At 42.3% G+C, this 144,179-nt stretch overlaps 2 protein-coding genes and 1 long non-coding RNA gene across 6 annotated transcripts; 1 reads left to right on the top strand and 2 right to left on the bottom strand.

The window, feature by feature from the left end:
* Positions 1-9,290: 9,290 nt before the first annotated feature.
* On the bottom strand, positions 9,291-13,658 carry LOC139556389 (uncharacterized). The gene is made up of 5 exons (XR_011671114.1): positions 13,537-13,658; positions 10,266-10,369; positions 9,873-9,927; positions 9,575-9,727; positions 9,291-9,455 (listed from the first exon to the last, which is right to left on the bottom strand). It is a non-coding gene; the product is annotated as an uncharacterized lncRNA (long non-coding RNA).
* A 10,883-nt stretch (positions 13,659-24,541) lies between these two features.
* On the bottom strand, positions 24,542-54,934 carry tnfrsf21 (tumor necrosis factor receptor superfamily, member 21). The gene is made up of 6 exons (XM_071370296.1): positions 54,728-54,934; positions 45,650-46,307; positions 41,482-42,027; positions 31,531-31,796; positions 26,675-26,888; positions 24,542-26,248 (listed from the first exon to the last, which is right to left on the bottom strand). The coding sequence occupies exons 1-6, from the start codon at positions 54,788-54,790 to the stop codon at positions 26,019-26,021; spliced, it is 1,977 nt and encodes a 658-aa protein (XP_071226397.1). The 5' UTR covers positions 54,791-54,934; the 3' UTR covers positions 24,542-26,018.
* Positions 54,935-61,071: 6,137 nt separating this feature from the next.
* On the top strand, positions 61,072-137,164 carry cd2ap (CD2-associated protein). 4 transcript variants are annotated; one of them, XM_071370293.1, is made up of 19 exons: positions 61,072-61,460; positions 80,135-80,289; positions 91,804-91,984; positions 94,104-94,204; positions 94,640-94,760; positions 97,279-97,457; positions 100,475-100,562; positions 101,218-101,312; positions 104,353-104,451; positions 104,605-104,661; positions 107,157-107,193; positions 112,278-112,340; positions 121,467-121,611; positions 122,635-122,744; positions 126,825-126,940; positions 127,435-127,518; positions 129,017-129,252; positions 129,635-129,698; positions 132,376-137,164. In XM_071370293.1, the coding sequence occupies exons 1-19, from the start codon at positions 61,457-61,459 to the stop codon at positions 132,415-132,417; spliced, it is 1,977 nt and encodes a 658-aa protein (XP_071226394.1). In that variant the 5' UTR covers positions 61,072-61,456; the 3' UTR covers positions 132,418-137,164. The 4 variants fall into 4 exon arrangements, with proteins under 4 accessions (XP_071226394.1, XP_071226392.1, XP_071226396.1 ...); XM_071370291.1 differs by having other exon boundaries at positions 61,073-61,460; positions 80,132-80,289; XM_071370295.1 differs by having other exon boundaries at positions 61,076-61,460; positions 91,804-91,975.
* Positions 137,165-144,179: the final 7,015 nt, after the last annotated feature.

Genomic DNA, 144,179 nt, shown 5'->3' with positions numbered 1-144,179 from the left:
ATTCTGACAGGGAAAATAGCATTTCTCAGAATGGCTCTCAGTTGATCTATCACTGTAACGTCTGTGGTGTTCAGCTCAATTTCAATCATGTACTCATAGAGAGTTGCTGGTACTGTTGGACCTGAAAATGAACAATGTCAGTCATTCATTTGCTAAAATTAAATAGATTTAGATTTATCAATATCCCAAAACAATTGTCAAGCTATTGTTTTTCAGGCAATTCATCAGGTATATTTTGGTCCTACGTTACCTGTTGAAGGAGAGGCTGTTGTTGTTGGACATGCTGTAAAGTCTTTGAGTTGAAGAAAATAGGATATTGGTTAGTTAAACATATTAGAAAATGTTAACAAATGTCAAATGTGTGAGGATGTTGGTTCTTACTTTGGTAGTGAACCGACTGGCAGTACTGTCCATCTGGAGGAATGGCATTGATACATCCACACGTGTCAGATGTGATGTCATCACATTTCCCATAAGAGACACACTGGTCACATGACCAACGATACTGGTCCTCACATCTGCACTGGAATCCAGTACCATTTGGGTAGCAAACTGAGGACATGAGAGTGGATTAAGATATCAAAATGACACTTAATCGGTGTGTAAGCAGTTAAAAATAATAACTTGCACATTGAAGTCTTACCTGTAGACATGTTAACACCAGTGATTTGTGTCAGATTATTGATTCTGACAGGGAAAATAGCATTTCTCAGAATGGCTCTCAGTTGATCTATCACTGTAACGTCTGTGGTGTTCAGCTCAATTTCAATCATGTACTCATAGAGAGTTGCTGGTACTGTTGGAACTGAAAATGAACAATGTCAGTCATTCATTTGCTAAAATTAAATAGATTTAGATTCATCAATATCCCAAAACAATTGTCATGCTATTATTTTTCAGGCAATTCATCAGATATATTTTGGTCGTTCATTACCTGTTGTAGGAGAGGTTGTTGTTGTTGGACATGCTGTAAAATCTTTGAGGTGAAGAAAATAGGATATTGGTTAGTTAAACATATTAGAAAATGTTAACAAAAGTCAAATCTGTGAGGATGTTGGTTCTTACTTTGGTAGTGAACCGACTGGCAGTACTGTCCATCTGGAGGAATGGCATTGATACATCCACACGTGTCAGATACAATGTCATCACATTTCCCATAAGAGACACACTGGTCACATGACCAACGATACTGGTCCTCACATCTGCACTGGAATCCATAACCATTTGGGTAGCAAACTGAGGACATGAGAGTGGATTAAGATATCAAAATGACACTTAATCGGTGTGTAAGCAGTTAAAAATAATAACTTGCACATTGAAGTCTTACCTGTAGACATGTTAACACCGGTGATTTGTATCAGATTATTGATTCTGACAGGGAAAATAGCATTTCTCAGAATGGCTCTCAGTTGATCTATCACTGTAACGTCTGTGGTGTTCAGCTCAATTTCAATCATGTACTCATAGAGAGTTGCTGGTACTGTTGGAACTGAAAATGAACAATGTCAGTCATTCATTTGCTAAAATTAAATAGATTTAGATTCATCAATATCCCAAAACAATTGTCATGCTATTGTTTTTCAGGCAATTCATCAGATATATTTTGGTCCTACGTTACCTGTTGAAGGAGAGGCTGTTGTTGTTGGACATGCTGTAAAATCTTTGAGGTGAAGAAAATAGGATATTGGTTAGTTAAACATATTAGAAAATGTTAACAAAAGTCAAATCTGTGAGGATGTTGGTTCTTACTTTGGTAGTGAACCGACTGGCAGTACTGTCCATCTGGAGGAATGGCATTGATACATGCACACGTGTCAGATATGATGTCATCACATTTCCCATAAGAGACACACTGGTCACATGACCAACGATACTGGTCCTCACATCTGCACTGGAATCCATAACCATTTGGGTAGCAAACTGAGGACATGAGAGTGGATTAAGATATCAAAATGACACTTAATCGGTGTGTAAGCAGTTAAAAATAATAACTTGCACATTGAAGTCTTACCTGTAGACATGTTAACACCAGTGATTTGTGTCAGATTATTGATTCTGACAGGGAAAATAGCATTTCTCAGAATGGCTCTCAGTTGATCTATCACTGTAACGTCTGTGGTGTTCAGCTCAATTTCAATCATGTACTCATAGAGAGTTGCTGGTACTGTTGGAACTGAAAATGAACAATGTCAGTCATTCATTTGCTAAAATTAAATAGATTTAGATTCATCAATATCCCAAAACAATTGTCATGCTATTATTTTTCAGGCAATTCATCAGATATATTTTGGTCGTTCGTTACCTGTTGTAGGAGAGGTTGTTGTTGTTGGACATGCTGTAAAATCTTTGAGGTGAAGAAAATAGGATATTGGTTAGTTAAACATATTAGAAAATGTTTACAAAAGTCAAATATGTGAGGATGTTGGTTCTTACTTTGGTAGTGTACCGACTGGCAGTACTGTCCATCTGGAGGAATGGCATTGATACATGCACACGTGTCAGATGTGATGTCATCACATTTCCCATAAGAGACACACTGGTCACATGACCAACGATACTGGTCCTCACATCTGCACTGGAATCCATAACCATTTGGGTAGCAAACTGAGGACATGAGAGTGGATTAAGATATCAAAATGACACTTAATCGGTGTGTAAGCAGTTAAAAATAATAACTTGCACATTGAAGTCTTACCTGTAGACATGTTAACACCAGTGATTTGTGTCAGATTATTGATTCTGACAGGGAAAATAGCATTTCTCAGAATGGCTCTCAGTTGATCTATCACTGTAACGTCTGTGGTGTTCAGCTCAATTTCAATCATGTACTCATAGAGAGTTGCTGGTACTGTTGGACCTGAAAATGAACAATGTCAGTCATTCATTTGCTAAAATTAAATAGATTTAGATTTATCAATATCCCAAAACAATTGTCAAGCTATTGTTTTTCAGGCAATTCATCAGGTATATTTTGGTCCTACGTTACCTGTTGAAGGAGAGGCTGTTGTTGTTGGACATGCTGTAAAGTCTTTGAGTTGAAGAAAATAGGATATTGGTTAGTTAAACATATTAGAAAATGTTAACAAAAGTCAAATCTGTGAGGATGTTGGTTCTTACTTTGGTAGTGAACCGACTGGCAGTACTGTCCATCTGGAGGAATGGCATTGATACATGCACACGTGTCAGATGTGATGTCATCACATTTCCCATAAGAGACACACTGGTCACATGACCAACGATACTGGTCCTCACATCTGCACTGGAATCCATAACCATTTGGGTAGCAAACTGAGGGCATGAGAGTGGATTAAGATATCAAAATGACACTTAATCGGTGTGTAAGCAGTTAAAAATAATAACTTGCACATTGAAGTCTTACCTGTAGACATGTTAACACCAGTGATTTGTGTCAGATTATTGATTCTGACAGGGAAAATAGCATTTCTCAGAATGGCTCTCAGTTGATCTATCACTGTAACGTCTGTGGTGTTCAGCTCAATTTCAATCATGTACTCATAGAGAGTTGCTGGTACTGTTGGACCTGAAAATGAACAATGTCAGTCATTCATTTGCTAAAATTAAATAGATTTAGATTTATCAATATCCCAAAACAATTGTCAAGCTATTGTTTTTCAGGCAATTCATCAGGTATATTTTGGTCCTACGTTACCTGTTGAAGGAGAGGCTGTTGTTGTTGGACATGCTGTAAAGTCTTTGAGTTGAAGAAAATAGGATATTGGTTAGTTAAACATATTAGAAAATGTTAACAAATGTCAAATGTGTGAGGATGTTGGTTCTTACTTTGGTAGTGAACCGACTGGCAGTACTGTCCATCTGGAGGAATGGCATTGATACATCCACACGTGTCAGATGTGATGTCATCACATTTCCCATAAGAGACACACTGGTCACATGACCAACGATACTGGTCCTCACATCTGCACTGGAATCCAGTACCATTTGGGTAGCAAACTGAGGACATGAGAGTGGATTAAGATATCAAAATGACACTTAATCGGTGTGTAAGCAGTTAAAAATAATAACTTGCACATTGAAGTCTTACCTGTAGACATGTTAACACCAGTGATTTGTGTCAGATTATTGATTCTGACAGGGAAAATAGCATTTCTCAGAATGGCTCTCAGTTGATCTATCACTGTAACGTCTGTGGTGTTCAGCTCAATTTCAATCATGTACTCATAGAGAGTTGCTGGTACTGTTGGAACTGAAAATGAACAATGTCAGTCATTCATTTGCTAAAATTAAATAGATTTAGATTCATCAATATCCCAAAACAATTGTCATGCTATTATTTTTCAGGCAATTCATCAGATATATTTTGGTCGTTCATTACCTGTTGTAGGAGAGGTTGTTGTTGTTGGACATGCTGTAAAATCTTTGAGGTGAAGAAAATAGGATATTGGTTAGTTAAACATATTAGAAAATGTTAACAAAAGTCAAATCTGTGAGGATGTTGGTTCTTACTTTGGTAGTGAACCGACTGGCAGTACTGTCCATCTGGAGGAATGGCATTGATACATCCACACGTGTCAGATACAATGTCATCACATTTCCCATAAGAGACACACTGGTCACATGACCAACGATACTGGTCCTCACATCTGCACTGGAATCCATAACCATTTGGGTAGCAAACTGAGGACATGAGAGTGGATTAAGATATCAAAATGACACTTAATCGGTGTGTAAGCAGTTAAAAATAATAACTTGCACATTGAAGTCTTACCTGTAGACATGTTAACACCGGTGATTTGTATCAGATTATTGATTCTGACAGGGAAAATAGCATTTCTCAGAATGGCTCTCAGTTGATCTATCACTGTAACGTCTGTGGTGTTCAGCTCAATTTCAATCATGTACTCATAGAGAGTTGCTGGTACTGTTGGAACTGAAAATGAACAATGTCAGTCATTCATTTGCTAAAATTAAATAGATTTAGATTCATCAATATCCCAAAACAATTGTCATGCTATTGTTTTTCAGGCAATTCATCAGATATATTTTGGTCCTACGTTACCTGTTGAAGGAGAGGCTGTTGTTGTTGGACATGCTGTAAAATCTTTGAGGTGAAGAAAATAGGATATTGGTTAGTTAAACATATTAGAAAATGTTAACAAAAGTCAAATCTGTGAGGATGTTGGTTCTTACTTTGGTAGTGAACCGACTGGCAGTACTGTCCATCTGGAGGAATGGCATTGATACATGCACACGTGTCAGATATGATGTCATCACATTTCCCATAAGAGACACACTGGTCACATGACCAACGATACTGGTCCTCACATCTGCACTGGAATCCATAACCATTTGGGTAGCAAACTGAGGACATGAGAGTGGATTAAGATATCAAAATGACACTTAATCGGTGTGTAAGCAGTTAAAAATAATAACTTGCACATTGAAGTCTTACCTGTAGACATGTTAACACCAGTGATTTGTGTCAGATTATTGATTCTGACAGGGAAAATAGCATTTCTCAGAATGGCTCTCAGTTGATCTATCACTGTAACGTCTGTGGTGTTCAGCTCAATTTCAATCATGTACTCATAGAGAGTTGCTGGTACTGTTGGACCTGAAAATGAACAATGTCAGTCATTCATTTGCTAAAATTAAATAGATTTAGATTTATCAATATCCCAAAACAATTGTCAAGCTATTGTTTTTCAGGCAATTCATCAGGTATATTTTGGTCCTACGTTACCTGTTGAAGGAGAGGCTGTTGTTGTTGGACATGCTGTAAAGTCTTTGAGTTGAAGAAAATAGGATATTGGTTAGTTAAACATATTAGAAAATGTTAACAAATGTCAAATGTGTGAGGATGTTGGTTCTTACTTTGGTAGTGAACCGACTGGCAGTACTGTCCATCTGGAGGAATGGCATTGATACATCCACACGTGTCAGATGTGATGTCATCACATTTCCCATAAGAGACACACTGGTCACATGACCAACGATACTGGTCCTCACATCTGCACTGGAATCCATAACCATTTGGGTAGCAAACTGAGGACATGAGAGTGGATTAAGATATCAAAATGACACTTAATCGGTATGTAAGCAGTTAAAATTAATAACTTGCACATTGAAGTCTTACCTGTAGACATGTTAACACCAGTGATTTGTATCAGATTATTGATTCTGACAGGGAAAATAGCATTTCTCAGAATGGCTCTCAGTTGATCTATCACTGTAACGTCTGTGGTGTTCAGCTCAATTTCAATCATGTACTCATAGAGAGTTGCTGGTACTGTTGGACCTGAAAATTAACAATGTCAGTCATTCATTTGCTAAAATTAAATAGATTTAGATTCATCAATATCCCAAAACAATTGTCATGCTATTGTTTTTCAGGCAATTCATCAGATATATTTTGGTCCTACGTTACCTGTTGAAGGAGAGGCTGTTGTTGTTGGACATGCTGTAAAATCTTTGAGGTGAAGAAAATAGGATATTGGTTAGTTAAACATATTAGAAAATGTTAACAAAAGTCAAATCTGTGAGGATGTTGGTTCTTACTTTGGTAGTGAACCGACTGGCAGTACTGTCCATCTGGAGGAATGGCATTGATACATGCACACGTGTCAGATGTGATGTCATCACATTTCCCATAAGAGACACACTGGTCACATGACCAACGATACTGGTCCTCACATCTGCACTGGAATCCATAACCATTTGGGTAGCAAACTGAGGACATGAGAGTGGATTAAGATATCAAAATGACACTTAATCGGTGTGTAAGCAGTTAAAAATAATAACTTGCACATTGAAGTCTTACCTGTAGACATGTTAACACCAGTGATTTGTGTCAGATTATTGATTCTGACAGGGAAAATAGCATTTCTCAGAATGGCTCTCAGTTGATCTATCACTGTAACGTCTGTGGTGTTCAGCTCAATTTCAATCATGTACTCATAGAGAGTTGCTGGTACTGCTGGACCTGAAAATGAACAATGTCAGTCATTCATTTGCTAAAATTAAATAGATTTAGATTTATCAATATCCCAAAACAATTGTCAAGCTATTGTTTTTCAGGCAATTCATCAGGTATATTTTGGTCCTACGTTACCTGTTGAAGGAGAGGCTGTTGTTGTTGGACATGCTGTAAAGTCTTTGAGTTTAAGAAAATAGGATATTGGTTAGTTAAACATATTAGAAAATGTTAACAAATGTCAAATGTGTGAGGATGTTGGTTCTTACTTTGGTAGTGAACCGACTGGCAGTACTGTCCATCTGGAGGAATGGCATTGATACATCCACACGTGTCAGATGTGATGTCATCACATTTCCCATAAGAGACACACTGGTCACATGACCAACGATACTGGTCCTCACATCTGCACTGGAATCCAGTACCATTTGGGTAGCAAACTGAGGACATGAGAGTGGATTAAGATATCAAAATGACACTTAATCGGTGTGTAAGCAGTTAAAAATAATAACTTGCACATTGAAGTCTTACCTGTAGACATGTTAACACCGGTGATTTGTATCAGATTATTGATTCTGACAGGGAAAATAGCATTTCTCAGAATGGCTCTCAGTTGATCTATCACTGTAACGTCTGTGGTGTTCAGCTCAATTTCAATCATGTACTCATAGAGAGTTGCTGGTACTGTTGGAACTGAAAATGAACAATGTCAGTCATTCATTTGCTAAAATTAAATAGATTTAGATTCATCAATATCCCAAAACAATTGTCATGCTATTGTTTTTCAGAGAATTCATCAGATATATTTTGGTCCTACGTTACCTGTTGAAGGAGAGGCTGTTGTTGTTGGACATGCTGTAAAATCTTTGAGGTGAAGAAAATAGGATATTGGTTAGTTAAACATATTAGAAAATGTTAACAAAAGTCAAATCTGTGAGGATGTTGGTTCTTACTTTGGTAGTGAACCGACTGGCAGTACTGTCCATCTGGAGGAATGGCATTGATACATGCACACGTGTCAGATGTGATGTCATCACATTTCCCATAAGAGACACACTGGTCACATGACCAACGATACTGGTCCTCACATCTGCACTGGAATCCATAACCATTTGGGTAGCAAACTGAGGACATGAGAGTGGATTAAGATATCAAAATGACACTTAATCGGTGTGTAAGCAGTTAAAAATAATAACTTGCACATTGAAGTCTTACCTGTAGACATGTTAACACCAGTGATTTGTGTCAGATTATTGATTCTGACAGGGAAAATAGCATTTCTCAGAATGGCTCTCAGTTGATCTATCACTGTAACGTCTGTGGTGTTCAGCTCAATTTCAATCATGTACTCATAGAGAGTTGCTGGTACTGTTGGACCTGAAAATGAACAATGTCAGTCATTCATTTGCTAAAATTAAATAGATTTAGATTTATCAATATCCCAAAACAATTGTCATGCTATTATTTTTCAGGCAATTCATCAGATATATTTTGGTCATTCATTACCTGTTTTAGGAGAGGTTGTTGTTGTTGGACATGCTGTAAAATCTTTGAGGTGAAGAAAATAGGATATTGGTTAGTTAAACATATTAGAAAATGTTTACAAAAGTCAAATATGTGAGGATGTTGGTTCTTACTTTGGTAGTGTACCGACTGGCAGTACTGTCCATCTGGAGGAATGGCATTGATACATGCACACGTGTCAGATGTGATGTCATCACATTTCCCATAAGAGACACACTGGTCACATGACCAACGATACTGGTCCTCACATCTGCACTGGAATCCATAACCATTTGGGTAGCAAACTGAGGACATGAGAGTGGATTAAGATATCAAAATGACACTTAATCGGTATGTAAGCAGTTAAAATTAATAACTTGCACATTGAAGTCTTACCTGTAGACATGTTAACACCAGTGATTTGTATCAGATTATTGATTCTGACAGGGAAAATAGCATTTCTCAGAATGGCTCTCAGTTGATCTATCACTGTAACGTCTGTGGTGTTCAGCTCAATTTCAATCATGTACTCATAGAGAGTTGCTGGTACTGTTGGACCTGAAAATGAACAATGTCAGTCATTCATTTGCTAAAATTAAATAGATTTAGATCCATCAATATCCCAAAACAATTGTCATGCTATTGTTTTTCAGGCAATTCATCAGATATATTTTGGTCGTACGTTACCTGTTGAAGGAGAGGCTGTTGTTGTTGGACATGCTGTAAAGTCTGTAAGGTGACGAAAATATAAAAATTTTGAACTGGTTATCAGAAATAGGAAAAATATGTTGACAATAAAATCTATAAAAAACAGGACTTTGGCGTTTACTTGGGTTTTGAACCGACTGGCAGTACTCTCCATCGGAAGGAATTGCATTAATACATCCACAGGGTTTATCTGTATTTTCTTCACATGCCCCATAGATAGCGCAATTGTTACACGACCAACGATACTGATCCTCACATCTGCACTGGAATCCAGTACCACTTGGGTAGCAAACTGAAATGGAAATGAGTTTCAGGACATGTGCATGTAAAAAATGTATTCAATCAATTATTTTTCTCCTACATAATTAGAAAAGCAATGCCTAGCACTAGCTAGCCCAACAGTATAACTACCAGAAGTGATGTCAACATCAGTGATTTCAGTGGAGTTGTTGATAGTGAGGGGAAGACTTGTTGAATTCACAGCTGACTTAATTTGCTCTATTGTTTTGATGTCTGACACGTTCACTTCAACATCAATTATGTAGTTCCATCGATTGGATAATACTGTAAGGATTGAAATAGAAGCAAGGGTGACGTTCAGGAGAAGAGTCCGTATGCTCTTTTTAAATACATGGTTTGAATTGTCATTCAAGAGGATGATGTTTGACTTTGCAAGATCATTTAAAGGTGATCTGTTGACTAAACTCACCTGCTCTTTTTTCCCTAACATGTGACAGATGTGGGTTGTACTCTGTGTTGAATGCCTTTACCAAGAGAATGAAAGTCAGTATCCACATTTACATTTGCTTCAGAGAGTTTATATCATCTTAGAATATTTTCCACATTTAGAATATCCTGTTTGATAGGTTTTGGGGGTTTCAAGGGGGGTTCAATACTGTACGATCATCTAATCACGAGACTCCACACTAACCCGTTCAATCATAAAGATGTCAAAAAAACATGGTGCAAGAACTAAACAGTAGACCGCCTAACTCTTACTAAGATCATCAAGTTGCTAAGTTTCTCATATTTTGTTACGTGTGTTTCTAAATATTGTCTGAAGGTTTCTATTGGACAGCATGAGTTACTGTTAACATAATACCTGTGAAACAAGGCTTGAAATATCAATGAATTCCCGTGTTTCCAAAATAGAGCATGTCATCAGGAGGACAAGGACACTCAGCCCATTATTTGTTATTGCCATTCCTGTTATGGGGAAACAAGGTAAAGGAGTTGAGAAAAAAACAGGAAGAACTGTAAAAAACTACATTCACTATAATGTTTAAAGTACACAATAAAACCACACAGGTAACTTTTCTGAGGCACTTACAGTGGGGAGAACAAGTATTTGATACACTGCCGATTTTGCAGGTTTTCCTACTTACAAAGCATGTAGAGGTCTGTCATTTTTATCATAGGTACACTTCAACTGTGAGAGACGGAATCTAAAACAAAAATCCAGAAAATCACATTGTATGATTTTTAAGTAATTAATTTGCATTTTATTGCATGACATAAGTATTTGATCACCTACCAACCAGTAAGAATTCCGGCTCTCACAGACCTGTTAGTTTTTCTTTAAGAAGCCCTCCTGTTCTCCACTCATTACCTGTATTAACTGCACCTGTTTGAACTCGTTACCTGTATAAAAGACACCTGTCCACACACTCAATCAAACAGACTCCAACCTCTCCACAATGGCCAAGACCAGAGAGCTGTGTAAGGACATCAGGGATAAATTGTAGACCTGTACAAGGCTGGGATGGGCTACAGGACAATAGCCAAGCAGCTTGGTGAGAAGGCAACAACTGTTGGCACAATTATTAGAAAATGGAAGAAGTTCAAGATGACGGTCAATCACCCTCGGTCTGGGGCTCCATGCAAGATCTCACCTCGTGGGGCATCAATGATCATGAGGAATGTGAGGGATCAGCCCAGAACTACACGGCAGGACCTGGTCAATGACCTGAAGAGAGCTGGGACCACAGTCTCAAAGAAAACCATTAGTAACACACTACGCCGTCATGGATTAAAATCCTGCAGCGCACGCAAGGTCCCCCTGCTCAAGCCAGCGCATGTCCAGGCCCGTCTGAAGTTTGCCAATGACCATCTGGATGATCCAGAGGAGGAATGGGAGAAGGTCATGTGGTCTGATGAGACAAAAATAGAGCTTTTTGCTCTAAACTCCACTCGCCGTGTTTGGAGGAATAGAAGGATGAGTACAACCCCAAGAACACCATCCCAACCGTGAAGCATGGAGGTGGAAACATCATTCTTTGGGGATGCTTTTCTGCAAAGGGGACAGGACGACTGCACCGTATTGAGGGGAGGATGGATGGGGCCATGTATCGCGAGATCTTGACCAACAACCTCCTTCCCTCAGTAAGAGCATTGAAGATGGGTCGTGGCTGGGTCTTCCAGCATGACAACGACCCGAAACACACAGCCAGGGCAACTAAGGAGTGGCTCCGTAAGAAGCATCTCAAGGTCCTGGAGTGGCCTAGCCAGTCTCCAGACCTGAACCCAATAGAAAATCTTTGGAGGGAGCCGAAAGTCCGTATTGCCCAGCGACAGCCCCGAAACCTGAAGGATCTGGAGAAGGTCTGTATGGAGGAGTGGGCCAAAATCCCTGCTGCAGTGTGTGCAAACCTGGTCAAGAACTACAGGAAACGTATGATCTCTGTAATTGCAAACTAAGGTTTCTGTACCAAATATTCAGTTCTGCTTTTCTGATGTATCAAATACTTATGTCATGCAATAAAATGCAAATTAATTACTTAAAAATCATACAATGTGATTTTCTGGATTTTTGTTTTAGATTCCTTCTCTCACAGTTGAAGTGTACTTATGATAAAAATTACAGACCTCTACATGCTTTGTAAGTAGGAAAACCTGCAAAATTGTCAGTGTATCAAATACTTGTTCTCCCCACTGTATATCATGCACGTGTCATTTAAAAATGTCCATAGAAGTATCTATTGTTTCATTTCATGATTTGTAATTCTGAGATTTAAAAACAAATCTGATTAAGCGTAATCAAGGGATTTGTGATATCATCTTAATTATAACCTTATGTAATGTGCTAACTGAAATAATTAATCTCATCTGGACTTATTGTACAAACACACTTAGTGTGCAGCCATTTATTTGTAAGTAGGAAAGACACTGTTTGAAATGTGATCTGCTATTGTTACAAAACATTTATGTTATGTTATGTATAATAGCTGAAGTTCTTTCCTCATTCCTAGAATGCCATTGCCTAGAATGTCCCTGTCCCTGGTGAGTGGACAATTCCCCATATGTTCCAATGTCATGTCGAAATACATTATCTAAGACAATTAATTGTAAATAACATATAATAAAGGGAAAGGGAAAGGAGGGTAACCTAGTCAGTTGTACAAGTGAATGCCTTCAACTGAAATGTGTCTTCCGCATTTAACCCAACCCCTCTGAGAGGTGCAGGGGCTGCATTAATCAACATCCACGTCTTCGGCGCCCAGGGAACAGTGGGTTAACTGCCGTGCTCAGGGGCAGAACGACAGATTTTTACAGCTCAGGGATTTTTTTGTCAGCTCGGGGATTCGATCCAGCAACCTTTCGGTTACTGGCCCAATGCTCTAACCACTACAGAGTATTCCTCCAAAAAAGTGTCAAAATACATTTCTGAATGATGTGCGGACTTACTGTAGGAAATTAATATAACATAAATATTATTTCAAAGTTAAAATATTACTGGATCTCTGAAAAATATAAATAAATTCTGCTGCATATGGTAGTCAACATTCACTGAATGAAAAACCGATTCTGTATATCTCATCTAACATTATTGATACCCATATTATGCCAAAAGTACAATCATAAACATGGAAATCGGTTACAAATAGCATGGTAGGTCTTTAGTCAAAGAAATGTAATTGACAACCACTGTACCATGCCAAACAGATTAATCTTATATGTAATGACAACATGCTTTACTGGCATAATCTCAGTTATTGTATGGCCATATTGGTCACATCTACCTCGTGGGCCGGGCCCCAAGCCCTGGTGTAACAGACTAGGGCTCTGTTGTCCTTTTGTAGGCCTGCTCTTCTGATTTAGATTAGGAGCCTTCTCTGCGTGAAGGTAGTTGACATTTGATTTAGAAATTTCCAGTCCCTTTGTCTGTGCCAGTCTGATGACTTCTTAGCCAGCTTCACTGTCAGTTCTGAATGGGGAATCCTACTGAACTCTCTAAATCAAGTGTCAACTTCATCCTTAGACATGTTGCTATGCAAATCAAACACACTTCTGAAAGTGCAGTGTGGGAAAAATGTATTTTATGTGCCATATTATTGTTCAGGTACAATTACATTTTCATAAATATTTAACTTTACCTTTATTGGCCACACTGCTCTTCCTATGAGCATTAACACATTGATCACTGAAGTGCTGATGTCCAAATTGTTGCAGATTTGTTTAAAAGCAGTTGACATCAATCATCAATCATGTCATGTCTACCACACAAATAACAAAAAGAACACAAGAAAAACAAGCTTGATGTTTAAAAAACTTAAATCTAATTATTTAGCTTTTCAGACAGAAAAGGATCTAATAGGCACCAACAACAGGCACCAGAAAAATATAGGCACCAGCATGCAACAGAAAAGGGAATTGAAAGACACCAGAAAAATATAGGCACCAACAGGCTACAGAATATTTATATAGACACCAATAGGTAGCTGAGAAAATTTAATGGAGCTACTGCTACCACTACCAGAAAGTCTTACGTATAAAACTTGACAGCACAAAATATCTTTAACTAATAAACCAACTAAGGAAATCAATGTGACTACAGATAGCGTATTGTTGGGCCAGTCAGGGCAAATTAATCAGTTGAAAACATGGAAAATAAGATATTCAATCGGTGCTATTGATATGCACTGTTATTTGATGTTGCTTATATCATGTTAGACCCTAAGTAATAATGAGTTACAGATACAACAGAAACATTTAGATGTGTATTTAAGCCTCAACTCAGAAAGGAAGTCAGTCTCATTACCATCCAAGTGAAGACTCCCATCCATGTAGGCCAATTTCTGTCTCTTTCTCCCCCTCCTTTTAACATTGACCTAAATTATTATTCAGTTCTTCACTATCATCCTCATGTATCATTTCACTGAAAAACAAACTAACAAAAATGCCTTACCTTGCTTCTCCTTACTGTTCTGGTTGACAAGTGTATTATTGTACGTTGCAGGGAGACTCAAAACCCACATCCAATACCGTTTACTGACTGTCACGCCCTTAATACCGTGAACTACGGTAAGAATTCCTGAAATATGGTAAGGAACTGAATGACTGTGACAGAGAACCTGCTCAACAGGTTTCATTATTTATTCTGTTTCCTTGTGTCACATACTGAAACTGAGTTAGTATTGAAGAGCAGAGCACAGACACACTTGAGCCATCAGCACAACCATCGTTATAAATTAGAAGTAAAAGGTCATCATGTAAAAACACCAGTGCAGTGGGTCAGTGACTATGCATTGTCTGAACTGTCATGAACATTGTGTCTCAACAAAACTAAAATATACTTGATCGCTCTGGTCAAAGGACCGTCCGTTTTACAATAGAATACAAAGCAGTGAATACACACAATTTGAATTGAACAGTGACAGATGAATACACAGTGAAAAGGTAACTTATTAAATTTAATTAACTAAATTGAAGTTGTTTGGTTATCAATATACTTCATGAAGATGATCCTACAGATGATTTTACTATTATCCATTAGCCTTTACATATGCTTAAATCAGTGATTCTGACTGTAAAACGTATAATTTTGTTATTTCAGGGGAGATTGGCGATGTAACAATTAGTGTGTTAATATAACAAATATATCATGTTAATAGTTTTGTTCAGTGTCTCTTTCACACGGGTATACTGGTGTATGTGAGTTTTGGTAAATAGGGTAGACCTGTTTAATCAAATTATTGAACATAGCAACAGGTGTAAATCTGGTTTGTATGGATATATAAGGGCTGCATTGCAGGTGTAAATCTGTTTTTCTATGAATGTTGAGGCTTGGGCACTGGGGTAGACCTGTTTTATGTTTTATGTTTTAGACCTTTATGCCCATGAATTGACCTGGTTTACGAGTATATGAGTAATGTGGTGTAGAGATGTACTAGGCTCCTACAGGTAATGAGTCTGAATGGAAGTCTACTGCCCTTTAACATCCTTTTTGGTAACAAATTCGTGGTAGACAAAAAGTGAATGAGGCTAATGTAATGTACTTTGAGTTTATATATGAAATGGTTAGGGTATAACAGGTAACAGGTCAGTGGTCACAATACTAAGATATGCAAATAACAGGGATGGGGTGTGCAGCGGATAGCTGCATATACTGGAGGTAAATGTTGCTGACTTGGGGGAATACAGGCCTTGGCAAAGTGGGTAACAGGGCTAGACTTTTTCAAAAAGCAATATGGATTACATGTAAGGGTTACTAATAGTATAAGACTTTCATAGTGGTATGTCGGCAAAAAAATTGGGAACAAATGGGTTAAGTAGGTTGCTTGTGACATCACAACCAGGGCAGACAGCTTTTCATGAAACCCAATCATCAGGATGGGTAGAGAAGTCACATGGTATTTAATCAAGAATCTAAAGAATGCAGTATGTTTCTCTCAGAGGTGTAGCGATTGCTGTGCTGTGCTCTGCTAATATTGGTATTGTTGAAATGCAACACATACAGTATTTCTGATTTAGATCGTTATTGAAACTGAACATTTTATATGTTTTACTTAGTTGTCTTTTACCTACGGTTACAAGGAGAGGGTATATTACTGGAATGTTGGTTTTAAAAACAATGTGGGTACAGTACTTCAGAATATCACAGGTGTCTGTAATTATCTCTGGCCCTCAGTGTGGCATTATCACATGTAAAATATATACCATCATCAAGTAAGAAGATTTTAAAATAAAAAAACAGACCAACAAAGCTGTAAAACATTATCCTAAATAAAACCATACATTTAGTGAATGCCATTGAAGTTCAGCATGGAATCCATGATAATTATTTTTTACACACTTTTATTTATTTTACTATGTCAGTATGTATTTTTTGTAAATGATTTGGCACCAAACCCATGGCAGTTGTGAAAAAAGTTAAATGTTGCATACAATCAAATCACATTTTATTTGTCATGTGCTTTGTAAACCACAGTTGTAGATTAACACTGAATGGGTCATTTTCCAGCAATACAGAGTTAAAGATACATCTAGAAATAGTGACAAAAGGAATAAATACACAGTGAATAACGAATAGCAATAACAAGTAAAAATAACATGGCTAGATACAGGGAGTACCAGTACTGAGTCAATGTGCAGGGGTGCAAGGTAATTGAGGTAGCTATGTACATATACAGTTCCTTCAGGAAGTATTCACACCCCTTGACTTTTCACCCATGTTGTTTTGTAACAACTGTCACACCCTGATCTGTTTCACCTGTCTTTGTGCTTGTCTCCACCCCCCACCAGGTGTCTCCCATCTCCCTCCATTATCCCCTATGTATTTATACCTGCGTTTTCTGTTTATCTGATGCGAGTTCGTCTTGTCCCGTCAAGTCATTCCAACGTGTTCCCATATTTCCTGTGCTCTAGTTTTAGTTCTTCCAGTCTTCCCAGTTCTGACCTTTCTGCCTATCTTGACCTTGATCCTGCCTGCCTTCCTGTACCTGCCTGACTCTGATTTGGATTACGACTCTTTGCCTGCCTTGACCTACCTTTTTCTTGACCCTTGTACTATAATAAACTCTGAGACTCGTACTATCAAATCCAAATAAAATAAAATAAAATGTTATTAGTGACATGCGCCGAATACAACAGGTGTAGACCTTACATTGAAATGCTTACTTACCCCTAACCAACAATGCAGTTAAAAAAAAAGAATGTTTTAAACATACGAATAAGAATAGGAAATAAAAGTAACAAGTAATTAAAGAGCAGCAGTAAAATAACAATAGTGAGACTATATACAGGGGGTACCGGTAAAGAGTCAATGTGCGGGGGCACTGGTTAGTCGAGGTAATTGAGGTAATATGTACATGTAGGTAGAGTTATTAAAGTGACTATGCATAGATGATAACAACAGAGAGTAGCAGTGGTGTAAAAGGGGGGGAAATGCAAATAGTCCAGGTAGCCATTTGATTAGATGTTCAGGAGTCTTATGGCTTGGGGGTAGAAGCTGTTTAAAAGACTCTTGGACCTAGACTTGGCGCTCCGGTATCGCTTGCAGTGCGGTAGAAGGGAGAACAGTCTATGACTAGGGTGGCTGGAGTCTTTGACAATTTTTAGGGCCTTCCTCTGATACCGCTTGCTTTAGAGATCCTGGATGGCAGGAAGCTTTGCCCCATTGATGTACTGGGCTGTACGCTCTACCCTCTGTAATGCCTTGCGGTCGGAGGCCGAGCAGTTGCCATATCAGGCATTGATGCAACCAGTCAGGATGCTCTCAGTGGTGCAGCTGTAGAACCTTTTGAGGATCTGAGGACCCATGCCAAATCTTTTCAGTCCCCTGAGGGGGAATAGGCTTTGTCGTGCCCTCTTCACGATTGTCTTGGTGTGCTTGGACCATGTTAGTTTCTTGGTGATGTGGACACCAAGGAACTTGAAGCTCTCACCCTGCTCCACTACAGCCCCGTCGATGTGAATGGGGGCATGCTCTGTCCTCTTTTTCCTGTAGTCCACAATCATCTCCTTTGTCTTGATCACGTTGAGGGAGAGGTTGTTGTCCTGGCATCACATGGCCAGGTCTCTGACCTCCTCCCTATAGGCTGTCTCGTCGTTCGGTGACCACTGTTGTGTCATCGGCAAACTTAATGATGGTGTTGGAGTCGTGCCTGGCCGTGCAGTCATGAGTGAACAGGGAGTACAGGAGGGGACTGAGCATGCACCCCTGAGGGGCCCCTGTGTTGCGGATCAGCGTGGCAGATGTGTTGTTACCTACCCTTACCACCTGGGGGTGGCCCGTCAGGAAGTCCAGGATCCAGTTGCAGAGGGAGGTGTTTAGTCCCACGGTCCTTAGCTTATTGGTGAGCTTGATAAGCTTTGAGGGCACTATGGTGTTAAACACTGAGCTGTAGTCAATGAATAGCATTCTCACATAGGTGATCCTTTTGTCCAGGTGGGAAAGAGCAGTGTGGAGTGCAATAGAGATTGCATCATCTGTGGATCTGTTTGGGCAGTACGCAAATTGGAGTGGGTCTGGGGTTTCTGGGATATTGGTGTTGATGTGAGCCATGACCAGCCTTTCAAAGCACTTCATGGCTACAGACGTGAGTTCTATGGGTCGGTAGTCATTTAGGCAGGTTACCTTAGTGTTCTTGGGCACAGGGACTATGGTGGTCTGCTTAAAACATGTTGGTATTACACATTCGGGGAGAGGGAGAGGTTGAAAATGTCAGTGAAGTCACTTGCCTGTTGGTCAGCACATGTTCGCATTACACTACCTGGTAATCCGTCTGGCCCTGCGGCCTTGTAAATGTTGACCTGTTGAAAGGTCTTACTCACATCGGCTGCGGAGAGCGTGATCACACAGTCTTCCGGAACAGCTGGTGCTCTCATACATGTTTCAGTGTTATTTGCCTCGAAGCAAGCATAGAAGTAGTTTAGCTTGTCTGGTAGGCTCATGTCACTGGGCAGCTCTCGGCTGTGCTTCCCTATCCGCCTCCTGTGTCTGCATCTGGGTCTTAGCCTGAGCCTTGATAGTACGACCTGGCCATGATTGACCCAGCAGACCAGCTCTGCAACGCTGTCTCCTCCCAAGGAGCCACTATTGGAAGACACGAGGAGTTACTTCATAACCTTATGGAAGGACTCCAGAACTTGGCAGAACGCGCCATAACCGTGCTTTCAATGTAAGGCTGGAGGAATTCGAAGGAAACTCTACTAGGCAGCAAGCCTCTACGGTAACCCCCCAGACTCTCAGTAACACAGCTACCAGCGGCGCTTCTCCCCAGCCTATCCTGGCTTCCTGAGAACACCGCTACGCCGGAGATTCAAGAACCTGCCAAGCATTTCTCTCCCAGTGCTCCCTCATCTTCAAGCTGCAGCCCTCTTTGTTTCCCTCTGATCGCTCGAAGGGCTCTCGCCTGGGTGACAGCGGTGAGGAAGCAACAATCAACCATTTTCCTCAGTCTGGAGGAGTTCATGGAGGAGGTAAAGAAGGTGTTAGATTCTCCGTTGTCCAGGAGAGAGGCTGCTCGGAAGCTACTCAATCTGCGTCAAAACTCCCGTAGTGAGAGGCCTCCCGAAGGGCGCAGTGATCTAAGGCACTGCATCACAGTGCTAGCTGAGCCACTAGAGATCCTGGTTCGAGTCCAGGCTCTGTCGCCGCCAGCCACGACCGGGAGACCCATGGGGCGGCGCACAATTGGCTCAGTGTTGTTTGGGTTAGGGGAGGGTTTGGCCGGCAGGGATGTTCTTGTCCCATCGCGGTCTAGCGACTCCTGTGGCGGGCCGGGCGCAATGCGCACTGATGCGGTCACCAGGTGTATGGTGTTTCCTCCGACACATTGGTGTGGCTGGCTTTCAGGTTAAGCGGGCATTGTGTCAAGAAGCAGTGCTGCTTGGCTGGGTTGTGTTTCGGGGGAGCACGGCTCTCGACCTTTGCCTCTCCCGAGTCCGTACGAGAGTTGCAGCGATGAGACAAGACTGTAATTACCAATTGGATATCACAAAATTGGGGAGAAAAAGGGATAAAAGTTTAAAAACTCCTGTAGTTTGGCAGACTTTGCTGTAGACTTTCACACGTTTGCCGCTGATAGTGCCTGGAACCCGGAATCTCTTTTCGACACGTTCCTTCACTGATTATCGGAGGAGGTTAAAGACGAGCTCGCAGCCCGAGAGCTTCTCATGGACCTCGACTCCCTCATCACCTTGACCTTATGGATCGATGGGTGGCTATGGGAACGTAGGAGGGAGAGGAGGTCTGTTCCCTGGTCATACTCGCTCGCCCACTGCTCCCACCTCGTCTCCGAGGAATCCCAGAAGTTCCCGACGTCCACCTTACATAGAGAATCCGAGGTCACCCGAGTGTCCACGGGAATCACAGAGGGCGGTCGACTCGCCTCCTCCAGAGCCCAAGCTACTGAGAAGGGCTAGATTGTCTCCGGATGAATGTTTACGCAGGTTGAGGTTGAATGTTTACGCAGGTTGAGTACCAGGAGCTGTCTATTTCCACCTGTCCATTAAAAAGACCAGGCTCATTAGTAGGTATGAGTACTCTGGTGAACGGTACAGAGATTTTCCAATCTTCCATTATTCATACCCCTCTCCATGCCACCCTGTTGTGGGGTGACCAGGCCAAATCTCTACGGATGCTCCTTGACTCTGGGGTCGATGAGAGATTTATCAACGCTACCTTGGTGTTGGAGCTGGGAATCTTCACTTAACCCCTCTCCATTCACATGGACTTCAGAGTGCTGGATGGGCGCTCTATTGGCAGAGTCACCCGCAATACGTTTCCTATCAAACTACGAGTATCAGGAAATCATAGTGAGTGTATGCAGATCCTGCGCATAGAATCTCCCCATGTCCCCATGGTTTTGGGGTATTCATGGCTCTAGAAGCACAACTGGGCTACTGGTTCTATTGTGGGTTGGAGCCTGTTCTGCCATGCACGGTGTCTTAAGTCAGCACAGCCTGCCCCGGGACATTTTCCTGCAGGCTTGGGAGAAGCCTCGGATCTCTCCGCCATTCCTGCGGAGTACCTAGACCTCCGGGAGGTCTTCATCAAGGCCCGCACTACGTCTCTCCCTCCTCATCGACCCTACGACTGCGCCATTGAACTTCTCCCGGGCACAACACCACCTCAGGGGCGGCTTTACTTCCTTTCGGGTCCGGAGACCAAGGCTATGGAGGAGTACATTGAGGACTCTCTCGCTGCAGGGAGTATTCATCCATCTGCCTCTCCCGATGGCGCACTGATCTTCTTTGTGGAGAAGAAGGACAAAACCCTGCGTCCGTGTTCTGACTACCGGGGCCTTAATGACATCACGGTGGTGGATTGGCCTCAACCACCACGGTGGTGGATTGGCTTCCCCCTCTCAGCACTCACCTCTCCTAAGGTTCCATTCACGTGGTCTCCAGCAGCTGACTGGGTGTTCTCGTACCTCATACATCGATTCATTACAGCCCCCATCTTAATCCATCCGTACCCGTCCCATTAGTGCGTGGTGGATGTCGATGCCTCGGATCTCAGAGTGGGGCCCGTTCTGTCTCAGCGTTCTGCCCAGGACCAAAAGCTGCACCCCTGCGCTTTTCTCTCCCATCGTCTTACCCCTGATGAGAGGAACTATGATGTGGAAAATCGAGAACTCCTCGCCTTCAAGATGGTGTTGGAGGAGTGGAGGCACTGGTTGGAGGGGGCGGAACACCTATTCTTACTGTGGACTGACCATAAGAACCTGGAAAATCTCCGCACCACCCGTGGGGGGGTCCGGCTAACCAGATGTTTGTCCCGGACCCTGCCCATTCCCCGGTCCTGGAATGGGCACATTTCTCGAGATTGACCTGCCAATCAGGCTCCCGTTGGACCCTGGCTTTCCTCTGTTAATACTTTTGGTGGCCTTCCATGGTTCCTGATGTCTCCACATTCATCGCCGCCTGCATTGTGTGTGCACAAAACAAGACTGCGCGGCAAGCTCCGGCTGGCCTTCTTCAACCACTCCCTGTTCCTCACTGCCCCTGTTCCCATATATCCCTGGACTTTGTTACTGGTCTTCCTCCGTCAGATGGCAACAGCACGATCCTGACGGTGGTGGATAGGTTTTATAAAGCTGCCCATTTTATTCCCCTTCTCAAGTTACCCTCAGCCAAGGAGACGGCTCAGCTCATGGTGCAACACGTCTTCCGGCTCCATGGACTTCCGGTCGACATGGTCTCTGATCGGGGTCCTCAGTTCTCGTCCCGGTTCTAGAAGGCGTTCTCCACTCTCATTGGATCGTCGGCCAGCCTGTCCTCTGGTTTTCACCCCCAATCTAACGGCCAGATGGAGCGAGCCAATCAGGACCTGGAGACTCTTCGTTGCCTCGTCTCCGCCAACCTCACCACCTGGAGTCAGCAACTCGTGTGGGTGGAATATGCCCGTTTCATCGGCCCTTTCCCCATCTCTTTTCATGTGTCTAGGATTACCTTGATAACAACTTGAACTTAAAATGGATTAAATTGGTATTTTGTGTCAGAGGCTGAGGTTTAATATGGGAGATCCCTCCCCTTTCCCCCTATGAGAGCCTTTCTTCACATACAGTGCCCTGAGTGCATGACACTTCACACCTCTGCACATACAGTCCCCAGGCTGTTCAACCATTTACAGTGGAAGAGCAGCCAGGAGACCCTCTTAAGATCATTAGCCTAGCATCTACAGTATCTGAGTCAAGACTTTTTACAGTGGCTCTCCCAGCAACGCAATGTTGAACAAAGTTCCATTTTGACTTGCTGGTAAAGCTGGTTCATTGGGGGGTTGTTTCCTGGACCATGTCAAATGTCAGATAGCAGCTAGGCTATCGATGTAGGAGGGATGGTCTCCCAGCTACAGAGTATTTGATGTTCGGAATTAAGATGTTTATCCCTGACATCAGGAGACTGTCACCCTGTAACCAACATTGGTCGTTATTAGTAAGTACTAGTTTTGCTCACTTTATGACCACATTTAAAAGTAAACCACATAAACTTCAACTGGTTTTGTTACTGGTGTTCGGTAGGTTCTGCTGTATGCATGAATGCACAACCGTTGACTGCTAAATAAGTAGGAGAATTTGAGTATTGAGTTAAAGTGTACAAGTTAATTGTGCCCAATTGTTTGTGATGGCATTTGCTGAGACAACAGTGATGTGACTTGATGAACGACATTCCTTTGGCAGACATTGACATCGCTTCAACATAAAAAATGTACTGAAAAACCAGATCAGCCAGGCTGCCAAGGAGTCACCAGAAATCAGTGTTATCTAATCCTCTGCCATCAGCATCAGGCTCTGTCTGGCAAGAACAATCCTGCTTAAATGTGCCGACTATTATTGAATAAATACAAAGACATTATTAGATATAGCAATATTGTGTGTAAGAATAAGTAAGAATAAGTGTTCTTGTTATGTGAAGTGTGATGCCACAGATGCATAACATAATCTATGGCAGTGGTGGAAAAAGTACTCAATTGTCATACTTGAGTAAAAGTAAAGATAACTTAATAGAAAATGACTCAAGTAAAAGTAAAAGTCACCCAGTATAATACTACTTGAGTAAAAGTCTAAAAGTATTTGGTTTTGAATATACCTAAGTATCAAAAGTAAATGTGGATTGCTAAAATGTACTTAAGTATCAAAAGTAAAAGTATAAATCATTTCAAATTCCTTATAAGCAAACCAGACAGAATCATTATTTTTTTTATTTGACAGATAGCCAGGGGCACACTCCAACACTCAGACATAATTTACAAACAACGCATTTGTGTTTAGTGAGTTCGCCAGATCAGAGGCAGTAGGGATGACAGGTGATGTTGTCTTGATAAGTGTGTGAATTGGACCATTTTCCTGTCAAAATGTAAGAAGTACTTTTGGGTGTCAGTGAAAATGTATAGAGTAAAAAGTACATTCTTTTCTTTAGGAATGTAGTGAAGTAAAAGTTGGCAAAAATATAAACAGTAAATTACAGATACCCAAAAAAACTACTTAAGTAGTACTTTAAAGTATTTTTACTTAAGTAATTTACACCACTGATCTATGGAGATATTGTCCAAGACCGATATGTAGTGGTTATGACTGAACATTAAACCAGTATGTTGTTACTGAATCTTCTTTCCCTTTTCTGCTGTCATACTGTGCACATTTTGAAGCAGAGACACCTACAGGATCAAATAGAGCAGGGATGTTTTGTCCTCTCTCCAATACGCTAGTGACTGGGTGGAGATGAAAGAAGCCTACCCCTCCCCAGCCCCAGTTCCATCTCCCTTACCTATTATCATACACACAGACAACACCAGACACTCTTTTATGGAGACTAAATACATGTATTAACAGCCTTTGCAGTAAAACGCCACCCCATTATATCCGTGTCACATTACAGGAAAGACTGTGCAGCTACAATATCAACATTTAGCTCCTCACCTCCTTGAACCAGCCCCACAATAACACAATTTCAGAACAGAAGGAGTATCTTCTTATCAGGCAGAGAAATTGTAACCAACACTACCTTCAGAAAACTGACATAATGAATATCAAAATCACACACTAGGGTTTGTGCTATATCATGAGCAACAGTATAAAACAAGTTACTGTAAAAAAATATTGCTGAAAGAGAAATGCAGTAAATATGTCATAGAAGTAAGACACACACTCCACCTTATGACAAATTCTGGAACTTTAATTGGTTTGATTTAAGAGGTGACATAATAGTAAACATACTGGTTACACGTGTTAAGTTTTAAAACAGCCACCAGAGTACATGTATTCAAACCTCAGCTTCAACGTTTCAGACTCGTACTATACGCTAACAGTCGCACTCTTACATTTGACTCAACAGAGAAGTGGATAGCTCAAACAGCACTTTTCAATTCAGTCCAGCAAAGTCCACAGCAGCTGCATCTTCTTTACACTCCGCAATGTCCAGAATACTTCAGTAGCCATTGTCCAGCAAGCCCCCCCAATATCATCCTAGTATTATGCACAACCAGATAATTTCAAGTCTAGCACCAGAGTAGCTTGATATGACTGGCTTGGCAAAAAGACAGTCTGTGTTCCTTTCGTAGCATTTGTGAGTTGAATACTGACCCTTTTACAGCAACATGTTTTTTGGTGGTGCTTTTTTAAGATCTGGAAGGAACTATAGTACATTATCTTCTGTTTTAATCAAGTACCACAATCCAGGTGAGAGTCAGATTCAAGTAGAATAACTATGCATGTCTTACATCCAGTAAGATGGTCTCATTACACAAAGCTGGGAAACATCAGAATGCTCGTATATTCATGACAAACATAGTTGCTAAGAAATCTAAAATCTAAAAATGATAATACATTGTGAAATGTTAGTAAACAGCATTTCAAAGAGACATTGAAGCACATGTGGCAGAATGCATACCAATTAAATGGTTATGTTACTCAAAGAACAAGAATTAGTGCATCAATCATATTACATACTATTAGTGTTAGACATTGCGCACCATGAGTGTGCGTCATAGTATGTTTTACATTGTTAGACATTGTGCATGAGTGTGTGTTGTTGAAGTTTGCTTGCATGAATGAGTGAATATTGGTTTATAGCACTGGCTGATACACCCACAATAAGCTCCAAAATGTCAAGAGAACACTGTTTTAACGTTACATTGACACGAGTGCAATAGCAGTGGTTTAATGAGCATAGTGGTGATGGTGGTGGTGGTATCGAGCCGTCTCTCTGTCCAGAACTCCAGGCTGGGGTACAGAGCCTGGCCCCTCTGTCCTGCCCTTCCTCCAGGCAGGCAGGCTTGCCACCTGGTGAGAGATGGGGACAGCCTGGTTCCCTTCCCTCAACATGGGGGGAGTGATGGAAGGAGACTTCCAGAGAGGGGAGGGAGGCTCCCTGATTATTGTAGGAGTGGGGGACTCAGTCAGGCTACTAGGAATGGAGGATAGCCAAGGGGAACCCATCGGAGGTCTCGAAGGCAAGTAGGTAACTGTAGCCAGAATCAAGTAGTCTCTCACTACTTGGGGGGGGTGGGGGAGTGTGAGGCAAGAGAGGAAGCCACACCCAGGTAGCCACACCCGGGAAGGAAGGGTTTGCAGTAGAAGGAAGTGGGGTGTCCCCTGACCACAGTAGAGGTCTATAGCACCACAGCAGCAGTCTATAGGAGGTCAGGCAAGTGGCTGTAGACCGAGTCTAGCAGGGTCTGGCTGGCCTCCTGGCTCTTGACCCCGGCAATCTCAAAGAGGCGGTCCAGTTTGTCCTCGGCCATGGGGATCTCCTCGATGACGTGCAGCTCGTCAGGGTTTAGGATGTGCAGCATGTCGTCGAAGATGGGTTGCAGGTCGCACCGGTCCAGCCGGACCTGACGTAGCACCGTGTCTTTCTTCTCTGGAAGTCACAGAGGAAGAGAGGAGGGGAAAGAAAACAATATCAGAATGAGGAGGAGGACAGACTACAACATAGTGTTGATGTTAGCTACAGCTTGTTGTTGTCCATATAATAGGAAATTGTGAATGACTAACTGGGAATAAAAGCCCAGTCATCCTTATGATGACTAAGATGCATCTGATTCAGAAGGGTTTGGTTAACTGTGGAAGACACATTTCGGTTGAATACATTCAGTTGCGCAACTGACTAGGTTTCCCCCTTTCCCTTTATTTCTCAAAGTTTTCATAGTTGATGACTTCCTATAATGGAGTATAGAATCAGGTGCAATTGGTAACCAGAAGGGAGCAGTAAATGCAAGTACATCACCTCTGTAAGAGACGTTGTCTAGCATAGTTACTGAAACAGGACTGCGTCATATGTGCTCACCTTTGGTAATGAACGAGCCGGTCCTGCTGAGGGCGGAGTCTTTGCTGGAGGTGGAGTCACAGCGGAGAAGGGGCTCTGATTCATCAGGGAAGAAACCCTTGGTCCGGTGCACAGGAGACTGCTCCACCAGCACCCTAGGAGAATCCAAAGGCTTGTGGACAGGACTGTGGCTCGGGGTTACATTCACAGCGGTCATCAGCTGGTTCAGATCAAACTGCAGAGAGAGAGACAGGAGGAAGAGAGATATATAGAGAGAGGGGGGGAGCGAGAGAGAGACAGAGAGAAAGAGCGGGTCAGAGTCAGTGTCGGGAAACAATGGCTGAGAAAGCAGTGTCCTGAGTCACGCTGGTGTCCGGACAGAGCACAGGGACAGGACAGGGAGCTCCTGTGTGTGAAGCCCCAGCCCCATGCAGCCCGGGTCGGGTGACACAGCGGGGCCAACCTCCCAGCCCCAGACCACCCACACTCGCACCCGCGCCTCTCTCTTCCTTGCCTCAGGGCGCGTACACAACCGACCAGCCATGAAAGGGATTCTGTGGACTTGCACAGACCGGAATGTACTGCCCACGGACCACATGTGCCCAGTCACACACTAACAGGCATAGTACACCACCACTGTGTCTGCCCTGGGGCCCAGGGAAGACATAAATAACAGTCTTATTTGGTATGGTAATGGTGTGAACTGGTCGTGACCGGACCGGATGAGCTCATGGTAGAATAATATTTGTCTTCGGGACTGTAGAAAAAAAGGCTCTGCTCTGTGATGTGATGCACAAAGGACATGGTAGAGGGCATTTCATACAGGTGATGGAAATGCAATGGAAAACCATCAGTGCTAAAAATCCAATAAAACACAGTTCAATATAGCTTCACAGGAACGCAGTGGAAAACTTCTGATGCTAACATAAAATCTGATATAAAACAGCTCGATGTGGCATCAGACAGACTTCACTTACATTACATCTGTGTGCATGTATGACCCATATGCAGCCCCTGCTATCTCCCCTATTCAATAACAAGTTAGTCGGTGCACTAGGTCAGTTTAGTGGGGGATGACACACATCTACTGTGATAAGAGCACTGCTCCCTCCCGCCTCCCACAGAGAACAGATGTAGCCACATTATGTTACAAACAAATGTTACAAAACCTACCAACTAACCCTCAAGAGAAACCCCTAGAGGCTACAAAGAAAAGACTCACCATGGAGAGTTAGGAGAGAACAGGGGAAATGGTGTCACTGTTCCAGAAGCTTCTCTGAGTTGTCAGTTAGTAGCCAGTGACTGAGTCATTAGATGAGAGAGTGTGATCTGGCCGAGTCACTGACATAGCATGTAACACAGAACCACTAAGCCCTGATAAAATCCCAGGTTAGGGACAGTGACATTCATCACACCAACATACAGGTGCATGCACGCACACACATACACACACATAAACACACAATAAACACGCTAGAGGGTCAGCCCCTGTGTAGGGAGGAACTACTGAGGCATCAGAGACACAGAGAACATCTACGTTTTAATTAGATCAAAAACAACACTTTAGTGAATCTGCTTAATAATCATTCCCTGCAGAGTGGCTGTGAATAATTCAAGTGAGTAATTACTAACTGTGGAGAGATGTGTTGCATGTCTATTCATAAACCCTATTCAGCAGAAAAATACAGTAGGCTCTGAAAAAACTGCAATGTCATAAGACATTGTGGGTAAAGAGAGCCTTTACCATTGAAGTGAATCTTCATATGTTGCGGTTTCAAGACATAGGTGCTATGTTGCAACCCCTATTACCAGCCTGTTCAACCTCTCTTTCGTATCGTCTGAGATCCCCAAAGACTGGAAAGCTGCCGTGGTCATCCCCCTCTTCAAAGGGTAGACACTCTTGACCCAAACTGTTATAGACCTATATCCATCCTGCCCTGCCTTTCTAAAATCTTTGAAAACCAAGTTTAACAAACAGATCACCGACCATTTCGAATCCCACCGTACCTTCTCCGCTATGCAATCTGGTTTCCGAGCTGGTCATGGGTGTACCTCAGCCACGCTCAAGGTCCTAAGCGATATCACAGCCGCCATCGATAAAAGACAGTACTGTGCAGCCGTCCCTCATCGACCTGGCCAAGGCTTTCGACTCTGTCAATCACTGCATTCTTATCGGCAGACTCAATAGCCTTGGTTTCTCAAATGACTGCCTCGCCTGGTTCACCAACTACTTCTCAGACAGAGTTCAGTGTGTCAAATCGGAGGACCTGTTGTCCGGACCTCTGGCAGTCTCTATGGGGGTGCCACAGGGTTCAATTCTCGGGCCGACTCTTTTCAATGTATATATCAATGTTGTCGTTCTTGCTGCTGGTGATTCTCTGATCCACCTCTATGCAGACAACACCATTCTGTATACATCTGGCCCTTCTTTGGACACTGTGTTAACAAACCCCCAAACGAGCTTCAATGCCATAAAACACTCCTTCCGTAGCCTCCAACTGCTTTTAAATGCTAGTAAAACTATATGCATGCTCTTCAACCGATTGCTGCCCGCACCCGCCCGCCTGCCCGACTAGCATCATTACTCTGGACGGTTCTGACCTAGAATACGTGGACAACTACAAATACCTAGGTGTCTGGCTAGACTGTAAACTCTCCTTCCAGACTCATATCAAACACCTCCAATCAAAAATCAAATCTAGAATCGGCTTTCTATTTCGCAACAAAGCCTCCTTCACTCACGCCGCCAAACTTACCCTAGTAAAACTGACTATCCTACCGATCCTCGACTTTGGCGATGTCATCTACAAAATAGCTTCCAACACTCTACTCAGCAAATTGGATGTAGTCTATCACAGTGCCATCCGTTTTGTTACCAAAGCGCCTTAACCACCCACCACTGCGACCTGTAGGCTCTAGTCGGGTGGCCCTTGCTACATATTTGTCGCCAGACCCACTGGCTCCAGGTCATCTAAGTCTATGCTAGGTAAAGCTCTGCCTTATCTCAGCTCACTGGTCACGATAACAACACCCACCCGTAGCACGCACTCCAGCAGGTATATCTCACTGGTCATCCCCAAAGCCAACACCTCCTTTGGCCGCCTTTCCTTCCAGTTCGCTGTTGCCAGTGACTGGAACGAATTGCAAAAATCCCTGAAGCTGGAGACTTACCTTTCCCTCACTAACTTTAAACATCAGATATCTGAACAGCTAACCAATCGCTGCAGCTGTACATATTCCATCTGTAAATAGCCAACCCAATCTACCTACCTCATCCCCATATTGTCTTTATTTACTTTGCTGCTCTTTTGCACACCAGTATCACTACTTACACACCATCATCTGCTCATCATCATCTGCTCATCTATCACTCCAGTGTTAATCTGCTAAATTGTAATTACTTTGATATTATGGCCTATTTATTGCATTACCTCCTCCTGCCATTTGCTCACACTGTATATTGACTTTTTTTCCTTTCTATTGTGTTATTGACTGTACACTTGTTTATTCCATGTTTAACTCTGTGTTGTTTCTGTCGCACTGCTTTGCTTTATCTTGGCCAGGTCGCAGTTGTAAATGACAACTTGTTCTCAACTAGCTTACCTGGTGAAATAAATGCAGTATTACATGTACATGCAGACACACACACAACCTGGATCAGCCTCTGTCCTTTCTTCTTCAGGCTCCTTGCCTTACAGCTATGATGAAATCACTCTATTGGAATGAGAGACTATCAACTGGGGAGGCAGTGAGATTAGCAATGTTTGGGGCTCACCACCTGTGGTTTGTGTAAAAATAACCCAGTCACGGAGCTTAGCTCCAAACTGTGTCTGGGAGCTAAAAGACTGGGGTGGCAGCAGAAAATGCATCCTCTCCCTCCCTCCCTCCTTCCTTGGCTCCATTCCTCCCACACATAAGACAGCCAGCCCACTTTGGTGGAATCACCACACACAGACCTCCTTCATGACTCACACGGCTGGGGAAGTCTTATGTCAATGGAACCACACGGTTGTACTTTATAGCTCTCTAAGGAGGAATACCATACGTGTAGACCTACAGTACACTCTGTCTGGTACCAATGAGGCACATGACGGATGTATGATCATTTCCTGGTGGTTTTTTACTCTCACGTCACTTACACCACATGACCCAGTGCTAATTTAATGGAATGAGGAGAAAACCTGTAGAAACGGACAAGAGTTTACTGAGGGAACATGGGAGACGAGGGAGGGAGGAGCCTCCAGCACACTATGCTCCCTACTCGTACTGTGTTTCTGCTTCCCTATTCCCTCCTATTACCTGCTATATCATCCACCATGGATTGAGATAAACCACACCATATATTACCAACATTATTAAGTGGTGATGACAGGCAGAATTACAAAAGATAAGATATCTACGGGTCTCAATATATTTCCTAAGAGGACTATGACAAGCCCTTAACTGTAAGAATCTAACCTTGAGCAGACAAGGACACTGGACATGAGGATAATATGAAATGTATCTGACAGAGTGGAGAAAGAGAAGAAGAAAAGTGGACGGCGATGAACGATCCACTGTTCCCTCTGACCTCTATAGCGCTAGGAGGCCAAGCCAGGACAGTCAAAAGGGCACTTAAGGCAGGAGGGTTGGCCATCCCGCTTGTGACTTCTTTAAAACTAATGTTGGCATCCCATATGTGATTTCTATGTTTGTGTGCATGTGAAGTGACTTGGTACACTGGAGATTTAATGAGATAATATGAGAGCCTGAAGACTCATAAGTGAGGAGTGTCATTTAGTCCAAAGAGCCCACCTGTGATTCAAGATGGGTGAGTACACTGGGAGACATAACATATTCTTTATGCCAGTGATTCAAGGTACTGTAGTAGAGCATACCTGAGGATTGTCTTCCATGACGCCCCGTATCTTCTCCACCACGTCGATGCGGTGGTGGCGGTGCAGGGCGTTGATGAGCTTGGCCAGGTTAGCGTCCCCGTCGCGGATGGTCCAGTGTTGCAGGGCAGCGTATGCCCGGTCGTGGTCCGACTGGTAGCCATTGGAGAAGGCTGCCACCTCGCGCTCTGTGGCATTGGCCAGGGACTGGTACATGTCGATCCACTGGCTGCCAATCTGAGCTGCCACCAACTTCAGGATGTCCACACCTGGGTAAAGAGAGGAGACGACAGGTTATTGTTATGCAATGTGTGGAATGGACTTGAGCCATGGATGGACAATGGAAGTCCCTCAACTATTAAGTCACATGTATCCTTTGTTGATCATGAGACATCATATGATCATTTACCCATTTTGCCTTTGCAACCCTTTTTTATTTATTTACAGTAATTATGCCCAAACTACTTAGAAGTCACGTTAAAAGAGCATGCAATTAGATTACTTGATTTCTACTTAATTGTAAGGTCAGAACAGTTCAACGCAACACCCAACTAAACAACTTACATTGCTAATAAGATACAACAACAAAATAATTGGGTCATCTTCAACCACACTAAGCCTTTGTTCCTTTCTAATAAAATGAAAAAAAAAAAATGTATCTAACATTTGAGTTGTAGAGATGTAGAGAGTGAGTGAGTGTGTTTGTGAGTGTGCACATGCGTGTGCGTGCTTGCACTTGTGTTCACATGCGAGTGTGTTACATAAGGGGTTATGACCTCTTGAGCCTGAGGTCTCAGAAGGTAAACAGAACTGTTTTAGCTGGTTAGCGCTCATGAGGAATGCAACATCATGAGCTAGTGGAATCCAGGAATTCACGCTCTGAAAGTGATCTGTCACAGAGCGTTACCTCAGCAGATGCATCTGAAGTTCACCACCCTCCACCTCTTCACAACCCAGATCAAATGGTATTGGTCACATACACATGGTTAGCAGATGTTAATGTGTGTAGCGAAATGCTTGTGCTTCTAGTTCCAACAGTGCAGCAATATCTAACATGCAATCTAACAATTCCACAACTACCTAATACACACAAATATAAGTAAGGAATGGAATATATACATATCAATATACGGATGAGCAATGACAGAGTGGCATAGGCAAGATGCAATAGATGGTATAAAATACAGTATATACAGTACATATGAGATGAGTAATGCAAGATATGTAGATCTGGACACCCTGTCCAGACAGACCAAGCGTGACTCCGTCCTAAGACATTGGCAGCTCAGAAAGCTGAATTGGTCTCAATCACATGGAGGAAGTGTTATTTTCAGTATGTGAAGACAACCTCCTGCTGGGTTCAATGACCCTTGAGAAATCGCCCGCCTGTCCTCCTGTCCAGCCTTTTGTGCTTTAAATTGAAGAACCCTTTTTGGTTCCAGGTAGAACCTTTTTGGGATCCATGTAGAACCCTTTCCACAGAGCATTCTACATGGAACCAAAAAGGGTTCTACCTGGAACCAAAAAGGCCTCTCCTATTGGGACAGCTGAAGAACCCTTTTTTTATACGAGGGTAGGCATGTGTGAGTGGCTGGTGCTGACACAAAGGCCTCTCTCTGCTGTTCATGGCAGCTAGATGACATACAATGCATTTTTACTGATTATTGTGTTATGTAGGCTATGTGACAGGTTTGAGAAAATGCTGACTCGCTGGTTTTCATGTAAAAATAGTACTAAGCGACCTCAACTTGTTTACTGTGAAACGATGCGAGCGGAAAAAGAGAACATGGGGTTCTCCTCCTCACCACAGCCTTGCTGAAGCTGATGGATCTTATCTGAAAGATATCATACACTGCACCCTGCCTAGCTGTCTCACTTCTGAGGGACGCAGCAGAACATGTTGACTTGCATATACAATAATAGAAATATGTCTGGGGGAAAAATTGTCACTACAGGAAATTTACCAGGCGTGAATACTCTAATTTATATTCAGACTGCCAGGCAGACATATAACATCACTAGGTGTTATAACTTCACTCAGTCAAAACAGAACATGATCGCTTCAAAACAGGCGTAGAAAAAACCCATGTCTGTGCCATCCCTGCAGGCATAACCATATTCAATTGAAAGACAACTCTGTGCATCATAATTCAACTTGAATGAATTGAAATCAAAAACAAAAGCTTAATTAAAAAAGTGTCACACCCTGATCTGTTTCACCTGTCTTTGTGATTGTCTCCAACCCCTCCAGGTGTCGCCCATCTTCACCATTATCCACTGTGTATTTATACCTGTGTTCTCTGTCTGTTGCAAGTTCATTTTGTTTGTTCAAACCTACCACCGTTTTCTCCCTTGCTCCTGTCTTTGCTATAGTTCTTGCTTCCTAGTTTCCCGGTTTTGACCATTCCTGCGTGCCCTGACCCTGCCTGCCGTCCTGTACCTTTGCCCTACCTATCTGGATTACTGACCTCTACCTGACCTGACCCTGAGCCGGCCTGCCGTCCTGTACCTTCGCCCTACTTATCTGGATTACTGACCTCTACCTGACCTGACCCTGAGTCGGCCTGCCGTCCTGTACCTTTGCCCCACCTTTCTGGATTCTGACCTCTGCCTGCCCTTGACCTGTCCTTTTGCCTGCCCCTGTTTGAGTTATAAACGTACTTCGACACTGTCTACGCCTGGGTCTTACCTTAAACCTGATACACAGGGGAATTTCCAATGTATTAACTGAATATAACATTTATTCAAATTCATTATTGAATTGAGAGAGGTGAAATTGAATTGGTCTAAACTTCGCTCCACATACAAAAGGCCACATTATGCAGAAATAACTATAAAGTGTAAAGAAACATAATACATTTTTCAATTTAGATAAGGATCACAGTGATGTCTGATTAATGTCTACTATCAAAGCCCAAATATGCAAAGTGCATAATACGAGGTCGGGTTTGGAGCAGTTGTAGCTGGGAGATTGACTGTAAGCCAGCGGTGGTTGGCTTATGATCTGGAAGAGGCCAAGGCTCCACTACAGTTGTCCTGCCCGGAGGGTCAGAGTCATGCCACGAAATGACGTTGTGTTGAACGACCCTATATACAGTTGAAGTCAGAGGTTTACATACACTTAGGTTTGAGTCATTGAAACTCGTTTTTCAACCACTCCACAAACTTCATGTTAACAAACTATAGTTTTGGCAAGTCGGTTAGGACATCTACTTTGTGCATGACACAAGTCCTTTTTCCAACAATTGTTTACAAACAGATTATTTCACTGTATCACAATTCCAGTGAGTCAGAAGTTTACATGCACTAAGTTGACTGTGCCTTTAAAACAGCTTGGAAAATTCCAGGTAAGGATGTCATGGCTTCAGAAGCTTCTGACAGGCTAATTGACATAATTTGAGTCAATTGGAGGTGTACCTGTAGATGTATTTCAAGGCCTACCTTCAAACTCAGTGCCGCTTTGCTTGACATCATGGGAAAATCAAAATAAATCAGCCAAGACCTCAGAAAATCTTTTGTAGACCTCCACAAGTCAGGTTCATCATTGGGTGCAATTTCCAAACGCCTGAAGGTACCACGTTCATCTGTACAAACAATAGTACGCAAGTATAAACACCATGGGACCACGCAGCCGTCATACGGCTCAGGAAGGAGACGCGTTCTGTCTCCTAGAGATGAACGTACTTGGTGCGAAAAGTGCAAATAAATCCCGGAACAGCAGCAAAGGACCTTGAAGATGCTGGAGGAAACAGGTACAAAAGTATCTATATCCACAGTAAAACGAGTCCTATATCGACATAACCTGAAAGGCCGCTCAGTAAGGAAGAAGCCACTGCTCCAAAACCGCTATAAAAAAAGCCAGACTACAGTTTGCAACTGCACATGGGGACAAAGATCGCACTTTTTGGAGAAATGTCCTCTGGTCTGATGAAACAAAAATAGAACTGTTTGGCCATAATGACCATCGCCGAAGAACACCATCCCAACCATGAAGCACGAGGGTGGCAGCATCATGTTGTGGGGGTGCTTTGCTGCAGGAGGGACTGGTGCACTTCACAAAATAGATGGCTTCATGAGGAAGGAAAATGATGTGGATATATTGAAGCAACATCAAGACATCAGTCAGGAAGTTAAAGCTTGGTCGCAAATGGGTCTTCCAAATGAACAATGACCCCAAGCATACTTCCAAAGTTGTGGCAAAATGGCTTAAGGACAACAAAGTCAAGTATTGGAGTGGCCATCAAAGCCCTGACCTCAATCCCATCGAAAATGTGTGGGCAGAACTGAAAAAGCGTGTGCGAGCAAGGAGGCCTACAAACCTGACTCAGTTACACCAGCTCTGTCAGGAGGAATGGGCCAAAATTCACCCAACTTATTGTGGGAAGCTTGTGGAAGGCTACCCAAAACGTTTGACCCAAGTTCAACAATTTAAAGGCAATGCTACCAAATACTAATTGAGTGTATGTAAACTTCTGACCCACTGGGAATGTGATGAAAGTAATAAAAGCTGAAATAAATCATTCTCTCTACTATTATTCTAACATTTCACATTCTTAAAATAAAGTGGTGATCCTAACTGACCTAAAACAGGGAATTTTTACTTGGATTAAAAGTCAGGAATTGTGAAAAACTGAGTTTAAATGTATTTGGCTAAGGTGTATGTAAACTTCCGACTTCAACTGTATCTAGAAGCCTCGCGTGACAGTCACTTTCAGTTCCTACCAAGCCTGCCTACTGTCATCTTCTTTAGGGGATTTTTTTTTTTTAAGTGACAGAGCTTGGTTAGGGAGAAATTCCCTTTCTGTTTTAGTGGGTTATAAAAGATGACCTACATAAATCTAATCCTGATGATTCAGTATGTTAGTGGATGTGTTCAGCAGTGCTATGTCAGCTTCCTAAACCTCCAGGCATATGAACGCAGCGGTGGCAGATTGTTTATATTCAAACTACAGAATGGCTGACCTAAAATGGCTGCTAATAAATAAATAGAGGGGCAGGGTTGATTTATTTTAAACGCTTTGAAGACTCCAAATGTAATCTGTTAGTTAGATGTAAAACAGTTAGAGTTATCACAGTGATTATGGTACATAGATATGAAGCAACAATATAACGTTGCCTGCAGGGCAGAGAAAGTTAGCTACTGCATGTCAGATGTGTCTTCAATAAAGTCTTTGTTGTCATTCAACGAGAGATGACTCGTTTTCATGCACATTTATTAATTGAGAAATAATGCACCAAACATCTTAGTTAGATGTAAAATTGAATGACAGATTTCTTGAGTTATCAAAATCTGACTATTTTGAGGATACTGGCTATGGAGTCTCAAAATAGAAAAACAGTACTATTGCTAATTTTTCAAGCAAAGGTTTTTTGAAGGGAGTATGCGACCACACTCGTTCGGTTCGGCTAGGCGCCAGCCAAACTGAAGCACGCTGACGCCTTTATTCAACGGGTTATTCAGAGTCACACAATACCAGTGTTGTGTATTCATGGATGCCAAGGGAAGCCAGGCTTCCCCAAAATAACAATAAAAACATAAAATAATTTATCTTTCGTCTCTCTGTGTTTCATAATATTCCTTCAATTCACAAGAGGCTGAATGTATCTCACAGGAGAAAGCAACTGAGCGAGTGAAACACCACCCCTCTGCCTCTCTACGTGTAAGCCATCTATCTGATACTGTCCGGTCCAAACGAGTATGACATTGTTGCCGCCTGTGTCGTGGAAATACTTCTTAAAAATATCTCTTAGACACAAAATATCTCTTAGACACCGGAGCTTGGGATTTCAATATAGACTATATTACAAAGTAACAAGCCGAGCCTGTCCATGGAGCAAACTGCCGGTCCCAGAGTCAGAGATCTCTTTATATACAGTTTCAGTCTGACAACATACATAGTCACTCATCTTTATGTATATGATCCACATCTTTTGGTATTCTGACACTATTGTTCCCTATTCTTACTTCTAGTCTGTCTACGTCCATCTTTCCTTGGTTTCTCCTCCCCTTCTTGGCACATACTCCAGGGAATAGATTATATTGGTGGCATAACCACAGCAATGATACAAAATATTATACAGAAATACAAATATTGCAGGTGCATGTCTAAGGACACCCACAGGACTATGCAACTGCCTCCCTCAATCCCACACTGACCCAGACACACACACACACACTGGCCTTCCCCCAAGCCCACATTGATTGTGCTCACCACTCTGAGACACACAACACATGCACCGGAAAATCCCCCATACCTGTAACATTGAATGCAAGTGAAGCCAGCGAGCATTTGGCCTCCCTTGACAAAAAAAACGATAAAACATTTGACAATCAGCTTTGAGCTAAACTGAGTGAGCTCAACTGTGAATGGTCCTGGCAACATCAACAAAAAATGGGAAGCCAGCTTGGATTTGGCATCTCTCCTATCAAATCGCTTTGAGAGCATTAACAGAAATCGGCCCATTCCTAAATTAGCTATGGATGGAGATAGGGATTTGGACTTGTGGTTTTACTTAATTCTCCATACTGGCCAATGATTATAACGGCAATTTTGATCCAACCACATTGTTATGCCTGTGGCCTGAGAGGATGGAAGTTCAATATTTACAGTAGCTAGATGTAGAAGGCTAATGTTAACTAGCTAACGTTGCCCATGAATGGAAGTTAGGCTAGCGAGCAAGCATTTTAGCCAGCCTAGGACAACAAAAAATAAAAGCGTGTACTGTATGACAGTGTGATAGACTATTTTATCAACATGAGAGGATGGTATTGGCGTTTCTCTACAAGTAGGGTGAGTCAGCATGTTTTTCTACTTGCACGAAGGCGCGCGCACGCACACACACACGTGCGCAACCAGAGATCAGAACCATGGACAGCCAAGTCATATCTAGCTGATGGTGATTGGACTAAACAGTTTTTGGTATCTTTTAGTAGTCACTGTATTAGACTAAGCAGAGGAGATTTGATGATGTTGAAATGTTGAAGTTGAAATGGTGCTGTAATAGTGGAGGCAGCTCCTGTTTTCTTTGCGACTTGCAGTAAATCTCTGTGGTTCTAAATCAATAGTTGTTTAGTGGTCCGAAAATGTCGGAAACATTAACTTGCTTAATCATGTTGATGGTCATGTAACTGTTTGTTACATGCAACATGCGTTGTGGACAGAGGTTGCTATCCAGTTTTGTAATTGAATTTATTCTGCCACTGTCTTCTTATTGCCTTGGCCTATCACGGTCGCAAGGCATATCAATTAACAGCAAACAATGCAATTATTACAACACATACAGTGTAGGTTGTAATATGGCGTGCCTTCCCCACTGATTTTACCCAAGCATCGCTACTGCACAATACAAACATATTGTCACATAGTCTCCATCCATTTCAAGTAGAGGAACTGACGATTATCCAGTACCACAGACTATTATGGGAAGTGGTGGTGCTGTAATATTTCCATTAGAAAACTCCATTGAGACAGCAAACCAGCCAGAGCAGGTCTGAGCTGAGTGGGCTGCATGACAACGAGGCCACAAACAGCCCACAATGGCAGCCATGCAGTTTTTCTCCTCCAGTCCCGTTTGCTCTGAGCCTCTCTGGGGATTGTCGCTGGTGACAAAGTAAGCTTGTCATTGTAATAGAAGAGACAAAGTGGTCACATAAGACCAGCTTGCTGCTTAGTCACGTTTATTGTCTCAATCTCTTGATTGCCTAGTGCTCTGGTGTCTTGCTCAGTTTTGATCATTTTGTAGAAAATGTTGCTGTCATTCAAATAACACTAAACAACACAAAATGAATGTAAGGTATCATATTCAAATCAATCTGCATTAAAAAAAAAGTTATAATATGAAAGCCTGTCCAAATCGAGGAAGGAAATTACTTTGTCAGATCACAGAGTACACAATGATAGCGAAATCTGTAAAATGTCCCTATCAAATTGCCCTGATTTCCGAGGCACGTGAAAGCAACAGAGCCCACACAGCAGGCCCAACCGACCCAGTCATAGCCACAGCCCAGGTCCTATCCCTGCTGCCTGTCCATGTGGCCCACCCTGGAGCTGAGCAGCACGGCCACCTGGGTACTTCCCCGCCTGTTTGGCGTTGGTAAACAGCAGGCCCACAGGGGGGATTCTTTTCACCCTGCTTGCCCTTCAAGCCACTTTCTGGACTCCTATGAAATAATGAGCTATTTGTATGATCTTGCCTTTTTCTTTATATATATATATATATATATATGTTTCCCATTCCACTGTTTAGTGCGCCTTTTTAACTACTCCAGTAAATAGACATTAAAGCCTTCAGGGTAGTCAATTACACACCTTGGAAGAATTAAGAAACTGTTTTGTTTTGTGCTCGAGAGAGTAAATAGCTGTGTAATCACACACACACACACACTGAATGTTAAACTCTGCATCTACTTGATAAACATTCTGTAATACTTTTTAAAGAACATGCCCTAAATTCTCTTAAGTTTTTTGAAGTTTCAAATACATTTAAATTCTCTTTTTTGGAACTGAATGTAGATAAACAACGCAGTAAAAGTGAAGATCATTTGTATATCTGATCTGGACATGTATATCAAAATATTACTACTCTACTATTTATAACAGTAAAGAAAAGTATGGGAAACATTTGTAAATGCTGAAAATACTAACATAGCAGCCTGAATCCATGTGAATGCAAAAGCAGTTTATCATTGAGGACTTTCCTTGAGGAGTCAATTGTTAAAAGAAAAAAGAACAGTCAGATTGCTAACTGAAATACTTTCAAAGGGTATTTCCATGAGTAACAAAAAAGGGAAGTTTAATGTAGTAAGACAATGTGAAGATTAGACTATTGATCATGTTTCAGTTGTACTTTTCTATCTTCGCAATGTCTACATCCCTACTATACATTCCTAGAACATTCTCACGTGGTGTGAGCAGACCGGTACAATGTGCTAAGATCTTCATTTCACACGGTGGGAGCCCTGACCACCGACACTTTCAGTGACACATAACTTTGAAAGCCGCGGCCCACCCAGCGTTCCCCAGCCCTCACTCCACCCTTTCCCGGGGGGGGGGGGGGGGGGCATGTGTCTGTGCAATGATAAAGTTGAGCTTCTCTCCAACCACAGAGAACTGGAATAATCTGGTTTGAACTGAACTGCACTGGGTTAGAGCTCTCCCTCTCTCTCGCTTACAAGCGGATGGATATCTGAGGCTGACATCAGGCTGCGGCTGGAGGTATCTTCCTCCTGCCTGCCTGCTGCGGTACTGGGGTTTCACTACTGTAACCTAGCAGCCCCATGTGGCCTCCTCGGCTCCCATGGTTACAGACAACCAGACACATCAGAGAGACAGTTAGAGAGAGAGATACAGACACAGAGCGAGAGAGATATGCAGACAGAGAGAGAGAGAGAGACACAGAGAGATACAGATAGAGAGAGATACAGACAGAGAGCGAGATAGAGACAGCGAGATACAGACAGAGAGAGAGAGAGAGATACAGACAGAGAGTGAGAAGGAAAAGAGGAAGAGAAGGAGGAGGACTGAGGGGTGGGGGGGGGGGTGTAAAGATAGAGGGAGTAAGGCAGGAGGGGAGAGGGTAAAGAGAGAAGTAGAGAAAGAAAGCGAGACAACAGAGGAAGGGAGAGGTAGAGAAAGATAAAGGGAGATGCGTGTGGGGAGGTGGCAGTTACAGTCTGTTGCAGGCCATGCCCTTGCTTGTGTAACAGCTATACTGTTCTGCTATGTGTCATGTTCTCTTGGGCAGAATGGATTGGATTTAGATTTCCCCACTGATGCTATAACAGATGGTCGGTCGGTCTTCTCGGCAATATATCTTTGTAATAAAAATGTATTTGTTTGTATGTTTTCTGTTATCTGTCTTTATAAAGTATGCGGCTATATATAAAAAAGACTAATTAACAAAGTTGCATTTCTTTCTATAAACCTTGAGAGGTAAAATAAAGCGTCCACTCACCCTGTCCATTGGAGTAGTAGATCCACTTCTCCTTGGTCTGTGTCGGGGGGCAGGTCTTCTTCTGGATTGCTTTCTCAATGATGCTGCTGGGGTCCTGAACTGGTCCCTTCTTCAGCACTCTGGAGCTCCTCTTCACGCTGCACACCACGATCACCACCAGCACCAGCAGCAGCAGCAGCACGATCATCCAGGGCAAGTGCTCGTTGATGTCAAAGTGTGTATGAGTGCTGGGCCTGGGGGAGCCCCTTCGTGTGGGCCTGTACCCTGATCTTTGCACACCCTGACCTACCCCTACCTCCGATCCGTCCTCTACGCCGTCCATGGCCCGCTTGTTGGCTGCCGGGTGGGTGCGGCGGTGCTCAGTCTGTGTGGGGTCCTGGGCTCCGGCCGTAGCGGCCAGGTTCAGCACCTCTACATCATCTTCGGGGCTGGCCTCATAGGAGCCTGATGGGGTGGAGTCCTGGCTGTTGCTGGAGCTGGGTAGAGTCCCCGTGGTACTCAGTAAGAGCTCTAAGACCTCAGAACCTGCTGTCAGGCTGAAGGCATCTAACCCACAGAGAAACACAACCACAAATAGAAAGGGAAAGAGAGAAAGGGAGAGGAGAAAGAGCGAGATAAAGGGGGAGGGAGATGCGGAGAAAGATAATAAAATTTAGTCAAAATTGTAAAACTTTAATCCCACAGGCAATCTGCTGGACAGCCGAGGAAGGGAAGGGCCCCGCCCTGGCCAGACCCCAGCAGTGCTCTCCAATCTAATCTGACACAAGAAGAGCACTAGATTGCTCCTTCTACAGCCACCGCATTTATACAGTACTCTACTAAAGATCGAGTGAATTCCATTACAGCTCCAGTCTCAGCAGGGGATGAATGGGGAAAAGATTTTGAGTTGAAAAGAGGTCAACAAAATATGCCTGAACACATTCATGTAACTGTTAGTCAATTGAGATTGAACTAGATTGACCCTGATAAATTACTATTGCAGGTACAAACGTTGAAGCTACACTGCCTCTATAGGCTAGTGTTAAAACCAAAACAACCAATAAATAGGGGAGTTGTGTTAACCGCCACTGAACCAGAATCAATATACTGTAAAAATTCCCTTACCCTGAGCTGGAATACCCCTGTCTACCACTACAGTATTAAACAGATTAGCATTTCATTATGGCATCCTATAGGGGGATGCTTTTGGGATTGGCACCTGGATCATTGGTTATCCCTGTGCACAGGTAATTCAGAAGCAAGCTGTGTTACCAGCATCACCATCTCAACTACACTGATTTCAGTTCCTCACTGCATGGGGACACACTGTCCTGTCTTTGCAGATTTTGTGCAACAGCCTCCTTCCCCTCCCCTCTCATTGATACAGACACAGTTGAGACTGAGGCATGGCGATCTCTGTAATACATGTGGAAGTGGAACACCCCCTTCAGCTATTCTCACTGAACTAGGGTGCAACTTAGGTGAGAGGCTATTTATCTACACACAAGACAAACAGCAGTGGCATTAATGGTCTGTTACGGTAGGTTGACATTGTGAAATACTACTGACTAAACTGTGGACTAAAGCACCAGCAGAAGAAAACATGTAAGAGAGACTTGTACAGTCCTGTGGCTGGAAATACTGTAGCTGCTTCCTTAAGGTCTAGAAGCCATATGTTTATTTTAACAGTGTCACGCCCTGACATTAGAGAGCCTTTTTATGTCTCTATTTGGTTTGGTCAGGGTGTGATTTGGGGTGGGCATTCCATGTTTTTGTTTTCTATGATTTTGTATTTCTATGTTTTGGCCGGGTATGGTTCTCAATCAGGGACAGCTGTCTATCGTTGTCTCTGATTGGGAACCATACTTAGGTAGCCCTTTCCCTCCTTTCAGTGTGGGAAGTTGTCTTTGTTTGTGGCACTATAGCCTTAAGCTTCACGGTCGTATTGGTATTGTTTATTGTTTTTGTCGGCGTCATCCTAATAAAAAGCAATATGTACGCTCACAACGCTACGCTTCGGTCCAGTTCTTTCGACGGCCGTAACAAACAGTCTCAAATGTCCATCAACTTGTAAACAATCAGCAACAACAACTAAATAGTTAGTTAGTCTCTGAGAACTATACCACTGTTCAAAAGTTTGGGGTCACAGAAATGTCCTTGTTTTCAAAGAAAACATACATGACATGAGTTGCAAAATGAATAGTAAATATAGTCAAGACGTTTACAGGTTATAAATAATGATTTTTAATTGAAATAATAATTGTGTCCTTCCAACTTTGCTTTCGTCAAAGAATCCTCCATTTGCAGCAATTACAGTTTCTTGGCAGTTTCTCGCATGGAATAGCCTTCATTTCTCAGAACAAGAATAGATTGACGAGTTTCAGAAGAAAGTCTTTGTTTCTGGCAATTTTCAGCCTGTAATCAAACACACAAATGCTGATGCTCCAGATACTCAACTAGTCTAAAGAAGGCCAGTTTTATTGCTTCTTTAATCATTACAACAGTTTTCAGCTGTGCTAACATAACTGCAAAAGGCTTTTCTAATGATCAATTAGCCTTTTAAAATGATAAACTTGGATTTGCTAGCACAACGTGCCATTGGAACACAGGAATGATGGTTTCTGATAAATGGGGCTCTGTACGCATATGTAGATATTCCATTACAAATCAGCCGTTTCCAGCTACAATAGTCATTTACAACATTAATAATGTCTACACTGTATTTCTGATCAATTTGATGTTATTTTAATGGACAAAAAATTAGCTTTTCTTTCAAAAACAAGGACATTTCTAAGTGACCCCAAACTTTTGAACGGTAGTGTATGTTGCCATAGTAACATTTTCAATGAGTAACTACTTTTGGGAATGAGTAGTGTCTTCTCTGACCCCAAAAAAACTGTTTAACATTTTTCACATATGTGACACACCACCTGGATTCGGTCTTACAGTGTGTAGCAAAATCCGAAATTGTGTTTTTTTACATTGGATAAAAGTAGAGACTCAGAGCTACAAAGGGACAATGGGAAAGTAATTCTGCATTGAAAGGTGATCAACTTGTAAACTCACTTTTGAGAAAATGGCCATTGAATGTTTTGGTATCTAGTGAAGAGCTCTTCTTTGTCTACACCCATTCAGCATCGTTCACACCTTCTTAAGCCCAACCCATCTCGCGTCGCTCTCGGAGCGCACACTTGACTATCTGGCCGATGATTTGTTTACCTCTGGATAACATGAAAACAGCCTAACCAGCTCTACTGGCAACAATTTCATTACACTTTTTTGCAGACTTTTACTTACACCGGCTATATTCAACGGGTGTTGTACACACGTCACGTAAAGTTAGCTAACGAGCCAGCCATCTAACGTTAGCTAGTTAAACAACAATTAACAGTTCCAACAATGCCACAGTGCTGGGAGCTAACCAACAAGGTTCAATGTTAGCTAGCTAACAATAGGCTCTAACTAGAAAAGCAAACGGCTCTGGAATACAAATAATAACGTCAGCTAGGGAGCCAGCCAGCTAACGTTAGCTAGCTAGCTAAGACATATAGTATATATTATAGACAGCCTAATATTTGGTTAGTAGAAAAAAAATAGTAACGTTTCACTTCAACGCTTATATGTGTTTCCGATGAGAAAACTTTGTGATATTTTTCAATATGACCTGTTAGGCTACATAACACTTGGCTGTTGGGAGGAAAAAACTACAGCCACTACAAAGGAACCGATCTCTCTGTTGAATGTATAGCCTTAATGGCTTCCCCCTGTCTTCCTAAGCGTGTGATGTGTCGAAGTAAAAGGGCAGCCGTTTACCCAGTTTATTCCACTTTCCCCTCTATAAGCAATTACAGAACAAATGTACAGACATGACCTTTGTGGACAAGAGTGAGAACAAGCAAGTGAGGAGTTTGGGATTGAATGGAAACAACATGTTTTCCACCAAAGCAGTGTTGTCTGTGACAAGATCAAACATGTCACTTTATCACTGTACAGTACCTGATGGCCAGGTCAATGTTTGATATGACGGACTACATAGGGAGAATAACAGCCATGTGGAGACATTTTGTTGAGGAACACAAGCCTGTTCTACAGTCTGGTCTTCCCCTTGAGTTTCTACATGAAGATACTCAAATGAAACACATAGCAAAATAGCCTGGGTCGGGTCCACTGTCCCAGGGCACTGCCTTACCTTTGTGTACTGGGCCAGCTGAGGAAGAGGAGGGCTCCTGGATGAAGGCAGACTGTGCAGGTCCCAGGAGGGTGGGGGAGGTGGGAGAAGCAGATCCACAGATGTTGTCTGTCTCTCTGGTGCCTGCTGCCAGTAGGGGCAGACCCTGGGCCAGACAGTCTGTGTGTGTCCTGCACCTCAATACACTGGAAACCACGTCCGAGAAGCTCCCTCGCGCGCACACCTTACAGCTCACATCCTCCACCTCGCTGCCCCTTTTCTTCACCCCTGAGCCCACAGGGCACAGGAAGTGGGGAGTACAGGTGTCCCCCTTGGCGAAGGTGTCCGGGGGGCAGGTGCAGACCCGGTCCAAGGTGGCCGTGCAGGGGAACTTCTCAACGAGGGGGGCGCTGCAGGGCCTCCTGCAGCGGTGGCATTGCTGAACCCCGTTCTCTCCGCGCGTGAATGTGCCCTCGCCACAGCGGCTGCACTCCCTCACGTTGGTCTGGTTGCAGTGCCTGGACACGAAGGTTCCTGCGGGGCACTTGTCACAAACCAGTTGACTGCCCGTGCTTTGGTCTGTGTGGTAGTAGTGGCGGGCAGACAGGGCCACTATCTCAGTGCCAGGGCTGGGTGTCAGAGGCTGGCTAGAGGCCTCACCAACCACACTGTACAGTAGCTGAGAACAGAAAGAAATGACAACAGAGACAGTGTTGAGCTTCGACAATGTACTGCCGAAAAGATGGCAACACATAGAGTCGCAGGTAGAGACCCAGGCCGCAGCTCATTTACCAAATAAATGGATGTGTGAAAACAACCACAGCTAAGGCAAAGTCACCCCTAGAAACCCCCAAACTCTCTGTAGTTAAAGGACAGTGAGTCAGAAACATTTGCAGTGAGTCAACATTATAGGACACATTCTCAACCCTAACATGCTGACCAGACCAGACACGTCGCGTGCGCGAGCGTCGTAAAATAAATTTACAAATCCATGTTATTCAATTATTGCGCGTGCCAACGAGCGTCTGTGTTACCAAGGGCTAAAATAGAAGTAATTCCTATTTCTGACGCAGATCGCACTGAAAGTCCTGCCTCTCCCATCTCCTCATTGGTTTATAGAAGCAGGTACCCACGTGCCATCTCCTCATTGGTTATACCCACGTGGGTGATTGAAAGACGAACTGTTTTGCCGGTAGTCGTGGTAATACTATGAAAGTTTAGATGCGATCACCATATAAGTTCAACGATGAAAAAGTCTGCAAGGAGGAGAGATGACTAAAAACGACTCGGTTGGCCGTTTTATGTGTGGATTAATTGTCGGAGTAGAGGACCTTGTGTAGTTCAGGTAAAATAACAACTCAATGTTTATATCCCAGGACAAATTAGCTAGCAACAGCAAGTTAGCTAAATAGGACAAATTAGCTAGCAAGTGCAAGCTAACTAGCTAAATTACCATACATGTTTAATGCTTTTCGACCTGTCCCCAAATTAATGTCATTGGTTCAGAGTTTGTTTTGATATTTTAACCTGCGTGTCGTGATCGCGTTTGGTGAAGGGGGACAAAATGAATGTATGCACGATAGCGCACGATGGCACACGCGCGCAGCCGGTTTGGGTTCCGTGTAACATGCTGAACAGACCGGACACGAGCGTCGCAAAATAAATATAGAAATCCATGTTATTCAATTATTGCACCCACACTGCTTGTGCGCGCGCGCCAATGGGCGTCTGCAATGCCAATGGCTAAAATAGAACTCCTTTCTATTTCTGACGCAGATCGCGCTGAAAGTCCTGCCTCTCCCATCTCCTCATTGGTTTTTAGAAGCAGGTACCCACGTGTCATCTCCTCATTGGTTATACCCACATGGGTGATTGAAACACGAACTGTTGCCGGTCATGGTGGTAATACTATGAACGTTTATATGCTGATCACCGTATAAGTTCAACGATGAAAAAGCCTGGAAGGAGGAGAGATGCCTAGAAACGATTAGTTTGGCCATTTTATGTGTGGATTAATTGTCGGAGTAGAGGACCTTGTGCATTTCAGGTAAAATAACAACTCAATGTTTATATCCCAGGACAAATTAGCTAGCAACAGCAAGCTAGCTAAATAGGACAAATTAGCTAGCAAGTGCAAGCTAACTAGCTAAATTACCATACATGTTTAATGCTTTTCGACCTGTCCCAAAATTCATGTCATTGGTTCAGAGTTTGTTTTGATATTTTAACCTGCGTGTCGTGATCGCGTTTGGTGTAGGGGGACAAAATGAATGTATGCACGATAGCGCACGCGCGCAGCCGGTTTGGGTTCCGTGTAATGCTAAGCCACCTACTGGGCTTTCTCACTTACTGTAATGTGACAGAAGCTTGGTCATGCTCTAACGATGCCACCACTATGGAGTACTCCGAGTCAATATTCACGTAATAATAAGAAATTCTCCTACGACTACGCCCACAACTTCATTGTCGATTTTTTGTTATACAGAAATAACAAAAAATGCCGAAAAGCTGCTGTTGTGTTCAATGTACATGTAACCAGGTCAAAAATCCCAACCATACGGTTTGCAAGTCTCCCATGTAGGGAAATACATACTGCAAGAAGAGCCCTGTACCTTTAGGCTATTTGACGTGGGAAATGTGGGGACCTGGTGTCGAAGTAGGCTACACATAGCTATGTGTTTGGAAAACATTTCGTCACAGGTAAGACATTTAACTTGTTTAGTATAGTCCATTTGTACCACCACTCACCACTTGTAGCTGTATAGTCCGTTTGTTTGTGGTTGTTGATCTTGACTAGCTTAATGTTCCGGTCGGTAGCTTAGCTAGCACTCACGTGACTGCTAGCACCGTCATAAAAAGGGGCATGAGTGATGGAAGCCCTACAATATTATGTTTTGTATGCAGTGAGAATGCTCTGGAGCAGGCAATGTTGAAAAGTAATCTTTAAACATCTTGTACTTTTCTTAAATGTAGTTTTGTAATACACTAAAGCAAGTAGAAAACAAGAAAATTGGGTTTGAAAAATGGGGTTAACCTATGTAACCACAGGTTGTTTTCCCCAGAGGCGGGCAGGGACGCGATGTTCGATCTAATACCGACTGGGACTATGGATAAGTATATTATGTCTACAATCAATATAATTCCATTAGTACTAATAGAATGTTGAGTTTTTCTGTTGTCATCAGTCTTTTGGTGTTGTTGCTACAACCTATAATAGATCCAAAAAATGAATTGAAATAACTTTGTAAATAGACCGTCTATTTTTAATCAAGGCGAGCTCAACATGGTTGTATTTAGTTATTTTAATATTTACAGTGCATTCGTAAAGTATTCAGACACCTCGACTTTTTCCACATTTTGTTACGTTACAGCATTATTCGAACATGGATTAAATTATGTTTTTTCCTCAACAATCTACACACAATACCACATTATTACAAAGGGAAAACATGTTCTTAGAAATGTTTCCAAATGTATTAAAAATAAAAACAAGAAATACCTTATTTACATAAGTATTCAGACCCTTTGCTCTGAGACACGAAATTGAGTTCAGGTGCATCCTGTTTCCATTGATCATCCTTGAGATGTTTCTTTAACTTGATTGTAATCCACCTGTGTTAAATTCAATTGATTGGACATGATTTGGAAAGGCACACACCTGTCTATAAAAGGTCCCACAGTTGACAGTGCATGTCAGAGCAAAAACCAAGCCATGGGGTCAAAGGAATTGTCCGTAGAGCTCAGAGACAAGATTGTCGAGGCACAGATCTGGGGAAGGGTACCAAAAAATGTCTGCATCATTGAAGGTCCCCAAGAACACATTGGCCTCCATCATTCTTAAATAGAAAAAGTTGAGAAACACCAATACTCCTCCTAGAGCAGGCCGCCCGGCCAAACTGAGCAATCGGGGGAGAAGGACCTTGATCAGTGAGGTGACCAAGAACCCGACGGTCACTCTGACAGAGCTCTAGAGTTCCTCTGTGGAGATGGGAGAACCTTCTAGAAGGACAACCATCTCTGCAGCACTCCATCAATCAGGCCTTTTATGGTAGTTGCCAGATGGAAGCCACTCCTCGGTAAAAGGTACATGACAGCCCACTTAGTTTGCCAAAAGGCACCTAAAGACTCTCAGACCATGAGTAACAATATTCTCTGGTCTGATGAAACCAATATTGAACTCTTTGGCCTGAATGCCAAGCATCACGTCTGGAGGAAACCCGGCACCAGCCCTATGGTGAAGTATGGTGGTGGCAGCATCATGCGGTGGGGATGTTTTTCATTGGCAGGGACTGAGAGACTAGTCAGGATCGAGGGAAAGATGAACGGAGCAAAGTACAGAGAGATCCTTGATGAAAACCTTCTGCAGAGCGCTCAGGACCTCAGACTGGGGTGAAGTTTGACCTTCCAACGGGACAACCACCCTAAGCACACAGCCAAGACAACGCAGGAGTGGCTTTGGGACAAGTCTCTGAATGTCCTTGAGTGGCCCAGCCAGAGCCCGGATTTGAACCCGATCTAACGTCTATGGAGAGACCTGAAAATAGCTGTGCAGTGACGCTTCCCATCCAACCTGACAGAGCTTGAGAGGATCTGCAGAGAAGAATGGGAGAAACTCCTCAAATACAGGTGTTCCAAGCTTGTAGCGCCATGCCCAAGAAGACTCAAGGTTGTAATCGCTGCCAAAGGTGCTTCAACAAAGTACTGAGTAAAGGGTCTGAATACTTATGTAAATGTGATATTTCCGTTTTTTGGCAAACATTTTGAAAAAACAGTTTTTGCTTTGTCATTATGGGGCATTGTGTGTAGATTGATGAGGGGAAAAAATGATATAATCAATTTTAGAATAAGGCTGTAACATAACAAAATGTGGAAAAAGTCAAGGAGTCTGAATACTTTCTGAATTCACCGTATGGTTAGCACATCCAGGCAAGGGACATGAAAATATGTTAGATTCTCAATAGTAAGCACTTAAAATCCATTCAAATTACAGGTACCACAACTTGGCTGATGTTCTAAACAGCACATTGAGGAACTTCATCAACATGTTATCTGGTGAAAAAACAGAGTAGCCAATGTTCTGTTGATGTGTGATGACCTTCTGTTTGACTTTCGCTGAAGGGAATTCTTTCAGGACCAGTAAACGCTGCCATTCTGAAGTGATTATGGGCTTGAATGTGTTCCATGGCATTGAAATGCCATCCGCATCCACAACAGCCCTCCTACAATCCTTTCACTGCATTTACAGTACATCCAGTCTAGCCCTAATGCATGTTTTATTTCCTCTCTTAAATGTGGAGCTGGCTGGGATGTGACTCTTTTTTTCTAAATTCTTTGGCCAGGGTGTCAATTTATCACAGAAATATGATGTTGGAGGTAATAACTGCTGATAGGCAGGGAGAGCAAGGGAAGCTGCATCATCACTTTCTGTACATGCAGGACCCTGTTAAAAGTTAGGAGCCAAATCCAGAGTGCTTTTAATGGTTTACACACTTTTCAAAGTCTGGGCCTCCCTTCAGAAACAACAATTTGTTGCGCAATTGCGCCTAACCATGGGCACATTCCTTTGCCCAGGCGTTGCTGGGATCTTACAATGCCTGGATAGGTCATTTATGTATCAGCTAACCACATCAAGGTTGCGTTCCCTTGCTCAGACGTCGCATGAATTGACCAATGGTTGCATGCCACACCATCTACTGTAATATTTGATGTGGTTAGCAGCTATCTGATAAGTAAAATACCTATCCAGGCATTTTAAGATCTGGCCTGCGTCAGCAATGCCTGGGCAGAGCAACACGCCCCATGTGTTATAGCAATCTGGTGCCTGATGGCACAGTCAATGATGTGGCATGCAACCATTGGTTGATGCATGCAACGTCTGTGCTGGGGAATGTAACCACCTCTACAAACCCTAGTCTTAATTACCTTTTTAAAACAATGCCATGCATATTTGAAGTCAGGCACTGGAGGAGACAGTCATCAAATTCTGCTGATGACTGGACAAATTCCCCTCTACAGACCAGGGGCCCTAAGGGGTCTGTCCACTTCCCAGGACTCATTACTAAACAATAACAGTGGTCCCAGGACTACATTTTTTGTAGAATCTTCTGAGTTTCATTCGGTTATGTAAAATCATCATGTGAAAATCGACCCCTTGAGAAGGAAAGCACATTTGAAGATTAGGGGTAATTAAGGGCAACATCATTACTCAAACCATCTCATTTTTAGCCGACACACTCTGCCTGTTGATGATGATCATGAGGAACAAAATGTTCCAGCTCCAGCCACATCACATATTTACCCAATAAAAAGCAAGTGTGCAACTGGTAATATTCAACGTGACACACTGCAGGTACAATGGTTTGGTGGCCTGAAAAGCGGTGTGTGTGAGTGTGTGTGTGTGTGTGTGAGAGAGAGAGCGAGTGAATGTCCCTCCCTTCTAGCTCAGATAAGAGAGCAGGTTCATGTCCCTGCATCTCCTGTTTGAAAAAACGCACTGCTGGCATCCTGTCAGGAGACTGCCCATCAACACCACACCTCACCGTCTGTGAGTGGCCATGAATCACTGATAACTACCTCTATTACTCTGAATCTACCTCAAGCCTCTTCAGCATTTCATACCTGCCATGCAGGATACAAAGAGAAGGGGATACATACTGTAGTATAATCTTGTTTGTAGATATCTATTCAGTAGTATCCTCTAAATCTAATACATTTGATACATGATGGATGTGTATAGGCTACACATCTGTTGATAGGACATTATTAATACTGAAGGGAAACGCTAAAACCATAGCATCACTAGTTCTATGACTCATATGTTTCGAGCTGAACCCCAGGAGGTTAGTGATAGTGATATCAGTATGCTACCTCCCTGGCTGGAGGACAGAGGGAAGAGAGGAGAGGAGAGGAAAGGATGGGCCAGCCCGTTTATGCCGTGTCACTGCAGTGCTGCTGCTGGTTGCAGGGCTGGTTCCTGGAGACAGCCAGACTCAGCAAAATCTGCACTGCCTGCCTGAACACTCTGTAATTCAACCTCCAACAACACGCCTGCCCCAAGACGCACACAACCCCTTTGTACAGGGCCTCTTTGCACATCATGCACCCAACAGTAACACAAAGAAAATGCTTAGGCGTTTGGGAAATGGTTTTCAATCAACATGGTTCAGTGACATGTTGAACCAGAACCATCTTTCGGTTTCAACAATTTGTCATCCTTACTGTGAGAGGATGATGTGATCCATCTTCACATGTTCTGCATGAGACATCTGTGACAAGAGGGCACACCCAGTTCCCTAAGTATACTGTCAGTTATGTACCTAAGGTCTAGGGGTCGAGTGCACATGATGACAACCCCTGTGATTGTGAGTTTGTGTGTGTGTGCATGTGAGTGTGCATGTGCCTGTCCATGGGTTAGGTAACGCCTCAAAATTTTGCCAACTGCATAGGCAAGCATATCTCTGAGCACACACAAAGGGAAAGTATTCATCAGAAATCTGATACGGAAATGGACAGACACACTGCCTTTAGGCAGGTGTATTTTTTAAAATATATTTTTTTACATTTCCTGACATTATCTTAAAAATAACCGCATATACAGTATATACATGTGCCGCAACATGCTGCATTCCATTGTTGTTGTCAGAGCCTCTGGTATCATCCACAACATTTAGCTCACATCCTATCTGTGCTGTTGTACATGGAAGATATGGATGTTTGCCACAACAGTGCAAAAGTAACTCTGTGTGTATCTTGAACATCATGGAGATTTCCATAAGCCATTACAGTACCAGATAACACACAACCAAACCAGCACCTGTTGCAACATCATCATGCAACTAAACGGAGAGAAAAAGTGAGTCTGTTAGGATGCAGTCATGCCTCATTTATCACTGACAAAAGCCAGTGGAGCCTCCTCCTTCATGGGCCAGTGAAGAATATTCTTGCTAATGTCACAATGTACTGCCAACAACGCATCACAAACAACCAGTGGACTTCGCCTGAGAGAAGATGCACAGAGGGGGCCAAACACAGAACTGACTGACATGCATTGTAATATTTGAATGGAAAATATAATTTTGTTAAAATATCTGTTCTATGGTGATGCTAGGAGATAAGGACACCCCATATACTGCTTAAATGTTAATCATTGATTGTAGTGGATGATGGACTACATTATCTGTAAAGAAGGTTAGATACCACCCTACTATCAGGATTTGGCCAGATAATACAAATAAATAACAAATAAATAAAAAATTGTATAAATTGGTAAATAAACATGCATAGATTTCTATTTGGTATGTTCTCTCTGGCTGATATGTTGGTATAGCGCTCATATATACATTGCCCTGCACTGTAAGTTCTGAGTTCATTCCCGAAATATTAATAAGGCCAAAATACATGGATCTATGTATAAATGAAAACATTACTTAAATATACGTGTTAAATTGGATGGAGGCAGGGTGGGTCAACATCCACTACAGCATTTCAAATGTAGTCAATGTTTTCCCTATGTTTTTCTCCAGCATGGAGAAACAAAGCCTCAAGTCCTTGTATGTGAACCTGACGTCTTTGTATGGGATGTTTTCAGTACATATATGATCTCATAGGGGTAGAGTCCCATGAAAGCTGTTTGAATACAGTGCTTCTTAAGATGATATTATATATCATAAATATTTTACAGTAAATTAGTGTACAATGAATTCATGCTAGATAATAACAATAAATTATTCCCATTTACAGGTAACCTGCAATATGATTAATATTTGTGCCATTCTCATTGGGCAAACAATAGTCATATTTGTGCTATTGTTCTCCATCCTTCCATTCTGTTCTGACAATAGATGTGTTTTATATATATATATATATATATATATATTAATAGATGTAGTAGCCTATTATACTATATTACCTGTACAATACATGAATTATAGAATAATCAAAGTTAACAATATATTCACTTGACTAATTGCACATACCGGCAAGTTTAAATCGGGACATACGCAAAAATAGACGATGTCTCTTTAAATCGAGAACCTGCCGGGGAGTAACGTTACTCCTATAATAAGAATAAAATAATAGACAAAGGTGTCTTGTACTTACCGCCACAGACACACAGAGCACTGACATTTTCCAGTTCTGAGCAAATGTTTGGCTACTTCTCATCGCACAGGGTGGTACATCATTCCTGCATGAGCAGGACACATTCTAGAAACACTACTGGCTATGAAGCAATACCAACAATCTACTGCTGGTGTTCCTTCAACCGGCAGTTTTTTATAGTCTGTGTGGCGAGGGTGGACTAGCTTCAGATAGTATGAGATGAGAGATTGGTTCTGAAAGAATTGTATAATTCCCATAGCGATAATGGATAAGAAACTGAAATTCTGCCTCCTTTGGTCCAGGTTCCTGTGCGGTCTATGCAGCAAAGCCAGGGCGATGACTGAATAGGGCGGGTACTGACGACAGACGTCACCAACGAAACTCGGTACTGGCGCTCCGCTCGCCCAAACCAAACGCAGTTGACTCAGTTTCCAGGAAGAAATTGCATTTACAGTGGGAGACAAATGAAAATACAGTATGTCGGCTTTATATGTCTGGTGTCCTTTACTTTCAAATACACCAGCATGGAAAATAACTCTTAGGCTCAAACTGAGGTTACATTTCATGTTGATGAAGCTATGTAGATTATAGATAATACAATAGACAAATATTGACTGATCTAACGTTAGCACAATGACTGGATGTCAATGGTAACAGCTGTTATAGCATAGAGTTAGCAAGTCATTATGCTAACGATAGTTAGCAATTGAGCTAACACTAGTTAGCAACTTCAAACTGCATGAAGAGACATAACAATGGTATCCACAAGTTCATCTGACTCTGGGGAAGTAAATTGCCAAAATCCCGAAGTATACCTTTAAATATGTCCAGTGGGCTTTAAAGGCCCAGTGCAGTCAAAAACGTGATATTTATCTGTGTTTTATATATATTTCCACCCTGTGAGGTTGGAATAATGCTGTGAATTTGTGAAAATTATGCTAATGCCCTTTTAGTGTAAGAGCTGTTTGAAAAGACCGCCTGAAATTTCAGCCTGTTTTGATGAGATGGAGTTTTGACCTGCCTGATGACATCACCAGGCGGAAAATTAGTTAATAGACCAATAAGAAAGAGTTCCAAACCTCTCTGCCAATAACAGCTAGTTTTCACCTCCCTACACAGACCACTTTGTTGCTTGAGAAATTGCTCTTTGCTAATATGTTATGTTATCAGTTTAATTGAAAACACAGTAAGGTGCTTAATTGTTACCCATACATTATTTGAAAAAACAGCTGCATTGGACCTTTAACTCTGCCACCCCAAGGCATATTTAAACTAGGGCAAATCACATACAATTTCCCTATGTTTTACTCCTCGCTCACAATGTCAATTAATGGACAATTAGTCCATTGTCGAGCACAGGGATGGGATGTCACCCTATTTTAGCATGCTGTTCTGTGATTTAAAAAAAGATCCACTACCAAATGGTAGCCTTCACCCATACTTTCTGTTTTGTGATAGGGGATTTGCACATATTTTTGCATGTCACACAAACAGTGGGATTGGGTTCATATTGGCACAGTCATGCGGACTCTGCACATTTTAAGAATGGGAATTCTCTGTTTAATCCCCAAACCATTATTACCATGAGACTGCCATGTCTACTACACAGCTGAATGAGCCGTTCAATTCATGTGTGTCAGTGGAAAAGCAATGGCCCAGGTCCAGCATCAGTGATGCAGGATATTGTGCTTTGCCTTCAGACAGTGACTCCAAATAGAGCCAGCGGATCGAGGAGCACAACACTATATCTGACGTGCACGTGGAGGGGGAGATAAAGGGATGAAATGGGAAAAAGCCCTCACATGCCACTATGTAAGTTGGATAGTGACTCAGTAGATGGATAGAAAATGCAGATATAGTGCCAGAGACTGTCTGGGGATTCGCCTGCCTGGCCAACATTCCTGTGCACTCAAGCTGTGACGTGACATTCAACATGGATTTCCTTCCCTTCGCCTTAGGGGCATCTCTGTTGCCCTCAGATTAAATGTCACTAGATTGCTTTAAATATAACCAGATATAGGAAGGTGAGAAGTGTCTCCAAGTTCTGCGCTCAAATCAAATGTTTTAATCAAGTATAAAATAATGTTATGGGGACTGCTGGGTGCTCAGTATCTGTTGAAATGTGACCAGGAAGTAGGGCAAATATCTAGTGAAAAATGCTAGTTGGCAGGTTTTAAGAGTCTGCTTAATTCACTCATCTGGTACATGTGGGATAAAAATATGTTTGACATTCCCTGGGGATTTAGGCTACACCAGAAGGGCATGGGATGTGGTTGAATCAACGTTGTTTCACATCATTTCAATGAAATTACATTGAATGTGGAATAGACTTTGAATTGACGTCTGTGCCCAGTGGGTACTTTATATTAATAATATATTTCAGTCCGAGCCTTTTATATATATCGTTTTTATATTTGTTACTAATGCTTTAGAATTAAATGAACGTGTGGCCTTGAGATGTTTTGGGAGAGAATGCATGCCACTTTTAGGAATTGAAATGATAGGCTGATCTTCATCAACCTTCTTGATATTGATAACATAATATATTAAAATATTTTACCAGTTGTCCACTAGCTACAAAACAATTAGACATTTTGAAATGCCTTATAGATATCTAATATAAATTGCCTACTAATCTTAGAGGCAGTTCTATTCAGCATAGGTCTACTCCGCTGTTTGTGTCTATCTTTCTCAGACTCTGTTCCACAAGCCAACTGCTGCAATAGGAACATTAAGTTGGACCTCTGCTGGTCATTTTGGTCTGTTACAACCTGACGAGTGGATGTGTCTTGACTGTCTTCTGAAGTTTAAAAAAAACTTTATTTAGCCTACTGTAACTGCTCTATCATCTATAATCAAACTCTGTATTCTGTGTTTATTTAAGTAGCCTATTGTTGGCTATTGTATTATCTTGTGTGATATGTTTCTAAAATAAATTGAGTATAGGCCTTTATGAATTTGTGATAAATAGGCCTACTAAAGGCAAGTGAAAGTAGCCTAAGCTACGTCTAACATTAGTGTGACATTTGCCTCACTTGGCACCAAACTCCACACTCTAGACTCCGCATTCACGTGCTAATCGGGACCTAGTAAACTCTGCAATATCTGACTTTCTAACTGGTTGTAGTTTCACAGTTCCGATTTGGCATTTTACATTATTGTTTGTTATTTTGTAAGTCTACCTCTGTCAAGGTTCGGCAACGTCCAATAGTCTATACATTTTTAAAATCCAGTTTTATTCACCTTCTCAGTTTTGCACCGGAATCATGCCTGACTTCTGATGCTTTGCACCCCCCCCCCCCCCCCCCCTGACAAGACAGTAGGGTTCACTATTTTACAATTAGCTTAAATACACTGAACAAAAATATAAACACAACATGTAACAATTTCAAAGATTTTACTGAGTTACAGTTCATATAAAGAAATCAGTCATTTGAAATAAATGCATTAATTCCACTAGCCTCTGCGTAAAAACAAAAATCTATGGATTTCACATGATTAGGAATACAGATATGCATCTGTTGGTCACAGATACCTTAAAAAATAAGGTAGGGACGTGGATCAGAAAACCAGTCAGTATCTGGTGTGACCACCATTTTCCTCATGCAGTGTAACACATCTCCTTTGCATAGAGTTGATCAGGCTGTTGGTTGTGGCCTGTGGAGTGTTGTCCCACTCCTCTCCAATGGCTGTGCGAAGTTGCTGGATATTGAAGGGAACTGGAACACGCTGTCATACACGTCGATCTAGAGTATCCCAAACATGTTCAATGGGTGACATGAGTATGCAGGCCATGGAAGAACTGGGACATTTTCAGCATCCGGGAATTGTGTACAGATACTTGAGACATGCATTATCATGCTGAAACATGAGGTCATGGCGGCGGATGAAGGGCACGACAATGGGCCTCAGGATCTCATCACGGTATCTCTGCATTCAAATTGCCATCGATAAAATGCAATTTTGTTCGTTGTCTGTAGCTTATGCCTGCCCATACCATAACCCCACTACCACCATGCGGCACGCTGTTCACAATGTTGACATCAGCAAACCGCTCGCTGACACAACGCCATGCACACTGTCTGCCAACTGCCCGGTACAGTTGAAACCGGGATTCATCCGTGAAGAGCACACTTCTCCAGATGTGGAGGTCCTGGGCTGGCGTGGTTACACGTGGTCTCCGGTTGTGAGGCCGGTTGGACATACTGCAAAATTATGTAAAACAACGGAGGCGGCTTATGGTAGAGAAATTAACATTACATTCTCTGGCAACAACTCTGGTGGACATTCCTGCAGTCAGCATGCCAATTGCATGCTCCCTCAACTTGAGACATCTGTGGCATTGTGTTGTGTGACAAAATTGCACATTTTATGGTGGCCTTTTAGTGTACCCAGCACAAGGTACACCTGTGTAATGATCATGCTGTTTAATCAGCTTCTTGATATGCCACACCTGTCAGGTGGATTGATTATCTTGGCAAAGGATATATGCTCACTAACAGGGATGTAAACAAATGTGTGTACAACATTTGAGAGAAATAAGCTTTTTATTCATATGGAACCTTTCTGGAATCTTTTATTTCAGCTCATGAAACATTGGACCAACACTTTACATGTTGCATTTATACTGTATTTTAGTTCAGTATACATACCATAGTTTTCAAAAAGGATTTCAGATTACACTCTGTGTCAATGTTAGGATTTTCAACACAAGGTGGCAGCACATCGCTCTAAGTGTCAATGTTCACTGATCAGAGACATAGGCTATAGTATAAAAGCCAGCAACCAGCAAATTAAAGTCCATTGTTTTCTGACAGTGATTGCATTAATAATATAACATATATTCCCAGTATACAGTTTCAATATACAGTAACTGAAAATAGTTGGTACTTTGCTTGCCATTGCAGTATTACTGTAAAAGTTTAGTGTGTGTATTTATTTGACTGAATGAACCATAAAACATACCAATAAGAGATCAAAGTGATGGTACTGAATCTTCATTCTCTACTCCACTATAAACTAGATCTCTATTCCCCAGTCTGAGCCGGCCCTGGTGTCCCTCCATGTTTAGCATTTCTGTGGTTAGATTCATTTGAATATAATTTGTGTTTACGCTGCTTTCTATAGGATGTTGATACTCTTCTCAAATGGACCCACTCAAGCGAATTTGCACTCTGTACTTCCTTTTAAAGTGACACTGCATGTAGTACAGATAGGCCAAACATGGATTTCTCTGTTAAGAGGGGACAGGGGAGACAGATGGGACTCACTGGACCAACTCTTCATCGGAATTTAGGACCAGCGATTTTTCCTGAGCATATGAACTGACAAGGAGAAACTTGGGCCCTAGTCATAGCCTAGGTATATAATTGATATCGTTATTTTAACAATTTGCTATACTATAGGTCCCCAACTTTTTCCTCGTCAGGTAATGTGGTCAGGAAAAAACCCAAGCCCTAATCATAATGCAGTCTACATAGGAAAACTGTGAGCTTTAGCAGTTCAAATAATAGCAACAAAATAGATGTTTGAAAAGCATAAACTCTGCATGTCTCAGTACATTGACAGTAGGCTGATAAATCTGCTCCCCTGCACAGTATACGATGCAAAGATATTGTGCATTTAATGTGAAAATGTAATTTTGTCAGAACAGCTGGGGAGAACCCTACTGAGTTTGACGTAGAACAAACACACGCTAACAATGATTCATGGCATGTAGGATGCACATACACACAGAGAGAGAGACTGTCTAGCTCTCCCTGTATTTATCCCTAATCTCAGTCTGCGAATTGGCCACTAAAATAACTCTCAGCATAAACCTCACATGCCATTATTTGGTCAATTAAACAGGGGAATTATGAAATGTGACAGATTGGCTTTTGGGCCAGAGCACCAAGGTGTGTACCCCCCACCACATACACACCTCTCTCTCTCTCTCTCACTCTTTTCTCTCTCTCTCTCTCTCTCTCTCTCTCTCTCTCTCTCTCTCTCTCTCGAAGTGGTATGGGACACTACGTGAATATGTAGTTTCATCACACAGTGCCATTCACAAGCTCAAATATTTATTTATAAGAAACAAATATAAAATAAAATATCTTAGTTACCTATTTAATACAATGAAAGCGTGGAATGACCATTATATTCGCTGGACTCGGATCCGGTCAGGGCTACCCCCGAATTCACTACAATATGGTCAAGATAGGCTCCATGGTCCCATGTCGCCCCCATGGGCCGATTGTCGTCTGATGATGCAAATGTCAAAACGAATGTTCACCAAGAAACTAATGGCCACCGTTGACGCTCAACACTGATTCAAGTGATGGACTTCTTTGATCCCCAAACCATTACACTGTTCATGCTCTCGGCTAATGAACGAATGGCAGTCCAACTTCCTCTCGCGGGACTCTCCTTTCTAAATATCGCGGAGTTTCCTTCTGTTTTGTATGTGTGTGGCAGGCGTAGTTTCAGGCAAGTCTAAGAAAGGTGGAGACTTTCGGGATAACTTCCTGTACAATAATCTTGATATCATTAGCTACAAAGATAGGTTTGTTTGGCTGTTCAAGCAAAGACGAATGGCTTAAGTAACGGAGTGCTAAACTTGATTATCGGTATTGAATTAAATACACATACAGTAGCTAGCATTCAAGCTGCTATATAACTCAAGCAACCGGATAGCAGATTCCAAACATCTCATATATCGAGACGGTCCTAGCCACATTGAAGGACAGTATGGGTGAGTATTTTCGTTGTGTGGTTTTTGTTTATCGTTATGCTTATCCGATGTTCCCCGCTTCAAATTGCCTTGCTTTAACCAATAAGAGGGATACATTGACATCATCAATCGTGACTGGATTTTGAGTAAAGTTATGCTCCTTGTGAGATGGATCAATCCACAAACGTTAAGTTAGCTAGCTAGTTACAATAAGTTAGCTACCATCAAGACGTGATAATGTCAGATAGCTAGCTAAATCCATAGCTTCCATGCTGTCATTAGCTGCATCTTGTCAGCAAGTTAACTCAATTATCTAACTACATAGCTGGCGCTAACCAGGCAATTCAATGGCCATGTTTTTGCGTCAGGAGTAATGGCTGCTGTATGCATGTACAGTAGTTAGCACCAACTAATAATTTCAATGTTTTAATAGCTCCAGTGGAAAAGCAAATGGGATGCCATCTTCTCCACCTTCGCCTTTGTACTTGTTTGTTTACTTAGCTACAAGGGTTGTGCGTTGAGACTTAAGTAACGTTAGCTAAGAAGCAACATTTCCCTCCTACTGCTTGTTATTTTTGTACAGCATTCCAAGCTAGGTTTGCCCTTGGATAGCTTTCTTGCAAATATTGTGTCAAATAGGTTTGACACATTTCATTGACTTTCGACAGTCTCAGTTCCACACCCAAAGTATGGAGGGGATGATCTTGACACATTGAAAATGTGAATCAGCATTTCATGAAGCCAGTTAGCTGAACGCGTAATGTTGGATGTGTAATATTCAGAGTGAAGTTGTTCAACACTTCGCTATGTTGTGAAACTGGTTCAGGTTAAGACTTATTTTTAAACATACTGTTCACACGACAAGATGGTGTCTTCGGTTTATTACTGGGTTGTCTTTTCGTATAGAGGTTCAGTAACTAACTTGCTTTGCAGTAGCTGATATGTTTAAACATGTCAGAGACAGTTGTGAGCCCCTCACATTCTCTCTCTGTGGCATGCTCTCAATCTTTCCATCTCATACTTTGCACATCTGCAGTGTGGTTTGTCTTAAAGGGCAGATAGCATAAACATAACATGTGGATTTTCATTACAATACGTATCAAAGTCCCAATGTGAAGTTACACCTCAATTTCTTTTTTCGAGTTATTACATAAAACTGATCAGAATACCAAAGAATGCTGACGTCATGCCTGAAATAACATTTGCAGGGTGTGATGCAATATGGAGGACCCTGCAAGCCAGCCTATTCCCCACAATGTAAACTCTAACAGAAATAACGTAAAATGTATAACTTTAAATTAAACCAAATCGTAGGTACTCATAACTATTGGTTTCAATACAATGTTCAGCCAACTACCAAGCAAATACTTTATGAATTTATATTTACAAATCAGCTTGCAAGGTTGCTAGCCTGCTAAAGTTAGCCCTACTATCATGTTAATGTTACATTAACCAATTGCTATCAACACCTAGCTTACAGCTACGTTAAAGTAAACCAACATTTTGGAAATACATAACGCCATTTAACAAATTTTCAAATAATGTGGCCGATAAATTTGTTCATATGGCTGAAGGCTAAAAACAGCCAATATCTTGTTTCTACAATGTGTTTTAGTTTAAAAGAATGTATTTTCCGTTTTTATCTAATGTTTACACCACCCATTAACACCAACCATTCACTATAAAACCTTTATCAACAAAAAAGCTTAGCAAAACACCAAAAATTATGGGGGGAAAATAATTATGCCTAAAACATTTATTTAAAATAACCAAAAAATACGAACAAGTAAGAGTAGGCTACATGACAATGCAGCGCCATATAAACAAATTCAGAACAAATCGTCCAAGAATATGCTTAATGTTCTGGTCTTATAAGGATTTTGGAGTTATTGAAAGGGTTGAAATTGAAGAAGTGTCCAAGTTGGCTTGGTGCAAAGATTTCTCAGATGCAGTTGTGAATATTCCAAAATGTAACATGAAAGTGTAGGCAACGCTCTTCAGGTAAGACTCCAGCTGTTTAGTCGTGGTGTACTTCTGAACCAGTGACTTCAGATCCTTCCATTGCTTGCGGTGGAATGTCAGCAAGTTGCTGCTCCATTCTCATTTCACCTCTGATGCTGTCGTTGCAATGCCTCAATGAACTTTCAATTGGTGGGGTGGATAGCACCAAGTAAATGTTGTCAGCCCTCCACTCCGTTGTTGGTCTTTACCAAGTCTTGCAGCCAGCATCATAGCAGTTCTATAATTCAGAAAATATAGAAAAGAGAAGCAGATTAGTATTATTGGCCTTGGGCATGCTGTCATTAAGAATGATAAAGCCATTGTTATGGTAAACAAGACATACCTTTTGGTAACATTGGCTTTCTTCCAATGCATCCGACCTTCTCTTCTACCCATGTTGCCTGAAAGTATGTTAGGTGCTCCTCCAGTTGATGTTCCGGACGCTGAAAGAACCAGGCATCCAGCATAACTTGGAGATAAAACTCATTGGCCTATGCTGTTGATTTTGTTTAAGACATGGGTCTTTAGTTTTATCTTGTCATTTTTGGTATTAAAAAATATGAATGTAATTTTACATAAAAAAAAAACAATTATTTCACCTTTATTTAACCAGGTACGCTAGTTGAGAACAAGTTCTCATTTGCAACTGCGACCTGGCCAAGATAAAGCAAAGCAGACACACAACAGCACAGAGTTACACATGGAATAAACAAACATACAATCAATAATACATAGAAAAATCTATATACAGTATGTGCAAATGAGGTAGGATAAGACAGGAAAGGCAATAATGAAGACATTATGTAGAATTGCAGGAAATTATTTTAGGAAACTTAAAAAATTCACACCTGCAAATAGGATCCCTGTCAGCCCATGGTCTTCAGGGAGGATTTTGTGATGTCTTATATTAAATGGACTTATTAGACTGTTAAAATGTTGGCGGAAAGGCAGGTATTTTATATTAACATTGGATTTCTGTAGCTCTAATTTCATAATTTTCATTAGTAGGCCTACCCATGTCTCTCCTCACTCAGAAAGCCTGCTCACTGATGTCAGTACCAAAGCTGATAATTGTGACTTGATTAAATTCTAATGATTAGAATAATAATAATGATGGTGAGAGCCCAGTATAGCTCTTTAATCATAGGCTATTGTTACTTTGTGTCTCAAATCACAATGGTTCCATTTCTATAGTCATACAACAGATAATTGTTTTAATTGAAACTTTCAAATGTTGACCTTTTAGCAGAATTTTTTTTTTTCTCTCATGAAATGTTCTATTTTTATAACTGATCAAATTCAGTACGCTATAGCCTATAGATAATATTTTGCCCATATGAACACATTTTATTTTAGGCCATATTAAGGACAGCTATGCATTATTTTAATGAAAAGAATCAAACAGGTGCAACATTGTTTCACATTCTTTAATAAAAGACTCATAAACAGAAACAGCCAATAAGCTATACAGCTGGCTTCAGTTTCTCCGCCAAATAGACCTACAAGGAAACTCGACATAACTTGACGACGTTGAGTGCGCAAGGGGGGTCTGTATGCTGCGTAGTACCTTCCACAATAAGTTTTGCTCTACAAAGACACATAAGCGGAACACAACAAAAAAAATCCAGCTAATATAAAGTAGAGAGAGCGGAGACTTACTGATTTGATGGCTGAGTTTAGCTACCAAAGTCAAAGAAGAGCCAATGAGAGGCATTCGGAGGGAGAGTCAGCTAGCTAATCCACTATATTGCTATTGAAGTAAATCCACATTGAATTTACACTCGTGTTGTACTGGTAGATCGGTAGGAAATATAGGTTGCAGGGTTCACATTCACGCTTGGCACAGCACCTGGTTTCAGTCAGTCTCATTCCGAATCCTGCCTTCCACTGGTTATACTAAGCCATCGGAGTCCTCCGGGGTGAAATGAGCACCTTGTACAGTAGACGTGCGCACGGTTCCCATACTCCAATCTGCTCACTTCAACCGGACAAACCGTTCCAATTTCAAAGCTTGCTTATTGTTTTTGGGCCACAAATGAGTTGTCCTTGTGGGTATTACCTCACTAGCTACAAATGACAAACTACTACAACACGCTCGTTCGACTACCACTACCAAACGTAGGAAAATTTTTGCAGTTTTTTGCACAAATGTATATGGTTTCTTCGTGGATGTACAGTTGAAGTCAGAAGTTGACAAACGCTTAGGTTGGAGTCATTAAAACTTGTTTTTCAACCACTCCACAAATTTATTGTTAACAAACTATAGTTTTGGCAAGTTGGTTAGGACATCTACTTTGTGCATGACACAAGTCATTTTTCCAACAATTGTTTACAGACAGATTATTTAACTTATAATTTACTGTATTACAATTCCAGTGGGCCAGAAGTTTACATACACTAAGTTGACTGTGCCTTTTAAACAGCTTGGAAAATTCCAGAAAAGGATGTCATGGCTTTAGAAGCTTCTGATACGCTAATTGACATAATTTGAGACAATTGGAGGTGTACCTGTTGATGTATTTCAAGGCCTACCTTCAAACTCAGTGCCTCTTTGCTTGACATCATGGGAAGGAGACATGTTCTGTCTCCTAGAGATGAACGTACTTTGGTGCAAATCAATCCCAGAACAACAGCAAAGGACCTTGTGAAGATGCTGGAGGAAACGGGTACAAAAGTCTTTATATCCACAGTAAAACAAGTCCTATATCGACATAACCTGAAAGGCCACTCAGCAAGGCAGAGGCCACTGCTCCAAAACCGCCATAAAAAAGCCAGACTACATTTTGCAACTGCACATGGGGACAAAGATCGTACTTTTTGGAGAAATTTCATCTGGTCTGATGAAACAAAAATGGAACTGTTTGGCCAAAACGACCATCGTTATGTTTGGAGGATAAAGGGGGATGCTTGCAAGCCGAAGAACACCACCCCAACTATAAATCACGTGGGTGGCAGCATCATGTTGTGGGGGTGCTTTGCTTCAGGAGGGACTGGTGCACTTCACAAAATAAATGGCATTATGAGGATGGAAATTGATTTGGATATATTGAAGCAACATCTCAAGACATTAGACAGAAAGTTAAAGCTTGGTTGCAAATGGGTCTTCCAAATGGACAATGACCCCAAGCATACTTCCAAAGTTGTGGCAAAATGGCTTAAGGAACAAAGTCAAGGTATTGAAGTGGCCATCACAAAGCCCTGGCCTCAATCCTATAGAAAATTTGTGGGCAGAACTGAAAAAGCGTGTGCGAGCAAGGAGGCGTACAAACCTGACTCAGTCACACCAGCTCTGTCAGGAGGAATAGGCCAAAATTCACCCAATTTATTGTGGGGAGCTTGTGGAAGGCTACCCGCAACATTTGACCCAAGTTAAACAATTTAAAGGCAATGCTACCAAATACTAATTGCATGTATGTAAACTTCTGACCCACTGGGAATGTGATGAAAGAAATAAAAGCTGAAATAAATCGTTCTCTCTGCTATTATTCTGACATTTCACATTCTTAAAATAAAGTGGTGATCCTAACTGACCGAAGACGGGGAATTTTTTACTAGGATTACATGTCAGGAATTGTGAGAAACGCAGTTTTTAAATGTATTTGTCTAAGGTGTATGTAAACTTCTGACTTCAACTGTACATAGTAGCTCAGTAGCACCAACATTTGGTTTGGAACAAAAATATAAACGCAATATGTAAAGTGTTGGTCCCATTTTTCATGAGCTGAAATAAAAGATCCCAGAAATTTTCCATTTGCACAAATAGCTTTTTGATCTGTAATTTGTGTACATCCCTGTTAATGAGGATTTCTCATTTGCCAAGATAATCCATCCACCTGACAGGTGTAGCATATCAAGAAGCTGATTAAGCGGCATGATCATTACACAGGTGTGCCTTGTGCTGGGGACAACAAAAGGCCACTCTAAAATGTGCAGTTTTATCACACAACCTATGTCTTCCCAGTCATGTGATATCCATAGATTAGGGCCTAATTAATTAATTTCAATTGATTGACTTCCTGATGAACTGTAACTCAGAAAAATCTTTGAAATTGTTGCATTTTATATTTTTGTTCAGTATAGTTTGGTAGCATTGGTTCTCCATATGACGTTGAGAAATAGCGACATTGTACGTGTGGGTGCCCCCGAGAATCGAACCCACGACCCTGGTGGTGCAAGCACCATGCTCTACCTACTGAGCCTTCCAGGCATTGTTGGTAGTTCCCGAAGATATCCGGAAATCAATGAATAAGTATTTAAAAACACTAAAATATAACTGTTTGTAGTTCGTGACTACAACTAATTCTTTGATCACACTGTGTTTTTACTTTGAGTAAAAACTCATCTCTTCCTACCCTTTAAGCCTTTAGGTGTAGTTAACCTCATACCTAGTGCAAAGTCAAAGTATCAGGCCTCCCACTTTAACTTTGCTATTTAACTACCACACGCACACATCAGAAGCTTTTCCGATCAGTGGGAAAGTATGAAGTTATGACTTTCCTCTCTGCTGATATGGTGGATAGCAGTTAGTCAGTCAATGTGTGTGTGCATACTGTGTACTACATTCTAGAGGAGCCTGGGTAGAGCTGCTCAGAATGCGGCTGGCAGGCAGGTCGCCTTCGTGGCCTTGACTGTTTCTCCCTCTCCGATTTAATACATCACACTGTCACTGGGTTACGTAAGCCACACATTGAAACAGAGCTCGACCAGGAAGTACTGTAGTGAGGGAAACAATCATCTGGATCTGGAGGTCTTTTCTATCCAGCTGTCTCTGGCTCAGCCTTGAGAAAATGTCTTTCTTGAGTAATTTCACTTCTACACTAGGCTAGGGTAGGCCTTGTGGCAGTTGTACATTCTGTCTCAAGCAGCATGTAAATTCTAAATTGAAACTAAAGGAAAAATATATATATAGGAAGGATACAGTGTGTCAGACTAGCTAGACTGGACGTGGAAGTATGTGCGCACACCCACCTATTTGTGTAAACACAATGGTCCAACTCAGACTGGGCTGGATGTAACAACTTCTAATAAGAGGCTAAAGTAGGTAAAGGTGCCAATGTTTAGGCCTAGGTATTGGCTAGATAGTAATGAGACTAGATCATTGTCTGGCTCTCTACACTTCTCTTTTATAAGATGTTAAAATCAGTAATCCCAGTCACAGAAGCTTTATGATCAACTAGGCTACATGTTTAAAACTTCTTATGGCTGCAATCCCGTTAACGGGATGATATGACAACAGCCAGTGAAAGTGCAGGGCGCCAAATTCAAACAGAAATATCATAATTAAAATTCCTCAAACATACATGTATCTTATACCATTTTTAAAGGTAATCTTGTTGTTAATCCCACCAAAGTGTCCGATTTCAAATAGGCTTTACAGCGAAAGCACCACAAACTATTATGTTATGTCACTGCAAAATCACAGAAGAACAGTCATTTTTCCAGCCAGACAGGAGTCACAAAAAGCAGAAATAAAGATAAAATTAATCACTAACCTTTGATCTTCATCAGATGACATTCATAGGACATCATGTTACACAATACATATGTTTTGTTCGATGAAGCTCATATTTATATCCAAAAACCTCAGTTTACATTGGCGTCATGTTCAGAAATGCCTCCAAAATATCCGGAGAAATTGCAGAGAGCCACGTCAAATAACATAAATACTCATCATAAACTTTGATGAAAGATACATGTTTTACATAGAATTGAAGATACACTTGTTCTTAATGCAACCGCTGTGTCAGATTTCAAAAAGCTTTACGGCAAATGCACAATATTCAATAATCTGAGAACAGCGTTCTGCCACAAAAGGAAGCCATACAGTTACCCGCCAAATTGTGCAGTCAACAAAATTCATAAAAAGCATTATAAATCTTCACTTTGCTGATCTTCGTCGGAATGCACTCCCAGGACTCCCACTTCCACAAGAAATGTTTGTTTTGTTCGGTAATGTCCATCATTTATGTCCAAATAGCTGTTTTTGTTAGCGTGTTTGGTAAACAAATTCAAAGTCAAGAAGCGCATTCACTACAAGCAGACGAAAGTTCCGTAACAGTCAGTAGAAACATGTCAAACGATGTATTGAATCAAACTTTAGAATGTTTTTAACATAAATCTTCAATAAAGTTCCAACCGGAGAATTACATTGACTTCAGATGTGCGATGGAACAGAGCTCCCTCTCATGTGAACGCGCATGGTCAGAGCATGGCCAGGTCATGGTAGACCTGACTATTTCATGTCTCCTTCGGCCCCACTTCACAGTAGAGGCATCAGACAAGTTAGGAACTCATCCATATCCCACTGTGTGTTCAATAGGGGCTGTGTTGAAAATCAACCAACCTCAGAATTCCCACTTCCTGTTTTTGATTTTTTTCTCAGGTTTTTGAAATTCTCAGGCCATATGAGTTCTGTTATACTCACAGACATCATTCAAACAGTTTTAGAAACTTCAGAGTGTTTTCTATCCAATACGAATAATAATATGCATATATTAGCAACTGGGACTGAGGAGCAGGCAGTTTACTATGGGCACCTCTGTGCACCTTTCATCCAAGCTACTCAATACTGCCCCTGCAGCCATAAGAAGTTAAAGCACAACTTATGACAAGCTTAGTTGAGCTTGACCTTACGACCCCCTCCCGGATATTGACTAGTTCATCCCTAATGTGTTCTATAACTGCACCCACTGGTCTTTGATTGAGCAGCAGTCTCAGATGGGATAACTACAGCTTTTACGTCAATATAGGACTAAGATTGTTTTCTACTACACCGGCTCTGACGCTCTTCAGATGTGGCAGGGCTTGCAAACGACCTAAATGCTTTCTATGCTTGCTTCGAGGCAAGCAAGACCGAACCATGTGTGAGAGCACCAGCTTATCCGGATGACTGTGATCACGTGGTCTGTAGCCGATGTAAGACATTTAAACAGGTTAACATTCACAAGGCCGCAGGGCCAGACGGATTACCAGGACATGTACTCGGAACATGCACTGACCAGCTGGCAAGTAGAATCTCCCTGACACAGTCTGTAATACCTACATGTTTCAAGCAGGACACCATAGTCCAAGTACCCAAGAACGCCAAGGTAACCTGTCTAAATGACTATCGCCCTGTAGCACTCTGGGCTGTAGCCATGAAATGCTGTGAAAGGCTAGTCATGGCTAACATCAACAACACCATCCCAGATGTTCGATCGGGTTCAAGTCCGGGCTCTGGCTGGGCCACTCAAGGACATTGAGACTCCTGCGGTGTCTTGGCTGTGTGTTTAGGGTCATTGTCCTGTTGGAAGGTGAACCTTTGCCCCCAGTCTGAGGTCCTGAGAACTCTGGAGCAGGTTTTCATCAAGGATCTCTCTGTACTTTGCTCTGATATTCTTTCCCTCCATCCTGACTAGTCTTCCAGTACCTGCTGCTGAAAAACATCCACACAGCATGATGCTGCCACCACCATGCTTCACCATAGGGAATGTATTTGCCAGGTGATGAACGGTGCCTGATTTCCTCCAAATGTGACGCTTGGCATTCAGGCCAGAGTTCAATCTTGGTTTCATCAGACCAGAGAATCTTGTTTCTCATGGTCAGAGTCCTTTAGGTGCCTTTTGGAAAACTCCAAGCGGGCTGTCATGTGCCTTTTTACTGAGGAGTGGCTTCCGTCTGGTCACTCTACCATAAAGACCTGATTGGTGCATCGCTACAGAGATGGTTGTCCTTCTGGAAGGTTCTCCCATCTCCACAGAGGAACTCTGGAGCTCTGTCAGAGTGACCGTAACAAAATGTGGAAAAGCCTAGGGGTCTGAATACTATCCGAATGCACTGTATACAGCCATTTTATTTTCTACTCCCTATATATAGCCATGTTATTTTTACTCTTTACTTTTGTTATTCACAGTGTCACTTTCATTTCATGTTTTTTCATTTTTTACTCTGCATTGTTGAAGGACCCATAAGCAAGCCCGTAAGCACTGTTAGTCTACACCTGTTGTATACAAAGCATGTGACAGTTAAAATTGTATTTGATTGTACCTACTTTTTCCATTACAATGATTTCAGCCCCCTTGGTAATGCGTTGCTTTGTGTTTCAAAAACATCCCTCTTGAAAGCAAACGCGGTCTTCATGAACTGGGCCCCATTCTGCTGTGTCGGACACTGGCAGACGCATCATAAAAGAAGCTTCTCAATCAGTATTACTGGACAGCAGCTCAACATTGGGATTGGTCCAGGGGGGAAAAACTCTTGTCACTAGCAATCAATTGAATCTGAAATTGCAGGTCATGGCATTTGCCTACCCTACAGCATCCACCAATGACCCAGCCTGCATGGCTGGCTGTTTTGGATTATATTTCTTCCCCCATTGTCTGATAAACATCTCCTTTCTCAAATAGCACTTTTTTAAAAGCATTTTCACAGGCTAGTTCCCAAGACATACACAGAGAGAACTGGAGGATATTGAGCAATGGGAGAGAGAGAATCTCTAAGTGCCTCCCTTATGAAACTCTGCTGTGGAAGGAATCCCAAAGCTTTTGATCATCTCTATTGCTGACTCTCCCCTAAGTGTTGTTGTGACACAGTGTGTTTCTATTGCCAAAGGGCCTGAGTGAGTTACTGAGCCCAGTCTCTCCCCCTAGTCTCCACTTCATTTAGCATTAGCATATAGCCTAGCCCTACCCTCCCTATTATGTTAGTTAGAGCTAGTCCTAAGCTTGCCATTAATGGTGACTCACAAGAATGTGTACACTTACTTGGGGTTATTAATAGTGTTGTATGTAGAGTTGTCTTGGAATGTGCTCTGAGTTTAAGACTTTCCCCCACCCTCTTCTACTTACAGAGAAACAAACCTGTGTTTATTTGGTGACCTTGTATGGAACAGAAAGCTTCAGGCTTGACTTTCAGAATGTGTTGTTTTGGTTTTATAGTGGGGCCCTTGGAATCAACACCCAGTTGTTGCAAATGGTGTAGACTACATTCAGCCTAACTGAAGCAAATCAATGCTTTACATGGCATGTCTTATTATTGTGCTAATGTGTGTGAAAGCAACTGAAATGTTTAATCAAAAAACGTTTCAGTCATCTTTGTAGCCAAAGATTGGCTTATATGATGCTAGTAGTATTCAAGATTGTTCCTCTTTCACTTCAAGTAGGGCTATCACTTCACTTTCAACTGGTGTGCTCTTAGGTCAGTTTGTTACAAGGCCACCACCTGTGGGGTGCTGAGTTTGTGTCGCCTGCCTGTCTCCCCCTGAGCGGGAGAGGAAGCTGATTAGAGAGTGGAAGCCATAGTCCTGTTCTAATGACACAGTAATCTAGCAGCAGAGATATGGCTCTCATAAACTCAACCCAACATGAAAGCTTTCTCTGCTTTAAGTCTGTCAGGCCCTCTTTGTTAGACATTTTAACTAGCCTTCTGCAGGACTGACTTTCCATCAAAAACACAAGTACCATACACTGTAGGATAAAGAACATTTTAAGACATGTTTGTGTTGACGACCGTTGGTTAGCGAGGCAAGCCAGGCTATGTGACCACAGTCTGTCATCTGAATCATGGCAGCTCATCATCTAGTTGACTAAACACTATTTATGTAAAGCCATGCTTTCAGCCATTTGTCTCAATATAATTTATGTCTATAATTTATTTTATTGGATTTTTTATTTCACCTTTATTTAACCAGGTAGGCTAATTGAGAACAAGTTCTCATTTACAACTGCGACCTGGCCAAGATAAAGCATAGCAGTGTGAACAGACAACAACACAGAGTTACACATGGAGTAAACAATAAACAAGTCAATAAAACAGTAGGAAAAAAATAAAAATGAGTCTATATACATTTTGTGCAAAAGGCATGAGGAGGTAGGCAATAAATAGGCCATAGGAGCGAATAATTACAATTTAGCAGATTAACACTGGAGTGATAAATCATCAGATGATCATGTGCAAGTAGAGATACTGTTGTGCAAAAGGGCAGAAAAGTAAATAAATAAAAACAGTAAGGGGATGAGGTAGGTAAATTGGGTGGGCTGTTTACAGGTGGACTATGTACAGCTGCAGCGATCGGTTAGCTGCTCAGATAGCAGATGTTTAAAGTTGGTGAAGGAAATAAAAGTCTCCAACTTCAGCTATTTTTTAATTTATTTTTTTATATTTTATTTTTGCAATTCGTTCCAGTCACAGGCAGCAGAGAACTGGAAGGAAAGGCGGCCAAATGAGGTGTTGGCTTTTGGGATGATCAGTGAGATATACCTGCTGGAGCGCGTGCTACGGGTGGGTGTTGTTATCGTGACCAGTGAACTGAGATAAGGCAGAGCTTTACCTAGCATGGACTTATAGATGACCTGGAGCCAGGGCGGGCGGGTGCAGGCAGCGAACGGTTGAAAAGCATGCATTTTGTTTTACTAGCGTTTAAGAGCAGTTGGAGGCCACGGAAGGAGTGTTATATGGCATTGAAGCTCGTTTGGAGGTTAGATGGCACAGTATCCAAGGAAGGGCCAGAAGTATACAGAATGGTGTCGTCTGCGTAGAGGTGGATCAGGGAATCGCCCGCAGCAAGAGCAACATCATTGATATATACAGAGAAAAGAGCCGGCCCGAGAATTGAACCCTGTGGTACCCCCATAGAGACTGCCAGAGGACCGGACAACATGCCCTCCGATTTGACACACTGAACTCTGTCTGAGATTCCAGGTGATTTTCATACTTTTAAAGAATGACCAGGCATCCTCAACTGACGGGATGAGGTCAATATCCTTCCAGGATACCCGGGCCAGGTCAATTAGAAAGGCCTGCTCGCAGAAGTGTTTTAGGGAGCGTTTGACAGTGATGAGGGGTGGTCGTTTGACCGTGGACCCGTAGCGGATACAGGCAATGAGGCAGTGATCGCTGAGATCCTGATTGAAGACAGCAGAGGTGTATTTGGAGGGCAAGTTGGTCAGGATAATGTCTATGAGGGTGCCCATGTTTACGGATTTAGGGTTGTACCTGGTGGGTTCCTTGATGATTTGTGTGAGATTGAGGGCATCTAGCTTAGATTGTAGGACTGCCGGGGTGTTAAGCATATTCCAGTTTAGGACACCTAACAGAACAAACTCTGAAGCTAGATGGGGGGCGATCAATTCACAAATGGTGTCCAGGGCACAGCTGGGAGCTGAGGGGGGTCGGTAGCAGGCGCCAACAGTGAGAGACTTATTTCTGGAAAGATAAATTTTTTTAAATTAGAAGTTCGAACTGTTTGGGAATGGACCTGGAAAGTATGACATTACTTTGCAGGCTATCTCTGCAGTAGATTGCAACTCCTCCCCCTTTGGCAGTTCTATCTTGACGGAAAATGTTATAGTTGGGTATGGAAATCTCAGAATTTTTGGTGGCCTTCCTAAGCCAGGATTCAGACACGACAAGGACATCAGGGTTGGCAGAGTGTGCTAAAGCAGTGTGTAAAACAAACTTAGGGAGGAGGCAGAATAAGTCACAGATCACAGAAGTCAACTAATGAGGGTGCCTGGGGACATGCAGGGCCTGGGTTTACCTCCACATCACCTGAGGAACAGAGGAGGAGTAGGATGAGGGTGCGGCTAAAGGCTATCAAAACTGGTCGCCTAGAGCGTTGGGGACAAAGAATAAAAGGAGCAGATTTCTGGGCGTGGTAGAATAGATTTCAGGGCATAATGTGCAGACGGGTATGGTGGGGTGCGGGTACAGCGGAGGTAAGCCCAGGCACCGGGTGATGATAAGAGAGATTGTATCTCTGGACATGCTGGTTATAATGGGTGAGGTCACCGCATGTGTGGGAGGTGGGACAAAGGAGGTGTCAGGGGTATGAAGAGTGGAACTAGGGACTCCATTGTAAACTAAAACAATGATAACTAACCTGAACAACAGTATACAGGGCATATTGACATTTGAGAGAGACATACAGCGAGGCATAAAGTAATCGCAGGTATTGATTGGGAGAGCTAGCTAAGACAACAGGTGAGACAACAACAGCTAATCAGCTAACACAACAACCGCAGGTAAAATGGCGACGACTACGCAGAGAGGGTCGGATTAACTACACCCAGAGCCTGAGTTCGCGGCTGGGGCCGACAGAAAAAAATAAATAAACAGAATGGAGTACCGTGATTAATGGACAGTCCAGCAGGCATCAGCTATGTATCCAAGTGATCATAGTGTCCAGGGGGCAGCAGTAGATGGAACAGGGAAGCGCTAGCACGCGGGCGACACGGCGTTTAAAGTTAGTAGCCCAGGGCTAGTGGGAGCGTCTGCTCCGACGGAGGCCGGTTGAAGGCGCAGCGGATGGAGTATTCGTCGGCAGACCAGTCGTGGTGGTGCGGCGGGGCCCCGTGTCGACAGAGGATCCAAGCCAGATGGCGAAAGAGGAATTGTAGAATTTAGTTTGCTAGCCGGGAGACGCACCTGGCTCACGGCTAACTGGTGCTAGCTTCGTGGCAGGGAAGTTTGCCACTAGCTAGCTGTGAAGATCAGAAGTAGTGGTCCAGGGATTACGGCAGGAAACCGGAGTTGTAGTGGAGAGACAGTTCAGTACTGGTAGATTGGCGAGTATTATCCAGGCTAAAAACAGGTTATTATCCAGGCTAAAAACAGGGCTGGTATCATGCAGAAGGTAAAAGCCGCTAGCAGTGGCTAACAATGACTAAATAGCTTGTAGCTTGTTAGCTTCTGGTGATTCTTGAATGTGTTCTAAAATTAAAAATAATAGCGATTCCGTATCACATTGGGTGAGGCAGGTTACCGGAAGGTATAATCGAATTCAAATGGAAAAGAATGAAAATAAAATTGAAATATATACAAAAAAGAAGAAAAATACAAAAGTACACGAGAGGACGAACAAAAACACGTCTTCACTGCTACGCCATCTTGGATCTGTATGGCCACTTCAGCAGAAAAGCCAATTGGTAATTTGAAGCACAGTCAGTCGAAGCCTTTCCCCTGCTGATACTCAATGAGCTCTGACCAATGGCCATCCCATGGTACTGTATGTGTTCTGACTAAGGCATTGTCAGCCTGGCAGCCCCGCTGACCTAAATCCTCAATAGTATGCCATTTAATGCACAGGCATGTCAGACAGGCCAGCAACGGGAAAGCATAGCACGACACTGAATGGATATCTGAATCACAAATGAATCTAAGGGTTGTCATGTGTAGCCTGTGTGTCTGTGAGGGATGCTGGCATGCTCACACGACTTGCGAGTGTTCCATGAAAAAAATATCACTTTCCAATGTTGCGGTTGGTTTGGTACTTGGCCTGGCTGTTGGCGGTTCATTGGTTTTGTGCTTTGGTAGATCCAGGCTTGGAGCAGTGGGAGTAGTCGACAGGACATTGGTTGCATGGCCTCAGGCTACATTGGGACTCTACTGTACTGAAGCCCCCCCATCGTCTGTTCAACAACATGGGCTGCTCTCACTACTATTGTGTCTTGGTGTCATAGTATTGATTGGTGTGATCTCTCCCTGTATGTATTTGTCTACAGTGTTTCTTCCTGTCTTGGACGTGCCAGTGGTATTATTTAATTAATCAGCGGACCCACTTTGTTCCAGTAGCACGCAGGGCACAGCTAGTCTGGACCTCTCTCTCACTCTGAGCATATGCTTTAAATCCAGATGTGTGTGTGCAGTCCGTGCCCTAGGCCTACAGCAACTAAGATGTTTTGAGCAGGTTGAAATATTCCATATTGTTTTTAAAGTAGAATTAGCGACTATGCTCCTGGACCCGTTTTTTCAGCCCAGTTTTTCTTCAAATCTCATAAAAGAGAACTGGAAGGAAGTTTCACCCACTGGTCAACATGGCGCCTGAATGGAAGTATTCAGAAAGCCCCCAGCCTACTGTACTGGAATAGATGGCCTAGCTGTTGTACTAACAACCAATGTGCTGTGATGTGTTTAGGAAGGGATTTCATCCTGAGGAAAAACCAAGAGGGCTTTCTTTGTCTCATTACTCTGGTAGAAAAAGAACAAGAGTCAACCCAGGACGATCTAAGACAAAACAGAGATTTAGCCTAGACCCTTTTATAGGTCAACGAGGACGCCTTTGGTAAAGGACACTTGGAGGCTAAACACGGTGGTATGAAAGCAGCTTGTGTCCCCATTCGGTGAATCTCCATCTACCCACCATTACCCACCACTTATCTATATTAGCAGTGGTGTAGCCTACATTGAGAAGGCTCAGCAGGCCATGAAGCTGGGTCCAGACCAGCAGTCTGTCTGCAGGGCATTGTTTACCACTGGCCACAGTCAGACGGTATCTCATCCTGTTGTTACACGGACAGAAATTAGGGGGGCCTCCATAAATGTGTTGTGGTGAAGCGCAGTGCTTACAGAGATTATCGTAAGAAGTAAATAGCCTTATCTGTCGTGCCTGGGCAAATGATGGATGCTGGGGGAATTGATGGCTGCTCGCCCGTGGCAAGGATCATTTAAGGAGTGAGAGCTCTCTGTCAGTGAAGTAGCAGAGTGTCCTTGCCAGGCCTGAGTGAGGATCTGAGTGTCTGGTGGCAGCCTAAGGAAAAGAGGCTGTTGCCTGGCTACCCAAACTCCTTGCTCCGGCCAAACGCTACGCCACGCCCACAGACGTTAGTTTCTTCTCCGCAAGGAGTCTGGATCTGAGTACCACCCCTACGATATCTAAAACGAATTGGTTAGAGATGATCCAATCGCTGAGTACCAACTCTACGATTTCTAGAACGAATTGGTTAGAGATGATCCAATCGCTGAGTACCAACCCTACGATTTCTAGAACGGATTGGTTAGAGATGATCCAATCGCTGAGTAACACCCTTCCATTTTGACGTCACCACAAACTACTTCAACAATGGCAGTCTCAGACTGAACTATGTAGCAAACAGAGCAACGAAAGAATTCAGTTTGAGTCGTCAGGCAAAAGAGGCTGAGGGATCTTTCTGGCAGTCTTTCCCACAGACTGGTCTCAGTCCAGCCTGGCGTATTTCAAGTCGTAATGGTTGAAGGTTTGGATCCGGGTAGGGAAATCTTGGATCTGCGATTAGGGTTAATTTCTCCCTGGCGCAGGCCCATGCTGCTGGGCCAACACTGAGGATCATAGAGGAGCAGAGCCACAGAGCAAGCCTCTGCAACAGTAAGCTTGGTTGGTGTGTGTGTGCTGCTGCCCAGTGTGTGTGGTTTAGTGCTAAACTACGCCTCAGCTGGCACCAAGGCTCAGCAAAGACGTTGCCAGCTACACTGCTGTGTGTGCGCGTGCATATTCGCACAGCCTATCGCGACTGTGTGCACCATTGACTCATTGATGTGCGTGTGTGCTGGAATGGTGTTTCTTTGTTCTTCTGGTTCTGCTTGTCTGTGTTGTCTAATGGTCCCATGTGTGTTGACTAGGTTAGCACAACACCGCTCCTCCTGACTGACTAACATGGCACGCTGGATGCTCATTGGGCTACAAACTGTTGCGTAGTCCTATATTTATAGAAGCGGCCTGCCCTGACTAGCCAGCTGTTCCTCCTCCTCCACATCATCATGGCCTCCGACACTGAGAGGGCAGGACACATCAGACAGAACAGCAGTGGCTGACTGGGCTAACACACTAGCTATCATTCTAATGCTAACAACAGTGGGCCAGATGACAGAATAGGGTCACAGGAGAGGATTTCACTGAGTTAACAGCTCTTGTTTATGATGGAGAACAGATAGTTTGGTCCCGTTGATCCAGATATGGTGTCCTCTGAGAGGAAGCAATAGTAGGCTGTTATGAGATTCTCATCGGTCTCTTATACAATTCCATTTGTACGTTTTTCATCTGTAGCACTACTTCTTTATATTTTCTCAACTTTTAGTCAGAGTTTAAACATATCTTTCAATTGGCTCTTCTCCGATAGTTTTAGACTAAGTCTAACAATCTCTCTATCTGACTGTAACCTTATTTCCTTTGTTTCCACAAGGAGACTGGCTAGTACACTGTACTGTACTGTATCGCTGTGGCTTGCTTATCTCCCACATCGCTATGTAAATAACCATGGTCAACAGAGATTGCGTCTGTGTGTGAGCGAACAACCAATCAGATTGGTTTCAGGCGTGTGAATGACTGAGTCGCTAGATATAGCCTATTCCCAGGGCACTGTAGACAAAATGACATGGCTAGGATCTACAAGTCTGTCATCTAGCAGATGACTGTCTTCTCTTTCCCAAGGCTTGTTTTGGTGTGCTGTGGTCGGCTAACGATGATAACTGGATGGAGAAGTGTCAGACAGTCTAAAAGCCGGTTACTCGTTTTGAGAGCGTGGTCAATGTATTGACTGAGCCTCACTGAGTCACATGGTGGTCTTGTCTAGACTGGATTGGTTTCGCAGAAAGTAGCAGATACCTAAAGAGTTCATATCATAGTAGGCTATGTGGTTTGATGCATCCCTGTTTTCCCCAAAATGTGCTTTGCTTTGTTGACCCTCCTAAATGCAAAAACATTCTTCATCCGCAACATGTTCAAGCATGCAGGGATGATCGGCGTCAATATTGAGTGAAGAGCTAGGATGATCAATTGCAATCATGAGTTGTGTGCAGTGATGTAGGCTAGCTGTTGCAAGGCTTAAATCTTAAAAAACAGACTTCTATTGACATCAGGACTGTATGGCCTCTACATGTCAAAACAATGTGTCTCGCAATCTCTATTGTTCTAATGGTAAGTCTTTCCATCGCTCTCTCTCCCCCTCCCTCCATCTCTCCAGTAGAGGTTGTGGTGGAGTATGAGTACGAAGCCCTCCATGAAGATGAGCTGACCCTGAGGCTGGGAGAAGTGATCAGGAATGTCCGCAGGATCGAGGAGGGATGGATGGAGGGAGACCTCAACGGGAAGAGAGGACTCTTCCCTGACAACTTCGTCAAGGTGAGTAGAGCCTCTCCCTATTTAGACAATATTATGAGAATTCCGGTTGACAGGTACAGTAACGAAAAGGCCCATATAGGAATCAAGCAGACAACTCTGGCGTTGCAACATGAACCATGTTCCCGGTTTTAACAAACAATCATGTCTGCTGGTTGCAGACTTGGGACTCGTAAACCCTGGTGCACCAGGAAATCTCGCATTTCAGTTGAAGACATGCACACAATTCTCTTTCTAATGTACTGTGAAATGGAGTTGTCATGGTACTCATTGCAACTTTTACATCAAGCTAGTTTTTACCATCGAGGACCACTTTGGAAACAAGTGTTTTAATGAATACCTTTCACCCTTTGCTCTCGTGGGATTTGGCCGATATGGATAGGGCTAAATTGAAATGTTTCTTACAGAATAAATATGTAAAGCCTATTCATAACCATGGTAGCAATTGAAAAGGGAACAGGCGATTATGGGAACATTATTAGACCAAAGGTGAGGGCACAACAGTTCACTTGACACCACTGAATTCAAACGTTACTGTTGATTTGATGTACATTTTACATTTACTGTACTTTTTTGCCGCATTTGTTGATAACGAAATCTGAAAATAATCTCTACATTCAGTACCATGATGAGAGTATTCCTGAACAAGGTGGGGTAGGTGCAACATAAGACAAAACAATGACAAGGGTTTGAGTGAGAGGACTAATTAGTGTCTTCAACTGGCTACACACCTCTCCAAAGTGTGCACAGTTCCTAAGTAATTTCAATGCACTTTTATGACTGAAAGAAGAGTCTCCGACCAAAAGGTGTTTTTTGTTTTTTTGCTCCTAGCTGTGCCGTTGAGGAATTCGAGCAAGCACTCTTGTAGTTGTTTTGTTTGGAACACAACCCTGCATCCCGGGCATCACACAATTACCGTTTACACAATCCCAAAAATTTCAATTTTGTAAAACGCTGTCTGGGTCAGGTGGGCATCATTTGAAAGCCTGTTCTATTGCCAACATGACTAGCTAAGTTACAAAATACAATATTACAGTGTTAGGCTTTCACAATGCAATTCAGGGAAACAGATCATCTTTTGGTGCGCATAGAAAGGAGTGAGTGCATTCAGGTCTGTGACAAACAGGCTCATTCTGTTCAGAACCACCCCGTTCTGTTCAGAACCACCCCGTTCTGTTCAGAACCACCCCGTTCTGTTCAGAACCACCCCATTCTGTTCAGAACCACCCCATGTCATCTTGTAACTGTACATCAAACATAGTGATTATAAACATTGACACTGTATATGACGTGAGTTTTATGATATGGAAATTTGAAGTGCACATTTGGTGTTTTGGCTTGCTTGTATGACATCAAAGCAGTATTTATAATCCTCAATGCCTCATCTTTCAAAATAGATTGAGTCCTCTTAATTTTCTGCATTTGTCTCACTCAGACAACAAAACATTTGCAAAAATTGCCCAATTACTGTGAGGGCTGGGGGCAACTTCTTGTTGCACGCGGTGCTCAAGTTCAGAATGGCTGTCAGTCAAAACCCATACAGCGCTGTGAAGCGGAGACCCAGAGCTCTGACGTCATTTATAGCATGTTACTGTACAGCCACTGTGTTCCAACTTGGGTGTTTATCAGTGCCTTAATCTGCCATTTTCAACCCATATACGGGTATGAGTGTAAATGGCTACGTATGTGCTCTGTGCGATCCTCTGGGAATACATTGTACATCTTTTATATATATATTTTTTAATAATCAATTCTATTAAAGTTTTACTGAACTTTTCTCCCGGACGCTGTTAGAAAATGTTTCGTCACAGAAGCACTTATAAAGGAATTAGTCTTTTCTCAACGCCAATATGACAGGGTTCTTTGAGGTGTTTCTGAAGTGCATTATAATCAACAACTCTGCTCTGTGGAGGTGTTACTGTTTTAGGTGTTGGCAGTGCTGTCACACGTTTTCACCTTGTTTGCAATTTTGTCACCTCAGAGTCTTACTGAAATCAGTTTGTTTGGCCCTCCAAGGAGAAAAGGGATGAAACTCCTTTCCTCAATATGTGGTTGTTCTCAGTTTGTTGGAAATAGTGGCCAATTATGCAATAAAAGTTAGGTGTTTTCTGTATCTGCTACATTTGCTGTTTGTTCTGCTTCAACACAGTGAGCTATGCAAGTCAGCAGTAAACTCTATAAGGTGTTATTGTTCTAAGAATGGCCGTCAGTTTCCCTTGGGACAGAGCTTCGAGTCGGCCATAGGAGGATGTCTCTCTTTCTCTCTCCCCTTTCAGCAGTCTGGCTTCTCCCAAGGTCTCTCAACTCCTTGCCCCCGGCCGTCTCTCTTGGCTTGCTTTCCTTTAAAAAAATGTAATGGATTGAATGAATGCATTGAAATAGTTTCATAATTTATAATTCAGGAGTTGCTTGAGTCAGGACACTGGTTGAGTCGGGAAGCTGGTCTCCAGTTGGCACAGGAATATAGACTCGCTGACCTGTGTGAGAGAATCAACACACAAACACACAGTGTTGCTGTCTGTCTCCTCTGCTGTGGAAATGCCCAGTCAGCATGTGTAAACCAGGAAGCGGATGGAGTGGGGTCAGTCTCAGGCTAGCCCTCTCACCCATACTGGTTTATCCCTTCACTGACAGGGGCAGAGCCAGGGAGTGTGAGGAGTGGACAGCGCCAGCGGCCTAGCCCTGTAATACTTCACATACCCCAATCATATGTGAGTGGGACTTTGCTGACGTTGGCTGCTTCCCCCTCTAGACACACAGTTAAACTCTTGATATGGATAGACTTTGTAGGGCCCTCCCTGTCAAATCTGCAATGCGGAGAACGTGAATGGAATCAGAGTCCAGACATTAAAACGGAATTCAACAATTATTTAAAAAATGTATCGCACTCAGTAGGGAATCAACTAAATGTATTGAACATGTTTTAATTTGCCCAAGTTTATCATAAGACATGAACAGAATGCATCAGTGATTCGTGTTTCCTGCAACTTTCTGAAGAGGCAACAACAATTCCCCAGTCTGTGTCTGTATGTGTGGTGCGCGCTCCCACTTTGTGTAGCCGTTAGCGATGATGCTTATGAAAAATCTTCTGGTGACATTCTCAGTTAACTACAAAGTAGCCTATTCATACCTGGCAGAATGATATGATTATTTGCATCAATCCAGTAGGTATTTGTTTAGCATACTCTATCATCACATGTGCGCCACAAAAGCAGCACTAAATAACAGCCTTTTGCTAGGTGCACATTGGAATTAAAGGATAACTACACACACAATCTAAATTTCGAAAACATTTCCCAGACCTCAAGTGGTCTCCTGATGTGGTTTAAGCATTGTTGTGGACTTAGAACATCCAATTGAATTGTTTTTCTATTTAAAATTAAAAAAAATATTTTGAGAGCGAATACCTGAAAGAACTGTGGAAAATGGAGAAAAAAATAAATAAAGGAGAAAATGGGGGGGGGGGGGGCAAACTATCGGGCAAATAATAGTCTATAGGGCCTTAACTTTTTGCCTCTTGATCTCAGGATCTATTCAGGAAATGAATCTAATAGTCAGGGTGCGATACTGCGAACACAACAGTCACATTTGCGACCATTTGACAACGCAGTGCGACACACAAGTTTTAATTGGTCGCAACACTGCCAGTGATTCATTTTTTTTCTTCCCCTGGTCACGTTAGTTTCACATTTAGTTATGATTGTGAATTTGCATATTCAAAAAGTAAGGTGCAATTGACCAAAAATAAACCAACTTTCTCAAGAGGCAACAACGGCACGGGAATGCCCGTCTGCGATAAAGGGCGGCAGGTAGCCTAGCAGTTAAGAGGATTGGACCAGTAACCGAAAGGTTGCTGGTTCGAATCCCTGAGCCGACTAGGTGAAAAATCGGTCGACGTGCCCTTATTGCTCCTGTAAGTCGCTCTGGATAAGCACTTCTGATAAATGTCTAAAATGTAAACGTGATCAGGGCTAGACATACAGGGCTGTCTGCTGGCCCGGGAGGTTTTGGAAACACTCCAGGCCAGTTGATCATCCCCAAGTAGTCCGCTTGGGCCAGTGAAAAGAATATTGGGATAATGCTGTTTTTTAAATTTTTTATATTTTTTTAATCCGATGGATTCCCGAAGCTGTTCGTAAAGTTTTTTTTCAATGTTTTTTTTTCCATGCACACGTACAGTGTAGCCTATAGAAACTCTGTCGGGCAGAAAGACTGTGCAGCTCTCAAACAGCTGGTTGTTGCTCAGATTATTATTTGAGCCAGTAGATTTTTTTTGCACTGGCCCAGTGTGCCACTGGCAAATTTACCTGAATGTCGAGCCCTGTGTGTGCAGTGCACGTAGTGCTTATACAGTGGGGAGAACAAGTATTTGATACACTGCCGATTTTGCAGGTTTTCCTACTTACAAAGCATGTAGAGGTCTGTCATTTTTATCATAGGTACACTTCAACTGTGAGAGACGGAATCTAAAACAAAAATCCAGAAAATCACATTGTAGGATTTTTAAGTAATTAATTTGCATTTTATTGCATGACATAAGTATTTGATCACCTACCAACCAGTAAGAATTCCGGCTCTCACAGACCTGTTAGTTTTTCTTTAAGAAGCCCTCCTGTTCTCCACTCATTACCTGTATTAACTGCACCTGTTTGAACTCGTTACCTGTATAAAAGACACCTGTCCACACACTCAATCAAACAGACTCCAACCTCTCCACAATGGCCAAGACCAGAGAGCTGTGTAAGGACATCAGGGATAAATTGTAGACCTGTACAAGGCTGGGATGGGATACAGGACAATAGCCAAGCAGCTTGGTGAGAAGGCAACAACTGTTGGCACAATTATTAGAAAATGGAAGAAGTTCAAGATGACGGTCAATCACCCTCGGTCTGGGGCTCCATGCAAGATCTCACCTCGTGGGGCATCAATGATCATGAGGAAGGTGAGGGATCAGCCCAGAACTACACGGCAGGACCTGGTCAATGACCTGAAGAGAGCTGGGACCACAGTCTCAAAGAAAACCATTAGTAACACACTACGCCGTCATGGATTAAAATCCTGCAGCGCACGCAAGGTCCCCCTGCTCAAGCCAGCGCATGTCCAGGCCCGTCTGAAGTTTGCCAATGACCATCTGGATGATCCAGAGGAGGAATGGGAGAAGGTCATGTGGTCTGATGAGACAAAAATAGAGCTTTTTGCTCTAAACTCCACTCGCCGTGTTTGGAGGAATAGAAGGATGAGTACAACCCCAAGAACACCATCCCAACCGTGAAGCATGGAGGTGGAAACATCATTCTTTGGGGATGCTTTTCTGCAAAGGGGACAGGACGACTGCACCGTATTGAGGGGAGGATGGATGGGGCCATGTATCGCGAGATCTTGACCAACAACCTCCTTCCCTCAGTAAGAGCATTGAAGATGGGTCGTGGCTGGGTCTTCCAGCATGACAACGACCCGAAACACACAGCCAGGGCAACTAAGGAGTGGCTCCGTAAGAAGCATCTCAAGGTCCTGGAGTGGCCTAGCCAGTCTCCAGACCTGAACCCAATAGAAAATCTTTGGAGGGAGCCGAAAGTCCGTATTGCCCAGCGACAGCCCCGAAACCTGAAGGATCTGGAGAAGGTCTGTATGGAGGAGTGGGCCAAAATCCCTGCTGCAGTGTGTGCAAACCTGGTCAAGAACTACAGGAAACGTATGATCTCTGTAATTGCAAACTAAGGTTTCTGTACCAAATATTCAGTTCTGCTTTTCTGATGTATCAAATACTTATGTCATGCAATAAAATGCAAATTAATTACTTAAAAATCATACAATGTGATTTTCTGGATTTTTGTTTTAGATTCCTTCTCTCACAGTTGAAGTGTACCTATGATAAAAATTACAGACCTCTACATGCTTTGAAAGTAGGAAAACCTGCAAAATTGTCAGTGTATCAAATACTTGTTCTCCCCACTGTATGTAGCCCTTAGCGACGCTAATGATGGCCTACCTGTCTTTAGGTAGATTTTAAGGCAATTAATTAAAAGGTAGTGCAGGCACATTGAGACACGGACCAGGTCATTATAAATTGTGACCCGATTCAGGAAACTAGGTGTATGTCGCAAATCACAACTTCACAGGAGAGCCGTTTGAATGTAAAACATTTTTTTAATCAAAATGCGTTTTTTTGGCAGAAATGCCTTCTCGAACATGTGAACTTTCATGTGCCTTAAATACCAAACTTGTATGCCATCTGTAAATACGAATACAATTGTTAAATTACGAGCCTTGTTGGTTAAGCCACAGAACAAGTGAGCAACCTTCCCACTAGCCATGATTGGCTGAGTTAATGAGTGGGATGGACATACCTATAGAGGAGTTCGGATTGGTCTGCTATATCCAAGGCTTCTGTCTATTTGAGCTCGTCAGTCTGTGTTGGTAATCCTGTCGAACACGGCTTTTTTTAAACATGTATTGTGGAGCTGCATAAGTGTTGCTCTCCACTTTCTGGAGGATCAAGTTTTGAAATCAGTGGAATTAGTGTATGATAACTAAAGAGATGGAGAAAACACCTGTCTCCGGATAACATCTTCAAACTAAGGGCAACAGTGGTATGGCATTCCTGACAGGGAGACGCGTCCATCATGCTTGATGATGTGTACAGTTAAGAAAGTCTAGTGTTAGCTAGCTACATTTTCAGATATTACACGTTTCTAATTTTGACAAAGTGGTTTCATTTCAAGCTAAAGTGTACTGTTAGCTAGCTAGCTAACGTTAGCTGGCTGGCTCCCTAGCTGACATTATTTGTTTTCCAGAGCCGTTTGCTTTTCTAGTTATAGCCTAATGCCAGCTAACATTGGACCTGGTTGGTTAGCTCCCGGCACTGTGGCATTGTTGGCACGTTGTTCATTGTTGCTTACCTAGCTAGCTATATGTCTTATGCTAAAGTGTACTGTTAGATAGCTAGCTAACGTTAGCTGGCTGTCTCCCTAGTGGATGTTATTATTTGTTTCCCAAAGTGGTTTGCTTTTTTAGTTAGAGCCTAATGTTAGGCATTGATGGCTCTTTGTTCATTTTTGTGTAACTAGCTAACGTTAGCTGGCTGGCTCGTTAGCTAATGTGACGTGTGTGCAACACCTGTTGAATATGGCCGGAGTCAGTAAATATCTGCAAAAAAGTGTAATGAAATTGTTGCCAGCAGAGCTGGTTAGACTGTTTTCATGTTATCCAGAGGTAAACAAATCATCGGCCAGAGCGTCAAGTGTGCGCTCCAAGAGCGAAGCGAGCTGGGTGAGGCTAAAGCTTAAGATGGCGTGAACAATGTGGAATGGTTGTAGACAAAGAAGAGCTCTTCACTAGATACCAAAACATTCAAAGGTTTTCTCAAAAGTGAATTTACAAGTTCATCAACTTTCAAAGCAGAATTACTTTCCCATTGTTCCTTAAATGAAATACCATGTTGTAGCTCTTTTTTTACCATTTTGATTCTCGACTTTTATCCAATGTCTTTTATCAAAAGACACCATTTCACATTTTGCTACATAAGACCGAATCCAGGTGGTGAGTCACAATTATATATATAAAAAAATAAAAAATATATATAAACAAACAAATGTGTGCTGGTGCCACCAACTGAAAAAGTTAGTAGCATCAGTGCCACCAGTGGAAAAAGTTAGTGTCGAACCCTAATATTAGTTGTTTTTTTACAACCTTGCAAGTGGAACTGTTGTAGTCTATAATAGGATCGTTTTCTGTAGAATCAGCATGTGAAGGCTCTGCAAAGCAGGTTCGAAAGCAGGTTGCCATTAGCTCTTACTTGTTTAGCGAGGCGGACTCCACTGGAGACAGAGAGATTTCAGAGTGCTTTTTCGAGCATTCCTGAGAGATTCCGGCAGAGTGAGTGGAGCGGGCTGTGGCTGGCTGGCTGCTGTCCTAGCCTTTTTCTATGGTCTGAGCTGGAGAAGGGGCAGGTCTCAACATGAGCAGACACAGGCCCACAGGCCCATAGAGTAGTAAAGTAAACGTTTACATATTCACTCAGAGCGAACTGTATTCTATCAGTTATTAGTGGTTAATTTTGAGGAAGCGTTCAAGCACACAAGGTGAGAAACCTGTGTCAGAGGAGAACTTTGAGTACAGTTGCTCAATAGTGTGTGTTTATGAGGAGTCTGTAAGAGCCTGTTAAAGCACTCTGAGGAGGAATGTCCCTGTGTAGTTGCTGCAGCACAGCTCAGTGAATAATGGAATTTCTGAGGAGGGTGTGGACATAGGTCTACAAAATGGTTGATTCCACTTCCACAGTTAAAGGGACAGCCTTGTCCTACATGAGCTTAAATGTTAGCGCTAGATAAAGTGAGTGACTACACATGACATGATAGAGGTTTGGCCTGTGAAAGTTACCATGGAAGTTCAATATGAAGGCATCATATCTGTATGCTATCAGTTCATGATTTGTAGGTTTTGTGTTCCCTTTTACCATTCAAATTAGGGATACACGATATATCGGTGAACATATCGGAACCTGACGATATTAGCGAAAAATGCCAACGTCGGTATCGGCTGTCTAATTTAATGCCGACGTTAAAAACTGATGTCAAAGGTAACATGCATACCTATAAAATGTAGGCATATGACGTAATAACGCCACTTAAAATGTTGCGCTACACATACAACACAGCATTCCTAACCTAGCTCACACAATGTTTGCTGTGTAGATCGAGCAGTCATTTGAAAGAGTAAGAAAATGCCAGCAAGACAACTCTTAAGGCGAAATCCATTAAAGCCAAGATAATGGATTTCATTGTCCTTGACAATCAACTGTTCTGTCGTGGGTGATGTTGGCTTTCGCCGACTGGTCGAGCACCGGTGCACACTACCAAGTGCGCTATTTTTCAAATATTGCCCTTCCGGAGTTACACAGTAATTGCGTCACTGCTACTAGCTTCACAACATACATACTATGGAACGCCGTTTGGGTCTTTGCGTGTCAAAAAAGATACAGTAGCACTGTCAAAGCTGTACAAAAAGTCTGCAAACACCAGCCACGAACGATGTGTTTACAGTACCGCGTTGGTAATAAAGCATAATTTGTTCGACCGCAACTTCTGGGGTAACTAGCTTTAGCTTGGTAACGTAAACTCACTCACTTTTGTACATCGCCTTGGTCCGTACAATTGACCTTTATTTTAGCGCCATAAAAACGTAATACTTCCAGATCAACTGTAATGTCAATACCATTGTAAAGCACTATTTCTCCCCTTTCCAACAGAATCAATTACATGACCCCCACGCTGCCCGTTTCTGCATGATTCAAGAAGACAATGAGCCCCATCGGGTCTTTTTAAAAATGGCGGGTGGGGAAGCGAAACTAATGCGTGATAGTGGAAGGGGAGATGTTGTATGCGAAAATTGCTTTTTTTCACTCGATCTATCTAACTTATCACCTTATCGCCTCTAAAATGTAAATAAAACACTATAAAGAGTTTATATAATGTGTCATTACAAACCTATTTGAAGGTTTGTGTCGAATTTGAATCGGGTTTTTAGTGCGGTGCTAAAGTGATCTTAGAAGTAAACAGCAGATTTGAATGATGATCGCATGCAATGATGATGCAAAAAATGACTAGGTATCCCCCCTTACCCCTGTCACTGTCCATTTCTTGTTTTTAAAGGATGAGAGAAGTGCGACACCTGGTGGAGATAGACTGTAAGACAGAAATAGTTGCTTTATGCGTGCTGTACGTTATGGCATGACACGTCACGTTTCAACTTTTCTCCAATACTATAGAGCCATTACCATGTCGATCAACGCTTGAATAGAAACGTAGTTCACACCCCCGATCCTGAGTTCAAGAGGCATTTTGAAGTCAACACAGTCGCTACAGTCCCATTAGTTTTCTTTGTAGCCTCGTTTGAATGTTGCGGTTGCTCACATTTGTACGGAATGGGGTGAGTTTACGTTACCTAGCTATTACCAGTACAACCAGCCTGAAAACAATGCCCAGTAGAAATTGCAGTCATTTCATTATTCTAAGCAATTATTTAGGAATCTTTGTGATTAAGTATTAGCTAGGTTGCCACTTGTTGTTCGCCTATTGAAATTGAACTTCAGTTCATGAAAATAGCTAGCTAGCTACTTAACCCTGTTGCCCAAAGCTAAAGTAATAAGCAGCCAGCTAGCCTCATCTGGCTAGTGAGGCTCTACCGTACCAGGTTATATGTTGTGAGACTAGCTACAATAAGGATTAGGCACAATAGTGGAATTTGCGGTTTTGTCTTCAAAATAAAAGTATGTCATTGACAGTGATGCAAATTAATTCAAATAGTATAATTATTCCATACTTTTATTTTGAATGCTAACCACAAAGTCCACTATTGTGGGTAATCCTTATTGTGGCTAACTTCACATAGATAAGTCAAATAAGTTAATACATTTGGGTTATTTTAGATGACACCTAGCTATATAGTTAGCTAGCTAACTATAGCTACTGAAACAGATTATGTCGTGTTATTTGACACGTCAAACGGCGTTCCATAGAAATCCTGGTTGAGAATGGAACATATGAACAACGAAACAGCACAGCAAGTAAGTGAAAGAAATAGGTTTTGATTATGTTTTACTAGTAATGGGGACATGCGTAAATGTCAACAAAATAACCTTTATTTAACTAGCCAAGTCAGTTAAGAACAAATTCTTATTTACAATGACGGCCCGGGTGACGCTGGGCCAATTGTGCACCGCACTATGGGACTCCCAATTACGGCCGGATGTGATACAGCCTGGATTCGAACCAAGGACTGTAGTGACGCCTCTTGCACTGAGATGCAGTGCCTTAGACCGCTGCGTCCGTGTGTGTGTGTTAACTATTTAACTGTACTAGAATGCTTAAAAGGCCGCTAAAATTTTAAATATCGGTTATCAGTATCGTTTTTTTTTGCAAAGAAAATATCGGATATCGGTATTGGCCAAAAATGTCATATCGGTGTATCACTAATTCAAATAGTGCCCTGCAGTTTCTATTCCCATATGAAACCATGGACGTATTGAACATCTCAAGAGAATATCTTGAGAATACACACCGAGTCAAATAGAATCTCCTGAACTGAACTCAATACAGTAGGCCTACCTCTCGTGCCCACCTCTTGTGCCCACAGCCTCACAATCTCATTGAGCCAGCTAAGTTAAGTCTACGCTGAAACTGCAGCCTCGCGAACCTTATCTAAATGGTTGTACTTATCTAAATGCAGCCCCAGGAGGAGTTGGCTAGCTAGCTCACAGCACACAGCAAATCAGCAGACATCATCATGATTGGGGAATTTCATTATGTGATTGATACTACATTCACATTTTAGTCAATTAAACTACAATACGTGCATTTTACTAAATTAGTTTAAGAAAAATACAGATCACAATCATTGCTTTCTTCAAAACAGCCACTATCAGCAAGATCAGTGTAGGCTACATGTAAGTGATCCTCTTTATAATTAGCCTAAATTAATCATTGTCCTCTCTGCTGTGTGTGGTGTCTCTGGTGGCAGGAGATGAAGAAGGAGCTGAATGTGACAAAAGAGGAGGCCAAGGAGGAGGCGCAGCCCCAGCGGAGAGAGAAGAGTGCAGGGAACGTGGCCAACCTGGTCCAGCGGATGAGCACCTACGGCATCCCAGCTGGGGGCTTCCAGCCACACTCACAGCCCCGCGGTCTCAAGAAGAGTAAGTCAGGTGTGTGTTAACAGTTGGCTGTGCTTTTATTGTTTAGGAACACATGTCTCTACTCAAGCACTACCTGAAAAACTTGGAGGAATGCCTAGGGTCTTCCCCCATTCATTTCTGTGGACTTCAAGGGATATTTCTGGATTTTGTCAAAGAATCACTATCTTCTTCCCCAGAGTCAGATTAACTCGCGGAAGCTGATAACTAGCGTTGCCGCAATTGCTAAATAGCGTTGCCGCAATTGCTAAATAGCGTTGCCGCAATTGCTAAATAGCGTTGCCGCAATTGCTAAATAGCGTTAGCGCATTAATTGGAATTCTATGGGAACAGCTAGCAGGCAGACATAAAAATGGTATCTAAGAGTTCATCTGACTCTTGAGTTGTGGCTCTAACTATATTTCCCAGTAATGATGGCATTAAGACAAGTGGATATATTCATTTCAATAGTTTATTATGTTCATATTTAGACATGCATGTACTGTTTTGTCTCTGAATTGGTTCCTAAGCTTATTCCTGGACTAAAAAGCACTTTCAATGAAGATTCTCTCATTGGGCCCATGAAGCAGGACTTTAAGGTATCTTAGTTATTAATTTTCCTTTTCTACCCACAACAAGCAAGAGAAGGTGTCAAGAAGACTAGAGAATGCTTTTTTTTTTTTTAGATTGTAAACCAACAGAGGTTATGTTCCTCTCTTGAGTATCGCTACTTGAATATAACGCTCAGAATAAACTGCTTTCATTTCATGTTTTCCATCTCACTGTGGGAGGAAATAAATCCGTTTTCTCTTCTCTGAAGTGTGTCATAGATTCTAGGGGGATACTGGATATAGCCTATATATCACCTGCTACTGTATTTGCTAGTCATGGAGGCTTTTCTTCCACCTTGAGTCTTTGTATAGCCTACACAACCATTCTCTTGTGACATTTGTCAATATAACTTGATTTAATTAAAGTGTCAACAGCACTGTTACGTAAATGTCAAGTAGTCCCTATTGAAATGCAGCATTAAAGTGGAGATGACGAACTTCTGATAATCGTCTGTCTCTGCAGAGGCATGTGTGTGATGGTATTAACAGCAGCACTTGGTCCGACAATGATGCGCACTGACTGTAGTGGAGCTCTTGCCACCTGTTGTTAAAAGTTTTCAGAGATCAGTATATTGGAATGAACAAAAACATTCCGGAGCCTGAAATTAGTACTCGACCACTAGTCAAATGCTGGTAAAATGTCTGAGGGGAGGGTGAATGGTGGAGGACCAAAAAGTTAGTTTCAGGCCCTATACACATGGTATAGTGTTAGTGCAGTTCTAGTGAGCAGCCATTAGGTCCCCTCTGTGAGGTGACTTCTTGCAGTCTAGTTTACTCTGGCTAAGTCCCAATTATCTCTCCTTCCTCCCAAAATGTGCACTTGTTCACTTCCATTCACTGATTTGAAAGGAACTGATTTGTGGGAAGTGGTGAATGAGAGTACACTTCAGGAGAAAGGAGATATTATTGGGACACATCCCCTCTGTGCAGCTTTGAACTGCCACAGGAACACCTTGCTGAAAGTGGTGTAGTGCTTCTTGCAGGAGGGGAGTATTGTCATCCACTTCTTAGATTCAGACACCCTCTAGGGCTGGGAATTGCCAGGGACCTCGCGATACGATATCACGATACTTAAGTGCCAATTCTATATGTATTGCAATTCAATACTGTGATTTTATTGCAATTCCATGGTCCAAACCTATTGCTCACCATATGTCTGCTGCAGAGGGACAAGAGAGCCATGAGAAAATAACAAGTTTTGATCAGTCATGGAAATTAAAGTGCTGAAAACTAATTTGCTCCCTATTTAAAAAGATGGAGAACAAGCTATGAAGGAAAGTTTTTGTGCAGGTACAGCCAACTAGCTCAAAAATAATATTGCGATTATTGTCAAAACGTTACGATAGCATCAAAAATAATATCCCGATATGTAACTGTATAGATGTTTTCCCCCATCACTACTGCCCTCCTCAGGACACCAGGGTACACATACACACGTGTGTCCAGGAAGTTGAAGCCTTGAGGTGGCCCATTGAGCAGCGAGCAGACTGATGTAACTGGTGTTCCCAGTCTTCTCAGGCTCCTGTCTTTTGTGGTTGCAGAACCTAAGAAGCGGCAGTGCAGGGCGCTGTTTGAGTACGTGCCCCAGAACGAGGATGAGCTGGAGCTGAAGATGGGGGATATCATCGACATCAATGAGGAGGTGAGGCTAGTGCTTCGTTACACTGCCCTGCATTGAGCTATTTCCGCTGCTCGTCATGACTTTCCTGCGTTGGGTTTCCTTACCTGAGCTTAATTTAATGTCTCCTTGTTAGACTCATTGTTCTGTTGAGAGTTGATTTGTAGTCTTTCCATTTCTTTTTAGAGGATAAGTTTTGCATGGGAGAATAAAAGAGAATTGCCATGATCTCTGTAACTAACTTTCTGGTCATTTTAATTCTGTTTACATATTACCATTACATTGGATGCAAATTGTGACAGCTAATAGTATCTTAGGCTGGTGTGATGTATGATAAGGTCTATTCTATTATCATAAGGTTATATTATCATTTACAGATAAGGTGATTATGAGGCATTTATTCTAAGGTGATTAGATGTTTACATCAGGTATTCATTGGCTCCTGGTTGGTTGTTCCAGGTAGAGGAAGGCTGGTGGAGTGGAACCATGAATGGCAAATCAGGACTGTTTCCCTCCAACTTTGTCAAAGAGATGGAGACGAACGCAGACGGACAGACAAATGACTTAACAGATGAAGCAGGTAATTTTGGAGCTGGCAGAGCTTCAGTAATGAAGGCGTGACTCATGTTTAAGCAGAGCGTGTCATAACAAGTTAGTGCTGCTAAAGAATGTAGCTTCTTGGCTGAATCTCCAGGCTTTTATGTTTTAATTATTGTGTCTACATGAGAGACGTCGATAGCCTACCTGTTGAGATGAGTGCATTCGGAAAGTATTCCGACCCCTTGACTTTTAACCAAATTTTGTTACGTTACAGCCTTATTTAAAAAAATTATTAAATCGATTTCCCCCCCCCCATCAATCTACACACAATACCCCATATTGACAAAGCAAACACCGGTTTTTAGACATTTTTGCAAATTTATAAAAATACTGAAATATCACATTTCCATAAGTATTCAGTACCTTTACTCAGTTGTTGAAGCACCTTTGGCAGCGATTACAGCCTCCAGTCTTCTTGGGTGTGACGCCACAAGCTTGGCACACCTGTTTTTGGGGCGTTTCTCCCATTCTTCTCTGCAGATCCTTTCAAGCTCTGTCAGGCTGCACAGCTATTTTCAGGTCTCTCCAGTGATGTTCGAGTCCGGGCTCCCGCAGGACCACTCAAGGACATTCAGAGACTTGTCCCGAAGCCACTCCTGCGTTGTCTTGGCTGTGTGCTTAGGTTTTGTTGTCCTGTTAGACTGGGGCAAAGGTTCACATTCTGAGATCTTGAGCGCTCTGGAGCAGGTTTTCATCAAGGGTCTCTCTGTACTTTGCTCTGTTCTTCTTTCAATCGATCTGTCTCTCAGTTCCTGCCACTGGAAAAACAACCCCACAGCTTGATGCTGCCACCGTAGGGATGGTGCCAGGTTTCCTCCAGACATGACGCTTGTCATTCTCAATCTTTGTTTCATCAGACCAGAGAATCTTGTTTTTCATGGTCTTAGAGTCCTTTAGGTGTCTTTTGGCCAACTCAAAGCGGGCTGACATTTGCCGTTTACTGAGGAGTGGGTTCTGTCTGGCCACTCTACCATTTTAAAAGCCTGATTGGTGGAGTGCTGCAGAGATGGTTGTCCTTTTGGAAGATTCTCCCATCTCCAAAGAGGAACTCTGGAGCTCTGTCAGTGACTATCGGGATCTTGGTCACATCCCTGACGAAGGCCCTTCTCCCCTGATTGTTCAGTTTGGTCGGGCAGCCAGCTCTAAGAAGAGCCTTGGTGGTTCAAACTTCTTCAATTTAAGAATGATGGAGGTCACTGTGTTCTTGGGGACATTCAATGCCACAGAAACCTGTTGGTACCCTTCCCCAGATCTGTGCCTTGACACAATCCTGTCTCGGAGCTCTACGGACAATTCCTTCGACCTCATGACATGCACGGTCAACTGTGGGACCTTTATATAGACAGGTGTGTGTGCCTTTCCAAATCATGTCCAATCAATTGAATTTACCACAGGTAAATGTTTGGAAAATATTTGGTGACGTGGTAAAAGAGGATATCAGTGACAGCTATGTTATGTGGTGATTGTGAGGCGCAATACATATTCGACAGTCACAAGACAGGACTTCAAATAGGCTTATTGCATGTCAAGGGAACTGTAGCCTACAGTTTCGATAGGTTAAATGGAAACTGAAATCTGGACACTGACTATAGGTCTATAATCTCTCATAGCCCTAATATTAACTCCTACAGAATTAAGCATTTCTGGCAGTAAAATGATACACAGGTGTGGAGAAATATTATTTATTTATTTCTGCATCTTGAGAGAATGCAATGCTCAGTTAGATACCATCTGTAGAGGTGCCGCCTTCATCATAAAAGCGGATAGTATTTCGACCACATAAAATATGCGTCAAAGCCAAACTGAAATCTGATCAGAAACACGTTGTGTCAACGTTGTGTCCTTTTCACCGCTTTCTTTTTTCTTACAACCCGTCAAGCTGATGTCATTTTGACATTTTGCACCGAAAATCTTTCCCGAATTATTTTTATTTTGTATTATATTTATTTATTTTTTGGGGGGGTTTATTGTATTTTCTCCCCAGTACCTAAGCTTCTTTGCTCCACGAAAGGTGAGAGAACGTTACCGACGTCAACTGGATTAAAGCATTCATTCTATCCATCTATGACATTATTCTGTTGAGCAGGGCTTTATTTAGTCTTCTAGGGCAACATATGATGACAAAAGAGAAGCTACTTGTATCTAGTTATAGACAAGTTGACTAACACACCCTACCAGAATGGCGGAGATTATAAGAAACCTATCTAAATCAGGCCCCCCAAAAAATCCTGCACCCCCCTTTCTATATTTGTGGGTTATGGTTGACTGAGGGCCTCAGATGATCACTTTATCACAGATAGTCAGGCGGTTTCAGATGGGTTATTAGCAGGTGTGGGTGAACAAACAGCTGACTCGCGCACCACTAGTTTGTGTGTGTGTGTGGGGGGGGCCTAGCTTGTGTATTTTTCTCATGCACAAGTGTGTACATATACAAATGCACGTGTTTCTGCACGTTTTGCTTTGTTCTCTTCGCCTCATGCGTTGTGTCCTTCCCACAGATGCCAGCGGTAAAGAAGCTCTGCTCCCCCCCTCGCCCACCCACCCCTCTCCAGGCAATGGAGTGATATCCCAGCCCAAGAAGATCCGGGGGGTGGGCTTTGGGGACATCTTCAGGGAAGGCTCGGTCAAGCTAAAGGCCCGCCTGCCCAGCACAGAGGGAGAGGAGAAGAAAGACAAAGTAAGTGAGCTGAGCCGGTACTCAGAGATGTCTGTCTGAGAGGTCACTCACAAGGTGTCATGCACCTCAACAGGTTCCGATAAGGCTCAAACACGTGCTTCCCCTTCAAATAGACTGAAGTCCTCTGAGAACCAATTCACAATTGAGAGGAAGACGGAAATGTTTTTTTAAGTGTCCAAAGGTTCCCAACTGTCTGTTACATAACAGTATAACAATAGGAAGAATGTTTATGGTTGGCGTGTTGACATACTGAGGGTCATATGACTGAAGTCAGAAAGGTATTTCAACTGGAATGCATTGAAACCAATGCTGGTGAAAGTAATACGGTAGTTTTACATGGGATATTATTGGTTTATGAGCTTGTTTTACATTAACTAACATTCTGAGTTCAGCCTAAAGCTGAAAGATAAACTGACTGCATTATCACAGTTACGATAATTTGAACGATATAGCAATGTGCACAAGTTATTTTTTAATATATTACCCTTAAAACTACTACGACTTTGAATGTTGTAGTTATCAATTATCCCATTAACTATCACCCATCTTAGCAAACTTATTTCATTTCAAACTTCACATTTCTCTAGTAGGGCCCTATAAGTTATTTCTTGTAATGAACTATATTAGCAAAATGTCCATGATAAGTGGTCGGTGTCGATCATTTCTGGTTTATCGTCCCAGCGTTAGTTCAGCCACCATTACACATGATCCTGTATGGGGACCAGCAGTCAGCATTGTTTAGTGTTGTGGTGACTGTTTAAGTCCTGGGAGAAGTGATGCAGCGTGGGTTGGGTGTCTTTGTCAACCCTTCCTCCTCCCCAGCTGATAGCCTTTATTTTGGTTGCTAATTGGTTGGATGGCAGGCAGGCAGTTTCCCTGCTCCCTCTGACTGACCTAGTTTCCTGGCATCTTATCTGAGGGCGATATTTCAGCGTACCTGAGGGCGATATTTCAGCGTACCTGAGGGCGATATTTCAGCGTATCTGAGGGAGACAAACTACAGCAGCACATTCATTTGCATGGATAGTGATAACTTAATAGTCCCGCTAATAGCACACTGTAGGTTTAGTTGACAATTTCTAGCTTCCATTTAACCCCCTCTGAAACTATTCTCTCACCCCCCCCCCTTCTCCCTGTTCTCTCTTTCATGGCAGCGTTGGTTCAGTCTTTGTCCCACAGCTTACAACATGGCATATTCCATTACGCTGTCGTTCACACAGTCAATCCATCAGTAGCAGCATCTCTGGCACTTTCCACTCTCGCTCTCTCCCTCTGCTCTCTCGCTCTCCCCCTCTGCTCTCTCGCTCTCCCCCTCTGCTCTCTCGCTCTCCCCCTCTGCTCTCTCGCTCTCCCCCTCTGCTCTCTCGCTCTCCCCCTCTGCTCTCTCGCTCTCCCCCTCTGCTCTCTCGCTCTCCCCCTCTGCTCTCTCGCTCTCCCCCTCGCTCGCTCTCCCCCTCGCTCGCTCTCCCCCTCGCTCGCTCTCCCCCTCGCTCGCTCTCCCCCTCGCTCGCTCTCCCCCTCGCTCGCTCTCCCCCTCGCTCGCTCTCCCCCTCTGCTCGCTCGCTCTGCTCTTTCGCTCGCTCGCTCGCTCTGCTCTTTCGCTCGCTCTGCTCTTTCGCTCGCTCGCTCTGCTCTTTCGCTCGCTCGCTCGCTCTGCTCTTTCGCTCGCTCGCTCGCTCTGCTCTTTCGCTCGCTCGCTCGCTCTCTGCTCTTTCGCTCGCTCTCTGCTCTTTCGCTCGCTCTCTGCTCTTTCGCTCGCTCTCTGCTCTTTCGCTCACTCTCTGCTCTTTCGCTCGCTCTCTGCTCTTTCGCTCGCTCTCTGCTCTTTCGCTCGCTCTCTGCTCTTTCGCTCGCTCTCTGCTCGCTCGCTCGCTCTCTGCTCTTTCGCTCGCTCTCTGCTCTTTCGCTCGCTCGCTCGCTCTCTGCTCTCTCGCTCGCTCGCTCGCTCTCTGCTCTTTCGCTCGCTCTCTGCTCTTTCGCTCGCTCGCTCTCTGCTCTTTCGCTCGCTCTCTGCTCTTTCGCTCGCTCGCTCTCTGCTCTTTCGCTCGCTCGCTCGCTCTCTGCTCTTTCGCTCGCTCGCTCGCTCTCTGCTCTTTCGCTCGCTCGCTCTCTGCTCTTTCGCTCGCTCGCTCTCTGCTCTTTCGCTCGCTCGCTCGCTCTCTGCTCTTTCGCTCGCTCGCTCTCTGCTCTTTCGCTCGCTCGCTCTCTGCTCTTTCGCTCGCTCGCTCTCTGCTCTTTCGCTCGCTCGCTCTCTGCTCTTTCGCTCGCTCGCTCTCTGCTCTTTCGCTCGCCCTCTGCTCTTTCGCTCGCTCGCTCTTTCGCTCGCTCTCTGCTCCGCTCGCTCGCTCTCTCTCTCTGCTCCTTCGCTCGCTCGTTCTCTGCTCTTTCGATCTTTCGCTCGCTCGCTATCTGATCTTTCGTTCGCTCGCTCTCTGATCTTTCGCTCGCTCGCTCTCTGATCTTTCGCTCGCTCGCTCTCTGATCTTTCGCTCGCTCGCTCTCTGATCTTTCGCTCGCTCGCTCTCTGATCGTTCACTCGCTCTCTGATCTTTCGCTCGCTCGCTCTGACTTAGTTTCCTGGCGTCGTATCTGAGGGCATTATTTATTTTTCGCTCACGCTCGCTCTATCCTTGTGACTCAACAGCTTGTTACTTATAATCTAGAGGACATTCACCTTAGCTGAGACAAAACACAGAATAAACGTAGGCCTGCCTGACTCTACCACTTATCTGTCTGCTCACTCAGTAACTAACAAAGGCTTTCTGATATTGGTCTATGTTTTAGCTTAACTCATATAACCCATATGACATACTCTGTAGCAGACTGGCATACTCTTCACAAACACTGACCTGCACGCTGACTAACACACTGTCTGTTGACCAATCGGTGAGTCCGCTGATGACCCTGTGTTCATTCCAGTCAGGCATGCCTAGTCTCTCATTGGTGGGGACCATCTGAGCATTGTACTGTGCATCCAATCATGTCAGTAAATCCATCTGTGGTTTGCTTCATTTTAGCCAATCCCATTATTACCATCTGCCGCAAAGTCCGCCCATTCCAACGTGACAGACTCACAGAAAGCAGAGGGGGACAGCAAAGCAAAAGGTAAGGGGGAGGGTGAAGGTCCCAGTCTGTATGATTAGAAGTGATTGTTAAATACAAAATTTCATCTCGTGTTATGTTCTCAGAGGTTACAATAGGTGTGTTTTGTCATGCACGTAAGGACCATTGTCCAACACTTGATAATCATAGCACAACATTTATGGTGTTTTATTGTGATTGTAACATTTTGTTCTTACATTGAGGTTCAAGTGGGATATATTGTTATGTGGTGTGGGATGTTGTGCTTCCTAAGTGTTCAACTTTTAAAGCCAATGGTAGATTTAGGGTTAGCCAATCGTAAAGGTATCACTAGGAATAAACTTAAAACATCCATCACTTTTAATTAGATTTATTTAACCTTTATTTAACTAGGCAAGCCGGTTAAGAACAAATTCTTATTTACAATGATGGCCTACCTCGGACGACGCTGGGCCAATTGTGCGCCGCCCTATGGGACTCCCAATCACGGTTGAATGTGATGCTGCCTGGATTCGAACCAGGGACTACAGTGACGCCTCTTGCACTGAGATGCAGTGCCTTAGACCGCTGCGCCACTCGGGAGCACTTGACTCTTATTGGATGTGTTCGTTTATTCTGTCGGTTTTGTTGGTGAATGACTGCATTTCTCAAGAACAGTATTGTTCCTCTTTCCCCTCAGTAAAAGAATTCTGCAAGGCCACCTTTGCGTTTGAAGCCACAAACGAAGACGAGCTGACACTGAAAGAGGGTGACGTCATACAGATTTTGAGTAAGGTAATTAAAGCCACCCTAACCAGCACCAGCTGCTAGCCTGTGGCCCAGCCAATACTCCGTTGAAAAGCTACTACTTCTCCAAACAGGTTTTAAATCAGTCTACATAACTGTCCCACTTGTAAGGGAGAGAGTTTACTAGACGATGTATAGGCTTGTTCCCAGCCACATGTTTACACTATACACCTGGAAAATGTGCCTGTTTGCGTATCGCTATAACACATATAAACACAGGGAGTTATCTATTTGATCCTGGTCAACATGGTCCATCCCAGTCCGTGCTCCTCAGTGTGTTCATTTCACTTCCCGGACCAGGCCCAGGTATAGTGGTACTGATTGTGCAGTAAGGTGGATGAGGACATTCTCCAGCCTCCTTGTCTATTCTTCCCTAGTGAAGTACAGTTGAAGTCGGAAGTTTACATACACCTTTGCCAAATACATTTAAACTCAGTTTTTCACAATTCCTGACATTTAATCCTAGTAAAAATTCCCTGTCTTAGGTCAGTTAGGATCAGCACTTTATTTTAAGAATGTGAATTGTCAGAATAATAGTACAGAATTATTTATTTCAGCTTTTATTTCTTTCATCACATTCCCAGTGGGTCAGAAGTTTACATATACTCAATTAGCATTTGGTAGCATTGCCTTTAAATTGTTTAACTTGGGTCAAACGTTGCGAGTAAACTTCCACAAGCTTCCCACAATAAGTTGGGTGAATTTTGGCCCATTCCTCCTGACAGCTGGTGTGACTGAGTCAGGTTTGTACGCCTCCTTGCTCGCACACGCCTTTTCAGTTCTGCCCACACATTTTCTATAGGATTGAGCTCAGGGCTTTGTGATGGCCCCTCCAATACCTTGACTTTGTTGTCCTTAAGCCATTTTGCCACAACTTTGGAAGTATGCTTGGGGTCATTGTCCATTTGGAAGACCCATTTGCGACCAAGCTTTAACTTCCTGACTGATGCCTTGAGATGTTGCTTCAATATATCCACATTTTTCCTCCTTCATGATGCCATCTATTTTGTGAAGTGCACCAGTCCCTCCTGCAGCAAAGCACCCCCACAACATGATGCTGCCACCCCCGTGCTTCATGGTTGGGATGGTGTTCTTCGGCTTGCAAGCCTCCCCCTTGTCCTCCAAACATAACAATGGTCATTATGGCCAAACAGTTCCATTTTTGTTTCATCAGACCAGAGGACATTTCTCCAAAAAGTACGATCTTTGTCCCCATGTGCAGTTGCAAACCGTAGTCTGGCTTTTTTATGGCGGTTTTGGAGCAGTGGCTTCTTCCTTGCTGAGTGGCCTTTCAGGTTATGTCGATATAGGACTCATTTTACTGTGGATATAGGCACTTTTGTACCTGTTTCCTCCAGCATCTTCACAAGGTCCTTTTGCTGTTGTTCTGGGATTGATTTGCACTTTTCGCAACAAAATACGTTCATATCTAGAAGACAGAACGCGTCTCTTTCCTAAGCGGTATGACTGCTGCGTGGTCCCATGGTGTTTATACTTGCCAGCTGTTGTTTGTACAGATGAACGTGGTACCTTCAGGCATTTGGAAATTTGTCCCAAGGATGAACCAGACTTGTGGAGATCTATAATTTTTTTCCTGAGGTCTTGGCTAATTTCTTTTTGATTTTCTCATGATGTCAAGCAAAGAGGCACTGAGTTTGAAGGTAGGCCTTGAAATACATCCACAGGTACACCTCCAATTGACTCAAATGATTAGCCTATTAGTCAATTAGCCTATCAGAAGCTTCTAAAGCCATTACATAATTTTCTGGAATTTTCCAAGCTGTTTAAAGGCACAGTCAACTTAGTGTATATAAACTTCTGACCCACTGGAATTGTGATACAGTGAATTATAAGTTAAATAATCTGTCTGTAAAGAATTGTTGGAAAAATTAGCACAAAGTAGATGTCCTAACCGACTTGCGAAAACTATAGTTTGTTAACAATACATTTGTGGAGTGGTTGATAAACGAGTTGTAATGACTCCAAGCTAAGTTTATGTAAACTTCCGACTTCAACTGTAGGTGAATGCTGTGAGCAAGAACTGATCCAGGACCCTAGGGACAGATTTGAGTATTTAGTCCTAATGATTATTTTTAGGATTTTGGTAGACCTGGGTAGTTTGCTGTAGGCACAGCAACATTTTGTAACTGAAAACTAGTGATCATCTTATGGGACCAGTTCAGGTAGTACCTCTTCCATTTCAAAATGGCCTCTAAACATGACCCTGATCACCATCGAGCACCCTGCTGTGTTTTGGAAGCAGAGTGATGGTAGGAAGCTGCGTCGTAGCAAGTAAGTGATCTATTGCAGTTAGCTTCCCTTGACATTGGCCAGAGACTTGGGTCCCTGTTGAATTTTACACCCTGAAGAAGAGCATGAGTGCCATGACTGGGAACATGGCCAAGACAGTGCTAGGCCATATGGAGAGGTTGAGTTACCATTAAGAGGTGGCTCTTGAGTCATGTTTTGTTATTTAAGGCAGACACATTATGACAGATCACGTTTCGCTGTTGATTAATCATGTTTAAGTGCCATCTAGTGTCCATTAAGCAGACTTACATGTGATGTCTAACATGAAGTGAGGTTGTAGGAATCTCCACAGATGCCTTTTATCAGCTTTGAAGCTGATATTGAATCAAAAACATAATTGTTTATTCAGAGAATTTGTTTTGATTACCAAATGGCCCGAGGCAAACATTTGGAAACACTCCTGTCCCTTTTTATTTAACTAGGCAAGTCAGTTAAGAACAAATTCTTATTTACAATTATGGCCTACCCCAGCCAAACCCCCTAACCCGGACGACACTGAGCCAATTGTGCGCCGCCCTATGGGACTCCCGATCATGGCCAGTTGTGATACAGCCCGGGATCGAACCAGGGTCTGTAGTGACTCCTCTAGCACTGAGATGCAGTGCCTTAGACTGCTGCGCCACTTGGGACTCCCTTAGGAGTCTTTACTATGTTATTCTATCCTAGCCTTTTCATGGTAATGTTTAAAAAATGCTTGACCAGTTAAGTTATGTTTCAGGACACAGGGGAGCCGGGGTGGTGGAGAGGGGAGATCGGCGGTAAAGAGGGGGTTTTTCCTGACAACTTTGTGGCTGTGATGTCAGACGCAGACAAAGAGGTATGATGAAAGAAATAGTGAACACCAGATCACATGCAGTATGTGTTCCCTAGTGGTCTTCTCCCTAGATAGCCTTTGTGTAAAGTCAGTCATTTGTGTAATGATCATACATGTTTCATTTATAAAAACGTAAACTATTTCCTTTTGTTGCAGCCGGCTCCCACATCAAGAGGATCAGTCAAACTCTCTCCCAAGCAGGAAGCAGAAGAGGTAGGCTGAGCTTTCCACATGCTTGTGTTAGAGTACATGGTGTTGGTGTATGCTCACGGAATTAATGTGGGACTTTTCCCTTGATATGGAGAGCAAGTCTAATGAGAGTGGTAGCCTGGGAATGTTCTGTTGACTGGTCAGATTGGGGTCTCTGTCAGGAGTCTCCTATAAGTCATCACACACTTTAGACTGGACATGATGCTTTCTCTAGATATTTATACGCGTTCTAGTCAGTTTTGATCTTGTCTCTAGCTACGCCCTTTCACAGCTGTTCTGTTTAAAGAGAAGTGCAAAATATCACTTTTGTGAGTCTTTGCCTTCAAAAAAAGTATCCTCCAGCTAAATTATTTTAATTTGTTAAGGTTGAATTTCAGGGAAGTTCTTTTAAGAGCAGACTAAAATATTCCTGGTACTCGAACTTCAATGTCCCTGTTTATTAGCTCTGTTGCCTCCCCGGCCCACACAGTGGCTGCTGTTGTGTCACGGCCCGGTGGAGAGACCATGCTGCTCTGCATCACCATATGGGGGTCAATGGGTCAAGCAGCAGTGGTGGTGAACAGCCTTCTGGCCCAGAGCATTAGGAAGTTCTTGCGCCATAATGGATCTCACTGTTGCCCTTTATGTTCTCAGTTCTGCTAGATGCTCAGTAGAGGGCAGACATGAACAATTCTCCATTAAGAGAGGCGGTCAGGCCAGTCTCTCTCACTTTCTCTTCCCTTCTCTATTTCTAGATTGTTATTTTGAGCATGTTATAAAGAAGTCCCAGTTTTTGGATTGTTACAGGATACATACTAGTAAAATATGCATCTTTGCGAAGCTGGCAATCTGAATTGCAACATTTCAGTTTGATGTCTAATATTTCAGTTTGAAATTGTCTTCCTGACTGGCTGTATCAATCTTGTTATCAATTAGGAATTACCGCAATTTATTATTTGTATACATTTTTTGCATGTACAAAAAATGTTACTCATAGAATCAATATAATATTGTGATACTCTTCTGTATTGATTTTCCCTCCATCCCTGTTGTCAATGCAAGTTTAATTTACACGGGGGAACAACTGTGCTTTTAACCTCCTAACGACTGAGCTTTTAACACCCCATATAGGTGTTCCACTGATGCTGTTGATGGAGTGAAGATTGTTTGTTTATTTAAATATTTTCCCGGTTTCTCACTCTAATGTATAGAGAATGTAAAGTCCCACATTCCCTGTGATTCTTCATGATGCGGACCCTCGTGACCACAGCATGTAAAAAAACATCAATTATAGCTCTCAGATTAGATACTGGTGGTAGCTACCACAGTTTGGCTGCAATTCATTCTCAGATATAGCCTTAATAAGGAAAGTTGCCATGGAATTTGTCATCAAACAATGAACACTGTTTTTTTTTGACACAGCAAATAGAACAACAGAGCATGTGCTACGATTATTTGATTCTTCTTTGCTGGACATCGCCTCCTTTTCAAAAATAAAACAAAAACAATAAATGCGTGAGCCTGGGGAGACCAGTGGCGTTGTTTCAACTTTCGCAGATCTCGACTTTAAGATCATTGTAGAACGGAAAATAATTGCTTGTTTTCATTTGGAGTACTTGCTTCTCTTCTGACTGATGCTCTTGCCTCAGCAGCATTAGATGTCTGGTGTCACTCCTCAGCCCTCCATACTCTCACACACTGATGGGCCTGATTCTTTCTAACTCAGAATCAAAGTGTTAGTTGATTTGTAGATCAGTGATTCGGCACAGTGCGTTGCTCAGGCTGACTACGTGGAACAGCTGCGGCATTATCTGCATCTGTGGCACATGAAGCCTTGTGTTTCGATTGATATACTGTTTTAAATTGGAGATGTGTCGGGTAAGAATAAAGACGAAACATGTTCGTATGTAATTACAGAAGCCAGGCAGAAAGGAATAACATAAGGAAGAATTTTAAGAAACTGATGAAGACCAAGGACCAACAATGATTGAACCGACCCTGACTTTCTTCTTTGTTAAACGTGATGCACCTGAGCCAAAGTAAACAAATGTTGTTGGTCACTGGAAAAAACATGAAAACATTGTCCCCCTTGAACAAACTGTTAAACCCAGGGCACCTTTCTTTGTTGCCATAGCGCCTATTCAAGTAGCTAGATGCAGAGAGACACTCCCACACCTTAATACATTTTTTTTTCTCTATGCTTAAATAAGCCTTTTGCCTGTCCTTATTATTGTCCTGTCAGTGCATTATGACTTGTCAGCTTGTGTAACTCCAGGTATTTTGGGTTGCTTTTCTTTAGAAAAAGGCTTGGCTTGTTACCTCACTACGTACTGTCATTTTGAACATATTCCCTGAATGTTAAACTGAAAACAGTGGAGCAATGAAGTGCTCTTTCGCGCTCTGCTTGTTGGCCATCATGGTGCATCTGCTGGGAGTCTGTTCATATTTAAACGAATGAGGGCTACTGTAGCTGAATGAGAAGTCCTCTATGTCACATTGACCTACTTTTTGTTTTTCAGAGACCCAAGAAGCCACCCCCACCATCAAAAAGCATAGGTAAGGCCTGCTTATAATGAACGTGTGACCGTCGTCAACCTCCTTTTTAGATGATCATGTCAACGATTGTAAAATTCAGGGGCGCAACTTTCTCTGGGGACGGGACTTGTCTGAAATGGCATTTTTGCCCCCCCCCCAGTTTTTATAATTGTGTGCTTTAGAACCATGCAGACACCTCCGAGCGGTCGGGTAAGCAGTTTGGAGTGTTTATCCGACAGGATTAAAAATAATAATGATGTCCCCCCCACTTCTAAAACAAAGTTGCGCCCCTGGTAAAAGTACATCGCTATCATTTAACAGAGAGGCAGGCGGTGGATGACTTGTCTCTCAGTGTTAGTTTCCAAGAAGCAGGAACCTGTGGTTTTGCATGCGACTCTTCACTACGTTTTCAAACTTCCCCACTGGTGTCGTCTCTTGCCGAGTGTTAGTACATTATCAATCAATATGGGCAGAAGAACACAAACATGTACCTCTGCTTGTCTATCAGTGCACCCTGTCACCTAATATCATAATCTCTTGTTATGAATGCTTCAGAGGTGATCATGATTGTAGTTAGTCGTTCACGTCTCCATCGGTTTGGTTGACAAGGCAACCGGTCTTGGGGGTAATGGCCAGAAAGAATGCGATGGAGAGGTGGAGTGTTCTAATCGCTTCCTCGCTTGCTCAAAATGATTTATAGATTGGAACGATTTTCTCAGAAGTGGCGACGGCGATATCTGGGGGGGGGGGGGGCTAAATTGTGACATTATTAATTAATGCACTTCCTGCCTTGAACTGGGAGGACTGTGTTGCACTACTACCCTGAGGGGTTTGGGATTCAGGGAAAATAAACATCAATGAATTCCCCAACTTTGTTTTGTACCATGTTGTAAATTCAGTCCAGATCTGAATCCTTGATTGTCTGCCAAGGTGAACAGAGATGTGATGCATGTAGATATTTAGGAGCCTTTGACTCCTGTCTAATGCCCCACTGTAGTCTCACGTAGCAGACTTCTAGGTCCCACATCCCGGCTGTTAAAGCGATAAAACCCACTATACCCGGAGGTCTTAACTTTGCCATAGATCTACATCTCTAGAGCGGTGGTTTTCAATGAGGTGTGCCGCAAAACTTTTCCTAATCTTGATTTTAACAAATGTAACACTCACTTTAAAAAAATTAAAAAATAAACAGGACCTGTGGAATTAACATGGAATTTTGATTTGGGAGCATGTTAACATCTGTATCGTTGTTTCAAGTCCAGTGCGCTCATGCTGATGTCAAATTTGTATCGTTTAACCTCTACAGGATCTGTGTCCCGACCTTGTGACGGTTGAGCTAACGTAGGCTAATGTGATTAGCATGAGCTTGTAAGAAACAAAAAAAAATCTCAGGACATAGACATATCTGATACGGGCAGAAAGCTTAAATTCTTGTTCTAACTGTACTGTCCAATTTACAGTAGCTATTACAGTGAAATAATACCATGCTATTGTTTGAGGAGAGGGCACAAATATGAACTTGAAAATGTATGAATAAACCAATTAGGCACATTTGGACAGTCTTGATACAACATTTTGAATAGATATGCAATAGTTCATTGGATCTGTCTAAAACGTTGGACATACACTGCTGCCATCTAGTGGCCAGAGTCTAAACTGCGCCTGGGCTAGAATAATTCATTATGGCCTTTCTCTTGCATTTCAAAGATGATGGTACAAAAAAAACACGTATTTTTCTTTGTATTATCTTTTACCAGATCTAATGTTTTATATACTCCTACATTCATTTCACATTTCCACCAACTTCAGTGTTTTCTTTCAAATAGTATCATGAATATGCATATCCTGAGCTACAGGCAGTTAGATTTGGGTCGTTTTAGACGAACATTGAAAAGGGGTGCATCCTTAATTAAAGGCGCGCGCATCACAAGGCAAGTTATTTTATCATTTTATTTAGTCTCTGAGAACCATTGGCGCAGGCAAGTCTGATTTAGGCTTAGCTCTAACACAGCCTCTGCCATAGAAACAAACGGAGCATTGCTTTGTGTCTGTGGTTGCGCTATTACAATGCAGGAAACCACTTGTCTCTAGCCCAAACCGTTCAAAAGTAAAGACATATTTCATGGGACCTTCATTTTTTTTCTTCTACTGATCATGGGAAGCTCTTAAAGTGGTACACACAAATTAATCATCATGAGTAAGGAACTTTGAATTTTTAAAAACCATGTCACAGAAAATTGATGATTTGCAGTCGTTGGTTAACATGATACGGTGCCTTTAAAGTATTCCTACCCCTTGACTTTTTCCACATTTTGTTATGTTACAGCCTTATTCTAAAATGGATTAAATCAAATCAAATCCTCAGCAATCTACACACTACCCCATAATGACAAAGTAAAAACAGGTTTTTAGAAATATTTGCAATTTTTTTGAAAATAAAAAACAAATGTATTATTTACATAAGTGTTCAGCTCCTTTGCTATTAGACTTGAAATTGAGCTCGGGTGCATCCTGTTTCCATCGGTCATCCTTGAGATGTTTCCACAACTTGATTGGAGTCCACCTGTGGTAAATTCAATTCATTGGACATGATTTGGAAAGGCGCACACAACCTGTATATATTAGGTCCCACAGTTGACAGTGCATGTCAGAGCAAAAACCCAGCCATGAGGTCGAAGGAATTGTCCGTAGAGCTCCGAGACAGGATTGTGTCAAGGCACAGATCTGGGGAAGGGTACCAAAACATTTCTGCAGCATTGAAGGTCCCCAAGAACACACTGACTTCCATCATTCTTACATGGAAGATGTTTGGAACCACCAAGACTCATCCTAGAGCAATCGGGGGAGAAAGGCCTTGGTCACGGAGGTGACCAAGAACCTGTTGGTCACTCTGACAGAGTTCCTCTGTGGAGATGGGAGAACCTTCCAGAAGGACAACCATCTCTGCAGCACTCCTCCAGTCAGGCCTTTATGGTAGTGGCCAGACAGAAGCCATCCTCAGTAAAAGGCAAATGACAGCCCCCTTGGAGTTTGCCAAAAGACACCTAAAGACTTTCAGACCATGAGAACAAGATTCTCTGGTCTGATGGAACCAAGATTGATCTCTTTGGCCTGAATTCCAAGCGTCACATCTGGAGCAAACCTGGCACCATCCCTACTGTGAAGCATGGTGGTGGCAGCATCATGCTGTGGGGATGTTTTTCAACTGCAGGGACTGGGAGACTAGTCAGGATCGAGGGAAAGATGAACAGAGCTAAGTACAGAGATCCTTGATGAAAACCTGCTCCAGAGTTCTCAGGACCTCAGACTGGGGCGAAAGTTCACCTACCGACAGGACAACGACCCTCATCACACAGCCAAGACAATGCAGGAGTGGTTTCGGGACACGTCTCTGAATGTCCTTGAGTGGCCCAGCCAGAGCCTGGACTTGAACCCAATCGAACATCTCTGGAGAGACCTCAAAATAGCTGCCCAGCCAACATGACAGAGCTTGACAGGATCTGCAGAGAAGAATGGGAGAAACTTCACAAATACAGGTGTGCCAAGCTTGTAGCGTCATACCCAAGAAGATTCAATGCTGTAATCGCTGCCTAATTTATAAATTAGCAAACATTTCTAAAAACCTGTTTTTGCTTTGTCATTATGAGGTATTGTGTGTAGATTGGCTTGGCTATTCTATCAAGCACCTTTCACCTAGATATCTGTCTTTATTTTTTTTATTTCACCTTTATTTAACCAGGTAGGCTAGTTGAGAACAAGTTCTCATTTGCAACTGCGACCTGGCCAGGATAAAGCAAAGCAGTTCGACACGTACAACAACAACAGAGTTACACATGGAGTAAACAAACATACACTATGGGGGATGAGGTAGTTGGCTGGGCTATTTACAGATGGGCTATGTACAGGTGCAGTCATCTGTGAGCTGCTCTGACAGCTGGTGCTTAAAGCTAGTGAGGGAGGTAAGAGTCTCCAGCTTCAGAGATTTTTGCAGTTCGTTCCAGTCATTGGCAGCAGAGAACTGGAAGGGTAGGCGGCCAAAGGAAGAATTGGCTTTGGGGGTGACCAGTGAGATATACCTGCTGGAGCGCGTGCTACAGGTGGGTGCTGCTATGGTGACCAGTGAGCTGAGATAAGGCGGGGCTTTACCAAGCAGAGACTTGTCGATGACCTGGAGCCAGTGGGTTTGGTGACGAGTATGAAGCAAGGGCCAGCCAATGAGAGCATACAGGTCGCAGTGGTGGGTAGTATATGGGGCTTTGGTGACAAAACGGATGGCACTGTGATAGACTGCATCCAATTTGTTGAGTAGAGTGTTGGAGGCTATTTTGTAAATGACATCGCCAAAGTCGAGGATCGGTAGGATGGGCAGTTTTACGAGGGTATGTTTGGCAGCATGAGTGAAGGATGCTTTGTTGCGAAATAGGATGCCGATTCTGGATTTAATTTTGGATTGGAGATGTTTAATGTGACTCTGGAAGGAGAGTTTACAGTCTAACCAGACACCTGAATATGTGGACAACTACAAATACCTAAGTCAGAACCGTCCAGAGTAGTGATGCTGGACGGGCGGGCAGGTGCGGGCAGCAACGGTTGAAGAGCATGCATTTAATTTTACTTGCATTTAAGAGGAGTTGGAGGCCACGGAAGGAGAGTTGTATGGCAAAGAAGCTCGTCTGGAGGTTAGTTAACACAGTGTCCAAAGAAGGGCCAGAGGTATACAGAATGGTGTCGTCTGCGTAGAGGTGGATCAAAGAATCACCAGCAGCGAGAGCGACATCATTGATGTATCCCTGTGTTGATTGGAAGAAATCTGAGTTTTCTGTTCTTTTAGGTTCATGTTTCCAAAGGGTGTTAATACTTATTGCAAGAATGCCTCATATCTAGGAAACATCTGAAGTTTCAGGTGCTTGCAGAGCACTGCAAAGATTTCTGTTCTCTTGCTTTAGTCTGCACAGGAAACACTTGAGTGTCTCACATCCTCCTCCTGCTTGCAGAATGTCTGTTCAGTTTGCTCTGTATACAAGTGGCTGCCCTCATGGACTCGTAGAGCGATTGTAAAGAGAGGAGGACGTTACTAACCAACAGGAACATGTTTCGCTTTTCAGCTCGCCTACCCGAGGTCCCGTTGGCTGACAAGAAGCCCCTGCATCCGCATCCTGAGGACAGAGGTAAGGTTCGCCCTCTTCCCCATCCTTCCACCTACCTGCCCTTTCCCATTAAGGGGTGAGAAACCTTTCCCCTCTCCTCTCTGGGTGCTGCCAACACTTCCCACCCTCCAATCACCTCCAAGGGACGTGGCTCTCCAGATGAGGTCAATAGGCTCACACCGATCACATTCTCCCAGATATCACATACATTTTATATTAGTGTTACTACACAACCTGGCCCGGTTGTGTGTGTGTGTGTAGTTACGAAAAAGCGACACTGCTACGTGCCGAACCTTTCGTCTCCGTATAGTATAAAATAGTCTTAAGTCTCACACCAATGAAGAGTTTGCTCTTCATTGCTCTGGCATTTGCACCTGGAAGATGTAAGCTCTAATTTTGACATTTGCCTTTGTGTTTGGGCCCCTCTTAAAATCACATGAATAACTTCATGAATAACTAACTGTATATGCTCACTAAAGCTGATCCCAAGGGTCTAGACTCAAGACAGACAGATCAAGAGAAACACAGGGATTCACATCCTTGTAGTGTTTGTGTTGACAGTTGATCCACTTGTAGGGAAATGATGATGCAAATATCCCTTTGGTCCCCTCACTTAGTCAGTGAGCAGCAGCTGCACCAGTCCTGCTATGCCTACCTGACCATAGCGTATCCTACCACAGGCTATTAGAGGAAAACAGTCTGATCTTTTCATTTCACATGTTGGGCGTCGTGTCGTCTTGGATAAAAACAACTTGTGTCCTCTTCAGCCTTCTCTTTATTAACAAGTGGTTTACACACTTATTGGACAATCAGATGTACAGTGAATTGCAATCAGAAATTTGAGAGCACTTTGGCCTCCACTTCACAAATAATATGAATGGTTTTAATAATTGATCCTATAGAAATTCTATGATAGGAGACATTATGCATCTCTTTGGAAGTGTGTGTGCGTGGGAGCGTAGGGCCAATATATATATCGATTCGATATATTAAATTAATTTGAATTTGTTTTAGTGCGGTGTTCCAAATGCCTGTATCGTGAGAATCGCGGTTTCAATTTCTTTCCATTTTTATTATTGTTTGTCTTTTTGGTCTCGTCTCCTTCGCTCCTTCTGTGCTGTGTGCACTGTGTGCACTGCGCACCTTCCCACTCAGACATCAAGCCCCACCCCCTGCCACTCACAACAAAGACGAAAGATCGTCTTCCTCTCTGACAACAAGCAACTTCAACTTGCTATTTACATTTGAGGTTTGGTTCAACATAATCGGTCATATGGACAACGAAAACGCATTGAGACATTATTTTTTTCTGTAATAGAGGAGAACTTAACCTTTTGTGATGATACATAAAAAGGGTATCAACTCCTAAAATGTGAAACAGAGCAGACCCTACTAAGACGAGTATCATTGAACAAGATTGTCAAACATTTTTCCTCAGTTTCTGTCGTGCACAGCATTGCGGTACCACATACTGCTAGCAGCATTTTATCCACTGACTTACAGTGCCGTTGGAAAGTATTCAGACCCCTTGACTTTTTACACATTTTGTTACGTTACAGCCTTATTCTAAATGTTTTTTTTATTTTTATAATCCTCATCAATCTACACACAATACCCCATAATGATAAAGCAAAATGTGTTTTTGCTAATGTAACTGAAAATATTCAGACCCTTTACTTTGTTGAAGCACCTTTGGCAGCAATTACAGCATTGAGTCTTCTTGGGTATGACGCTATAAGCTTGGCACACCTGTATTTGGGTTTCTCCCATTCTCTGCAGATCCTGTCAACCTCTGTCAGGTTGGATAGGGAGTGTCGTTACAGAGCTAATTTGAGGTCTCCAGAGATGTTCGATTGGGTTCTAGTCTGGGCTCTGACTGGGCCACTCAAGGACATTCAGAGATTTGTCCCGAAGCCACTCCTGCATTGTCTTGGCTGTGTGATTAGGGTCGTTGTCCTGTCGGTAGGTGAACCTTCGCCCCAGTCTGAGGTCCTGAGAACTCTGGAGCAGGTTTTCATCAAGGATCTCTCTGTACTTTGCTCCGTTCATCTTTGCCTCGATCCTGACTAGTCTCCCAGTCCCTGCCTTTGAAAAACATCCCCACAGCATGATGCTGCCACCGCCATGCTTCACAGTAGGGATGGTGCCAGGTTTCCTCCAGATGTGACGCTTGGCATTCAGGCCAAAGACTTCAATCTTGGTTTCATCAGAACAGAGAATCTTGTTTCTCATGGTCTGAGAGTCTTTAGGTGTCTTTTGTCCAATCAATTGAATTTACCACGGGTGGACTCCAATAAAGTTGGAGAAACATCAAGGATGATCAATGGAAACAGGATGCATCTGAGCTGCGTTTCGAGTCATATAGCAAAGGATCAGAATACATGTAAATAAGGCATTTAATTTTTTTATTTTTAATACATTTGCATAAAATTCCTAACCTGTTTTCGCTTTGTCATTATGGGGTATTTTGTGTAGATTGCTGAGGATCTGTATTTTATCCATTTTAGAGTAAGGCTGTAACGTAACAAAATGTGGAAAAAGTAAAGGGGTCTGAATACTTTCCGAAGGCACTGTATGGGCTATCTTTCTAATCTGTTTTTATAAATGTACAATGAGCATATAAAGACACGTTTACTTGTGTGTGTGTATATAAGGAATTGGCAACGCGTTCTCATTCTGAGAAATAAGCACCTTATCCAGGTAGGCCGCTTGATTTCAATATCTTAGTGAACAGGCTGTTGTTCAAACAGTTGGAGACTGACAGGAGGGTGTATTCATTGTTAGCAAGCAAATAGATCCAAGTTGGCTAGACTTTAAATATAACGATTAGCTGGTTACTCACTACCAGATGGGCTTGTTTTCTAAATTGCCTGCTTCCAGAAGTTGGTCATTTAGTGGATGTGCATTGTGCATATTTTTGGTTAAATTTGTAACAAATTATGTTTTTTTTACCTTTAATTGTGCAACTGAGCTTATTTAGAGAGAACGTGAAAATAAAAAAAATCTAGATATATTTTGTGAATCGCCCATAAGTTTGAAAAGACTCGTGATGTGATTCTTAGGCCATATCGCTCAGCCATAATCCCTGTTGGTTTCAGAACAGTCAGCTGCAGCCCATTGTCTGGTAATTTAATGTGAATTGTGTCACTGACGCTGTTGCTCTACAGCAATGTGCTACTTTTCCAGCATGTTTTATGAACAGGCAATCAGCTTCCTGACCAATGTCTCTGGGATGTTCATGTTTACAATTAACACACACTTCTTCCAGGGGACTAATCAAATAAGTCAACTCGATTGGGCCTAATCTATGATTTGAGAGAGGGGAAGCGAAAGGGAACACTGATTTGCATAAGAAGGCTGGAGAGGTTGTTAACAATTGTCAGACGTAAGGTTGGACAAAGTGTTTGTTGTGAGTGTGCTGTTAACACGGTGATTAAGTTGTCTCTGTAATTAGTCACTTATTATAAGAAACAAGGAGGTGGATCTATCTGCTGAAGACATATCACAGGCCTGTCTTCTGACTTTTGTGTGTGTGTTTTCAGGCCCTTTTTGTATACTCAGTCTCTGCAACACTTTTACGTAATTCAATGGTGAATCAATCAATTGTGAATCCATCGTGATTCAATATTACTTCCAGAATTTTTGTGGACAAGCAAACTTCCATCATATGTTAAGGATGTCTCGAGGTTCTGCTCACCTGAGTTAGAATACCTCATGATAAGATGTAGACCACACTATTTCTGTAGTGTGATATAGGACATCCCCAATCAATTGGATGAGTCACTTATGTAGGTGGATGGAAATGATCCAAACATTTAGTTTGTATATAGTAATAATAAACTACACATCAATCTTACTCCATTATGCTGTGACTGCTTTAGGCCCATAATCGTATCCAGTGGGTATAGCCAAGGTTGCTAGCCTTGCGCCACCACTCGGAATACTATAAGATGCACGTGTCTAGGTTAACCGTTTTGCAATTATTAAGAGGCTAAGCAACAAGGAGCTAATATCTTGCAATCGATGTCTTCGCATACAATTATCGAGTAAACTTTAGCTCAGAGATGCACAGTTAGAGAACAAGCATATATGCTATGTAAATTGTGAATTCAATTTACCATTAGACATTTTACCAAATAATTCAAGGAATATTATTCAAATGTGAGGACTACAGTTCGTATCCATTTAAAAGTAATGCGATGTTTTACAGTAACACAATACGAATACAATAAAAAAAACAGTACATACCAGAAATCTTCACTATAAAAAGAAGAAAAAACTATTTCACCTGTATGACATACAAACGATCATAGCGTCATTGGTAAACCAATCTCCTGATGTACAATGTTTAAACCCAGCTTTTATTCTTACAAAAGCGCCAAATCCCAGTATCTCCCATCGTCTAATTAACATCACTTTGCATGACCAAAAACATTCAAACAAAGTCATTAACTTCACACGCATTCTCTAATCTAATCACCACACCTCAACACTGTATGATACAGTAAGAACACACCCCTGTATCGCTCCTCTTTGAACTATCCGCCTTCCGATGAACAGAATAACACAATTTCTCTGTATCGCTCAATCCAGAGCACTTGCAGTACAATGAAGCATATCAACATTCAGAACTATTTCTGAACACTTGAAACAATCCAAACATGGCAATTAAATTCACACAGTAATATTCATTTTGCCAATTAAAGTTTTTTCATCAGTTTCCCCACCTTTCCTGGCGTAAGTGACCCCAGGACTTCAGTGAGAATGTCTCTTCCTCTAAATTGCCACAGATAAGGTGTTTGACCCCTGTGGTAGCCCACAGATGGTATGTCATTAAACAATGCCATGAATTGGGATTGAGTCATCACGCTGGGCCTCGGCCCCAGCCAGTCACCAGGTGTGAGTATCACCTTCTCTCATTCTTCCACTACATTACCAAGAGAATTTATCTATATTTTTCGTAGCTGTCTATTTACCAGCACAAACTGATGCTGGCACTAATACCGCACTCAACGAGCTATATAGGGCCATAAGCAAACAAGGAAATGCTCACCCGGAGGCGGTGCTCATAGTCGCCAGTGATTTTAATGCAGGAAACTGAAATCCGTTTTATCTCATTTCTACCAACATGTTACTGTAGGCTTAGCCCTCGTTTATGTGCTCTCTGTCACCTGGAGCTGCATGGCAAATGGTGCAGGAACACAAAGAAAGCACAAAGAACAATGCCCAAGGATTAGTCAGCCCTAACATTCACAAGGCCTAACATTCCCAACATTCAAAAGGTCACAGGGCCAGACGGATTACCAGGTTGCATACTCAGAGCGTGCGCTGGCAAGTGTCTTCGAAGTGTCTTCTCTTCGTTGACCCAATCTGTAATACCTATGTTTCAAGCTGACCACGATAATCACTGTGCCCAAGAACACCAAAATAACCTGTCTAAATGACTCGCCCCGTAGCATTCACATCTGTAACCATGAACTGCTTTGAAAGGCTGTTCATGTCTCCCATCAACACCATCATCCCAGTCACCCTGGACCCACTCCAATTCGCATACCACCCCAACAGATCCACAGATGATGCAATCTCTATTGCACCACACTGCCCTTTCCCACCTGGACAAAAGGAACACCTATGTGAGAATGCTGTTTATTGACTAGAACTCAGCGTTCAACACCATAGTACCCTCCAAGCTCATTACTAAGCTAAGGACCCTGGGATTAAACACCTCCCTCTGCAACTAAATCCTGGACTTCCTGACTGGCAGCCCCAGGTGGTGATGGTAGGCAACAACACATCCGCCACGCTGATCCTCAACATGGGGCCCCCTCGTACTTAGTCCCCTCCTGTACTCCCTGTTCACCCATGACAATGAGAATGCCTATAGGGAGGAGGTCAGAGACCTGACCTCCCACTCAACGTCAGCAAGACAAAGGAGCTGATCGTGGACTACAGGAAACATAGGGCAGAGGAATTATCATGGTCCTTACACAACAACACAGTTGTGAGGAGGGCACACCAATGCTTCTTCCCCCACAGGAGGCCGAAAAGATTTGGTATGGGCCCTCCGATCCTCAAAACGTTCTACAGCTTCTCCATTGAGAGCATCTTGACTGGCTGCATCACCACCTGGTATGGCAACTGCTTGGCATCTATCTGCAAGGCGCTACAGAGGGTGGTGTGTTCCGCCCAGTACATCACTGGGACTGAGCTCCCTGCCATTCAGGACCTCTATACCAGGCGGTGTAAGAATAAGGCCTTAAAAACTCCAGTCACCGAAGTCATAGAATGTACTCTCTGCTACCGCACGGCAAGCGGTACCTATGCACCAAGTCTGGAACCAACAGGACCATGCACAGCTTCTACCCCCACGCCATAAGACCGCTAAACAGTTAGTTCTGGTAGCTATTGGTTAACTATATGCATTGACCCTTTTGGCACTTATTTTTTTACTCATTGCATACGCTGCTGTTACTGTTTATTATCTATCCTGTTGCCTAAGTCACTTTATCCCTACCTATATTGTACATATCTACCTCCAATTACTTCATACCCCTGCACATCGACTCGGTACTGGTACCCTGTGTATATAGCCAAGTTATCATTACTCATTGTGTATTTCTTTCTTTTTTTTATTTTTCTATTATTTCTCTATTTTCTTTCTCTCTGCATTGTTGGGATGGGTCCTAAGTAAGCATTTCACTGTTAATCTACACCTGTTTACGAAGCATGTGACAAATACAAGTTACATAAAATGTAATTGTATTTGAATACTTAATGTTATAATCAGTCATGCAGTATGTAATTACCCATCAATAGCAACATTTCATAGCTCATGGGGTTAAGGTGCTATCAATGAATTAGTTCCGGAACTGTCAGCTTGTGTGTGCAGATGTATCTCAACCTCGAGACAGGCTTGAATCATGTTGGACCGCCGTGCTAACGGCACATTATGTGAGTTCAGAAAACCAGAAGCCTAATATACACTGAACAAAAATATAAACGTAACATGTAACATTTTGGTTCAATGTTTCATGAGCTGAAATAAAATATCCCCAAAATGTTCCAAATGCGTTACACTCAAACTTTTGTGCACACATTTGTTTACATCCCTGTTTTATTGAGCATTTCTTCTTTGCCAAGTTGTGGCATATGTAGAAGCTGATTTTAAACAGCATGATCATTACACACGTGCACCTTGTGCTGGGGACAATATAAAGGCCTCTCTAAAATGTGCAGTTTTGTCACACAACATAATTCCATGGATGTCTCAAGTTTTAAGGGAGTGTGCAATTGGCATGCTGACTGCAGGAATGTCCACCAGCGCTGTTACAGATAATGAAATGTTAATTTCTCTACCATAAGCCGCCTCCAACGGTGTTTTAGAGAATTTTACAGTACTTCCAACCGGCCTCACAACCGCAGAACACATGTATGGTTTGCTGATGTCAACGTTGTGAACAGAGTGCCCCATGGTGAAGTACAGATACCGTGATGAAATCCTGAGGCCCATTGTCGTGCCATTAATCCGCCACCATCACCTCATGTTTCCGCATTATAATGCACGGCCCAATGTCGCAAGGATCTGTACACAATTCCTGGAAGCTGAAAATGTCTCGCCTGCACACTCACCAGACATGTCACCCATTGAGCATGTTTGGGATGCTCTGGATCGACGTGTACGACAGCGCGTTCCAGTTTCCCGTCCATATCCAGCAACTTCGCACAGCCATTGAAGAGCAGTAGGACAACATTCTACAGGCCACAATAAACAGCCTGATGTCAAGAAGATGTGTCGCGCTGCATGAGGCAAATGGTGGTCACACCAGAATCTGACGGGTTTTCTGATCCAAGCCCATACTTTTATTTTATTTTTTATGTACAGTATCTGTGACCAACAGATGCGTTTCTGTATTCCCAGTCATGTGAAATCCATAGCTTAGGGCCTAATGAATTTATTTCAATTGATTTGATTTCCTTATTTGAACTGAAACTCAGCAAAACCTTTGAAATTGTAGCATGTTGTGTTTATTTTTGTTCAGTATATATTTAGCAATTAACTTCTAATTTATATGTCCTGTACTTTATTTTTACTTAGTAACTCTGGATAAAAGTGTCAGGTAATTAACAAAAATATACATTTAGCCTAAGTGTTTAGCTTTTTATGAGTTTAATGTAAGTTTTCTTTTAGTTTCATCCTAAAGTTCCCTTTGCTTTTTATATCTATCGTAGCTCCAGGGTTTTAGTCTGATATTGGATGAGTTAACGGATGTTATTGGGAGTCTCATAGGGCGGCGCACTATTGGCCCAGCGTCATCCGGGTTTGGCCGGGGTAGGCCGTCATTGTAAATAAGAATTTGTTCTTAACTGACTTGCCTAGTTAAAGGTAAAATACATTTTTTTAAATGTACATGTAGCGTTATGTCATCAGGGTAAATGGAGGGACAATGTGACAGTGAGCGGACGGCTACTGCATGTTTTTTCTTCCAGGCAATCCATTGTGACAGGCCTTTATTAGCAGTGCTTTAGCCTAGATTATGTGTCTGTTTTTGGCTTACCTCTGGGCTTCTTGCACATTTGCCCATTTCATGCACGAAGGCGCTTTGGTATTAACGTGAAGTGCTGCACTTACACACATTCACTGTACGCTACAGAAGTGATGTCACTGGCAGTCCTCAGGGTGGCTGAAAAGCTTTCCTTCGCCCTGGCACTAACCCCTTTCAAAGGATGACTTCAGGGACAGGGTGACACTTCCCTTCTCTCTAGGCCTCGATTAGCTAAAAGAAACACCTTGCTGTTTTACACTTGTTCCTGCTTTGCATATCTTATCGCTCTCTATCCATATGAATAATTTGTCACAGCGTTGTTTGTTTATTTCTCAGTCAGGAATGAAGCATTTCCCTAATGAGATTAGGGGTTGTCTATTTTAATATTTCAGTGGAATATCCCTGGGAATAGTTGATGCTTACATGTCCTGGCAGCCGAGAATGAAGAATGAATGTGCCTAAAACAACCAGGACCTCGTGCAACCTCCATGATCTTGAAATGTGTACAGTGCATACAATGTGAAATATTTTATCACAATGATCATTCTGACTCAAATTCTGTCTCTCTCTCTGTCTCTTTCTCTCTCTGTGTGTGTGTGTGAAGGTGACAAGACGGATCAAAAACTGTCAAAGCCTACTGCCCCTCTGGTCCCGCCCAAGAAACCTGTACCCCCGCCAGGCAAGGGTAAACCAGGCGTCCTCCCCCCAAAACGTCCAGACAAGCCTCTCGCACCCTCCCTAGGGGCCAAGTAAGCCTCCCATTCTTCTACCAGTCCCCCTGTTCTTCCAGCTTTCCCTTTGTTCATATTGGATATTCACTTGAGGAAGGACAACATTGTGCTGTAGTAGGTTTTATTGGCAAATTCGCAGTCAGACTTAAGTTGTACACCAATTTACAATCCTAATAATACAATAGTAAAAGCCTAAACTAGCATAAACATTTAATATGATACCTTTTAAAATATGCAATGTATACAAAGCAACAATAGCAAGGTTTGGAGTGACCGCTTTATAAAATACAAGAGTTATGTAGGCATTTCTTAGGCATCTGGGCTGAATGGTGTGTGTGTGTGTGTGCATGTTGATCAGTTTAGGGAAGTATGGGATGGGAGAGTTCTGATAGCAGCTTGTCTGGGTCATGGGAGTGTTCAGTTTGTGGATGTTGTGGGTTAAGTCCAGTGACCTGCTGTCTGGTTGGGGGGAGCCAGTCTGCAAACTGGGAGCTCTGCCGAGATTTAGCAAATGTCAGGCAGATCTGCTTCCATCAGTTCTCCCGGGACATGATTCCTAAGGTTTCATGGGCTTCCCCATAGCTGGTGTACGACTCGCCCAGAATTATTCTGCACGCTCCCTTCTGGACCCGCTCCAGCTGAGCAGTCAGGGTTTGAGTGAGGCCAGGGTGCCAGGCAGGTACCGTATACTCTAGAAACTAGTCTAACGTATACGATGTCGATGGATAGTAGGTCTGCTGTGGTAGTATAGATGCATTTGAGGAGGAACAGCTTCAAACTACAACAATATTAATAACCAGTATATTTAGTTTGTCAGGCATTTGTTTATGGCTTCGAAATGATTGCATTCACGCTGAAAATATCTTTCCTGTTTTGGTATTTAAGTCTCAATGTGTATGTACCACAAAGGCCTTTGAAATCCAGTTGCATTCCTAACATAATGTACCTATAACTCCAGCCATCAGGATTGTATTACTGCCACTACTGTTTACAGCTCTAGTAATGTTTTGCTACTGTTATTGTTGTTATCCCCCTCTACAGGCACAATGGAGAGGTGCCTTCCACACTTCCAAAGTCTGACTTTGAGCCAACGTTACCCAGCAAACCAAAAACGCTGTCGGGTGACTGGGGGGACAAAGCCCTTGACATGGGTATGTATGGCTCCACATTTTATTTTGAAGAAATTCCTAGCAGTAAAACCTTTATAACAAGGCATGCAATGAAACGTTCATAAGGGGTCCGATAATATATATATATATATATATATATATATATATATATATATATATATATATATATATATATATATATATATATATATATATATATTCACAATTTATACAGCTCCGTGACATCATTATTAGTTATGCTCAGCTTACTCCAAACGCAGGATCACGTTTCATCTATAAAACCATATATACTCTTCCAGCTTATTAGGTTGAATATTTCTTTATGTGTAAAACCTCCTGAGTGGCGAAGCGGTCTAATGAGGCGACAGACACCCTCGTTCGAATCCAGGCTGTATCACAACCGGCCGTGATTGGAAGTCCCATAGGGCGTCACGCAATTGGCCCAGCGTCATCCGGGTTTGGCCTGTGTAGGCCGTCATTGTAAATAAGAATTTGCCTGTTTAAATTTAAAAAATGTATGAAATGCGTAAAACCAGTTAGTCTATATAGCTGTGGTAAAATAAAGTTCCTTTACACTCGTGGGATTTGGCCTATATTGATAGGGCTGCATTTAACTGTTTCGTACAGAAGAAATATGAAAATGCATAAGCATGGTGGCAATTAAAAGAGCACAGTTTGGAGGTTTCAATGACTCAAAGAAGAGTCACAAGGTGCTTTTTTTAAAACTCCTAGCTGTGCTGTTGAGGAACAAGAGCAAGCTCACGTGTAGTTTTGTTTGGAACACAAGCCTGCATCCCCGCCATCCACACAATTGCTGTTTTACGCAATCCTAGAACGGTCCATTTTAAATACTGATCTGGGTCAGGAGGGCATAATTTGAAAGCTTGTCACAATAGACACACACACGCTAATTGTGTTCAGAACATCCCAGGGTATGACGCGATGTCATCTTTTTAACTGTACATCGAACACAGTGATCATAAATGTTGACACTGTATATGACATGATATGGAGAATGGGAAGTGCACATTTGGACTCACAGGTGTTTGGCTTGCTTGTATGACATCAAATCTGTATTTATTTTAATCCTAAATGTCTCATCTTTCAAAATAGATTGAGTCCTCTTAATTTACAGCATTTCCCTGACAACACTTTTTTTCTCCAAAAGTTGCCCAATTAATGGGAGGAAGGGGGGCAACTTGTCGCGTGTGATGCTCAAGTTCAGAACGGCTGTCAGTCAAAACCCATACAGCGCTGTGAAGCGCAGAGCCAGAGCTCTGACATCATTTATAGCATATTACTGTACAGCCACTATGTTCCAATTTAGACACTTATCAGTGCCCAGATCAGCCATTTTCAACCTACATACGGCTACGAGTGTAAAGGGCTACGTACTTTTGTTTTTTAAAAATAAAGAGCTTACTTCATTCATTTTACAGTTCAATACTTGCTTATAGACATTTCGGTAATGATGCTTTTTCTTCAGTGTGTGCAGACCTTATTGTTTCTGCATCCATTAGCAGTACCTACCTACAGTTATGACCCCAACGAGTTGTTTATGGCCCTCCACTATGTCACATTTAAAGTGTCTGTGTGCCTGTCCATGTGGAGTACCACCAATGACTGTATATCAATGGACAAAGCCATCGATCACACCATTCATGCTTATGTGAAGACGCAATAGTGCATTGAAGCCAAATGAAGTCGGTTGAGATGGCGTCTCATGGAGACATAACATGTGCGGTTTGAGCTACTCTGGGGAGTGATATTGCAGGCTGGCTCAGTGCTGCTCCCTCTCATTGAATAACCGAGGCAGACCGAGGTACTGCAGGGTGCCATTAGCAACTAAATTGTCCTTAACTACTTCTGTGTGCGATAATCAGTTCAAGGACATCTGGTGTATTAGAAACAATTATTGGGACCATGATTGTCTTCTAAACATTTTTTTTATTTGCACGGAGATTGACCACAAAGATTGCAATTTTTTCAATCACTAGAATGGGGGATGCTAACTGCCTGCAGTACCAGGGTCGGCCTTTAACTTCCGTGGCTTCAATGAGAGGGGGCAGTCGTTCACTCCTGCGTACCACCAGCACCAGTTGTGTGTGTGTGTAGCATTCTGCAGTAGGTCCCTCCTGTGTTTTTAATTGAGTTTTGGGATGAGTTGCTCCTGGCTGATGGTGTTCTTGCTCCTGGCTGATGGTGTTCTTGCTCCTGGCTGATGGTGTTCTTGCTCCTGGCTGATGGTGTTCTTGCTCCTGGCTGATGGTGTTCTTGCTCCTGGCTGATGGTGTTCTATCTCAACTGAGGATTAGTGCAGTAGATCCATATTGGAGTTGTGGATTACTCCTCCTGCCACAACAGGCTGTTGGAGTAATGTTCCCAAGAACAGGAAACACTGACCTAAAAAGAGGGGGATGAGCTGAAACCCCTTTTTAATAATTCAGATATTCATTTGTGGGCGATGACATGTTTACTGTTGCCTTTTTTCTTTAAAGGTTGATTCGGGGACATTCTTAAAAAAAATTCCTTCCAACATTTAAAAAGTCCAGTATGCTTTTTGTGTCCATTAAGAGCTTAGTGTTTTACTAACATTATGCATATTTCATGTGTTTGGTTTGCCCTTTGACACATACCGGTAGATTCACACTGCATCACAGATGCAACAGGAGACATCCGTAAACTCTGAAACGAATTCAAAATGGACTGGTTTAATTTCAGCATCACGATTTCCTCTCTGAAGCAATTCAGGCCTACTGTAACACATGATCAAATGCTGTAAGATATATTGACAGCTTTGTCCGTAAAATCCCAAATTACTAAAATACTTAGTTTTTATTTTTAGAGTTTGTGTCGCTAATGTGTTGATTTAATCCTTTAAACCCATGGGTGAATAGGTTTTTGGATGATAGAGGGAGAGAGGAGGAGGATGGCGGGATAAAAGAGGATGAGAAAGAGGGATGGAGGTTGGCTATGTTTACATCACCTCTCATGTCATGCCAAGGACAATCACAAACAGGAATACACAAGAGAAAAGCTTTTAGGAAGAGATAAAGGGATGGAGATCGATCTAAGGGAAGACAAGGGAGTTTAGGCGAGGTGAGTTCTCAGAATCATGACATCATGGAGGTAGAAGTTCCCTGGGGAGTCGTGTCTGTGACCCACGCCGCTAAAAGCATCAAAGAGCTGCTAAAACCATAGGTCATTAGTCCCGTGGGATTAGGGTGTGAAAACAAACAGGGAAAAACACTCCTCCTCATTCTCCTTTATGTCAACTTGACTCCCCTGTGAGTTCTGCAATGTTAATAAAAGTCCTGCCTATAGTCTTTATATAGGACCTTAACACTTCATTTTAAGGGTACCTAATAATCAATTTATAAGGCATTCATAAAAAATAAAAAAATATGAATCATTACTCCCGCATTTGTTATTGTTACATAGCTAGTTATTCTCACATTTGTGTATATTTCGTTAAACATTCTGCTTATTCTTTTACCGGGTATTGCTGGAATATCTACCAATGGCATGCCCATTTTTTGTGAGAAATTGCAGGTTACTCAAAACATTAAGTATTTATATAAATCGCTCTCACTTTAGGGACTGCAAAAATACTTTACTAATGATTACTAAATGGTTTATAAGTGTGGGAGTAATGATTAATAAATGGTGATCACACAATTTTATAAATACCTTAAATGGTTTATTATGTGTTACCCGTAGGACTATATAGTGCTTAATGTTTTTCTCAAAGATTGTCATACTGTGTGGCAGTTTCAGTGTGTACAATTCTCCATGAAATCTTAACAATGAAATGTGATTACAGCCCCATTCCTTAGTTGGTCTTCTTCCCAGAACTGTGTCTCTTCAGATGAAAAACCTGTGTGTTCTTCTATTTCTCATTGAAAGGAAAACACAAGGCGATAGAATGACAACTACTGTTCAATGGTTTTGGTTGCAGCGTCTTATTTCTATCCAGTTCTTTGTTCCATTTCAGGAAAAGCCGATGATCTTTCTGCTGTTTGCATTTGTAAAGAATAGTGCTGTTATTTACTTTTCTCTTTACGCCTCTCCCTCTGTATCTGTCTCGGTCTGTCTCTGAAGACCTGATGAGCTTTGATGATCTGTCGTCTACCTCTGAGAAGCTGTCTCACCCCACCGCTAACAGACCAAAGATGGCTGGCAAGAGGCTTCCTGCTCAGTTTGGAGGAGGCCACTCTGTGAGTACACAGACATACCAACACGCTGCTGAGGACACAACTCTGCACACAGACTTGCAAAACCACACATGTTAATCTCGCTCCATACATTACGTTTACACATCAAATTCCTCTCAAAAACACATTTGGCTTGCGGGCCCTATCTGAACAGCAAATGTACATCACCGCATTCCATACACAGATATCGCACCTTATCTGAACCTCATGATGGGTCGGGGGAGTTGACGTGAGATTGGGATCAGGTTGCTACATGTCCACTTGAAAAGACATCAGACATTTGAGAACAGAATAGCAGACATTTGAGTTGCATGAAGGCCTGAGAGGAGAGCTGTCAGGTCGCTCTGATTTGTCTGAGATTGACTGAGTTCCATGAAGAGTAATGTGAAAGCCTTCCATTAGAAACAGATTAACAAGCCTGTGAGTCTGCCTGTGAGAATGTCTGGCAAGGTGTGTCAACTACTGAGCAGACCTGTTTTGTATTTTTGTCTTCTCAGCCAAACAAGGACATCAGCGTGGAGAAAACCTTCAAGTTTGACGAAGAGGACCGCCCCAAGCCAAAGTTGATAGATGCAAGAAAGGTAACAATGACATTGACGTGTCTGATTGCATTGGTTAGTGTCTAACCTGTATTGAACTTGTATGTGTGGTACACCAACCTCATTCCAGAACAACTATTTTGTATGTATGGCAATAAAGTTTTCTGAGTCTGAATCAATGGCCCAAATGCACATTAGATCTATCTCTATTCCTATACAAATCATCCCAAATGGATGCTATTGCTGCAAATTAGTCACTTCAGCCAATATTTGCACTCAGCAAGGAATTAATATAGACGATACAACACCCCAAAAAGAACAGAAAATATATGTCTCAGTTCAGAAACTGAGTCAGGTTTGTCTATAGATATTAACTAATACATCCTCGGAAAACTGCAACCGTCTTGTGATCTTCTGTTAAATCATAGAGACCTCTCTCAGTTCCTCTGGGCAATCCCTCACTAATAGGCGCCGTCCTCCTGCCAGGTTGTTTTCCTCCTGGCATCCCTCTCGCCGTCCCTCCCTCCCTCCCTCTGTATGTAAGCCACCCTTTTACTGTATGAAAGCCCTCTTATCTTGATGAACCCTGATCCCACCGGCTCCAGTACAGCACAGTCGCAAGCCTCTGGCATTAAGCTCCCTGAGGTCACACAAGATGTACGTACACATACGTCCAGTTAATAATTCACACGCATGCAGTCACACACAGATATTCACATGCATTCACAAAATAATGCTCTTTTGCAATCCAACAAATCCACTCAGGCCCAGTGTAAGGCCGGTTTTAGTCACACTGGGAGACGGTGCTAGTTGTCCTACAGAGGCCAAACGGAGGGCATCCTCATGTTTCTAATGAAAACTTCATGTCCATCCTCGTGTGTGTCTTGTTAGCGTTTCCTCAGATGCCCAGTGGGGGAGTAAAGCGGACATGCACCTCACGCTGACTCTGTGTGGGCAGGCCAGTGCCACTGGAGGCCCTCTCAAAGCACCCACCAGACTCTGCGGTCACCAGCTGTTTACCTGTACCACTTAAATCGAGTGACTAATCCCTGCGCATCAAGCCCCATAACTGTGGGCTACAAAGTTCTATAGGTTGAATTAAAGATACCCTTTGGCTCCTTGGACATTTAAATCCTTTAAAATTAGATGTTGACCCTCTCGGCAGAGGAAAATAAGGAAATGAATGAAAACTATATCCTGAGGTGATGGGAGGCAGGAGAAGACAATATTAAAGTACCCCTGACATAACTTCAGAGGGAGAAACAGGGGATCAGTTGTGTTCAATCCAAATGAAATAGCCTTCCACAGCTACAGTACGAACTGAATGCTCTGCAACAGTGTTTCAAATGGCTACTGTAGCTCCCTCCTAGCAGTCATGGCTGGTCGCTGAAGACTACTTACGGTATGTTACGACCAGAAGAATTGACTTGATTAATTTTGAACAAAGAAACACTGACTTCATTCGTTAGTCAAAAGCATTCAGAATGGAGGTCACAGCCAGGACAAAAATATTTTTATACCATCTCTCCTTCTTCCGCAGCCATCCATGCCCAGCTCACACTCCCAATCTCCCGTCCCCAAGCCCAGCCCATCCCCGTCAGAGGGGCTCAAGCCCAGTGCGGCTTCGGCCCCTGGCCGCAGAAGCCCCAGCCCAGGCCCCAGCGCGGAGACCAAGCCCAAGGCAGAGCCAGAGGAGCGGAAGTCTGAGCTGCAGGACCTCAGAGGCCAAATGAAAGAACTGCTGCTGTCTGTGGAGCTCCTCAAGACCCAGCAAATGTAACTAACTACCATTTTCCTTAGATCTGGTATTGTTCAGTTCCTACTATTTACTCTGTACTCCTCAAATGAAGCGTTATGTTTTTGTTAAGATGTCCAAACAAATGTTGCCTTGTTTAGATGATAAAGCTTCATTATAAAGCTAGCTACATAAATCAGTCAAAATTGTTCTTTGTGTACCCTTTTCAGAGCATTATTTTAGCTACTGTCCTATTTTTTTTGTGCCCTACGGCTTGTATATAGGCGAGTCACTGTTGGAGCTTGTGAGTGGAGCCTGTTCAGGCAGAGTAATGGTGATGTGATCTTATTGTTGATCAGATGCTAGCCTGTCATGTGTTCAATCTCTGAGGAGCCTTGTAAACATTCAGGCTTTGCTTTGCAGGAGAGAGATGGCAGAGCTGAGAAGCGAGCTGGATGAGGAGAGGTTGAAACGAGTGGCCCTGCAGGTAAGTTGATGACGGTATCCGTCTTTACATCGCAGCTTGTCAGGTCCAGTCAGCGGGTGCGAGGTGGGCTGGAAAGACAGAGGTTCATACACACTGTGGAATGCTTTATGTCCCTACTCAGCACTAGTAGGGCTGTGGAGGTCATGATATTTTGTCAGACGGTGATTGACAAGCAAATAACTGCCAGTCTTACGGTAATTGACCATTAATTTACATAAACACATTTAGCATCTCCTGGCTTCCACGCACAGCCTACCACTGATGCAGACCTTTTGGAACATCTACATTTCAAAAAGTCTAAAATCCATGTAATATAGCCTACACCATCACAATAAATCCAGTATTTATTTTTGACAGGTTTAAGGAAACATGATATGAAGAAAATGTAGTCTATATCAGAAGAACAGAATAGCATACTCCGAGTTGTCCTTATGTTAGGCCCCGGCTGTGGGCTGCACTAGTTCATTTAACAGACGACATTTGCTTTGAATTCCATTGCGTTATTTTATAGTATTTTATAGTATGAAGAATAAAATTTAACATAGCTGAATAAAATCTAAATTATATTTTCTCCAAACAATTTCTGAGGGAGTGTGCACATGCGGTTAACATAGAAACAGGTCCTCCTATATCCTTAATTTGGAGTTATTTATGCAACTTTATTTGATACAAAGTTGGGCTATATGTTTAGATGTTTAATACATTCTAAGGCTGCATGTTGCGACTCTAATGATGATTTGAGCTCTGCTTTGTTTCTTGCACAGGCTGCACACTTCATCAGTCTCTCATTCACAATTTGACAAGCACACGATAATGCCTAGAATTTCCGCTGCGGCAATGCACACTAAAAAATCCATGCCTTTTGCGGGCAATGGCCGTTGTGCCCTTGAGCTGAATATAATAATTATAATTCCCTTCTCCTGGCAGCCAATTGCCGTGCTCCGAAGCACTTCTCACTCACAATTCTTATTAGCCAATGCCTGTCACGTGATCGGGTCCTTCTCACAGGCATCTCAGCTCCGAAGTAGGCTACAAGAGAAGACAAACATATCGGGGACGCAGTTGCGTGCTTCCTTACCTAATTCTGAGGCGCATATTGAAGATGTTAGAAGAAATGTCCATCTTTTTGTCAGCCAACAAGATGAGGAGTTCTAACGAACAGCAAACGCAGTAGCCTGTCAATCTACTATTCCCCCATATTACAGAAGTTGACATTCTATTGTCCTTCTGTGCGAGATAAATATTCCAAACATAGTCTGGGACAGTTGTGGGATGCGATAGATCCCAAATTAATACAACCACTTGCATCAACAACAAAACATTTAAAGCAACAAAGCTGCTGCAACAGATCAGAACGTTTAGCTTAAAATGTTGGTGAACTATTAGGCTATTTCTTCACATTATAAGCGCAGCAATGCGTACACGGCAGTAGGCTATACGCAGGATTTGCCAGTTAGGCGGCTCTACATCGGTTGTAAATTGGATGAATCTGCTTAATTTTAAGAAGTTATTTGGCCACTTTAGTTGTGATACAAACCTTATCAAAACATATAGGCAGGCCTATGGGCTAGGCTACATGAGGTGTGCGACTATAATTTGAAAAAGTCGCAAATCAAATATATGATCTGTTTCTTGCCTTACTGCACGCAAGCTGGGCATCATTCACAAGTGATAGGCTAATGTTGTCCCCCATCAGACTATTCTTAATTTAATCTTGCCTTTACATATACTAAATAATATATTTGTGAAATTAGTTTTGATTTAGAATGGACCGTTATCATGCACCTGTCTCAGAACAGGGGGGAAATACATCTCATCTATGCACTTAAATAGCAAATTGAGGAGCTTTTTCATTTGAATGCTGCCAGGAATACAATACGCCTGTTGCAAAGCAATGTGCTTAATATTAGGAAAGTTGATAAATACATATAGTAGGCCTAGCCTGTTTTCTCACGCAGTTGCATAGCCTATAGAAATGTTGCGCCACATGAGCTCATGGGCTCTCATGAATTGTTTTATTTAAATTTCATTGTCATGATTAGATTGACAACAGAGTGCTGAGTACTAGGCAGTTAGCAAGTTTGGTAGGCTACTAATGACTATCAGCAGCATCAGCACTTGGAGAAGCCTAGTTACCGTGACTAAACGGTCACGTGGAATTTGACTCGTGACCGCTGGTGTGGCGGTAATACAGTCACCGCAACAACCCTAAGCACTACTCACGGAGTCGGACCCAGTATACCCCAACCTTGTCCATCCTCCCCAGGAGCAGTGAGGGGAGGTAGGCCTGTGCAGACTCTCTCTCTCTGCCTCTCTCTCCTTTTGAATTCCATTTATGTCAGAGCTTTTCTCTGATGAATGCAATAGATTTTCATATGGTGGCTTATTTCTGCCGTTGTCAGTCAACCTACATATTAGTATTCAAATGACACTGAGCATGAAATGGCAGTGTGTTTTACACTTATATTGTAAATGGTATGGATGGGTTAAATTGGACCAAAAGTGGAAATAAGACTTTAATTTCATTCAAGATCTGATACCGACGTACCTCCCTGTGAGACTGTTAGCTATGATGTTATCAGAATTGCATCCGGTGCTGGTTTCCCATGAGAAATTAGTTAAAATGGTGTCTGTGTGTGTCTGTCTGTGTGTCTGTGTGTGTGTCTGTCTCTTTCAGATGGAGATAGAGAAATTAAAGAAGATGGTTCATTCGACGTGAAGTCTGACCCAATCAGCCTTGAACATCAGTCACCTATCGGTCTGTCTCTAAATAGAAACAGGAAGGGGACGATGGCATTCCTATAATACTTTTAGTTATCATCAACCTATTCCACATTTGTAAGATTTACATTTTTGCACATATGAAGGTTTTCTAGTTCTAGAAAGGTGTAATTAAATACAGATGTATATGTTTTTTGTTACTTTTTATTTTTTTTATTTTTTTTTGCCAACACAAACGATCGAGGCCTTACTAACTACTGTGCTGGACTGGCAGTCTCTGCATTCTCTATGGGAATGTGTGAGGGTTGCTCTCAATACTACTGATTCTGTATAAAGCGATAGGGGATTCCTGTTTTTTTTTTTAATGACTTGCAGGTAGTTGATTTTAAAGATGATTCTGATTTTCAGTTAAAGTATCCATATTAGCCTCCTTTAGATCATAATGAATTATATTGTGATATGTCCCTGTTGCTATAGCAGTGTTGTACTCCATTGCTATCGCATAAGGGATCATTTTCTTTGTTGGTTTTTTTATTCTAACATTCCTATCCAGGGTAACACTATTGTGCCTGTTAAACACATATTAAAGTGTTAATATTGGGAGATTACATTTATCAAACTGTTTAGACTTGCTGATGATATGTATTTGTAAGTTCTGACAATGTGCTTAGACATATAGAGGGTCCTTTTTTCTTTTAATTTTGTTCTTCTTGTAAAGTACATGTCACGTGGAACGGTTCTCTCAGAAAGAGAGTGACAGGTGTGTTATATAGATCATATATTTGGTACCATCAAATACAGCCAATAATAGCGCTACTTGAAAAGAGCACCAGTGGTTTATGAGATAAACCTAAATTTTATTTCACGCCACGGTCAGAATTGTGGCTTACTCATTGATTGTTGTTATCTTGCACCAACTCCTGTACGCCAAATTGCTCTGACCCCTCTTTTATGAACCATATGCAGCTCTCTAAATCTCTCTCTGTAAACAAAATCATGTGTGCTTTGAAGAGTGAGCAATCTCTTTCCAACCTCCCAGATGAGACCTGAAGTCCTGTATAGCAGTGACCTTTGTGTGTTTCCATGTTGTTCTGAATGGGTCTGGGTCACACGTCTTTATACTTGGACCAAGTAGAAACGTGGAGCATGGAGGCCAACTGAGCACATAGTCCAGTACACAGTATCTCTGCCATTTCTCATTACTGTAAGTGAGAGGCTGAATGGAAAGGCATTGGGGAAGCGATCTACTTGATACAGAAGGGTTAAGCTCTGCACTGTACCTATGCACAGCCAGCACCACTTTGTCAATGAAACGTACGTGATTGAACTCAACGAAGGACAAAGTGTTTTTGATGGGATGCGTTCAGTGTACCGGACAGACAAATCATAAAAGAAATTGCCTTTGATGAAAAGCATCTTTGAGGTTGTCGCTAGATTATGCAGCATTTTGTTGATTCCTAACGTGTTATTTACCCATCATGACCAGAAGGATGTTTGCCTCGACTCCAGATCATCCTGAACACTGTGGATGGCCTTCTTTCTCTGCATCCTTCTTCATATTCTTTTTTAGCAAGCGAATTATTTACATTTTTTTCTATATATATATAGTACCAGTCAAGTTTGAATTCACCTAGTCATTCAAGGGTTTTTCTTAATTTTTTTATTATTTTCTACATTGTAGAATAATAGTGAATACATCAAAACTATGAAATAACACATATGGAATCATGTAGTAACCAAAAAAGTGTTAACCTCTCTAGGCTAGATGGGATGCTACCATCCCACCTGACCAACATCCAGTGAAAGTGCAGGACGTCAAATTCAAACTATAGAATTGTAAATATTTAACATTCTTGAAAATACACATGCAATATGTCAAATTAAAGCTTGACTTCTTGTTAATCCAGCCACGGTGTCAGATTTCAAAAGGGCTTTACGGCGAAAGCAAACCATGCGATTATCTGAGGACAGCACCCCATCAAACAAACACAGACAATCATATTTCATCCCGCCAGGCGCGACACAAAACTCAGAAATAACGATATAATTCATGCCTTACCTTTGAAGAGCTTCTTCTGTTGGCTCTCCAATATATGTCCCATAAACATCACAAATGGTCCTTTTGTTCGATTAATTCCGTCGTTATATCTCCAAAATGTTCATTTATTTGGCGCGTTTGATCCAGAAAAACACCGGCTCCAACTCGCGCAACATGACTACAAAATATCTAATAAGTTACCTGTAATCTTTGTCCAAACATTTCAAACAACTTTCCTAATACAACTTTAGGTATTTTTTTACGTAAATAATCGATAAAATTTAAGACGGGATAAACTGCGTTCAATAGCGGATAAAAACAAAGTGGAGCGAGCTTTCAGGTCACGCGCCCCAACCACAACAGTACACTAGACTCGACCCTCGTTCTGAACAGCCCTACTTCTTCATTTCTCAAAGGAAAAACATCAACCAATTTCTAAAGAATGTTGACATCCAGTGGAAGCGATAGGAACTGCAAGCCATAGAACTGCAAGCCATCACCATAGAAAACCCATTGAAAAGAGAGTGACCTCAAAAAAAAGAAATCCTGGATGGTTTGTCCTCGGGGTTTCGCCTGCCAAATAAGTTATGTTATACTCACAGACATCATTCAAACAGTTTTAGAAACTTCAGGGTGTTTTCTATCTAAATGCATAATATGCATATCCTAGCTTCTGGGCCTGAGTAGCAGGCAGTTTACTTTGAGCACACTTTTCATCCAGACATGAAAATACCGCCCCCTAGCCTAGAGAGGTTAAACAAATCTAAATATATTTTATATTTGAGATTCTTCAAAGTAGCCACACTTTGCCTTGATGACAGCTTTGCACACTCTTGGCATTCTCTCAACCAGCTTCACCTGGAATGCTTTTCCAACCGTCTTGAAGGAGTTTCCACATATGCTGAGCACGTGTTGGCTGCTTTTCCTTCGCTCTGCAGTCCAACTCATCCCAATCCATCTCAATTGGGTTGAGGTTGGGTGATTGTGGATGCAGCACTGGGTCATTGTCCTGTTGAAAAACAAATGATAGGCCCCTAAGCGCAAACCAGATGGGATGGCGTATCACTGCAGAATGCTGTGGTAGCCATTCTGGTTAAGTGTGCCTTGAATTCTAAATAAATCACAGACTGTGTCACCAGCAAGCACCATCACACCACCATCTCCATGCTTCACGGTGGGAACCACATATGCTGAGATCATCTGTTCACCTACTCTGCGTCTCACAAAGACACGGCGGTTGGAACCAACAATCTCAAATATGGACTCATCAGATTTCTACCGGTCTAATGTCCATTGCTCGTGTTTCTTGGCCCAATCAAGTCTCTTCTTCTTATTGGTGTCCTTATTGGTGTCCTTTAGTAGTGATTTCTTTGCAGCAATTCGACCATGGATGCCTGATTCACTCGGTCTCCTCTGCACAAGTGATGTTGAAATGTGTCTGTTCTTGAACTCTGTGACGCATTTATTTGGGCTGCAATTTCTAAGGCTGGTAACTCTCATGAACCTATCCTCTGCAGCAGAGGTAACTCTGGGTCTTCCTTTCCTGTGGTTGTCCTCATGAGAGCCAGTTTCATCATAGCGCTTGATGGTTTTTGAGACTGCACATTTTTCAAAGTTCTTGAAATTTGCTGTATTGACTGACCTTCATGTCTTAAAGTAATGATGGACTTTCGTTTCTTTTTCCTTATTTGAGCTGTTCTTGCCATAATATGAACTTGGTCTTTTACCAAATAGGGCTGTCTTCGGTTTACCACCCCTACCTTGTCACAACACAACTGATTGGCTCAAACGCATTAAGAAGGAAAGAAATTCCACAAATTAACTTTTTACAAGGCATGCCTGTTAATTGAAATGCTTTCCAGGTGACTACCTCATGGAGCTGGTTGAGAGAACCAAGGCAAAGGGTGGCTACTTTGAAGAATCTCAAATATAAAATATATTATGAGTTGTTTAACACTTTTGTGGTTACTACATGATTCCATATGTGTTATTTCATCGTTTTGATGTATTCACTATTATTCTACAATGTAGAAAATAGTAAAAATAATGAAAAACCATTAAATGAGCAGGCGGTGTCCAAACCTTTTGACTGGTACTATATATATATATATATAATCTCACACACACACACACACACACACACTGATCTCACAAAATGGGAAATTATCGTTATTCCTTCTTCACATGAGTACACCAAGTCGTGTACTATCCTCAGGCTTAGAATCGTATCCCTTAAAAGAAAGCATTCCTGATCAGGGACTGTGCTTGCACGTGTTTGTGTATGCATGAAAGGAAACCTGAAAGCCTGTGTATGTATCTGTGATGTTGGGTTTGGGGTTTGTCCTAAGTGTGTTTGGCCTTGTTGACTGGTCCGGGTAAAATAAAGGGCAAGATTACACATTGATCCCTAAAGCAATAATATCTTTCTCTTTTCCATCCCTCAATGTTTCTCATGGCTACATTCTAAGTTGAGCTTGAGCAAAGAGTTAATCATGCAACAAACAAAAAAAGTATATATATATATATATGAAAAAGCTATCCATATAACTGTCATTCAGCTTAATACTGTACATTCAATTATTTGATGCAAAGAAAATAGGAATTATGTGCACATTTAACATCTGTTCAAGTTATCTTGTTTACATGTGCTGTAAAATTGCATGAACTGAGATTCTTCCAAAATGAATAAATATAATCTTTATTTACACTCATGAGTACCAGGTTATTTTATGTGATATTGTCCACTATTTGGCCTCTATCTTGTCTTTTCTCTCCAACACTAGAGGTGGGTACACCATACCCTCATGGGGAGTCCTTTTCATGGCTTGGTAAGCGAGAGAAAATATTTACTCATCAGTAAATGGAGGCAGAGTAAGAAGACTGACACACTGAATTGATTGGTCCACAACTTATTATAACGAGGGAGTCTATCGGATGAATCAGGGCTGACTGATAACATTTTGATTTGATTTGAACACCTTATGGGGAATATGGATAGGAAACTGAGTTCAGCAATGACAGGAAACGTATTTTACGCGTGTGCATTCTCTACGGATCGTTAAGCATGAGCCTGACAGAACCATAGGCTACCTGCATATCTGACATCGTTGGACAGGTCGAACCTAGTCAGACGTCAGTGTTGGCCCTTGAAGCCCTGCTGTTCTGCAGAGAGACAGTGTGAGGGACTTACTCTGTCCGAGGCTACAGTCAATTCCACTGAACCGTCACACAATAACATCCAATGTCTTAGCACTGCCAGAATGGTAATTTCCTGCACCTTTTCGCAATCTGAACTTTGACTCCTCTGTCTCTTATGAAAGCATTTTCTGCTCTCATCATTCAAGGAAAAGGGGAACGGAGAGTCTCCCAGAGACGAAGACGGGTGTCCTCCTGCCTCACGTGTCAGCTTGACAATAGCAACTGTGAGCACTTATGCCCTCCATACAGAAACCCTGGGTTGGGGTTGACTAGCATTATGGCATAGTGCTTTCTCCTGCATTCATATGGTAACACTGTCCTGGGAATAACACAAGGTTCATTTTCTCCTACAATGACTGGTATTGTGACACCACAAAAGTGAAATGCACTTGGTGTAAAAGATTGTCTAAATATGGTGTTCAGTGCAAGGAAGGTCAGTGAGGGTGACACGTAATTGATGCAGTAGAGTGGGTAGTAATTGTAGCTTCACTTCCAATTGGCTTGTTGACCATGGAAGAGACATGGGGGGTTTTGCCATAGTGATCCGTGAGCATCAAGATGTGGTTTTACAGTGCGATTGTCAACGATCAATGTTGATTTTCCAGTATATTGCGATATACAGTTGAAGTCAGAAGTTTACATACACTTAGGTTGGAGTCATTAAAACTCGTTCTTCAACCCCTGCACAAATTTCTTGTTACAAAACTATAGTTTTGGCAAGTCGGTTAGGACATCTACTTTGTGCAAAGTAATTTTTCCAACAATTGTTTACAGACATATTATTTCACTTATAATTCACTGTATCACAATTCCAGTGGGTCAGATGTTTACATACACTAAGTTGACTGTGCCTTTAAACGGCTTGGAAAATTCCAGAAAATTATGTCATGCTTTAGAAACGTCTGATAGGCTAATTGACGTCAACTGGAGGTGTACCTGTGGATGTATTTCAAGGCCTAGCTTCAAACTCAGTGCCTCTGCTTGACATCATGGGAAAATCAAAAGTAATCATCCAAGACCTCAGAAGAAAAAAAAAACTGTAGACCTCCACAAGTCTGGTCCATCCTTGGGAGCAATTTCCAAACGCCTGAAGGTACCACGTTCATCTGTACAAACAATAGTACACAGTATAAACACCATGGGAACATGCAGCCGTCATACCGCTCAGGAAGGAGACACGTTCTGTGTCCTAGAGATGAACGTATTTTGTTGCGAAAAGTGCAAATCAATCCCAAAACAACAGCAAAGGACCTTGTGAAGATGCTGGAGGAAACGGGTACAAAAGTATTTATATCCACAGTAAAACGAGTCCTATATCGACATAACCTGAAAGGCTGCTCAGCAAGGAAGGAGCCACTGCTCCAAAACCACCATAAAAAAGCCAGACTACGGTTTGCAACTGCACATGGGGACAAAGATCATACTTTTTGGAGAAATGTCCTCTGGTCTGATGAAACAAAAATAGAACCGTTTGGCCATAATGACATCAGTCAGGAAGTTAAAGCTTGGTCGCAAATGGGTCTCCCAATTGGACAATGACTCCTAGCATACTTCCAAAGTTGTGGCAAAATGGCTTAAGGACAACAAAGTCAAGGTATTGGAGTGGCCATCACAAAGCCCTGACCTCAATCCAAAATTCACCCAACTTATTGTGGGAAGCTTGTGGAAGGCTACCCGAAACGTTTGACCCAAGTTAAACAATTTAAAGGCAATGCTACCAAATACTGATATAGTGTATGTAAACCTCTAACCCACTGGGAATGTGATGATAGAAATAAAACCTGAAATAAATGATTCTCTCTACTCTTATTCTGACATTTCACATTCTTAAAATAAAGTGGTGATCCTAACTGACCTAAGACAGGGAATTTTTACTAGGATTAAATGTCAGGAATTGTGAAAAACTGAGTTTATATGTATTTGGCTAAGGTGTATGTAAACTTCCGACTTCAACTGTATTACTCCGATATTTCGATGAAAAACACAGCCCCAAAAATTGGAAAGCAATGTCTGCCGGAACACTTTAACATCATAAGATATTTGCAGTTGACTGTGACAGGTATGGGATATTTGTCATTTGTACAGGTATTTCACCGAATACAATAATACCGTGTTTGGTCGCTCTCACCACTCAATAGATTGACATGGTAGTTAATTGAACAGACTTGTTTAATTTTCTAAGGTGCCCATAGAAGTGTTGCCCGTCTGAACCATCTGTGTTGTTGATATTTCATAACAAGCAGCCTGTTTCATAACCGGTAGCTAATGCTCTATGGAAGAGGAGGTTATTATGATAATTGTCAGCCAGGATTATGCAGGGTGCCATTTCTTTCATTCTGAACATGTTTGTGGGCATTCATTTAGAGAAAGAGGGTCTAAACGTGTATGACAGTGTGCAAGATCTAACATGACGTAACTTGTTAGGTTGAATAACTAAGAAAAACGTTGAACAAGTCATTGTAAATAATAAGCATCTTATCAGGTTTTGTTTTGAGTTGTTTCTCCTTTATAGCTTATAAACAGTTGAGTATCGTTTAATTTTCTTTTTGATGTTACAGTAGAAGCTGAGCCAAATGCTTTCCACATGTTACATGTTGATCCTGTGAGAATCAGCTGACATTACATTTGATAGACCCTCTGGTTCAAAGCGTGTCGCTCCACTGTTCTTAGCAGCATGGTCACTGCACACACTGACTCAGAGCACCACCCCGCTGCTTGAAGATTGCATGCTGCTACCTCTCAGGATTGAATTATTGGATTTTGGAGCTTTTGTCCATAAACAGAATAACTCTTTATTCCGCCAGGACTGAAGTTCACTGAATCTCAGCCCGGTCATCAGGAACAGCTGTGGAGGAGTTTGTATTATGTTCATGCCAACTGTTGTTCACTTGGTTTGCCTCAGTTTGACAGTTTCTGAGGAAGTATTTGGGTGTACAGGGTTCACAAACAGAGGGCTGATTGGTCTCTAGCCAAGGGACACCGTTGCCTTTCAAGGCCAACCCATTCTGTTATAAAATATTTGGATTGCCTGTCACTTCTCATTAGTTCAAGTTCATGCAGACAGACATAAAATATGAAATTCACAAAGAATGTAATGTTTCTGTCTAACTGTAATGATAGAGTAGCTCGATGTTGTAGTGATGTATGTAGGCCACATCGTGTATGTGTGTAATCTGTTCACTACCATGTTGTCTTGTTCTAGTTCTCCTTTGAAACATTTTATTCAAATTTGTCCCTCTGGCCTGGTGTGTGACCAACATGTTTTCTTATCTGGGCAATCATACAAGAGCAAATTTAACTTTTAACATTCACAAAGGATGTCTCTCATGTTTCTCTCAAACTGTAATGTTGAAGTGATGTGTATAAGTAGTGTGTTTGTTTCATGTATGTAATCTGTTTTCTAACACAGTCTCACATTATAGTTCTCCCTTTTGCTCTAATTACCCTCTGGCCTAGTGTGAGTCTGGACATCATTGTTTCCTATCTGGACAGACTAAATATGTCAACCCCCTTTTCTTCAGTCTTTTCAACCCAGTTCCAGCATTTCAAAAAGGATGACAAGAAGATTTAGGATATTTATACAGTATATTTATTTCCAGCATCGTTTGCTAAGCCGTATATTCATAGCTGTATGGAGAGTTTGAAGGTTAGTTAGATTGAGCAGAGCGTTGACGAGAGGCGTGTTACTTGTAGCAGGCAGTTTACAAAGTGCATATGATGGATGTTGTCCACTCCATATGTTCAAGGGAATAGAACAATGTTTGACTTATGTTTGAGGTATGTAATGTTTGACTTATGCATGTGTCTATTTCTTGACAGTTTCTTTGGATTTGTAGAAGGCAATCTCTTGGAGTAAATTTTTTTCCTTAAAGATGATTCCACCCTCTCGCCATCCGTTCCACCCAACCGGCCCCAAGGTCCGACTCCACAATGTCATGCATGTTTTGTATCCAGTCCTTGAAGTCACAGCAAATACTTGTCTGTGTAGGTTTGTTACTTTATTTCAGCTTTAAAGAAATAATCAAGCATAAATGCAACCTCCGAAAGGATCGCGTTTGAATACATCACTTTTGCAATGTGTTCCATTATGTGACATAATTTAGAGATTCATTGATTTTGTGACAGACATTCCAAACTAAACTAACAGATGGATAGGCCCTGTGGTAACCTGTGTCTTGTGTTTGCTATGATAAGGTGTTGCACCGAAGAAAAGAAGACAGAGCATGTGTTGAAAGTTATTTCTTGGATGATTGCTTTTATAAAGACAGAGGAGTCCAGGGATACAGTCCACTGTAAATATAAACGCATGAAATTGGGTTCAGAACTGGTGAGATAGCAGAGAAGTTTGAATAGACTCAAGTCATTACCCCTGAAGGACGCAGAGATATATGTTTACGCTCTTACTCTGGTGATGATGGGGAGTTTAGGGCATCCGACCTCCATGTTGTATGGATGTACAATACCAGTCAAAAGTTTAGACACACTTACTCATTCAAGGGTTTTTCTATATGTTTTACTATTTTCTACATTGTAGAATAATAGTGAAGAAATCAAAACGATGAAATAACACATATGTAATCATGTAGTAACTTGCTTCTACACCTGCATTTCTTGCTGTTTGGGGTTTTAGGCTGGGTTTCTGTACAGCACTTTGAGATATCAGCTGATGTAAGAAGGGCTATATAAATGAATTTGATTTGATAGTAAACAAAAATTGGAACAAAAAAGTGTTCAACAACTCAAAATATATTTTATATTTGAGCTTCTTCAAAGTAGCCACTCTTTGCCTTAATGAGGACCACCACAGGAAGGAAGACCCAGAGTTACCTCTGCCGCAGAGGATAAGTTCATTAGAGTTACCAGCCTCAGAAATTGCAGCCCAAATAAATGCTTCACAGAAGCAAGTAAGTTCAAGTAACAGACACATCTCAACATCAACTGTTGAGGAGACTACATGAATCAGGCCTTCATGATCGAATTTCTGCAAAGAAACCACTACTAAAGGACACCAATAAGAAGAAGAGACTTGCTTGGGCCAAGAAACATGAGGAATGGATATTAGACCGTTGGAATTCTGTCCTTTGGTCTGATGAGATTTTTGGTTCCAACTGCCATGTCTTTGTGAGACGCAGAGTAGGTGAACGGATGGCCCGCTCCAGTGATATGAGCAGGAGCCAAGGCAAGGCTGGCAAAAATATGCAAGGAGTCTTCGTCTGTTTAGGGACTGCCCCAGGCTGCTTATCAACATGAAGGATTGTAGTAAGAGGATGATATGCAGAACAACACTCAACATATTGCGTACAATATCTTGCTCCACTTCCTAGTTGAGTAGTTATTTGCAGACAACAATATATAATACATAGACTACACAGGACAAGGTATTGGTAAGGGAGGAACCATGTCCCATTAATTAACTAGCTGGTATAAAATTTCCCCCAGCTCCTCCTCTGATTCCAATGGTCTCTTGATGCAGTCTAGTTAGTTTGGCTCTGTTCTGTACCATCATGCTATGTGTTGTTTTGAAAAGGAAATGCTCCTCACAAGTCCATAAACAAATTTGAAGGAACGTTATGGTACAGTATGTAATAGGTCAGGGTTCCCCAACTGGCGGCCCACGGGTGATTTTATTTGGCCCTCAAGTTTTCTGAGCATTTTCACTGTTGTACATAAAAGACTGTAAAAACTCCAGGAAATTAGCTCCAAGTGATTTTAATTTAGGAAATCTGTTCCCAAATATTCCCACACATAATAGACACGTGATCGTATACAAATGTAAGCAAGGTTTGAAATGATTATGTTTTAGTCAAACATATCTGTTTGGGCTTCTTGCAGTCAATATGCAGTCTACAAATGATTTATAATTATTAACTGGGTGGATCAAGCTCTGAATGCTGATTGGCTGACAGCCGTGGTATATCAGTCCGTATACCACTGGTATGACAAAACATGTATTTTTACTGCTCTAATTATGTTGGTAACCAGTTTATAATAACAATAAGTCTGTGGTATATGGCCAATATACCACGGCCAAGATCTGTATCCAGGCACTTCGCATTGCGTCGTGCATAAGAACTGCCCTTAGCCATGGTATACTGGCCATATACCACACCCCCTCAGGCCTTATTGACCATCCGCTCAAGAAATACATCGGCCCGTGGCTGAATCTAGTTAATGATCCCTGTAATAGGTCCACTTCTGACCTCTGGGAGTCTATTGCTTGAGCTGTTTGCCTGTAGTTGATCTTTGACCTCTATACTTATATATGTAGCGAATGAGGAGGAATATCCAGGAATGGAGTCTGGAACCAGTGACACTATGAGGGTAATCTCTTAAGACTTCTGTGGTCTGTTGGTAGTTGGCGGCAGGTTCCCCAGCGGTTAGAGCATTGGGCCAGTAAGGTAGCTAGTTCCAATCCCTAAGGCAACAAGGTGAAAAATCGGTCAATCTGCCCTTGAGCAAGGCACTTAACCTTAACTGCGTCAAAAACATACTTCCATTTCAAGTCTACAGGTTACACACTTGTA

The sequence above is a fragment of the Salvelinus alpinus genome, chromosome 27 (assembly GCF_045679555.1).
Source record: "Salvelinus alpinus chromosome 27, SLU_Salpinus.1, whole genome shotgun sequence".
Taxonomy (NCBI): Eukaryota; Metazoa; Chordata; class Actinopteri; order Salmoniformes; family Salmonidae; genus Salvelinus; species Salvelinus alpinus.
The sequence above is the reverse complement of the archived record's forward strand: the minus strand, read 5'-3'. Positions and strand labels throughout refer to the sequence as shown.

What these genes read in the sequence shown, in the direction of transcription:
- tnfrsf21 (XM_071370296.1), bottom strand. Translation starts at nt 54,790, where the DNA reads ATGAGAAGTAGCCAAACATTTGCTCAGAACTGGAAAATGTCAGTGCTC. An exon ending in CTACTACTCCAATGGACAGG is followed by an intron (nt 31,797 to 41,481) that starts GTGAGTGGACGC and finishes CTCTTTACCCAG; the next exon opens with GTGTGGACATCCTGAAGTTG. An exon ending in TCATGGAAGACAATCCTCAG is followed by an intron (nt 26,889 to 31,530) that starts GTATGCTCTACT and finishes CTCTCTCTGCAG; the next exon opens with TTTGATCTGAACCAGCTGAT.
- cd2ap (XM_071370291.1), top strand. An exon ending in CCAAGCAGGAAGCAGAAGAG is followed by an intron (nt 104,662 to 107,156) that starts GTAGGCTGAGCT and finishes TTTGTTTTTCAG; the next exon opens with AGACCCAAGAAGCCACCCCC. An exon ending in AGTTTGGAGGAGGCCACTCT is followed by an intron (nt 126,941 to 127,434) that starts GTGAGTACACAG and finishes TTGTCTTCTCAG; the next exon opens with CCAAACAAGGACATCAGCGT.